This window comes from Oncorhynchus tshawytscha, linkage group LG10, assembly GCF_018296145.1.
Source record: "Oncorhynchus tshawytscha isolate Ot180627B linkage group LG10, Otsh_v2.0, whole genome shotgun sequence".
NCBI lineage: Eukaryota > Metazoa > Chordata > Actinopteri > Salmoniformes > Salmonidae > Oncorhynchus > Oncorhynchus tshawytscha.
Genome location: NC_056438.1, coordinates 74,499,629 through 74,643,345, shown reverse-complemented (window position 1 = coordinate 74,643,345; position 143,717 = coordinate 74,499,629). Strand labels below are relative to the sequence as shown.

The 143,717-nt window shown below is 44.3% G+C and overlaps 7 protein-coding genes across 11 annotated transcripts in view; 1 reads left to right on the top strand and 6 right to left on the bottom strand.

The window, feature by feature from the left end:
* The window catches only part of atp1a2a (ATPase Na+/K+ transporting subunit alpha 2a), a 32,839-nt gene extending 19,799 nt beyond the window's left edge, over positions 1-13,040 (bottom strand). The window contains exons 1-4 of the mRNA XM_042329055.1: positions 12,893-13,040; positions 11,505-11,585; positions 7,500-7,559; positions 6,183-6,386 (exon numbers count right to left, since the gene is read on the bottom strand). Of these exons, the coding sequence (XP_042184989.1) occupies positions 6,183-6,386; positions 7,500-7,559; positions 11,505-11,585; positions 12,893-12,904 (357 nt within the window). The 5' untranslated portion in view covers positions 12,905-13,040. The remainder of the gene's footprint in view (positions 1-6,182; positions 6,387-7,499; positions 7,560-11,504; positions 11,586-12,892) is intronic.
* A 2,994-nt stretch (positions 13,041-16,034) lies between these two features.
* mpz (myelin protein zero) lies at positions 16,035-47,400 on the bottom strand. 4 transcript variants are annotated; one of them, XR_006084376.1, is made up of 7 exons: positions 47,226-47,400; positions 42,389-42,555; positions 40,743-40,956; positions 40,053-40,182; positions 39,462-39,510; positions 17,135-17,943; positions 16,035-16,894 (listed from the first exon to the last, which is right to left on the bottom strand). XR_006084376.1 is itself a non-coding variant. In XM_042329054.1 (6 exons), the coding sequence occupies exons 1-6, from the start codon at positions 47,269-47,271 to the stop codon at positions 17,941-17,943; spliced, it is 609 nt and encodes a 202-aa protein (XP_042184988.1). In that variant the 5' UTR covers positions 47,272-47,400; the 3' UTR covers positions 16,035-17,940. The 4 variants fall into 4 exon arrangements, 3 of the variants coding, with proteins under 3 accessions (XP_042184988.1, XP_042184986.1, XP_042184987.1); XM_042329054.1 differs by having other exon boundaries at positions 16,035-17,943; XM_042329052.1 differs by lacking the exons at positions 16,035-16,894; positions 17,135-17,943 and adding an exon at positions 22,054-22,989.
* Positions 47,401-68,516: 21,116 nt separating this feature from the next.
* lig1 (ligase I, DNA, ATP-dependent) lies at positions 68,517-94,860 on the bottom strand. The gene is made up of 28 exons (XM_042329599.1): positions 94,703-94,860; positions 89,903-89,992; positions 89,205-89,364; positions 88,249-88,381; positions 87,549-87,665; positions 87,001-87,465; positions 86,531-86,667; positions 85,917-86,053; positions 85,588-85,671; positions 84,865-84,921; positions 84,612-84,670; positions 84,228-84,341; positions 83,961-84,127; positions 83,709-83,785; positions 83,164-83,255; positions 82,055-82,154; positions 80,871-80,956; positions 80,633-80,748; positions 79,828-79,923; positions 79,498-79,608; positions 78,261-78,332; positions 76,058-76,202; positions 72,812-72,894; positions 71,894-72,046; positions 71,550-71,603; positions 71,282-71,425; positions 69,181-69,273; positions 68,517-68,903 (listed from the first exon to the last, which is right to left on the bottom strand). The coding sequence occupies exons 1-28, from the start codon at positions 94,717-94,719 to the stop codon at positions 68,829-68,831; spliced, it is 3,234 nt and encodes a 1,077-aa protein (XP_042185533.1). The 5' UTR covers positions 94,720-94,860; the 3' UTR covers positions 68,517-68,828.
* A 7,855-nt stretch (positions 94,861-102,715) lies between these two features.
* On the bottom strand, positions 102,716-118,155 carry pip4p1a (phosphatidylinositol-4,5-bisphosphate 4-phosphatase 1a). Its single transcript, XM_024405096.1, has 8 exons — positions 118,067-118,155; positions 117,474-117,673; positions 116,189-116,382; positions 115,814-115,920; positions 109,263-109,368; positions 108,879-108,931; positions 106,593-106,683; positions 102,716-106,239 (listed from the first exon to the last, which is right to left on the bottom strand). Exons 2-8 carry the CDS (start codon positions 117,589-117,591, stop codon positions 106,096-106,098), a joined length of 813 nt encoding a protein of 270 aa, XP_024260864.1. The 5' UTR covers positions 117,592-117,673; positions 118,067-118,155; the 3' UTR covers positions 102,716-106,095.
* Positions 117,862-120,948, bottom strand: dnaaf6 (dynein axonemal assembly factor 6). The gene is made up of 6 exons (XM_024405097.2): positions 120,585-120,948; positions 120,266-120,335; positions 119,726-119,822; positions 119,500-119,596; positions 119,135-119,220; positions 117,862-118,356 (listed from the first exon to the last, which is right to left on the bottom strand). Exons 1-6 carry the CDS (start codon positions 120,666-120,668, stop codon positions 118,224-118,226), a joined length of 567 nt encoding a protein of 188 aa, XP_024260865.1. The 5' UTR covers positions 120,669-120,948; the 3' UTR covers positions 117,862-118,223.
* Positions 120,949-121,705: 757 nt separating this feature from the next.
* LOC112236501 (G protein-activated inward rectifier potassium channel 3) lies at positions 121,706-133,605 on the bottom strand. 2 transcript variants are annotated; one of them, XM_042329051.1, is made up of 8 exons: positions 133,018-133,605; positions 130,456-130,849; positions 129,546-129,756; positions 128,176-128,377; positions 127,605-127,797; positions 124,391-124,588; positions 123,914-124,044; positions 121,706-123,607 (listed from the first exon to the last, which is right to left on the bottom strand). In XM_042329051.1, the coding sequence occupies exons 2-8, from the start codon at positions 130,742-130,744 to the stop codon at positions 123,332-123,334; spliced, it is 1,500 nt and encodes a 499-aa protein (XP_042184985.1). In that variant the 5' UTR covers positions 130,745-130,849; positions 133,018-133,605; the 3' UTR covers positions 121,706-123,331. The 2 variants fall into 2 exon arrangements, with proteins under 2 accessions (XP_042184985.1, XP_042184984.1); XM_042329050.1 differs by having other exon boundaries at positions 133,104-133,605.
* Positions 133,606-133,997: 392 nt separating this feature from the next.
* LOC112236502 (eukaryotic translation initiation factor 3 subunit F) lies at positions 133,998-136,506 on the top strand. Its single transcript, XM_024405094.2, has 8 exons — positions 133,998-134,156; positions 134,509-134,579; positions 134,700-134,779; positions 134,966-135,103; positions 135,361-135,452; positions 135,593-135,729; positions 135,973-136,086; positions 136,335-136,506. The coding sequence occupies exons 1-8, from the start codon at positions 134,045-134,047 to the stop codon at positions 136,410-136,412; spliced, it is 822 nt and encodes a 273-aa protein (XP_024260862.1). The 5' UTR covers positions 133,998-134,044; the 3' UTR covers positions 136,413-136,506.
* Positions 136,507-143,717: the final 7,211 nt, after the last annotated feature.

The window sequence follows — 143,717 nt, the reverse complement described above, 5'->3', positions numbered from 1 at the left end:
ACACCCCGCCCAGACCTGCGTGACCCCCCCCCCGGACCTACACATAGAGGACCCCCGCCGAGAGGACCTACATCCAGACCACAGCACCACCAGCCACATCCACACCCCCACTCCAACCAATGAACACCTCCCCAAGTCAACCATGCCCACGCCCCATTTAGGCCCCCTCAGATCAGACCTATGCCCCTCCTGCCCACCCCATGCCCCCCACACCCGCAAAGTGAGCCTCAACATGGAAGTCACATATAAGCCCAGGCTATGAGCGGGCAAACAGGCCCATCCCCCACATTTACACTAGCCCAAGCCAATGGCATGTACCAGATGCTCAGCAGACTCTGCTCACACTTACTGGTCTGAGAACAAACCACACGACTAACAACATTGGACACTTTATGGGACACAAAGCCTACACTATATCATCCTGAGCTGAGGTCATCTGCCTTTGACCTAAAGAGCAGGAACCTGGACACAGACATTGACATGCTACAAGAAACATGGTATAGAAGAGATGGACCCACTGGTTGCCCTCTAGGTTACAGAGAGCTGGTGGTCCGATTAATCAAACTACCAGGTGTGAAACAGGGAAGGGACACAGGGGGTATGCTCATTTGGTATAGAGCAGACCTAACTCACTCTATTACATTAATCAAAACAGGAACATTTAACATTTGGTTAGAAATTCAAAAGGAAATGATCTCAACAGAGAAAAATGTCATCCTGTGTGCTACCTACAATTATTCCCCCCCACTAGAATCCCTATACTTTAATGAAGACAGCTTCTCCACCCTGGAGGGGGAAATCAATCATTTCCAGGCCCAGGGACATGTACTAGTCTGTGGCGACCTAAATGCCAGAACTGGACAAGAACCTGACATCCTCAACACACAGGGGGACAAACACCTACCTGGAGGTAAAGCATTACCACCCCTATATGCCCCCCTAGGCACAACCATGACAACATAACTAACAAAAACGTGTCACAACTACTGCAGCTCTGTCGCACGCTGGGTATTTACATAGTTAATGGTAGGCTTCGAGAGGACTCCCACGGTAGGTACACTTATAACTCATCTCTTGGCAGTACTACTGTAGACTACTTTATCATTAACCTCAACCCAGGGTCTCTCAGAGTGTTCACAGTCAGCCCACTGACATCCCTATCAGATCACAGAAAAATCACAGTCTACTTGAGCAATACTCAATCATGAGGCATCAAATCAAAGGATCTGAATAACATTAAGAAATGCTATAGATGGAAGGAAAGTAGTGTGGAAACCTACCAAAAAAACAATTAGGCAACAACACATTAAATCCCTTAAAGACAACTTCCTGGACAAAACATTTCACTGTAATAGTGAAGGTGTAAACTTGGCAGTAGAAAATCTAAACAGTATATTTGACCTCTTAACTTCCCTGTCAAATCTAAACATTTCAAACAGAAATCCAAAGAAAATGAACAACAATGACAAATGGTTTGATGAAGAATGCAAAAACCTAAGAAAGAAATTGAGAAACCTGTCCAAGCAAAAATATAGAGAACCAGTAAACCTGAGTCTAAGCCTTCACTATGGTGAATCACTAAAACAATACAGAAATACACAACGGAAAAAGAAGGAACAGCATGTCAGAAAGCAGCTCAATGTAATTGAAGAGTCCATAGACTCGAACCACTTTTGGGAAAATTGGAAAACACTAAATAAACAACAGCACGAAGAATTATCTATCCAAAATGGAGATGTGTGGCTAAACCACTCCTCCAATCTTTTTGTCCCTATAACAAAGAACAAACAGCAAAAACATATACATGATCAAATGCAAATCTTAGAAACAACTATTGAAGACCACCAGAACCCACTGAATTCTCCAATTAAATTGAATGAACTACAGGACAAAATACAAAACCTCCAACTTTAAAAGGCCTGTGGTGTTGATGGTATCCTCAATGAAATTACAAAATATACAGACCACAAAATCCAAACCACAAAAGTGGAGATAAATTTGACCGCAATATATACTGTGGGATATGCGTCAACATCAACCTTGGGAAATTCCTCTGTATTATCATTAACAGCAGACTGGTACATTTACTCAGGGAAAACAATGTACTGAGCAAATGTCAAATTGGCTTTATAGCAAATTACCATACGACAGACCACATATTCACCCTGCACACCCTAATTGACAAACAAACAAACCAAAACAAAGGCAAAGTCTTCTCATGCTTTGTTGATTTCAAAAAAGCTTTTGACTCAATATGGCATGAGGGTCTGCTGTACAAATTGATGGAAAGTGATGTCGGGGGAACAACATACAACATTATAAAATCCATGTACACAAACAACAAGTGTGCGGTTAAAATTGGCAAAAAACATACACATTTCTTTCCACAGGCCCAGGGAGTGAGACAGAGATGCAGCTTAAGCTCCTCCCTTTTCAACATATATATATATATATCATCAAATTGGCAAAGGCACTAGAAAAGTCTGCAGCAACTGGCCTCACCCTACTAAAATCTGAATTCAAATGTCTACTGTTTGCTAATGATCTGGTTCTTCTGTCCCCAACCATGGAGGGCCTGCAGGAGCACCTAGATCTTCTGAACAGATTCTGTCAGACCTGGGCCCTGACAGTAAATCTCAGTAAGGATAAAATAATGGTGTTCCAAAAAAGGTCCCGTGGCCAGGACCACAAATATAAATTCCATCTAGACACCATTGCCCTAGAGCACACTAAAAACTATGCATGCCTCGGCCTAAACATCAGCACCACAGATAACTTCCACAAAGCTGTGAACGAGCTGAGAGACAAGGCAAAAAGGGCATTCTATGCCATCAAAAGGAACAAAAAAATTCTACATACCAATTAGGATCTGGCTAAAAATACTTGAATCAGTTATAGAACCCATTGCCCTTTATGGTTGTGAGGTCTGGGGTCCGCTCAACAACCAAGAATTCACAAAATATGACAAACACCAAATTGAAACTCTGCATGCAGAATTCTGCAAAAATATCCTCAGTGTACAACGTAGAACACCAAATAATGCATAAAGAACAGAATTAGGGCGATACCCACTAATGATCAAAATCCAGAAAAGAGACGTTAAATTCTTCAACCATCTAAAAGGAAGCAATTCCCAAACAAAGCCATCACCTACAGAGAGATGAACCTGGAGAAGAGTCCCCTAAGTAAGCTGGACCTAATGCTGTTCACAAACACAATCAGACACCACAGAGCCCCAGGACAGCAACACAATTACACTCAACCAAATCATCAGAAAGCAAAAAGACAATTACTTGGCACATTGGAAAGAATTGACTTAAAAACAGAGCAAACTGTAATGCTATTTGTCCCTAAACCGAGAGTACACAGTGAATAATACCTGACCACTGTGACAGACCCAAACTTAAGGAAAGCTTTGACTATGTACAGACTCAGTGAGTATAGCCTTGCTATTGAGAAAGGTCACCATAGACAGACCTGGCTCTCAAGAGAAGACAGGCTATATGCACACTGCCCACAACATTAGGTGGAAACTGAACTGCACTTCCTAACCTCCTGCCAAATGTATGACCATTTTAGAGACACATATTTCCCTCAGATTACACAGACCCACAAAGAATTCGAAAACAAACCCAATTTTGATAAACTCCCATATCTACTGGGTGAAATACCACAGTGTGCCATCACAGCAGCTAGATTTGTGACCTGTTGCCACAAGAAAAGGTCAACCAGTGAAGAACAAACACCATTGTAAGTACAACATATATTTATGTTTATTTATTTTCCCTTTTGTACTTCAACTATTTGCACATCGTTACAATACTGTATTTAGACATAATATGACATGTGAAATGTCTTTATTCTTTTGGAACTTTTGTGAGTGTAATGTTTACTGTTCATTTTTATTGTTTATTTCACTTTTTATATGATCTACTTCACTTGCTTTGGCAATGTTAACATGTGTGTTTCCCAGGCCAATAAAGCCCTTAAATTTAATTTAAATTTAATTGAAGTGAGAGAGGGGGGGGTAGAGAAAGAGAGATGGGAGGTAAAGAGAGAGAGAAAGGGGGAGGTAGAGAGGGGGTGAGGTACAGAGAGAGAAGGGATGTAGAGACAGAGAACAGAAGCAGACAAAGATTATTATCTTCTAAGTAGTATATTTGTTATATTATATACACAGAGGGACAGAGTTAATTACAGACACCTGTAATAATCTGAAGTACCCCAAAATACCACTAGATGTCATCTGATAAAATAACAAATAAAAACGTGAAAGTTACCAAAATTCTGGTAGTTTACTGGTAAACGTCAAAAGATTCTAGTAATATAGTTTACAACCCTAATTCAAAGCGATTTACAGTCATGTGTGCAACATTTTTTTAAATGTATAGGTTACTGTCTTTGCACTACACAGTATATGACATAATAACAACATATTAGTCTGTGAAGTGAAGTTGATGTTGATGATGTTCGTCGTAATGATGAGACCAATAATGATACCAATGATGAGACCAATGATGAGACCAAGGTGAGACCAATGATGAGACCAAGGTGAGACCAATGATGAGACCAAGGTGAGACCAATGATGAGACCAGGGTGAGACCAATGATGAGACCAAGGTGAGACCAATGATGAGACCAAAGACCAATGATGAGACCAAACCAATGATGAGACCAAGGTGAGACCAATGATGAGACCAAGGTGAGACCAATGATGAGACCAATGATGAGACCAAGGTGAGACCAATGATGAGACCAAGGTGAGACCAAGGTGAGACCAATGATGAGACCAATGATGAGACCAAGGTGAGACCAATGATGAGACCAGGGTGAGACCAATGATGAGACCAAGGTGAGACCAAGGTGAGACCAATGATGAGACCAAGGTGAGACCAATGATGAGACCAAGGTGAGACCAATGATGAGACCAAGGTGAGACCAATGATGAGACCAAGGTGAGACCAATGATGAGACCAATGATGAGACCAATGATGACCACCCCAACCAACAAAGAGAATAAACATCTTTTTATGGTCAGGGCATGACATGATGACGATGATTGTTTGTAGTATATGCAGCATGTAGTACGTTTGCAGTTAGGTGTGCACTGATTACAATAGACAGTGTTCGCTAATAACTGTACTGTGATTATATAGCCTGAGTGCCAGTCTGTGACTATATAGCCTGAGTGCCAGTCTGTGACTATATAGCCTGAGTGCCAGTCTGTGACTATATAGCCTGAGTGCCAGTCTGTGACTATATAGCCTGAGTGCCAGTCTGTGACTATATAGCCTGAGTGCCAGTCTGTGACTATATAGCCTGAGTGCCAGTCTGTGACTATATAGCCTGAGTGCCCATCTGTGACTATATAGCCTGAGTGCCCGTCTGTGACTATATAGCCTGAGTGCCAGTCTGTGACTATATAGCCTGAGTGCCAGTCTTTGACTATATAGCCTGAGTGCCCATCTGTGACTATAGAGCCTGAGTGCCAGTCTGTGACTATATAGCCTGAGTGCCAGTCTGTGACTATATAGCCTGAGTGCCAGTCTTTGACTATATAGCCTGAGTGCCAGTCTGTGACTATATAGCCTGAGTGCCAGTCTTTGACTATATAGCCTGAGTGCCAGTCTGTGACTATATAGCCTGAGCGCCAGTCTGTGACTATATAGCCTGAGTGCCAGTCTGTTTGTGCAATATCATACCATCTCCTTGGGTAGCCTAGTGGTTAGAGCATTGGACTAGTAACTGGAAGGTTGTAAGTTCAAACCCCCGAGCTGACAAGGTACAAATCTGTCTTTCTGCCCCAACAGGCAGTTAACCCACTGTTCCTAGGCCTTCATTGAAAATAAGAATTTGTTCTTAACTGACTTGCCTGGTTAAATAATGGTAAAAAAAATATTTTAAAAACTCAGTCCCATTACAAAAGGCCAGTTCACACACAGATCTGGGACTCAGGCTAGTAACTGACAAATGTAACATGAACATATAACGTACCATAGTCTGGCTGATAGACCATGTAAGATGCAAAGAAGGGTTGTAGTGTATAGACTGCTATACTGTAGGGAATCTGGAGTGATTGATAGCCACCGAATGGGATCAAAGGACCATGGCTGTGCAAAGGACTGGAGTGTTGTGGTGTAGTGAACAGATGTTATGTTGTCGAGCCTTGTGGTGGTTCTTACGTTGTCATTGGCTGGCTCGTCCTCTGTGGCCACCTGGATACTGTAGGCCAGGAAGCAGAGGATGGCACCGATCCAGAGGAGCAAGGAGAAACCCCCGAACAGCTGACGGCAGAACTTCACCCACTCTGGGGTGGTGGGAGGAGGAGTCAACACGTTGGGCCCCTCCCTGGCCAGCACCTCCAGAGCCTTGGCATTGGTCAGACCCTGGAACACAAGTACCGTCCGTCAAGGAATAAGTCAATAGACACACCATCACTATGGAGACGGTACAATTCACAACAACAGAATCACTACGGAGACGGTACAGTTCACAACAACAGAATCACTATGGAGACGGTACAATTCACAACAACAGAATCACTATGGAGATGGTACAATTCACAACAACAGAATCACTACGGAGACGGTACAGTTCACAACAACAGAATCACTACGGAGACGGTACAGTTCACAACAACAGAATCACTATGGAGACGGTACAATTCACAACAACAGAATCACTATGGAGATGGTACAATTCACAACAACAGAATCACTATGGAGACGGTACAATTCACAACAACAGAATCACTACGGAGACGGTACAATTCACAACAACAGAATCACTACGGAGACGGTACAGTTCACAACAACAGAATCACTATGGAGACGGTACAGTTCACAACAGCAGAATCACTATGGAGACGGTACAGTTCACAACAGCAGAATCAGCTTTTTAATTTGTAGTTGCCCTTTGTGATAGAAGCACCACATTTCACATCACAACTATGACATGTCTAAAGAAGTATTTTTGACTATAGTGCCATCATTGATTTTGTCTCTGGCGTCCATTTCCAATATGGCCACTGAACAACATTGTGGTTCTGTGTGAGATAAGGTCAGTAGGATTAAAGATGGGATATACAGACCTCTGTTACTTCACTGATATTCACTATAATACCACTGAACACAACTAATAAAGATCCCTTGGCTGCGTTCACATGTGGGACAGGGATGAGAACCCTGTGGACTCAATTTGGACCACCATGGACCAAAGTAACAGTTGTGTGTGTGTGTAGCGAGGACAGATGTGGAGATTAGATCAGGCCTGGGAGACTAGTGTTATTAAATAGCAGAGCAGAAGGAAGAGAAAGCAGCTCTGTGTGTGTGTGTGTGTGTGTGTGTGTGTGTGTGTGTGTGTGTGTGTGTGTGTGTGTGTGTGTGTGTGTGTGTGTGTGTGTGTGTGAGAGAGAGAGAGAGAGAGAGTGTGTGTGTGTGTGTGTGTGCGTGCGTGCGTGCGTGTACGTGCGTGCGTGCGTGTACGTGCGTGCTTGTTACCCGAGCCAGGTCGACTCCGTAGCGTCTTCCCAGATCGTCCAATGATATCTTGTGATCATCCTGTGAAAGAACAGCAGAATAATCTGACTTCCTCAAATGTACTGTCACAGCCAGGTCACTATTCAAAGTTAAACTTAGCACAATCACGTTTTGACACACGTGACAGCGAGATGGCACCCCTATTCCCTGTTAGGTGCTAGTCTGGTCCCTTATCTATTTGGTGCTAGTCTGGTCCCTTATCTGTTAGGTGCTGGTCTGGTCCCTTATCTATTTGGTGCTAGTCTGGTCCCTTATCTGTTAGGTGCTAGTCTGGTCCCTTATCTATTAGGTGCTAGTCTGGTCCCTTATCTGTTAGGTGCTGGTCTGGTCCCTTATCAGTTAGGTGCTAGTCTGGTCCCTTATCTGTTAGGTGCTGGTCTGGTCCCAGTTATCAGTTAGGTGCTAGTCTGGTCCCTTATCTGTTAGGTGGTCCCTTATCTGTCTGTCTGGTCCCTTATCTATTTGGTGCTAGTCTGGTCCCTTATCAGTTAGGTGCTAGTCTGGTCCCTGTCCCTATCTGTTAGGTGCTAGTGCTGGTGCCCTGTTAGGTGCTGTCTGGTCCCTTATCTGTTAGGTGCTAGTCTGGTCCCTTATCTATTTGGTGCTAGTCTGGTCCCTTATCAGTTAGGTGCTAGTCTGGTCCCTTAGTCTGGTCCCTTTTGGTGCTATCTGGTCCCTATCAGTTAGGTGCTGGTCTGGTCCCTTATCAGTGCTATCAGGTGCTAGTCTGGTCCCTTATCAGTTTGGTGCTAGTCTGGTCCCTTATCTGTTAGGTGCTGGTCTGGTCCCTTATCAGTTAGGTGCTAGTCTGGTCCCTTATCAGTTTGGTGCTAGTCTGGTCCCTTATCTTATCAGTTAGGTGCTAGTCTGGTCCCTTATCTGTTAGGTGCTAGTCTGGTCCCTTATCTATTTGGTGCTAGTCTGGTCCCTTATCAGTTAGGTGCTAGTCTGGTCCCTTATCTGTTAGGTGCTGGTCTGGTCCCTTATCAGTTAGGTGCTAGTCTGGTCCCTTATCAGTTTGGTGCTAGTCTGGTCCCTTATCAGTTTGGTGCTAGTCTGGTCCCTTATCAGTAAGGTGCTAGTCTGGTCCCTTATCTGTTAGGTGCTTATCTGTTAGGTGCTAGTCTGGTCCCTTATCTATTTGGTGCTAGTCTGGTCCCTTATCAGTTAGGTGCTAGTCTGGTCCCTTATCTGTTAGGTGCTGGTCTGGTCCCTTATCAGTTAGGTGCTAGTCTGGTCCCTTATCAGTTTGGTGCTAGTCTGGTCCCTTATCAGTTTGGTGCTAGTCTGGTCCCTTATCTGTTTGTGCTAGTCTGGTCCCTTATCAGTTAGGTTCTAGTCTGGTCCCTTATCAGTTAGGTTCTAGTCTGGTCCCTCTAAACTGTCAAAGACTAGAACCACGCTAGTCATAGACTGTTCTCTCTGCTACCGCACAGCAAGCTGTACCGGAGCGCCAAGTCTAGGTCCAAGTGGCTTCTAAACAGCTTCTACCCCCAGGCCATAAGACTCCTGAACATCTAGTCAAATGGCTACTCAGACTGCTGCTCTTTAATTATTTGTTCCTTTTATTTCTTATTCTTTTAGGTATTTTTCTTAAAACGGCATTGTTGGTTACGGGCTTGTAAGTAATCATTTCACTGTAAGGTCTACAATTTCGGCATTTGTGACAAAATTGATTAAATAGATTTTTTGTTCACCCATCTACATACACACAATGCCCCATAATGACAAAGTGAAAGCATAAGTATTCACACCCCTGAGTCAATACATGTTAGAATCACCTTTGGCAGCGATTACATAGATCTTGTCATAGATTTTCAAGCCGATTTAAGTCAAAACTGTAACTAGGCCACTCAGGAACATTCAATGTCGTCTTGGTAAGTAACTACAGTATATATTTGGCCATGTGTTTTAGGTTATTGTCCTGCTGAAAGATGAATTTGTCTCCCAGTGTCTGGTGGAAAGCAGACTGAACCAGGTTTTCTTCTAGGATTTTGTCTATGCTTAGCTATATTCTGTTTCTTTTTATTTAGAAAAATGGGGCGACGCAAAATTGGCCTAGCGTCGTCCGGGTTAGGGAGGGTTTGGCTGTTAGGGATATCCTGTCTCATCGCGCATCAGTCGACTCCAGGTCGCCAGGTGCACAGTGTTCCCTCCGACACATTGATGCGGCTGGCTTCCGGGTTGGATGCACGCTGTGTTAAGAAGCAGTGCGGCTTGGTTGGGTTGTGTTGTGTTGTGTTTCGGAGGACGCATGGCTTTGTCTCTCCCGAGCCCGTACGGGAGTTGTAGCGATGAGACAAGATAGTAACTACTAACAATTGGATACCACGAAATTGGGGAGAAAAGGGGGTCAAATTCAACAACAAAAAAACTCCCTAGTCCTTGCCGCTGACAAGCATACCCATAACATGGTGCAGCCAACACCATGCTTGACAACATAAAGAGTGGTACTCAGTGATGTGTTGTGTTTTCCCCAAACATAATGCTTTGTATTCAGTACATAATGTTATTTCCAGTTTTACTTTAGTGCCGTGTTGCAAACAGGATGCAAGTTTTGGGATATTTTGTATTCTGTACAGGCTTCTTTCTTTTCACTCTGTCATTTAGGTTCGTATTGAGGAGTAACTACAATGTTGTTGATCCATCCTCAGTTTTCTCCTATCACAGCCAATAAACTCTGTCATTTAGGTTCGTATTGAGGAGTAACTACAATGTTGTTGATCCATCCTCAGTTTTCTCCTATCACAGCCAATAAACTCTGTAACTGTTTTAAAGACACCATTGGCCTCATGGTGAAATCCCTGAGCGGTTTCTTTCCTCTCTGGCAACTGAGTTAGGAAGGATGCCTGTATTGTTGTAGTGACTGGGTATATTGATACACCATCCTGTGTATAATTAATAACTTCACCAAGCTCAGAGGGATATTCAATGTCTGCTTCTTTATCTTTTTACTAATCTACCAATAGGTGCCCTTCTTTATGAGGTGTTGGAAAACCTCCCTGGTCATTGTGGTTGAATTTGTGTTTGAAATTCACTGCTTGACTGAGGGACCTTACAGAAAATTGTTATGTGTGGGGTACAGATATTATGTAGTCATTCAATAATCATGTTAAACACTATTATTGCACACAGAGTGAGTCCAAGCAACTTATATTACTTTTTAAGCAAATGTATACTCCTGAATGTATTTAGGCTTGCCATAACAAAGGGGTTGAATACTTATTTACTCAAGACATTTCAGCTTTTCCATTTTTAATTCAATTGTACAAATTTCTAAAAATATAATTCCACTTTGGCATTATGGGGTATTGTGTGTAGGCCAGTGACAAAACAAAATCTCAATGGAATCCATTTTGAATTCAGGCTGTAACACAACAAAATGTGGAATAAGTCAAGGGGTGGGAACACTTTCTCCAAAAGGCTCTGGGTGCCATTACTTTCTGAAGGCCCTGTAGGTAACAGGGTGCCATTACTTTCTGAAGGCCCTGTAGGTAACAGGGTGCCATTACTTTCTGAAGGCCCTGTAGGTAACAGGGTGCCATTACTTTCTGAAGGCCCTGTAGGTAACAGGGTGCCATTACTTTCTGAAGGCCCTGTAGGTAACAGGGTGCCATTACTTTCTGAAGGCTCTGTAGGTAACAGGGTGCCATTACTTTCTGAAGGCCCTGTAGGTAACAGGGTGCCATTACTTTCTGAAGGCCCTGTAGGTAACAGGGTGCCATTACTTTCTGAAGGCCCTGTAGGTAACAGGGTGCCATTACTTTCTGAAGGCCCTGTAGGTAACAGGGTGCCATTACTTTCTGAAGGCCCTGTAGGTAACAGGGTGCCATTACTTTCTGAAGGCCCTGTAGGTAACAGGGTGCCATTACTTTCTGAAGGCCCTGTAGGTGACAGGGTGCCATTACTTTCTGAAGGCAATGTAGGTGACAGGGTGCCATTTAAGACTCAGACTGTTACTCTCACCATGGACACCTCCTTCTTGAGCTCATCCAGTTCCTGCTCCTTCTTCTTCTTCTTCTTTCCGTCTCCATATTCAGCACCACTCTGAGGAATGATTATCACATTAAACTCAAGCACTTAACTCAAACCTCCCACATGCTGACCGTCTGTGTGTGTGTGTGTGTGTGTGTGTGTTTGAGTGTGTGTGAGTGTGAGTGTTTGAGTGTGAGTGTGTGTGTGTGTGTGTGTGTGTGTGTGTGTGTGTGTGTGTGTGTGTGTGTGTGTGTGTGTGTGTGTGTGTGTGTGTGTGTGTGTGTGTGTGTGTGTGTGTGTGTGTGTGTGTGTGTGTGTGTGTGTGTGTGTGAGAGAGAGAGAGAGAGTGTGTGAGTGTGTGTGAGTGTGTATGTGTATGTGTGTGAGAGTGTGTGTGCGTGTGTGTGCGTGTGCGTGTGTGTGTGCGTGTGTGTGTGTGAGTGTGTATGTGTGTGAGAGTGTGTGTGCGTGTGTGTGTGTGTTGCTCAGATTGTAACAGTCACTGATGAAGAATGCAGCATCGTGGATATCATCTGCTGATGTCACTCTTTCGTTTCCCAGCAGCACGTGTGAATGAGTGAAAGAGCGACAGAGAGGATGAACATGTGAGAGAGAGACACACATTGAAAAAGCAAATCAAAAAGGCTTTTAGAGAGTAGCGAGCTGTTGGAGTGCAGGAAATGTCTCCCACAGCAATTTCCCCAATTTTCTCTTCTCTATGATACTGTATAACAAGACACCTGCTAACAACAAATGTCAGCTAGAATTGAAGAAGTTATACAATTGAAAATCTGTAATATGTGTCAATAGAAATATTTATAATATATTGATGATTCCAGTTATCTATAATCCTACTATCCAGTGTGCTTACAATGTGCCTCAACACTGTGGCATAACCAGCATCATTGCAGACACTATTAGAAAAAAACTGCCTTAGGTTTTCCATCATGCCCCTTACTTTATATATGTGAAATGACTAGCTAACTTTCCCAAAATCCCCAGGTTTTTGAGTTTGGAATATTTCTGGCATCAGCAGGAAATACGGAATCCTCTACTGGCATTTTACAACCCTAGACATGACTGGCTGGTGTTAGACAATAGGTTGACCCAACCATATAGTCATGTGATGGACTGCATGTGTGTTGTTTGTGTGTGTGTGCATATATATATATGTGTGTATACATTAAGCAGAGTTAGGGTCAATTCCTTTTCATTTCAGGAAATTCAGGAAGTTAAACTGAAATTCAAATATTCATCAATGTTTTGGAATGCTTTGAGTTGACTTTGTAAATGTAAATAGAATTGAGTCCAGCTCTGGTTTAAAGGATAGCAGAATACCCCTCTGTATATGCATGAATAAGTAAGTTAAGAGAACTTACCCCTTTCCCCATGCTTGCAGCGTTTCAACTCTAGGTTGAAATGTGAAGGACAGACAGACAGTCCTGACAGACAGACAGACAGTCCTGATCTTTAACACATGGAAAAGACACGGGTGGCTTTTTTTGGGACTGGGACTGACACCCACTCCATCCCCCCTACCCTTGCCCCCTGTCAGGGTAACCTGAACCTTCCCAGCACCCCTCCCCCGGCCCCTGGGTACACAGAGGGGGCTATGTGCTGGAACCTGCACCTGTTGTTTTCCCTGCCCCCTGTGTGAGGAACCACCCTCAATAGAGCACTGTTAGGCTAGCCCCTCTCTCACCACTACAAACACTAACAACAACAATACAAACAACAACAAACAAACCAAAACACTATATCAACCTCATGCGTACCATTAAATAACAACCCTATTTTACACAGACTAAATAAACTGGGCACGGACCAGGTCTAAGGACCACTGTATACAATCTTACTCACATTTACCAAAGAACCAAAGTCACAACCAAACCCAAGTGATTCATCTCGGATCAGCAGATCAGCAGTTTGTCTCTTGTGATGTCAGTCACTGACAGTAACTCAATTAGCCCTTGTCAGCTACCATTTTTTAGATTGGTAAATTAGTCTGTAGTAATCATGGCCGAATTACTGACCGGGGAACCTCCATTTATTTTGTTAATCCCTCTCACTCAGATACCATATAAAAAAAACTGCAAATATTTCTCTCCATCCTATGGCCATATGTGTAGCGCTGCAGGAAATTAGTCTAGCAGTTAGAGTGTTAGACCAGTAACCGAAAGGTCACTGGTTCGAATACCCGAGCCGACAAGGTAAAAAAATCTGTTGGTGCCCTTGAGCAAGGCACTTAACCCTAATTTGCTTCAGGGCCTCTGTACTACTATGGCTAACCCTGTAAAACAACAGATTTTACTGCACCTGTCCGGTTTACGTGACAAAAACAAAACATTTTACGCCCTTGGATAGCCTAACAAGCATTCAGAACTACACTAACCACCTTGCATAGCCTATCAAGCATTCAGAACAAAAGCTCAGGGTAAGGATCTTGAAAGAGAAAGCTGAGGCCCTATCTTTACTGATACATACAGTGGAAGAAAAATCCAGAAATCACATTGTAGGATTTTTAATGAATTTATTTGCAAATTATGGTGGAAAATAAGTATTTGGTCAATAACAAAAGTTTATCTCAATACTTTGTTATATACCCTTTGTTGGCAATGACAGAGGTCAAACATTTTCTGTAAGTCTTCACATGGTTTTCACACACTGTTGCTGGTATTTTGGCCCATTCCTCCATGCAGATCTCCTCTAGAGCAGTGATGTTTTGGGCCTGTTGCTGGGCAACACGGACTTTCAACTCCCTCCAAAGATTTTCTATGGGGTTGAGATCTGGAGACTGGCTGGGCCACTCCAGGACCTTGAAATGCTTCTTACGAAGCCACTCCTTCGTTGCCCGGGCATTGTGTTTGGGATCATTGTCATGCTGAAAGACCCAGCCACGTTTCATCTTCAATGCCCTTGCTGATGGAAGGAGGTTTTCACTCAAAATCTCACGATATATGGCCCCATTCATTCTTTCCTTTACACGGATCAGTCGTCCTGGTCCTTTTGCAGAAAAACAGCCCCAAAGCATGATGTTTCCACCCCCATGATTCACAGTAGGTATGGTGTTCTTTGGATGCAACTCAGCATTCTTTGTCCTCCAAACACGACGAGTTGAGTTTTTACCAAAAGGTTCTATTTTGGTTTCATCTGACCATATGTCATTCCCCAATCTTCTTCTGGATCATCCAAATGCTCTCTAGCAAACTTCAGACAGGGCTGGACATGGACTGCCTTAAGCAGGGGGACACGTCTGGCACTGCAGGATTTGAGTCCCTGGCGGCGTAGTGTGTAACTGATGGTAGGCTTTGTTACTTTGGTCCCAGTTCTCTGCAGGTCATTCACTAGGTCCCCCCTTGTGGTTCTGGGATTTTTGCTCACCGTTCTTGTGATCATTTTGACCCCACGGGGTGAGATCTTGCGTGGAGCCCCTGATCGAGGGAGATTATCAGTGGTCTTGTATGTCTTCCATTTCCTAATAATTGCTCCCACAGTTGATTTCTTCAAACCAAGCTGCTTACCTATTGCAGATTCAGTCTTCCCAGCCTGGTGCAGGTCTACAATTTTGTTTCTGGTGTCGTTTGACAGCTCTTTGGTCTTGGCCATAGTGGAGTTTGGAGTGTGACTGTTTGAGGTTGTGGACATGTGTCTTTTATACATGTGTCTTTTCATTTTGTCTGTCATAGTTGAAGTGTACCTATGATGAAAATTACAGGCCTCTCTCATCTTTTTAAGTGGGAGAACTTGCACAATTGGAGGCTGACTAAATACTTTTTTGCCCCACTGTATGGACTTTGGTTTGACTTAACACACAAGATAAGTCTCTCTCGCCAAAGTATCTTCATCCCAGCAACCACCTTTTTTCCAATCACATTACCACGGGCAACATCTGAAGTTTACCTCCCTTGTCCTCCCCATAATCTCCCCCTCACTGTGTCAGTGCCTCCTGTAGCCCCATGCAGTTTACCAACACCTGAAATGAAAAAGGATTTATTTTCCACACCTGGAAAACATGCACAAAAAAAAGATAAACACACAGAATCCCCCTCCATGTACAAGGGTAGAAATGTGTGTGCAAACAGTTTGCTCCACCTCATGACAACATGTGTAGAATTGCAGGAAATTAGTTATAAAACTGCACATTTTTCTCCCTCCTCATGGCAAAATTTGTCGAATTGCAGTAAATTTGCTTAAAAACCGCAACATTTTCTCCACTCCCCATGGCAAAATATTCAGAATAGAATTACCTGTAAAACTAGGAATGTTTCACTCTGGTGTCAAGATAGGGGCCCCTAAAATGTTTTGCTCGCAAGGTGGGGGGGGCCAACAACATGTCACCCATCATGAGGGGGCCTCCAAAAAGTCTAAAGTCTAAAGTCTGATTGCATGTCTGGGTATGCAGACCCGGGAGCCACTGCGGCCCCCTCATGATGCGCTCAGATTGTTTGTGGCCCCATACCTCGATCCCTGAAATAAATGATCCAATGGCTTATCAGAACATATTTGACTCAAACAGACATGGAGAATAGACATTTTTAATTTGAGTTTATTTTATTCTTCTTATACAACCGAGATGCGTTTGATGCTTTAATTTTTATTTACCTTCCTGTTACAACCCATTTTACATGACTGTAGAATTTATATTACTAGTACACTTCAATTATAAGCATAAAAAAAAACAATAAAATGTAAGACGCTTAAAATTTCTAAGAAAGGAATGTTATCTAACAACATAAACTAATGCAGTACACAACAAACTATACATCCAACAAAACAGTGTGAAGACATTTTAATGCAGTTTGTAGTTTTGTATCAGGAGTCTGTGTGGCCGTACTGAAAGAGGAATGAAAGAAACATTCAAACTACTCACATCTGATGATGGATAGTTGGTTAAACAGCATTGAGGTAAACAGAGATATCTAGTTCCTGTTGCCTTAATGAACCGTGGTGTGCGTCACACTAGCTCACTCCCTATGACCACAGCTAAAAGAACAGAGCGCATTCAGAACTACACTAACCACCATGCATATCCTAACAAACATTCAGAACTACACTAACCACCATGCATACCCTAACAATCATTCAGAACTACACTAACCACCATGCATATCCTAACAAACATTCAGAACTACACTAACCACCATGCATATCCTAACAATCATTCAGAACTACACTAACCACCATGCATATCCTAACAAACATTCAGAACTACACTAACCACCATGCATACCCTAACAAACATTCAGAACTACACTAACCACCATGCATGCCCTAACAAACATTCAGAACTACACTAACCACCATGCATGCCCTAACAAACATTCAGACCTACCCTAACCACCATGCATAGCCTATCAAGCGTTCAGAACTACACTAACCACCTTGCATACCCTAACAATCATTCAGAACTACACTAACCACCATGCATACCCTAACAAACATTCAGAACTACACTAACCACCATGCATGCCCTAACAAACATTCAGACCTACACTAACCACCATGCATAGCCTATCAAGCGTTCAGACCTACACTAACCACCATGCATAGCCTATCAAGCGTTCAGAACTACACTAACCACCATGCATAGCCTATCAAGCGTTCAGAACTACACTAACCACCTTGCATAGCCTAACAATCCTTCAGAACAGAAGCTCAGGGTAAGGATCTTGAAAGAGAAAGCTGAGGCCCTATCTTTACTGATACATATGGACTTTGGTTTGACTTAACACACAAGATAAGTCTCTCTCGCCAAAAGTATCTTCATCCCAGCAACCACCTTTTTTTCCAATCACATTACCACGGGCAACATCTGAAGTTTACCTCCCTTGTCCTCCCCATAATCTCCCCCTCACTGTGTCAGTGCCTCCTGTAGCCCCATGCAGTTTACCAACACCTGAAATGAAAAATGACTTTATTTTCCACACCTGGAAAACATGCACCAAAAGAAATGAACAGCCACACAGAATCCCCCTCCAGATACAAGGGCAGAAATGTGATTAAATGTCATAAGAAGATCTATCACATGTCTGCCTCTCTCAAACAAAACATGGTCTCCATGTGTTTTTGTGCACATGTAAGGTAAAATGTAATGTATAACTATTTACTTTAGGGTGACATACATATACACGGTTTTTCCCCTCATCTTTTGTTTGACATGACAGTCTGACTAGACACATAGACACATAAAACACACACTTTTGCCACCGTCAGAGAGCTATAGCTAAATTGAAGTCTTCAATGAGAACTAAAGAGGATGATTCTGCACAGTTTCCATCCCTGGCCAATAGTTGGGCAGAAGACAGCGACGTGGCATTCCAACCAGCAGAAATGGTGGGTGAATGAACGTGCAGGGGTGTGGTGGTATTGGTGGGGGAGTGAGAGGGGTGTTGGTGATCAGGGGGGTGGAGAAGAGGAGAGGTGTCCATCACTGAGTTTGAAAAAGAGAGAAGAGGAGGAAGAAGAAGAAGAAAAATAAAGAATTGCTAAGTTTGTTTGAGATGGGTCTGCCTTTGTCTGATACAGTCTGTATCTATACAGATAGAAGAGGTCTGATACAGTCTATATCTATACAGATAGAAGAGGTCTGATACAGTCTGTATCTATACAGATAGAATAGATCTGATACAGTCTGTATCTATACAGATAGAAGAGGCTTAAGTATAGAGTGGAGAGTGGATTGGGTAATCTATGAGGGAACATAGTTTAGTGTCACTAAAGGATAGAGAGAGAGTGTGTGTCTGTGTGTGTGAGAGAAGGAGAGAGAGAGAGAGAGAGAGAGAGAGAGAGAGAGAGAGAGAGAGAGAGAAGAGAGAGAGAGAGAGAGAGAGAGAGAGAGAGAGAGAGACAGACAGAGAGAGATCCAGTTGCCAGCAAGTGCTAAAATAATGATCTGAGTGGGGGAGACACATGCAGGAGGGATTAACGGGACCAAAATAACCTGGAGGAGTATAAGGATGAATCACTTGTTGGTATCCCTCTGTTGTCATGGCCTGAGAATGTCCACTGGCTGTCAATGTGACATAATTTCATGGACTCAGTCACAACAACTGAGAGAATAGAATGCCATTCAGGACATACTCTCAGTCACAACAACAGAGAGAATAGAGTGCCATTCAGAACATACTCTCAGTCACAACAACAGAGAGAATAGAATGCCATTCAGGACATACTCTCAGTCACAACAACAGAGAGAATAGAGTGCCATTCAGAACATACTCTCAGTCACAACAACAGAGAGAATAGAATGATATTTGGGACATACTCTCAGTCACAACAACAGAGAGAATAGAGTGCCATTCGGGACATACTCTCAGTCACAACAACAGAGAGAACAGAATGATATTTGGGACATACTCTCAGTCACAACAACAGAGAGAACAGAATGATATTTGGGACATACTCTCAGTCACAACAACAGAGAGAATAGAGTGCCATTCGGGACATACTCTCAGTCACAACAAAAGAGAGAATAGCATGATATTTGGGACATACTCTCAGTCATAAACAAACAAGTATTTTCCTGTTTTGCAGCTGTTACAGTAATCCTGTATACGCCCTTATGGAGCCAGAAATGACCTAACCTTCAGCATGTGGACAGCCAAGCAGCAGAGCACAGCCCAGTGTAGAACTATGACCTCCATTAGCTCAAATGTGAAGGGATTGAATCACCCGGTGAAATGAACTATGGGTTGAACCCATCGACACAAGCTAAGAGCTTGGAATCATATTTCTCTGACTCGTCTGACTCGTCAGTGCAGGGTGCACTCACACTCTCCGCACCACTCTCATCTGATCTGATTGAGACATTGAGCTAAGCAACCAGCAGCAGGAAACATTAATAGAAATTTCAGGAACTATTTGACCCCTCCCTGAAGTCATTAGTATCTCTACATTAGCAGGGTCCATATATTACACTGCGTGTCTATACTGGGGCAGCTTTACTTGATGCTAGCTGGAGGGGTTATGTGTTGTATAGTCTACAGAGGAGACACTGAGTTTGATAGGACTAGTCTTTCATAGGGCTGAATGAGATAGGACAAGTGCACTCAGGAGGTGGAGCAGATGGGGAAAGGGGTGTGGCCTGATGGGGTGTGGTCTAAATGTGTGTGGTCTAAAGGAGTGTGGTCTATGGAACCTGAAGCAGTCAGGTGGAAGGAAATCAAGACCTTGAGAAATAAGATTCATAAAATCTATTGGAGAGAAAGAGAAGGGAAATGAGATAGAGGGGGAGAGAGAAAGAGACAGGGGAGATAGAGCGAGTGGGAGGGGAGAGAGGGGGAGAGAGAAGGAGACAGGGGAGAGAGAGAAAGAGACAGGGGAGAGAGAGAAAGAGACAGGGGAGATAGAGCGAGTGGGAGGGGAGAGAGGGGGGAGAGAGAAAGAGACAGGGGAGATAGCGCGAGTGGGAGGGGAGAGAGAGGGGAGAGAGAAGGAGACAGGGGAGAGAGAGAAAGAGACAGGGGAGAGAGAGAAAGAGACAGGGGGAGATAGAGCGAGTGGGAGGGGAGAGAGGGGGGAAAGAGAGAGAAGGAGACAGGGGAGAGAGAAAGAGACAGGGGAGAGAGAGAAAGAGACAGGGGAGAGAGGGAGAGAGGGGGAGAGAGGGAGAGACAGGGGGAGAGACAGGGGGAGAGAGGGGGAGGGGGAGAGACAGGGGAGAGAGAGGAGGGGAGAGAGAAGAGACAGGGGGAGATAGAGCGAGTGGGAGGGGAGAGAGAGGGGGAGAGAGAAGGAGACAGGGGAGAGAGAGAAAGAGACAGGGGAGATAGAGCGAGTGGGAGGGGAGAGAGAGGGGGAAAGAGAGAGAAGGAGACAGGGGAGAGAGAAAGAGACAGGGGAGAGAGAGAGAGACAGGGGAGAGAGGGAGAGAGGGGGAGAGAGGGGAGAGACAGGGGAGAGAGACAGGGGAGAGACAGGGGAGAGAGAGAGGGAGGGGGAGAGAGAGGGAGAGACAGGGGAGAGAGAAAGAGACAGGGAGAGAGAGAAAGAGACAGGGGAGATAGAGCGAGTGGGAGGGGAGAGAGAGGGGGGAGAGAGAAGGAGACAGGGAGAGAGAGAAAGAGACAGGGGGAGATAGAGCGAGTGGGAGGGGAGAGAGAGGGGGAAAGAGAGAGAAGGAGACAGGGGAGATAGAGCGAGTGGGAGGGGAGAGAGAGGGGGAAAGAGAGAGAGGGGAAGATAAATAGGGAAGAGAGGGTGTGAAAGAGTTAGCATTAAAAAAATGTAAAAGCACTTGAACTGTTTCAATGAGAAGATTCTGAATGCAACGTGTTCCACTGAAAGGAGGAAAGGGAAAGAGAGAACGCCAGTGTGAGGGGGAAGGCAGACTGTCTCCCAAATGGCACCCTATTCCTTACACAGTGCACTACTTTTGACCAAGGCCCAGAGTGCACTATGTAGGGAACAAGATGCCATTTGGGACACAGCTGGAAATAACAAATTGGGTTGTCCCTGTATCCAGGACCCTTGTGATGAGTGTCAGACAGACATGGTAGAGAAATACTGCCTTGCATCAAATCTACGATGACAGGATGGAAACAAAGCTTTTCAGATGTTATCCAATCAGCAGTCAGATGTTGTTATCCAATCAGCAGTCAGATGTTGTTATCCAACCAGCAGTCAGATGTTGTTATCCAACCAGCAGTCAGATGTTGTTATCCAACCAGCAGTCAGATGTTGTTATCCAACCAGCAGTCAGATGTTGTTATCCAACCAGCAGTCAGGTGTTGTTATCCAACCAGCAGTCAGATGTTGTTATCCAACCAGCAGTCAGGTGTTGTTATCCAACCAGCAGTCAGATGTTGTTATCCAACCAGCAGTCAGATGTTGTTATCCAACCAGCAGTCAGATATTGTTATCCAACCAGCAGTCAGATGTTGTTATCCAATCAGCAGTCAGGTGTTGTTATCAGCAGTCAGTTTGTTATCCAACCAGCAGTCAGATGTCAGCAGTCAGATGTTGTTATCCAACCAGCAGTCAGATGTTGTTATCCAACCAGCAGTCAGATGTTGTTATCCAACCAGCAGTCAGGTGTTGTTATCCAACCAGCAGTCAGGCGTTGTTATCCAACCAGCAGTCAGGTCAACCAGCAGTCAGTGTTGTTATCCAACCAGCAGTCAGGTGTTGTTATCCAACCAGCAGTCAGGTGTTGTTATCCAACCAGCAGTCAGGTGTTGTTAGTTATCCAACCAGCAGTCAGATGTTTATCCAACCAGTTATCCAACCAGCAGTCAGGTGTTGTTATCCAACCAGCAGTCAGGTGTTGTTATCCAACCAGCAGTCAGTTTGTTATCCAACCAGCAGTCAGATGTTGTTATCCAACCAGCAGTCAGATGTTGTTATCCAACCAGCAGTCAGATGTTGTTATCCAACCAGCAGTCAGATGTTGTTATCCAATCAGCAGTCAGGTGTTGTTATCCAACCAGCAGTCAGGTGTTGTTATCCAACCAGCAGTCAGATGTTGTTATCCAACCAGCAGTCAGATGTTGTTATCCAACCAGCAGTCAGATGTTGTTATCCAACCAGCAGTCAGATGTTGTTATCCAACCAGTATTGTGTCTATGTTCTCCTCAGTATTGTGTCCATGTTCTCCTCAGTATTGTGTCCATGTTCTCCTCAGTATTGTGTCCATGTTCTCCTCAGTATTGTGTCCATGTTCTCCTCAGTATTGTGTCCATGTTCTCCTCAGTATTGTGTCCATGTTCTCCTCAGTATTGTGTCCATGTTCTCCTCAGTATTGTGTCCATGTTCTCCTCAGTATTGTGTCCATGTTCTCCTCAGTATTGTGTCCATGTTCTCCTCAGTATTGTGTCCATGTTCTCCTCAGCGTGGCATTAAGACCCTAATGATGATTGTTTCAGTTGTAAAGGCTTAGATCTCGTGGGAAGGAATATACTGTACTAGACAAACTTACTCTGCCTCCCAAACTGCACCCTAGTCCCTATATAGTGCACTGCTACCTATAGGGCTCTGGTCTAAAGTAGTGTACTATATAAGGAATAGGGTACTATTTGAGACGTAGCCTTTAAGTTCATTAGGACCGCCTCTCGAAGACCCTCCTCTGCCTCTCTCTCCAGTATGATTTCGGACAGTATCGTCCTCCGTTTAAAACCCCTGTCTGTCTCATTCACTTTTTCAGGGTCAGTTTTTTGGCGAGCTGGGACAGGAAACTGGCTGATTTGGCTGAGGCAGACCCACCCCATTCCCCTCCCCCTCTTTGTCCCCCTTGGAGAGCTCCAGCTCAATGGTCATCAGCACCCTGTCAGGCCTCTCCCCCCTTGGGTGAGTCCCCTCCCCCTGTTCCTGCTCTCCCTGGCTGTCTCAGTGCTTTGTGCTGGGCTGTGTGGGCTGTGTTTTGGGGCTCTAGCTCTCTGCTCTCCGTATCCTATTTCTTATCCTTGCGTGACTCCTGCTTCTTCTTTTCTGAGGCGGCGGCCTTCAGCTTGGACGGGTCCCCGATGGAGAGAACAGGGACCTGTGGAGAGGAGGAGGGAAGAGGGGAGGAGAGGAGTCACTTCAGCAGGAAAGGAGGAGTGTGAGAAAGGAGAGAGGGGGAGAGGGAGGAGAGTGGAGGAGAGAGAGGGGGAGAGGAGAGAGGGAGGAGAGAGGAGAGGTGTTTTAGCACAGAGGACATGGGGGAGAGATGGCCGTGTTAAAAATTAGGAAACAGATGGATTAGGATTGAAGGTAGGAGGGAGGTATTTACATCAGAGAAGAGAAGAGAGGTACATTTAGGAGGAAACAAGACAGAGATAGGTACATTTAGGAGGAAACAAGACAGAGATAGGTACATTTAGGAGGAAACAAGACAGAGATAGGTACATTTAGGAGGAAAAGAGATAGAGAGAGGTACATTTAGGAGGTAAGGGGGAGGCAAGTGACGGGGGGAGGTCTCCAGAGCTGCAAGGGGTGACAAAACAAGCATCTTTGAGTTAGAGACAGGACTGATATGCATCTCACATTCAGCTTGTCACTGAATCAACACTGAATCAACACTGAATCGACACTGAATCAACACATCTCGCCTGCTACCCATCTCACATTCAGCTTGTCACTGAATCAAAACTGAATCAACAATGAATCAACACAATTCACACGTGCATCAGTTCACTCACTCATTCATCAGCACTACAGAATGGACCTTGATAATGATAGCAAATAAGATATTTCTGAAAACCCTCATCTTACTGCAGCTAAAGACATGTGAGTGGGCTGGGAAGGTAAGGCCACTGGAGAGAGAGAGGCCACCCACAGGTGGTTACTATTTATAGGGGTATATTGTAAGTAAGATGAAACTCAAGGGGTAAGGGCATAGGGTATATCCCAAATGGCCCCCTATTCTCTATATACTGCACTGCTTTTGGCCAGAACCCTATGGGCCCTGGTTTAAAATGAATACACACTAAATAGAATAGGGCTGCCATTGGGGACTCAGCCACGGTCTTTACGGAAAATACAGCGGAGAAAAGTGGCTTCTGAGTGAAAAGGAAAAGGTCAGAGGAATCTAATTGAATGACTAAAAAATAAACTGTAGTAGAAATATACACTGGGCTGCTATGGACAGGGTACAGGGTAGGTACATGGCTCTAGTTACAGTGACTATGGACAGGGTACAGGGTAGGTACATGGCTCTAGTTACAGTGACTATGGACAGGGTACAGGGTAGGTACATGGCTCTAGTTACAGTGGCTATGGACAGGGTACAGGGTAGGTACATGGCTCTAGTTACAGTGACTATGGACAGGGTACAGGGTAGGTACATGGCTCTAGTTACAGTGACTATGGACAGGGTACAGGGTAGGTACATGGCTCTAGTTACAGTGACTATGGACAGGGTACAGGGTAGGTACATGGCTCTAGTTACAGTGACTATGGACAGGGTACAGGGTAGGTACATGGCTCTAGTTACAGTGACTATGGACAGGGTACAGGGTAGGTACATGGCTCTAGTTACAGTGACTATGGACAGGGTACAGGGTAGGTACATGGCTCTAGTTACAGTGACTATGGACAGGGTACAGGGTAGGTACATGGCTCTAGTTACAGTGACTATGGACAGGGTACAGGGTAGGTACATGGCTCTAGTTACAGTGACTATGGACAGGGTACAGGGTAGGGTACATGGCTCTAGTTACAGTGACTATGGACAGGGTACAGGGTAGGTACATGGCTCTAGTTACAGTGACTATGGACAGGGTACAGGGTAGGTACATGGCTCTAGTTACAGTGACTATGGACAGGGTACAGGGTAGGTACATGGCTCTAGTTACAGTGACTATGGACAGGGTACAGGGTAGGTACATGGCTCTAGTTACAGTGACTATGGACAGGGTACAGGGTAGGTACATGGCTCTAGTTACAGTGACTATGGACAGGGTACAGGGTAGGTACATGGCTCTAGTTACAGTGACTATGGACAGGGTACAGGGTAGGTACATGGCTCTAGTTACAGTGACTATGGACAGGGTACAGGGTAGGTACATGGCTCTAGTTACAGTGACTATGGACAGGGTACAGGGTAGGTACATGGCTCTAGTTACAGTGACTATGGACAGGGTACAGGGTAGGTACATGGCTCTAGTTACAGTGACTATGGACAGGGTACAGGGTAGGTACATGGCTCTAGTTACAGTGACTATGGACAGGGTACAGGGTAGGTACATGGCTCTAGTTACAGTGACTATGGACAGGGTACAGGGTAGGTACATGGCTCTAGTTACAGTGACTATGGACAGGGTACAGGGTAGGTACATGGCTCTAGTTACAGTGACTATGGACAGGGTACAGGGTAGGTACATGGCTCTAGTTACAGTGACTATGGACAGGGTACAGGGTAGGTACATGGCTCTAGTTACAGTGACTATGGACAGGGTACAGGGTAGGTACATGGCTCTAGTTACAGTGACTATGGACAGGGTACAGGGTAGGTACATGGCTCTAGTTACAGTGACTATGGACAGGGTACAGGGTAGGTACATGGCTCTAGTTACAGTGACTATGGACAGGGTACAGGGTAGGTACATGGCTCTAGTTACAGTGACTATGGACAGGGTACAGGGTAGGTACATGGCTCTAGTTACAGTGACTATGGACAGGGTACAGGGTAGGTACATGGCTCTAGTTACAGTGACTATGGACAGGGTACAGGGTAGGTACATGGCTCTAGTTACAGTGACTATGGACAGGGTACAGGGTAGGTACATGGCTCTAGTTACAGTGACTATGGACAGGGTACAGGGTAGGTACATGGCTCTAGTTACAGTGACTATGGACAGGGTACAGGGTAGGTACATGGCTCTAGTTACAGTGACTATGGACAGGGTACAGGGTAGGTACATGGCTCTAGTTACAGTGACTATGGACAGGGTACAGGGTAGGTACATGGCTCTAGTTACAGTGACTATGGACAGGGTACAGGGTAGGTACATGGCTCTAGTTACAGTGACTATGGACAGGGTACAGGGTAGGTACATGGCTCTAGTTACAGTGACTATGGACAGGGTACAGGGTAGGTACATGGCTCTAGTTACAGTGACTATGGACAGGGTACAGGGTAGGTACATGGCTCTAGTTACAGTGACTATGGACAGGGTACAGGGTAGGTACATGGCTCTAGTTACAGTGACTATGGACAGGGTACAGGGTAGGTACATGGCTCTAGTTACAGTGACTATGGACAGGGTACAGGGTAGGTACATGGCTCTAGTTACAGTGACTATGGACAGGGTACAGGGTAGGTACATGGCTCTAGTTACAGTGACTATGGACAGGGTACAGGGTAGGTACATGGCTCTAGTTACAGTGACTATGGACAGGGTACAGGGTAGGTACATGGCTCTAGTTACAGTGACTATGGACAGGGTACAGGGTAGGTACATGGCTCTAGTTACAGTGACTATGGACAGGGTACAGGGTAGGTACATGGCTCTAGTTACAGTGACTATGGACAGGGTACAGGGTAGGTACATGGCTCTAGTTACAGTGACTATGGACAGGGTACAGGGTAGGTACATGGCTCTAGTTACAGTGACTATGGACAGGGTACAGGGTAGGTACATGGCTCTAGTTACAGTGACTATGGACAGGGTACAGGGTAGGTACATGGCTCTAGTTACAGTGACTATGGACAGGGTACAGGGTAGGTACATGGCTCTAGTTACAGTGACTATGGACAGGGTACAGGGTAGGTACATGGCTCTAGTTACAGTGACTATGGACAGGGTACAGGGTAGGTACATGGCTCTAGTTACAGTGACTATGGACAGGGTACAGGGTAGGTACATGGCTCTAGTTACAGTGACTATGGACAGGGTACAGGGTAGGTACATGGCTCTAGTTACAGTGACTATGGACAGGGTACAGGGTAGGTACATGGCTCTAGTTACAGTGACTATGGACAGGGTACAGGGTAGGTACATGGCTCTAGTTACAGTGACTATGGACAGGGTACAGGGTAGGTACATGGCTCTAGTTACAGTGACTATGGACAGGGTACAGGGTAGGTACATGGCTCTAGTTACAGTGACTATGGACAGGGTACAGGGTAGGTACATGGCTCTAGTTACAGTGACTATGGACAGGGTACAGGGTAGGTACATGGCTCTAGTTACAGTGACTATGGACAGGGTACAGGGTAGGTACATGGCTCTAGTTACAGTGACTATGGACAGGGTACAGGGTAGGTACATGGCTCTAGTCACAGTGATTATGGACAGATATTGCATCCTAAATGGCACCCTATCCCCTATCCCCTATTCACTGTACCCTATCCCCTATTCACTGTACCCTATCCCCTATACCCTATACACTATTCACTGTACCCTATCCCCTATCCCCTATTCACTGTACCCTATCCCCTATCCCCTATTCACTGTACCCTATCCCCTATTCACTGTACCCTATCCCCTATACCCTATTCACTGTACCCTATCCCCTATACCCTATTCACTGTACCCTATCCCCTATACCCTATTCCCTATTCACTGTACCCTATCCCCTATTCCCTATACCCTATTCACTGTACCCTATTCCGTATCCCCTATTCCCTGCTACTGCACACCAAAGGGTAAATCTGACTTCAAAGTATTTTTCTGTCTAGACAGACAGCAATTTCTGACACTCCATGATATACTCTGATCAACTGGCTTGTTCTTGTGTCATTACAACAGATCAAAGACATTTGACCAAATTCGTAGTTTGTGAGTTTTGCATTTATAGGGCAGTATACAGTGCACTACTTTTTATCAGTGCCCATACCTATATAGTGCACTACTTTTTACCAGCGCCCATACCTATATAGTGCACTACTTTTGACCAGTGCCCATAGGGAACAGGGTGCCATTTTGGATGCAGCCAGATAAATCAGTCAGAAGGTGACTAGGCAGGGGTGTAGGAGCTATGTCCCTGCCTGAATACTAACACAGCTCACTGACAGACAGAGAAATTAGTCCGAAGGTGACTAGGGAGAGGTTTAGGAGCTAAGTCCCTGCCTGAATACTAACACAGCTCACTGACAGACAGAGAGACAGGCAGAGAGAAGTAGAGAGGTAGAGACAGGTAGAGAGGTAGAGAGACAAGTAGAGATGGGTATAGGGACATGTAGAGAGGTAGAGAGACAGGTAGAGAAAGGTAGAGAGACAGGTAGAGACAGGTAGAGAGACAGGTAGAGAGACGGGTAGAGAGACGGGTAGAGATGGTATAGAGACAGTTAGAGATGGGTATAGAAACAGGTAGAGAGGTAGAGAGACAGGTAGGGAGACGGGTATAGACAGGTAGAGAGACAGGTAGACAGGTAGAGAGACAGGTAGAGACAGGTAGGTAGAGACAGGTAGGTAGAGACAGGTAGAGAGATACAGACAGGTAGTGAGGTAGAGACAGGTAGAGAGGTAGAGACAGGTGGAGAAGTAGAGAGAGAGGTAGAGACAGGTAGAGAGGTAGAGAGAGAGGTAGAGACAGGTAGAGAGGTAGAGAGAGAGGTAGAGACAGGTAGAGAGGTAGAGAGAGAGGTAGAGACAGGTGGAGAGGTAGAGACAGGTAGAAAGGTAGGGACAGGTAAAGAGGTAGAGAGACAGGTAGAGATGGGTATAGAGACAGGTAGAGAGATAGAGAGAGAGACAGGTAGAGGTAGAGAGAAAGGTAGAGAGGTAGAGAGAGAGGTAGATCAAAGGACCAGAGAGGTAGTTTGAGAGAGTAGAGACAGATAGAGAGGTAGAGAGAGAGGTAGAGACAGATTTCTTGTTCTTGTGTCAAGATCAAAGACAGAGAGGTAGAGAGAGAGGTAGAGAGGTAGAGAGAGAGGTAGAGAAAGGTAGAGAGGTAGAGAGAGAGGTAGAGACAGGTAGAGAGGTAGAGAGAGAGGTAGAGACAGGTAGAGAGGTAGAGAGAGAGGTAGAGACAGGTAGAGAGGTAGAGAGAGAGGTAGAGACAGGTGGAGAGGTAGAGACAGGTAGAGATGGGTATAGAGACAGGTAGAGAGATAGAGAGGTAGAGACAGGTAGAGAGGTAGAGAGAAAGGTAGAGAGGTAGAGAGAGAGGTAGAGAAAGGTAGAGAGGTAGAGAGAGAGGTAGAGAGAGAGAGACAGAGAGACAGATAGAGAGGTAGAGAGAGAGGTAGAGACAGATAGAGAGGTAGAGAGAGAGGTAGAGAGGTAGAGAGAGAGGTAGAGAAAGGTAGAGAGGTAGAGAGAGAGGTAGAGACAGATAGAGAGGTAGAGAGAGAGGTAGAGAGAAAGGTAGAGAGGTAGAGAGAGAGGTAGAGAAAGGTAGAGAGGTAGAGAGAGAGGTAGAGACAGATAGAGAGGTAGAGAGAGAGGTAGAAAGAGAGGAAGAGCAGTAGAGAGAGAGGTAGAGAGAGAGGTAGAGAGGTAGAGAGAGAGGTAGAGACAGATAGAGAGGTAGAGAGAGAGGTAGAGACAGATAGAGAGGTAGAGAGAGAGGTAGAGACAGATAGAGAGGTAGAGAGAGAGGTAGAGAGGTAGAGAGGTAGAGACAGATAGAGAGGTAGAGAGAGAGGTAGAAAGAGAGGAAGAGCAGTAGAGAGAGAGGTAGAGAGAGAGGTAGAGACAGATAGAGAGGTAGAGAGAGAGGTAGAGACAGATAGAGAGGTAGAGAGAGAGGTAGAGAGGTAGAGACAGATAGAGAGGTAGAGAGAGGTAGAGAGGTAGAGAGGTAGAGAGAGGTAGAGAGGTAGAGACAGATAGAGAGGTAGAGAGGTAGAGACAGATAGAGAGGTAGAGAGAGGTAGAGACAGATAGAGAGGTAGAGAGACAGGTAGAGAGAGAGGTAGAGACAGATAGAGAGGTAGAGAGAGAGGTAGAGAGGTAGAGAGGTAGAGACAGATAGAGAGGTAGAGAGAGAGGTAGAGACAGATAGAGAGGTAGAGAGAGAGGTAGAGACAGATAGAGAGGTAGAGAGACAGGTAGAGAGAGAGGTAGAGACAGATAGAGAGGTAGAGAGAGAGGTAGAGACAGATAGAGAGGTAGAGAGAGAGGTAGAGACAGATAGAGAGGTAGAGAGAGAGGTAGAGACAGATAGAGAGGTAGAGAGAGAGGTAGAGACAGATAGAGAGGTAGAGAGAGAGGTAGAGAGGTAGAGAGGTAGAGACAGATAGAGAGGTAGAGAGAGAGGTAGAGAGAGTAGAGAGGTAGAGAGAGAGGTAGAGAGGTAGAGACAGATAGAGAGGTAGAGAGAGAGGTAGAGAGGTAGAGAGGTAGAGAGAGAGGTAGAGAGGTAGAGACAGATAGAGAGGTAGAGAGAGAGGTAGAGACAGATAGAGAGGTAGAGAGATAGGTAGAGACAGATAGAGAGGTAGAGAGACAGGTAGAGAGAGAGGTAGAGACAGATAGAGAGGTAGAGAGAGAGGTAGAGAGGTAGAGAGGTAGAGACAGAGAGAGAGGTAGAGAGAGAGGTAGAGACAGATAGAGAGGTAGAGAGAGAGGTAGAGACAGATAGAGAGGTAGAGAGACAGGTAGAGAGAGAGGTAGAGACAGATAGAGAGGTAGAGAGAGAGGTAGAGACAGATAGAGAGGTAGAGAGAGAGGTAGAGACAGATAGAGAGGTAGAAAGAGAGGAAGAGCAGTAGAGAGAGAGGTAGAGAGAGAGGTAGAGAGGTAGAGAGAGAGGTAGAGAGGTAGAGACAGATAGAGAGGTAGAGAGAGGTAGAGAGGTAGAGATTGATTAGAGGATGGATCAGTTAAACATAAACTGATCCAAACGCTAACGACTAACCGGTCACCTATGGAGAAAGAGACAGAGCAAGAGAAAGAAAGAAAGACAGGGGCTTCTCACGGCCACCTGGAGAGAAAAGACGAAGGATAGACAGACAGGAGAAGGAGGGAGGTGTGACTGAAAGAAAGGGGGAGACAGCGCCTGGATAAAGAGAATGTGAATGAGTCAGTGAGAGAGAGGAAGGAGTGAAGGGATGGAGGAAGAGAATGTGAATGAGTCAGTGAGAGAGAGGAAGGAGTGTAGGGATGGAGGAAGAGAATGTGAATGAGTCAGTGAGAGAGAGGAAGGAGTGTAGGGATGGGGAAGAGAATGTGAATGAGTCAGTGAGAGAGAGGAAGGAGTGCAGGGATGGGGGAAGAGAATGTGAATGAGTCAGTGAGAGAGAGGAAGGAGTGTAGGGATGGAGGAAGAGAATGTGAATGAGTCAGTGAGAGAGAGGAAGGAGTGTAGGAATGGGGAAGAGAATGTGAATGAGTCAGTGAGAGAGAGGAAGGAGTGTAGGGATGGAGGAAGAGAATGTGAATGAGTCCGTGAGAGAGAGGAAGGAGTGTAGGGATGGGGAAGAGAATGTGAATGAGTCAGTGAGAGAGAGGAAGGAGTGTAGGGATGGAGGAAGAGAATGTGAATGAGTCAGTGAGAGAGAGGAAGGAGTGTAGGGATGGGGAAGAGAATGTGAATGAGTCAGTGAGAGAGAGGAAGGAGTGTAGGGATGGGGAGGAGAATGGGTGGGGATGGTGCGCTAGCTGGGATTAATATTACATGCACTGTATTATCATTCCAGTACAGCCTGATTGTGTGATGCTGTTGCTTCAGCCTCCAGGGCAGTCAGCTACTAGCTGTTCCCCCTCCCTCCCTCCCCCCCCATCATCCCTCCCTCCCATCCTCCCTCCCTCCCATCCTCCCTCCCATCCTCCCTCCCTCCCTCCCTCCCTCCCCCCATCCTCCCCCCATCCCTCCCTCCCTCCCCATCCCTCCCTCCCATCCTCCCTCCCATCATCCCTCCCTCCCATCCTCCCTCCTCCCTCCCATCCTCCCTCCCATCCCTCCCAACCTCCCTCCCATCATCCCTCCCTCCCATCCTCCCTCCCTCCCTCCCAACCTCCCTCCCTCCCTCCCAACCTCCCTCCCATCCTCCCTCCCTCCCAACCTCCCAACCTCCCTCCCAACCACCCTCCCTCCCTCCCTCCCTCCCAACCACCCTCCCTCCCTCCCTCCCACCCTCCCTCCCTCCCATCCTCCCAACCTCCCTCCCTCCCAACCTCCCTTCCTCCCTCCCTTAGTAATGGTGAATGAAGAAGCCACACGATATCTGCATCCCAAATGGCACCCTATTGCCTATATAATAGTGCATTACTTTTGAATGGTACCCTGTAACGGTGACTCCCTCCTAAAATAAAGGTAAAATAAAAATAACTAAAATACACCCCAAAGGGCCCTGGTCAAAAGTAGTGCACTATAGAGGTTCTGGTCAAAAGTAGTGCACTATATAGGGAATAGGGTGCCATTTGGGACGCAGATATCATTGTGCAAGCCCAGCAAACAGAAATAATGAAGATACAGTGGCGGATAAACATTGTGGCGAGTCAGCGTAGCACTAAATAAGGCCGTTTTGATCAAACGGGACGTTTTACAACTGTAACTATACCCTACATATGAAAACCCTATGTGTGTCCCAAATGGCACCCTATTCCCTATACTGTATAGTGCACTAATTTTGTCTAGGGGCCCAAAGGGCTCTGGTAAAAAATAGGATAGGATGACTTTTGGGACGTAGTTAAGGCCTGTTTTAGAGTGTAAGTAAACCTTACATATGAAAACCCTGTAAACGTGTTAGTTAACATACTGTAGGTTTAACCTGTAAACATACCGTAGGTTTAACCTGTAAACGTGTTACATACTGTAGGTTTAACCTGTAACATACTGTAGGTTTAACCTGTAACATACTGTAGGTTTAGCCTGTAAACGTGTTACATACTGTAGGTTTAACCTGTAAACGTGTTACATACTGTAGGTTTAACCTGTAACATACTGTAGGTTTAAGCTGTAAACGTATTACATACTGTAGGTTTAACCTGTAAACATACTGTAGGTTTAACCTGTAAACATACTGTAGGTTTAACCTGTAACATACTGTAGGTTTAACCTGTAACATACTGTAGGTTTAACCTATAAACGTGTTACATACTGTAGGTTTAACCTGTAACATACTGTAGGTTTAACCTGTAAACGCGTTACATACTGTAGGTTTAACCTGTAAACGTGTTACATACTGTAGGTTTAACCTGTAACATACTGTAGGTTTAACCTGTAACATACTGTAGGTTTAACCTGTAAACGTGTTACATACTGTAGGTTTAACCTGTAAACGTGTTACATACTGTAGGTTAACCTGTAACATACTGTAGGTTTAACCTGTAACATACTGTAGGTTTAACCTGTAAACGTGTTACATACTGTAGGTTTAACCTGTAACATACTGTAGGTTTAACCTGTAACATACTGTAGGTTTAGCCTGTAAACGTATTACATACTGTAGGTTTAACCTGTAAACGTGTTACATACTGTAGGTTAACCTGTAACATACTGTAGGTTTAACCTGTAACATACTGTAGGTTTAACCTGTAACGTACTGTAGGTTTAGCCTGTAAACGTGTTACATACTGTAGGTTTAACCTGTAACATACTGTAGGTTTAACCTGTAACATACTGTAGGTTTAACCTGTAAACGTGTTACATACTGTAGGTTTAACCTGTAACATACTGTAGGTTTAACCTGTAAACGTGTTACATACTGTAGGTTTAACCTGTAACATACTGTAGGTTTAACCTGTAAACGTGTAACATACTGTAGGTTTAACCTATAAACGTGTAACATACTGTAGGTTTAACCTGTAAACGTGTTACATACTGTAGGTTTAACCTGTTACATACTGTAGGTTTAACCTGTAAACGTGTAACATACTGTAGGTTTAAGCTGTAAACGTGTTTACATACTGTAGGTTTAACCTGTAAACATGTCACGTGGACTGGGAGATGTTTCGTATTGCGTCAGACAACAACATTGACGAATACGCTGATTCGGTGAGTGAGTTCATTAGAACGTGCGTTGAAGATTTCGTTCCCATAGCAACGATTAAAACATTCCCTAACCAGAAACCGTGGATTGATGGCAGCATTCGTGTGGAACTGAAGGCGCGAACCACTGCTTTTAATCAGGGCAAGGTGTCTGGTAACATGACTGAATACAAACAGTGCAGCTATTCCCTCCGCAAGGCTATCAAACAAGCTAAGCGCCAGTACAGAGACAAAGTAGAATCTCAATTCAACGGCTCAGACACAAGAGGCATGTGGCAGGGTCTACAGTCAATCACGGACTACAGGAAGAAACCCAGCCCAGTCACGGACCAGGATGTCTTGCTCCCAGGCAGACTAAATAACTTTTTGCCCGCTTTGAGGACAATACAGTGCCACTGACACGGCCTGCAACGAAAACATGCGGTCTCTCCTTCACTGCAGCAGAAGTGAGTAAGACATTTAAACGTGTTAACCCTCGCAAGGCTGCAGGCCCAGACGGCATCCCCAGCCGCGCCCTCAGAGCATGCGCAGACCAGCTGGCCGGTGTGTTTACGGACATATTCAACCAATCCCTATACCAGTCTGCTGTTCCCACATGCTTCAAGAGGGCCACCATTGTTCCTGTTCCCAAGAAAGCTAAGGTAACTGAGCTAAACGACTACCGCCCCATAGCACTCACATCCGTCATCATGAAGTGCTTTGAGAGACTAGTCAAGGACCATATCACCTCCACCCTACCTGACACCCTTGACCCACTCCAATTTGCTTACCGCCCAAATAGGTCCACAGACGATGCAATCTCAACCACACTGCACACTGCCCTAACCCATCTGGACAAGAGGAATACCTATGTGAGAATGCTGTTCATCGACTACAGCTCGGCATTCAACACCATAGTACCCTCCAAGCTCGTCATCAAGCTCGAGACCCTGGGTCTCGACCCCGCCCTGTGCAACTGGGTACTGGACTTCCTGACGGGCCGCCCCCAGGTGGTGAGGGTAGGCAACAACATCTCCTCCCCGCTGATCCTCAACACTGGGGCCCCACAAGGGTGCGTTCTGAGCCCTCTCCTGTACTCCCTGTTCACCCACGACTGCGTGGCCACGCACGCCTCCAACTCAATCATCAAGTTTGTGGACGACACAACAGTGGTAGGCTTGATTACCAACAACGACGAGATGGCCTACAGGGAGGAGGTGAGGGCCCTCGGAGTGTGGTGTCAGGAAAATAACCTCACACTCAACGTCAACAAAACTAAGGAGATGATTGTGGACTTCAGGAAACAGCAGAGGGAACACCCCCCTATCCACATCGATGGAACAGTAGTGGAGAGGGTAGCAAGTTTTAAGTTCCTCGGCATACACATCACAGACAAACTGAATTGGTCCACTCACACAGACAGCATCGTGAGGAAGGCGCAGCAGCGCCTCTTCAACCTCAGGAGGCTGAAGAAATTCGGCTTGTCACCAAAAGCACTCACAAACTTCTACAGATGCACAATCGAGAGCATCCTGGCGGGCTGTATCACCGCCTGGTATGGCAACTGCACCGCCCTCAACCGTAAGGCTCTCCAGAGGGTAGTGAGGTCTGCACAACGCATCACCGGGGGCAAACTACCTGCCCTCCAGGACACCTACACCACCCGATGCTACAGGAAGGCCATAAAGATCATCAAGGACATCAACCACCCGAGCCACTGCCTGTTCACCCCGCTGTCATCCAGAAGGCGAGGTCAGTACAGGTGCATCAAAGCTGGGACCGAGAGACTGAAAAACAGCTTCTATCTCAAGGCCATCAGACTGTTAAACAGCCACCACTAACATTGAGTGGCTACTGCCAACACACTGTCAATGACACTGACTCAACTCCAGCCACTTTAATCATGGGAATTGATGGGAAATGATGTAAATATATCACTAGCCACTTTAAACAATGCTACCTTATATAATGTTACTTACCCTACATTATTCATCTCATATGCATACGTAGATACTGTACTCTATATCATCGACTGCATCCTTATGTAATACATGAATCACTAGCCACTTTAACTATGCCACTTTGTTTACATACTCATCTCATATGTATATACTGTACTCGATATCATCTACTGTATCTTGCCTATGCTGCTCTGTACCATCACTCATTCATATATCCTTATGTACATATTCTTTATCCCCTTACACTGTGTATAAGACAGTAGTTTTTTTTTTGGAATTGTTAGTTAGATTACTTGTTCGTTATTACTGCATTGTCGGAACTAGAAGCACAAGCATTTCGCTACACTCGCATTAACATCTGCTAACCATGTGTATGTGACAAATAAAATTTGATTTGATTTGATTTGATTTGATTTAAACATACTGTAGGTTTAACCTGTAAACGTGTTACATACTGTAGGTTTAACCTGTAACATACTGTAGGTTTAACCTGTAACATACTGTAGGTTTAACCTGTAACATACTGTAGGTTTAACCTGTAAACGTGTTACATACTGTAGGTTTAACCTGTAACATACTGTAGGTTTAAGCTGTAAACATACTGTAGGTTTAACCTGTAAACGTGTTACATACTGTAGGTTTAACCTGTAAACGTGTTACATACTGTAGGTTTAACCTGTAACATACTGTAGGTTTAACCTGTAACATACTGTAGGTTTAACCTGTAACATACTATAAGTTTAACCTGTAACATACTGTAGGTTTAACCTGTAACATACTGTAGGTTTAACCTATAAACGTGTTACATACTGTAGGTTTAACCTGTAAACGTGTTACATACTGTAGGTTAACCTGTAACATACTGTAGGTTTAACCTATAAACGTGTTACATACTGTAGGTTTAACCTGTTACATACTGTAGGTTTAACCTATAAACGTGTTACATACTGTAGGTTTAACCTGTAAACGTGTTACATACTGTAGGTTTAACCTGTAACATACTGTAGGTTTAACCTGTAAACGTGTTACATACTGTAGGTTTAACCTGTAAACGTGTTTACATACTGTAGGTTTAAAGGAGAGCAGCCATAGTGAGGAGAAATGAATCATGCATGGGGACAGTTTATATTTCAGAAACCTTTGGCTTTGTGTTTTATTTATGCAGCCAACCTCTGGGCGTTGTGAGGCTGACTGTCAGTCATGTGACAGTGTGTGCGTCCCAAGTAGCACTCTATTCCCCATACAGTCGACTAGTTCTGACAAACATCAAATCAAGGTTTATTGTTCACATACACAGGATACAGAGGATTTAACACTATTACTAAAAGACTGTACTGCTTTTGACCAGGGCCCATAGAGTTCTGCTAGTAGTAGACGATATGGGTCAGTGGTCAGCATCAGGTGGCCCATGGCCAAAACTGACCAGCGAGTCAAACTGACCAGTGATCCCCAAAATTTTGGGGGAATTTTTTGTTGTTGTTGTTGTTGTTTTTGGTTAAAGAAAATACTGTAAGATTACCAGGAATTCAACTAAAAATGTGTTTAGAAGTAAACCCTGCCTCTAACCCCTGATACTGTGCTGACCTCCAGCCGCATGCCCATGACCCAGTGCTACAGTATATTCGCTAGCTGCATACTTGCTTTTATATGTATGTTTCTGAACAATGCTATAAGAAAGTGACAACAAGCCACATTTTCCCTGGCAGGGTTGTATAATTCTGTAAATTTTCCCAAAATGTCCAGGTTTTCCCAAAATTCCTGGATATTTTTTTTTCAAGTTACCCGAATTTTGCAAACCTATTCCCTTGACTACCTCCGTTAAGACGTCTTAGTTCATTTCAGTTTTTAGATTGAGCTGAATTGATCGATAATAATAATAGGTCTTTAGGTGTTTGTAGTTTAACAGCATGTCATACATCATCATCTATTTAACAAGAAATCTTTCCCACAAAATAATAAAACCTGATTCGCCCTGGAGGAACTGCTGGTAATCCCAAAAGCACACAAGAAATAATGAGTGTTTTATTAATCCAATACTAAGGTCATGTCCCAAAATGGCACCCTATTCCCTATATAGTGCACTATTCTGGTCCAAAGTAGTGCAATGTATAGGGAACAGGGTGCCATTTTGGTGACGCAGGCTAAGAGCTATCCATCCCCAAGCCCTGCACTTATCCGCAGTGTGACTCTGTGTAATTTGGGATAACTGTGAGCCAATAATGGGCCAGTGATTTACATTTGGCTCAAAGGAGGTGGAATCAGCAGGTCTCCCTCGTATTCTCCTTTCTCTCCCACTGAGAGCAAATCAGTTCCATTCACAGGGAATTGAATTACTGTACAACTGAACCTTGCTTCAGCCATTTCACAGTGCTGCTCTTCTGTGTTATTATCATTATGCCTTAAAGCTATTTACCCATTGTGTTTGTCTTGCCTTTGAGGAGGTTTAAAATGAAGGGGGTGGGGGCGGGGGGGAATAAGAGATGGGAGGGGTGGTACTTTAGCTTGAGTGTTTCTGGGACTTTGTGGTTCTGGGACTGTGGTTCTGGGACTGTGTGGTTCTGGGACTGTGTGGTTCTGGTACTGTGTCGTTCTGGTACTGTGTGTAACCATGTTGTTTTAGTATGAGCTGTTATATAGGTGCTGTACTCTGACATGACTTGTGTTGTACTGTGCTGTAGTTGTGAGCTGTTGTTGTTGTAAGTGAGATGCTATCGATGTGTAGTTGTTGTGAGTGAGGTACTGTCGTTGTGTAGTCATTGTGAGTGAGATGCTAAAGTTGTGTAGTCGTTGTGAGTGAGATGCTAACGTTGTGTAGTCATTGTGAGTGAGATGCTATCGTTGTGTAGTCATTGTGAGTGAGATGCTAAAGTTGTGTCGTCATTGTGAGTGAGATGCTAACGTTGTGTAGTCGTTGTGAGTGAAATGCTAACGTTGTGTAGTCATTGTGAGTGAGATGCTAACGTTGTGTAGTCATTGTGAGTGAGATGCTAACGCTGTGTAGTCATTGTGAGTGAGATGCTAACATTGTGTAGTCATTGTGAGTGAGATGCTAACATTGTGTAGTCGTTGTGTGAAATGCTCATTGTCATTGAGTGAGATGCTAACGTTGTGTAGTCATTGTGAGTGAGATGCTAACGTTGTGTAGTCATTGTGAGTGAGATGCTAACGTTGTGTAGTCATTGTGAGTGAGATGCTAACGTTGTGTAGTCATTGTGAGTGAGATGCTAACGTTGTGTAGTCATTGTGAGTGAGATGCTAACGTTGTGTAGTCATTGTGAGTGAGATGCTAACGTTGTGTAGTCGTTGTGAGTGAGATGCTAACGTTGTGTAGTCATTGTGAGTGAGATGCTAACGTTGTGTAGTCATTGTGAGTGAGATGCTAACGTTGTGTAGTCATTGTGAGTGAGATGCTAACATTGTGTAGTCATTGTGAGTGAGATGCTAACGTTGTGTAGTCATTGTGAGTGAGATGCTAACATTGTGTAGTCATTGTGAGTGAGATGCTAACATTGTGTAGTCATTGTGAGTGAGATGCTAACGTTGTGTAGTCATTGTGAGTGAGATGCTAATGTTGTGTAGTCGTTGTGAGTGAAATGCTAACGTTGTGTAGTCGTTGTGAGTGAGATGCTAATGTTGTGTAGTCATTGTGAGTGAGATGCTAACGTTGTGTAGTCGTTGTGAGTGAGCCGACGCTGAGAGGACTTGCCTGTCTCTGCTGTGATCCCTCTTTACCCTTCCCTTTCTTTCCATGTTTGCTGGAGGAAACAAAGAGAACCAAGTTAGGAGGATGTAGAACTTCTGCTCCCGGTGGTCAAAGGGATGTACTGCTCCTGTGCCAGTATAGTACTGCCTGTCTTATAGCTATTGCTAAGGACACAGCACTGTTTCTCCAGCTAGGTTATGAGACACAGCAACATAGATAGACTGAAGAGTGTCAATACAGGTCAACTTCTTTCCTGTGCAGAGGGCTGGTCTATGGGTAATGCCTCAGCCTCTGACACACATGGCTAGCTTTGACACAACCTGTCCCTAACTTTTTGCACTTTCATTATCTCTCTCTCTCTGACACACATGGCTAGCTTTGACTCAATCTGTCCCTAACTTTCTACACTTTCATTATCTCTCTCTATCTGACACACATTTGGCCAGCTTTGATTCAATCTGTCCCTAACTTTCTGCACTTTCATTATCTCTCTCTATCTGTTCAATCAATTCAGAAAAATACCAGCTAGTGACAGCTAAGCCATACAGAACGAGCTCAAGGTTGGGCCCCAGACCCAGGCATAGGGACACTGACCTGACACTGAGGTTGAAGACTCTGCGGGCCACCAGGAACCTCATGAGATAGTAGATGACCACGACGAGCACCAACAGACCCAGCACCGCACCGATGATGGCCCCTGTGATCACTCCGGCCTGGATGGGAACTGAGAGAGTGAAGGGAAGGGCGTGGAGAAAAAGAGAGAGGGAGAAAAGAAAAGAAAAAGAAAGAAAGAAATTGTAAAATAGAGCAAGAGAAATGAGGATGAAAGGAAAGGGGGAGGGATGGAGAGAAATATGAAGAAGACAAGAAAACACTGACATTAAACAACATATTAGCACAAATAAGGGCTTGCTTAAGTGTGCAGTCTGATTTAGAATTCTGATCATGATTCTGGATGATTGTGGCACAGCGCTGCTTCTGATTGTGACAACGGACCCTTTACTTCACTACAGTGGTTGATGAAATAGACCTGTCTGTATAAACCTAGATAGAATTTGATCCGTTTGTAGAATTGAAGTTTTCCTGACCAAGATGGCAGATGGATTTATTAGGCATGTTACTAGGATGCCAGTATCTATTTTAGGAACTGTATCTATGTAATTCTAGAACCTGGTCCCAGATCTGTTTGTGCCATTATGTCGCTCCTTTGCCACTACTTGTCATGCCAAAGCATGGAGTGTGACAAACAGACTGATCCTCAGGCTAGTAATTCTATGCTCTCACCTTTTTCAAAGACCAGCAGTCTGACACTGGAGGCGCGTCCCACTATGTCAGGCGGGTTCTTGGCATCACAGGTGAAGGTGCCGTTGTCTCCGTAGTCCAGGTTCTTGAGTAGGATGGATCCGTCCCGGCGACCAGGGTTCCCCACAAACTCCAGCCTGTCTCTGAACGGTCCCTTGTTGTCCACATAGGGGGATCCACCAGTGTAGTGGAAGACCTGGAACAGGGAAGACATTCAGTTTCTTTATTGTGTGGTTTTACATCTAGGCTAAGGTTGAATCCAAAATGGCACCCTATTCCCTATGTAGTGAACTACTTTTGTATTGGTAAAGGTTAAAATTAGTGAATACTAAGGTGCCATTTTAGACCAGCCCATATAGTAGTGTGAGATGAAATGTGTTAAAAGAAGAGGCTTGTAAAGTAAAGTTCATTAACTGTTTTTGGAGAGGAATAAGAAGGAAGGAAGTGATATTATTTCAGAGGGAGGCAAGAGGTAGATGAAAGCGGAGGAGAGAAGGAGATAGATAATGAGAGTAGGAGAGAGAGAGAGACGGGGGGATAGAAGGGGGAGATTGGGAGCCATGGAGGGCAAGTCACGACGAGGAGAGAGACATAATACGATGGAAACAGTCAGATTAGGTGAGAGAAACTGAAATGAAAGAGCTGGCACCAGGTGAGAGGACGGGAATGAGGAGGAGATGAGAACCGAGTGAAAGTTTGCATCCTAAATAGCACCCTATTCCCTATTTAGTGTACTACTTTTGACCAGGGCTCTAGTCAGGGTGAGATGAGGAGATGAGTACAATAAGAAGGAGATGAGGACTGAGTGATAGAGAAAGATAAAGGAGGATAATGGAGTGATAGAGGATGGAGTGATAGAAACGGATAGAGGAGGATAATGGAGTGATAGAGAAGGATAATGGAGTGATAGAGAATGAAGTGATAGATAATGGACTGATAGAGAAGGGTAGAGGAGGATAATGGAGTGATAGATAATGGAGTGATAGATAAGGATATATGAGGATAATGGAGTGATAGAGAAAGATAGAGGAGGATAATGGAGTGATAGAGAAGGATAAAGGAGGATATTGGAGTGATAGAGAATGGAGTGATAGAGGATGGAGTGATAGAGAAGGATAGAGGAGGATAATGGAGTAATAGAGAATGGAGTGATAGATGAGGATAGAGGATAATGGAGTGATAGAGAAGGATAGAGGAGGATAATGGAGTGATAGAGATGGGAGTGCTATAGAAGGATAGTGGAGGATAATGGAGTGCTATAGAAGGATAGAGAAGGATAATGGAGTGGTAGAGAAGGATAGAGGAGGATAATGGAGTGATAGAGAATGGAGTGATAGAGGAGGAGAATGGAGTGATAGAGAAGGATAATGGAGTGGTAGAGAATTGAGTGATAGAGAATGATAGAGGAGGATATTGGAGTGATAGAGAATGGAGTGATAGAGAATGGAATGATAGAGAAGGATAGATGAGGATAATGGAGTGATATAGGATGGAGTGATAGAGAAGGATAGATGATGATAATGGAGTGATAGAGAAGGATAGATGAGGATAATGGAGTGATAGAGAAGGATAGAGGAGGATAATGGAGTGATAGAGGATGGATTGATAAAGAAGAGGAGGTTATATACAGAGATGCTGTCCCTGGCTCCGTCGGCACGGTAGCTCCAGGAGAAGGTGACGTCATCGGAAGTCCAGCGCCAGGAGAAGAATGAACATGACAGACGGATGTCTGACCCCACCAGGGCGTGACGCTCCCAGCCCGTGTAGATGACGATGGCCTCCGACTGTTGGGGCACTATAGGGGTTAAAGACGGGGTTAAATGAGAAAGATGAACACACTTGTGGTTCATAATAACCTCTTTTCACACTTCCTTTTTTACCCCATCACCATTATATCTATGTGTGTATGTTTCACCATTATATCTATGTGTGTATGTTTCACCATTCTATCTATGTGTGTATGTTTCACCATTCTATCTATGTGTGTATGTTTCACCATTATATCTATGTGTGTATGTTTCACCATTATATCTATGTGTGTATGTTTCACCATTATATCTATGTGTGTATGTTTCACCATTGTAGCATTCTATCTATGTGTGTATGTTTCACCATTGTAGCATTCCATCTATGTGTGTATGTTTCACCATTGTAGCATTCCATCTATGTGTGTATGTTTCACCATTGTAGCATTCCATCTATGTGTGTATGTTTCACCATTGTAGCATTCCATCTATGTGTGTATGTTTCACCATTGTAGCATTCCATCTATGTGTATGTTTCACCATTGTAGCATTCTATCTATGTGTGTGTTTCACCATTGTAGCATTCCATCTATGTGTGTGTTTCACCATTGTAGCATTCTATCTATGTGTGTGTTTCACCATTGTAGCATTCCATCTATGTGTGTGTTTCACCATTGTAGCATTCCATCTATGTGTGTATGTTTCACCATTGTAGCATTCTATCTATGTGTATGTTTCACCATTGTAGCATTCCATCTATGTGTGTATGTTTCACCATTGTAGCATTCTATCTATGTGTGTATGTTTCACCATTGTAGCATTCCATCTATGTGTGTGTGTGTTTCACCATTGTAGCATTCCATCTATCTATTCCATCTATGTGTGTATGTTTCACCATTGTAGCATTCCATCTATGTGTGTATGTTTCACCATTGTAGCATTCCATCTATGTGTGTATGTTTCACCATTGTAGCATTCCATCTATGTGTGTATGTTTCACCATTGTAGCATTCCATCTATGTGTGTATGTTTCACCATTGTAGCATTCCATCTATGTGTGTATGTTTCACCATTGTAGCATTCCATCTATGTGTGTATGTTTCACCATTGTAGCATTCCATCTATGTGTGTTTCACCATTGTTTCATCTATGTGTGTGTTTCATTGTAGCATTCCATCTATGTGTGTATGTTTCACCATTGTAGCATTCCATCTATGTGTGTATGTTTCACCATTGTAGCATTCCATCTATGTGTGTATGTTTCACCATTGTAGCATTCCATCTATGTGTGTATGTTTCACCATTGTAGCATTCCATCTATGTGTATGTTTCACCATTGTAGCATTCCATCTATGTGTGTATGTTTCACCATTGTAGCATTCCATCTATGTGTGTATGTTTCACCATTGTAGCATTCCATCTATGTGTGTATGTTTCACCATTGTAGCATTCCATCTATGTGTGTATGTTTCACCATTGTAGCATTCCATCTATGTGTGTGTTTCACCATTGTTCACTTTCATGGCGCTTTCAATAAAAAAAATATAAAACACGAAAGATCAGCGCTGCACGGTTCAAAACTATTTTTCTGGGAATTTAAAAGGACAATACTATAAAAACAGACAAGAGGATAAAGAGGACTGGGGCACGCAGGGTTAATTAAATCAGAAAATTCTTAGCTGCACATGCCACAACTTTGTCCCTGGGTAATAAGACAACGACAACGGGATTGAGTGGAGTAGAGAATGTTTTTGAGTTGCAAGGTGTTTTTTTTTTTCAAGACTATCCTTCCAGACTATTGTCGAGTCTATCATTCCAAACCCCTTGTATTCACATCAATAAACCAACACAACACAACCTTTCTATCTATGTGTGTGTTTCACCATTGTAGCATTCCATCTATGTGTGTATGTTTCACCATTGTAGCATTCTATCTATGTGTGTGTTTCACCATTGTAGCATTCTATCTATGTGTGTGTTTCACCATTGTAGCATTCTATCTATGTGTGTGTTTCACCATTGTAGCATTCCATCTATGTGTGTGTTTCACCATTGTAGCATTCTATCTATGTGTGTGTTTCACCATTGTAGCATTCTATCTATGTGTGTGTTTCAAATTGTAGCATTTTCTATGGTGTGGATGGACCATTTAATTTACTTTGAAAAGACAGACAAGTAGACCTAGTGGAATAGACATGTTATTTTCAACCTTTTTCTTCGGTTTCAAAACCATTTATAAACACTTCAAAATCCATACACACACAACCAATGTTTATCCAAGGACACAATGTTTATCCAAGGGCACAATGCCCTATGAACATGAGTTATGATGGCAGGCAACAAGGATTGGAGTTGATTGATACTAACTAAAAAGCACAGCATAACAAAAAGTATCCACAGAATATAAATATCCATAGGTTATTTTTCTATGTTGTGTCCTTGAAATATGAATGTAAATTCTGTATTTGCAATAAAAATCTATATAAAACTAATATAGTAAATGCAATACATAACACAGTACATTAACCACCACCAATGTAATGACATTTACAAACATTGCTATCATCAATTATTATCCCTAGTATTTTGGGGTATTAGGAATTTCTTTTGATTCAAGATACTGACTCGCACACAAATCAGACACTATACAATGTACACTACCGTTCAAAAGTTTGGGGTCACTTAGAAATGTCCTTGTTTTTGAAAGAAAAGCACATTTTCTGTCCGTTAAAAATAACATTAAATAGATCAGAAATACACTGTAGACATTGTTAATGTTGTAAATGACTATTGTGGCTGGAAACGGTTGATTTTTAATGGAATATCTACATGGGCGTACAGAGGCCCATTATCAGCAATCATCACTCCTGTGTTCCAATGGCACGCTGTGTTAGCTAATCCAAGTTTATCATTTTAAAAGGCTAATTGATCATTAGAAAAGAGAAGTGGGAGTACATTAGAGTGTCTAGTTTGAGAAACAGACGCCTCATAAGTCCTCAACTGGCAGCTTCATTAAATAGTACCCGCAAAACACCAGTCTCAACATTAACAGTGAAGAGGCGACTCCGGGATGCTGGCCTTCTAGGCAGAGTTCTTCTGTTCAGTGTCTGTGTTCTTTTGGCAATCTTAATCTTTTCTTTTTATTGACCAGTCTGAGATATGACTTTTTCTTTGCAACTCTGCCTAGAAGGCCAGCGTCCCGGAGTCGCCTCTTCACTGTTGAGACTGGTGTTTCTTCTTCAATGACGGCCTAGGAACAACTGCCTGTTCGGGGGCAGAACGACAGATTTGTACCTTGTCAGCTCGGGGATTTGAACTTGCAACCTTCCGGTTACTAGTCCAACGCTCTAACCACTAGGCTACCCTGCCGCCCCAGATATTCAACTAGTCTCAAGAAGACCAGTTTGCTTCATTAATCAGGACAACAGTTTTTAGCTGTGCTAACATAATTGCAAAAGTGTTTTCTAATGATCAAAAAAAAGAATTAAATGATAAACTTGGATTAGCTAACACAATGTGCCATTGGAACACAGGAGTGATGGTTGCTGATAATGGGCCTCTGTACAACTATGTGGATATTCCATTAAAAATCTGCTGTTTCCAGCTACAATAGTCATTTACAACATTAACAATGTCTACACTGTATTTCTGATCAATTTGATGTTGTTTTAATGGACAAAAAAATTTGCATTTGTTTCAAAAACAAGGACATGTCTAAGTGACCCCAAACTTTTGAACGGTAGTGGATACATAAAATATGTACATTAAAACTCTCAGCAGATCACAACTCCAGCGTCCTTGAATAACTAATGTCAGCCAGCAGAGAACATGTCAATGGAATAAGACTTGACGTTTTTAATAAAGATTTTGACAAAGCTGTAAAAATCAGGGGGAAGAAAAAGGATCTCTGCTCAAGTGTAAAAATGCTGTCAACACACTGTCTCAGAGTGAGTCCCAATATTGATACCCTCACTCTAACTTTGTGAGCCTTATGGAATTCCGTCACAACAATATAACATCCGCATAACAATGTATTACAAGACCAACCAATCATCTGACAGGTTTCCTTTACTTGCCTTCCCTTTAATTAATATCTACCAATATCAGTCACCCAGAGTCACCATTGTAGCATTCCATCTATGTGTATGTTTCACCATTGTAGCATTCCATCTATGTGTGTGTTTCACCGTTGAGTCACCCAGAGTCACCCGGAGCCACCCGGAGTCACCCAGAGTCACCCAGAGTCACCCAGAGTCACCCAGAGTCACCCAGAGTCAGCCAGAGTCAGCCAGAGTCACCTAGAGTCACCCAGAGTCACCCAGAGCCACCCAGAGCCACCCAGAGCCACCCAGAGTCACCCAGAGTCAGCGACCAACGGGATTAATTCAACATAAAGCTGATAATGAAATACCAAGTCTGTGTAAAGCATAGGAGATCATTCATCATATCTGTTATTTATTCAAATTGTGTAACTGACCCTATGTGCTCTTTGACCTTTAACCCAGATGTTGATAAAGGTCTGGCAGCACAATTCACAAATCAAATTAGAAGGTTTAGTCATTGAATTAACATACTAGAAGTAACTTCTTTTTTTTAACCATAAATCAAAGAAATTGAGCGCAGTTACACTTCACATTACAGTGGCCTTATAATTGTGAAAATAATTAGAGTTAGGGCTGAGATGAAGGATATATAAAGACAAATCAAATACAATTTTTACCTATTCCAAGCAGTATGACCGATGCTAGCGCCAAAATGGTCAGCATGGTTCCTGACTCTTTGGGTTCCTAAAGGGATGTTGCAGATGGAGAGAGTCCCACTATGTAGCGATGGAGAAGGATGGCGAGATAGGACAGAGTGATGCAGGGTGCCAGGACAGAGGATAACAACAGAACCCTACTGTCCCAGGGTTTATAGCCAACCACACCCCTTTCTCTCTCCATGGCCCGGCCCATTCCTCCCTCTCTCCCTCTCTCCACCTACACCTCAGATGTACAACAATGTACACCGCACTCTTTACCACATCATGTATTGTCCCAGAATGATGTCATTTCCTGTGTGTGATAGGACAGGACAGGGGTATTCAAATTCGAGTCTGGAGGTCCCGGGTACTTAAGGTTTTCTGTTCTACCTGATAGTTAATTGCACCCACCTGGTGTCCCAGGTCTAAATCAGTCCTTGATTAGAAGGTGGGGAGGGGGGGCCTGTCTCTAACGAGGTCAGTGTAACCCTGTCCATCATCCCCCGGTTTTTCCTCTCCCTGCACTTTCACCGAGATGTGGAGAGAGGAATGGAAAACAAAGGTCCCAAGTCTTCCCTCTCTCTCTCTGTCTCTCTGTCTCTCTCTCTGTCTCTCTCTCTCTCTGTCTCTCTCTCTGTCTCTCTCTCTGTCTCTCTCTCTCTCTCTCTCTCTGTCTCTCTCTCTGTCTCTCTCTCTGTCTCTCTCTCTGTCTCTCTCTCTCTCTCTGTCTCTCTCTCTCTCTCTCTCTCTCTCTCTCTCTCTCTCTCTCTCTCTCTCTCTCTCTCTCTCTCTCTCTGAATTCCTGCCTGTTTGCTGACAATGGAGGGAGAGAGGGGCACAGGGGGAGACTGGCCTGTCTTTCAATGGAGCCTTCTTCCTCTCCAACCTCTCTCTCTCCTCTCTCTCTCCATCCAGACAAAGCATTGTATTCTCCTCCTGCCTCCCTCTGCAGAGCTCCCACTTCGCTTATTCCTGTAAAACAGAGAGAGAGAGAGAGAGAGAGAGAGAGAGAGAATTCGCACAAGACTTAGCAGGACATAGGAAAGAGAGAGAGAGAGTGAGTGGGGAGAGACCTAGATCTAGATGGATTGACATGAGGACACTGGGACACACAGACATGAGAGCAAATGCAGATAGAGAGAGTGGGAAAGACGTAGAGAAAGGTTTTCTTTATAAGTACAAGAGCCATCCACTCCAGGAGGATGCACAATCCATCAACCTGTCATATGACGTAAATATAAATGAGTTTAGCCGGCGGTGACATCTACGGTGGGTGGATTGAATCTATGCGGAGACTGTTGTTTAACATTACACTCCTGCTATCCGCTGACCCACTATTAGGTCGCTCTCCTCTCCCTATCAGAACATGGCATGTGGCTTCCCATTAGACCAGGGTTGCATCCCAAATGGCACCCTATTCCATATATAGTGCACTTCTTTCAGCCATAGCCCATAGGGAGAACAACTAGTGGGCCAGAGGATAGATGGGTCTTGTCAAAAGTAGTGTACTATGTAAGGAGCAGGGTTCCGTTTCAACAACATACCGACGGATCATTTCACTAAACCTGTTGGCAGAGATCTGGCTCAGTGTGTGTTCTAAATTATTAAGGCTTGCCATAAGGCAGAGGAAACAGGAAGTATTTTATACATCTGGCCACTGAAAGGAACGTGTGGCAGAGATCTGGCTCAGTGTGTGTTCTAAATGATTAAGGCTTTGCCATAAGGCAGAGGAAACAGGAAGTATTTTATACATCAGAGACAGAGACAGAGAGACAGAGAGAGAGAGAGAGACAGAGAGAGAGACAGAGAGAGAAAGACAGAGAGAGAGACAGAGAGAGAGACAGAGAGAGAGAGACAGAGAGAGAGAGACAGAGAGAGAGACAGAGAGAGAGAGACAGAGAGAGAGACAGAGAGAGAGAGACAGAGAGAGAGAGACAGAGAGAGAGACAGAGAGAGAGACAGAGAGAGAGACAGAGAGAGAGACAGAGAGAGAAAGACAGAGAGAGAGAAAGAGACAGAGAGAGACAGAGACAGAGAGAGACAGAGAGAGAGACAGAGAGAGAGAGACAGAGACAGAGAGAGACAGAGAGAGAGACAGAGAGAGAGACAGAGACAGAGAGAGAGAGACAGAGAGAGAGACAGAGAGAGAGACCAAGAGAGCGAGAGAGAGAGAGCCCTTTATGGTTGTGGGGCACTAGAACAGTCTGCAGCACCCAGCCTCACCCTACTAGAATCTGAAGTCAAATGTCTACTCTTTGCTGATGATCTGGTGCTTCTGTCACCAACCAAGGAGGGCCTACAGCAGCACCTAGATCTTCTGCACAGACTCTGCCAGACCTGGGCCCTGACAGTAAATCTCAGTAAGACAAAAATAATGGTGTTCCAAAAAAGGTCCCGTTGCCAGGACAGCGAATAAAAATTGCATCTAGACACTGTTGCCCTAGAGCACACAAAAAACGATACATACCTTGCCCTAAACTTCAGCGCCACAGGTAACTTCCACAAAGCTGTGAATGATCTGAGAGACAAGGCAAGAAGGGCATTCTATTCCATCAAATGGAACATAATATTCAACATACCAATTAGGAGCTGACTAAACATATGTACAGGAATCAGTTATAGAACCCATTGCCCTTTATGGTTGTGAGGTCTGGGGTCCGCTCACCATCCACCCAGCTAGCACAGTGGATCTGGGCCGATTCCGGCTGAGAGTCGGGGCACTCGGCTGAGTGTCAGACTCGGCCGATGTCATGTGGCCCGAGTCTGGGCCGCCTTCCGCAGTATTACTTATGTCAAGGATGTGGGGATTGAGCTCGGGTCGATTCCGGTGTGAGTTATCTGGCCCAAATGTATTACTTGGGGCTCCGCACCGAGCCGAGTTAGGGAAGTGTTTGTCCTTGTCCCCATCGCGCTGTAGCAATTCCTCGGGTGGGCCAGGCACATGCACGCTGACACAGTCACCAAGCGTATGGTGTTTCCTCCGACATCATTTTTTTTCTTCGTGGATGGGTACAATTTTTATGTATAAAATGTAAATAGTCATATTTAAAATGACTAAATCAGGTAATTGTGAATCAATTTATTTAAATTTGCATCAGGCCTCTTCTGGGGGTTTCTGGTAAGATGCCGTCAAGGTCGGCTGAATTCCGGTAGACGGTAACGGCCCGATTCTGGAGTCATTCATTTTGATTCCAGGCCCATTAGTTCCAGCCCCCCAAATGAGGGCCGCTTCTGGGCCGATTCCTCATTGCTAGCTGGGCAAGAATTCACAAAATGGGACAAACACCAAATTGAGACTGCATGCAGAATTCTCCAAAATTATCCTCTGTGTACAATGTAAAACACCAAATAAATGGATGCAGAGCAGAATTAGGCCGATACCCACTGATTATCAAAATCCAAAAAAGAGGCGTTAAATTCTACAACCACCTAAAAGGAAGAGATTCCCAAACCTTCCATAACAAAGCCATCACCTACAGAGAGATGAACCTGGGGAAGAGTCCCCTAAGCAAGCTGGTCCTGGGGCTCTGTTCACAAACACAAACAGACCTCACAGGACAGCAACACAATTAGACTCAACCAAGTCATGAGAAAACAAAAAGATAATTACTTGACACATTGGAAAGAATTGACCAAAAAACAGAACAAACTGTAATGCTATTTGGCCCTAAACAGAGAGTACACAGTGGCAGAATACCTGACCACTGTGACTGACCCAAACTTAAGGAAAGCTTTGAATATGTACAGACTCAGTGAGTATAGCCTTGCTATTGAGAAAGGCCGCCGTAGGCAGACCTGGCTCTCAAGAGAAGACAGGCTATGTGCTCACTGCCCACAAAATGAGGTGGGAACTGAGCTGCACTTCCTAACTTCCTGCCAAACGTATGAACATATTAGAGACACATATTTCCCTCAGATTACACAGATACACAAAGAATTCGAAAACAAATCCAATTTTGATAAACTCCCATATCTACTGGGTGAAATTCCACAGTGTGCATCACAGCAGCAAGATTTGTGACCTGTTGCCACAAGAAAGGGGCAACCAGTGAAGAACAAACATCATTGTAAATACAACCCATATTTATGTTTATTTATTTTCTCTTTTGTACTTTTGTACTCTTTTGTATTTGCACATCGTTACAACACTGTATATATACATAATATGATATTTGAAATGTCTTTATTATTTTGGAACTTTTGTAAGTGTCATGTTTACTGTTCATTTTTTATTGTTTATTTCATATTTCACTTTTGTTTATCATCTATTTCACTTGCTTTGGCAATCTAAACATATGTTTTTCCCATGCCAATAAAGCCCTTAAATTGAAATGAGAGAGAGAGAGAGTGAGAGCGCGCGAGAGAGAGAGAGAGAGAGAGAGAAACCTTCTCACAGCAGGCAGTGATAAAACACTCATGTGGTAAGGCAAGACCATCAACAACACACAGAGAGAAGAGGTAAGGAAAAGTCTCAGGCTATATCCCAAATTGCACCCTATTCCCTCTATATTGCACTGCTTTTGACCAGAGGAAATAGGGAACAGGGTGCCACTTGGGAGTCACATTTAGGTGTAACAGACCAGCTGTCTACAGTGTCTGGGTTTAACAGAGCCAGGTGTCTACAGTGTCTCAGTGTAACAGAGCCAGCTGTCTACAGTGTCTGGGTGTAACAGAGCCATTTGTCTACAGTGTCTGGGTGTAACAGAGCCATTTGTCTACAGTGTCTGGGTGTAACAGAGCCAGTTGTCTAGTGTCTGAGTGTAACAGAGCCAGCTGTCTACAGTGTCTGGGTGTAACAGAGCCATTTGTCTACAGTGGCTGGGTGTAACAGAGCCATTTGTCTACAGTGTCTGGGTGTAACAGAGCCAGTTGTCTACAGTGTCTGGGTTGAACAGAGCCAGTTGTCTAGTGTCTGGGTGTAACAGAGCCAGCTGTCTACAGTGTCTGGGTTTAACAGAGCCAGCTGTCTACAGTGTCTGGGTGTAACAGAGCCAGTTGTCTACAGCGTCTGGGTGTAACAGAGCCAGTTGCCTACAGTGTCTGGGTTTAACAGAGCCAGCTGTCTACAGTGTCTGAGTGTAACAGAGCCAGTTGTCTACAGTGTCTGAGTGTAACAGAGCCAGCTGTCTACAGTGTCTGGGTGTAACAGAGCCAGTTGTCTACAGTGTCTGGGTGTAACAGAGCCAGTTGTCTACAGTGTCTGGGTGTAACAGAGCCAGCTGTCTACAGTGTCTGGGTTGAACAGAGCCAGTTGTCTACAGTGTCTGGGTGTAACAGAGCCAGCTGTCTACAGTGTCTGGGTTTAACAGAGCCAGCTGTCTACAGTGTCTGGGTGTAACAGAGCCAGTTGTCTACAGTGTCTGGGTGTAACAGAGCCAGTTGCCTACAGTGTCTGGGTTTAACAGAGCCAGCTGTCTACAGTGTCTGAGTGTAACAGAGCCAGTTGTCTACAGTGTCTGAGTGTAACAGAGCCAGTTGTCTACAGTGTCTGAGTGTAACAGAGCCAGCTGTCTACAGTGTCTGAGTGTAACAGAGCCAGCTGTCTACAGTGTCTGGGTTGAACAGAGCCAGTTGTCTACAGTGTCTGGGTGTAACAGAGCCAGCTGTCTACAGTGTCTGGGTTGAACAGAGCCAGTTGTCTAGTGTCTGGGTGTAACAGAGCCAGCTGTCTACAGTGTCTGGGTGTAACAGAGCCAGCTGTCTACAGTGTCTGGGTTTAACAGAGCCAGCTGTCTACAGTGTCTGGGTGTAACAGAGCCAGTTGTCTACAGTGTCTGGGTGTAACAGAGCCAGTTGCCTACAGTGTCTGGGTTTAACAGAGCCAGCTGTCTACAGTGTCTGAGTGTAACAGAGCCAGTTGTTTACAGTGTCTGAGTGTAACAGAGCCAGTTGTCTACAGTGTCTGAGTGTAACAGAGCCAGCTGTCTACAGTGTCTGAGTGTAACAGAGCCAGCTGTCTACAGTGTCTGGGTTGAACAGAGCCAGTTGTCTACAGTGTCTGGGTGTAACAGAGCCAGCTGTCTACAGTGTCTGAGTGTAACAGAGCCAGCTGTCTACAGTGTCTGGGTTGAACAGAGCCAGCTGTCTACAGTGTCTGGGTTGAACAGAGCCAGCTGTCTACAGTGTCTGGGTTGAACAGAGCCAGCTGTCTACAGTGTCTGGGTGTAACAGAGCCAGCTGTCTACAGTGTCTGGGTTTAACAGAGCCAGGTGTCTACAGTGTCTGGGTTGAACAGAGCCAGCTGTCTACAGTGTCTGGGTTGAACAGAGCCAGCTGTCTACAGTGTCTGGGTGTAACAGAGCCAGCTGTCTACAGTGTCTGGGTTTAACAGAGCCAGGTGTCTACAGTGTCTGGGTTGAACAGAGCCAGCTGTCTACAGTGTCTGGGTTGAACAGAGCCAGTTGTCTACAGTGTCTGGGTGTAACAGAGCCAGTTGTCTACAGTGTCTGGGTGTAACAGAGCCAGCTGTCTACAGTGTCTGGGTGTAACAGAGCCAGCTGTCTACAGTGTCTGGGTTGAACAGAGCCAGTTGTCTACAGTGTCTGGGTGTAACAGAGCCAGCTGTCTACAGTGTCTGGGTTGAACAGAGCCAGTTGTCTAGTGTCTGGGTGTAACAGAGCCAGTTGTCTACAGTGTCTGGGTTGAACAGAGCCAGTTGTCTACAGTGTCTGGGTGTAACAGAGCCAGCTGTCTACAGTGTCTGGGTGTAACAGAGCCAGCTGTCTACAGTGTCTGGGTGTAACAGAGCCAGCTGTCTACAGTGTCTGGGTTGAACAGAGCCAGACAGTGGGATAATTACCAGGCATGTTGGTAGAAGGGCACCAGTGGAATGTCTTGGACTGGCCGGGTCGGAGGGTTAGAGGGATCTGGTTAGCGTCTTTAGGGCTGGTGGGAGGTGGCGGGAGGCCGAGGATATGTCCCAAATGGCACACTGGCTTTTCCCGATGGGTCAAGGTCAAAAGTAGTGCATTACACAGGGAATAGGGTGCTATTTGGACACAGACAATACTTTCTGGTCATGAGGAAAGATGGAGGGAGGGAGGGAGGGAGGGAGGGAGGGAGGGAGGGAGGGAGGGAGGGAGGGAGGGAGGGAGGGAGGGAGGGAGGGAGGGAGGGAGGGAGGGAGGGAGGGAGGGAGGGAGGGAGGGAGGGAGGGAGGCCAGAGAGAGACAGAGAGAGAGGCAGAGGGAGAGACAGAGACCAGAGAGAGGGTAGAAGGGGAGACAGATGGAGAGGTAGAAGGGGAGACAGAGGGAGAGGTAGAAGGGGAGACAGAGGGAGAGGTAGAAGGGGAGACAGAGGCCAGAGAGAGGTAGAAGGAGAGGCAGATGGAGAGGCAGAGGGAGAGAGAGAGGCCAGAGAGAGAGGCAGAGGAAAAGACAGAGGGAGAGAGAGATAGAGAGGCAGAGGGAGAGACAGGGGAGAGAGAGACAGAGAGAGAGGCAGAAGGAGAGACAGGGGGAGAGAGAGACAGAGGGACATAGTGACCGAGGGAAAGAGAGATAGAGGGACAGAGAGACAGACAGAGGCCAGAGACCAGAATGACAGAGGCATCTGGTCATTTAGCTAATGTCCAAAGAAGTGATCCAAAGGAGTTGCCAGACAGTCAGTCCCTCAGAGGAGCAGCAGTGTGGGCCTACGCCAAGAAACACTGGGGAAAACAACCACTGCTGTGGACTAATCACAACACAAACACCATCAACACCCTGGGCCAATATTAACAAAGCGCCTCAGTCAGAGTAGAATTGCTGATCTAGGATCAGTTTCGGCCTTTTAGATCATAATGAATAAGATTACATGGACAGGGGGCACCTGATCCCGGATCAGCACACCTACTCTGAGACGCTTTATGAATACAGGCCAAGATTCTGCTCCCAAACTGAAAGCTAACGGGAGAAAGGAGATTTATCCATCCAAAGCCCAGAGTGCCACAAGCAGCCATGGGAACACACAGTCGACAACTCCAGAATATCCTCCAGCTTGGAGACGGCAAATCAGGATTAAAAAAACAATTATTTCAATAATGGTGGAATATGAATAGAAATAGGATTTGGCTTCATATGGTCTTGGTAGATTGCATTGACGAGACATGCAGGTCTATTGTATTCAATAATATATTACAATAAAGTGACAGTGGAGACTGTGGAAAGAACATGGGGCTGGCTGTCTGCATCCCAAATGGCACCCTATACACTATATAGTGCACTACTTTTGACCAGGGCCCGTAGTGAACTATGTAGTGGATAAGGCACCATTAGGTACTCAGCTAGGGTGATAAAGCTGGCCTGACATCATCAAGTCCATTTATCTAAAGGTTATTGGCCAACGCTTGTTGGTCCTGTGCCTCAAGAAAAACACTCATATTCTGTGGGTTCAGATGAGGACAATGGTAGGGCCTGTCCCTCGCTCCCTTGTGCCCTCGCACGGCCCGAGATGTCACAGAAAGCACCAAACAAGGTATGGAGGGGTAGAGAGCGACACAGAGATGGAGGGGTGGAGAGAGAGGGTGCAATGGAAGAGAACAAACACATTGTTCTGGGTGGAGAAAAGGAGTATTGTGTGCAATACAAATAGCCGTGGTGGGAGAAAGAGGAGAGGAGACAAAAGGAAAGAGAGAGGTGAAAACCGTTATTTGTCAAACACCCCGAAAAATTCATAACTGTTTGAGATAATCCATGAGAGTGTTCAGGGACTCATGGAGCTCAGGAGGGAGGCTGTGCATTTCAGCCAACCTCTCAGCATTGTTACCAAGCCTTCCCACTATCTCTCTCTCTCTCTGAACATCAAGCTACTGTTACCAAGCCTTCCCACTATCTCTCTCTCTCTCTGAACATCAAGCTACTGTTACCAAGCCTTCCCAATATCTCTCTCTCTGAACAACAAGCTAGTGTTACCAAGCCTTCCCACTATCTCTCTCTCTCTCTCTCTCTCTCTGAACCACAAGCTAGTGTTACCAAGCCTTCCCACTATCTCTCTCTCTCTCTCTCTGAACAACAAGCTAGTGTTACCAAGCCTTCCCTCTATCTCTCTCTCTCTCTGAACAACAAGCTAGTGTTACCAAGCCTTCCCACTATCTCTCTCTCTCTCTGAACCACAAGCTAGTGTTACCAAGCCTTCCCACTATCTCTCTCTCTCTCTCTGAACCACAAGCTAGTGTTACCAAGCCTTCCCTCTATCTCTCTCTCTCTCTCTGAACCACAAGCTAGTGTTACCAAGCCTTCCCACTATCTCTCTCTCTCTCTCTCTGAACCACAAGCTAGTGTTACCAAGCCGTCTCTCTCTCTCTCTGAACCACAAGCTAGTGTTACCAAGCCTTCCCTCTATCTCTCTCTCTCTGAACCACAAGCTAGTGTTACCAAGCCTTCCCACTATCTCTCTCTCTCTCTCTGAACCACAAGCTAGTGTTACCAAGCCTTCCCTCTATCTCTCTCTCTCTCTCTGAACCACAAGCTAGTGTTACCAAGCCTTCCCACTATCTCTCTCTCTCTCTCTCTCTCTCTCTGAACCACAAGCTAGTGTTACCAAGCCTTCCCTCTATCTCTCTCTCTCTGAACCACAAGCTAGTGTTACCAAGCCTTCCCTCTATCTCTCTCTCTCTCTGAACCACAAGCTAGTGTTACCAAGCCTTCCCACTATCTCTCTCTCTCTCTCTCTGAACCACAAGCTAGTGTTACCAAGCCTTCCCACTATCTCTCTCTCTCTCTCTTCCTGAACCACAAGCTAGTGTTACCAAGCCTTCCCTCTATCTCTCTCTCTCTCTCTCTCTCTGAACCACAAGCTAGTGTTACCAAGCCTTCCCACTATCTCTCTCTCTCTGAACCACAAGCTAGTGTTACCAAGCCTTCCCACTATCTCTCTCTCTCTCTCTGAACCACAAGCTAGTGTTACCAAGCCTTCCCACTATCTCTCTCTCTCTCTGAACCACAAGCTAGTGTTACCAAGCCTTCCCTCTATCTCTCTCTCTCTGAACCACAAGCTAGTGTTACCAAGCCTTCCCACTATCTCTCTCTCTCTCTCTCTGAACCACAAGCTAGTGTTACCAAGCCTTCCCACTATCTCTCTCTCTCTCTCTCTCTGAACCACAAGCTAGTGTTACCAAGCCTTCCCTCTATCTCTCTCTCTCTCTCTCTCTCTCTGAACCACAAGCTAGTGTTACCAAGCCTTCCCACTATCTCTCTCTCTCTCTGAACCACAAGCTAGTGTTACCAAGCCTTCCCACTATCTCTCTCTCTCTCTCTGAACCACAAGCTAGTGTTACCAAGCCTTCCCACTATCTCTCTCTCTCTCTGAACCACAAGCTAGTGTTACCAAGCCTTCCCACTATCTCTCTCTCTCTCTGAACCACAAGCTAGTGTTACCAAGCCTTCCCACTATCTCTCTCTCTCTCTGAACCACAAGCTAGTGTTACCAAGCCTTCCCTCTATCTCTCTCTCTCTCTCTGAACCACAAGCTAGTGTTACCAAGCCTTCCCACTATCTCTCTCTCTCTCTCTGAACCACAAGCTAGTGTTACCAAGCCTTCCCACTATCTCTCTCTCTCTCTGAACCACAAGCTAGTGTTACCAAGCCTTCCCCTCTATCTCTCTCTCTCTCTGAACCACAAGCTAGTGTTACCAAGCCTTCCCTCTATCTCTCTCTCTCTCTGAACCACAAGCTAGTGTTACCAAGCCTTCCCTCTATCTCTCTCTCTCTCTCTGAACCACAAGCTAGTGTTACCAAGCCTTCCCACTATCTCTCTCTCTCTCTGAACCACAAGCTAGTGTTACCAAGCCTTCCCACTATCTCTCTCTCTCTCTGAACCACAAGCTAGTGTTACCAAGCCTTCCCACTATCTCTCTCTCTCTCTCTGAACCACAAGCTAGTGTTACCAAGCCTTCCCTCTATCTCTCTCTCTCTCTGAACCACAAGCTAGTGTTACCAAGCCTTCCCTCTATCTCTCTCTCTCTCTGAACCACAAGCTAGTGTTACCAAGCCTTCCCTCTATCTCTCTCTCTCTCTGAACCACAAGCTAGTGTTACCAAGCCTTCCCACTATCTCTCTCTCTCTCTCTGAACCACAAGCTAGTGTTACCAAGCCTTCCCACTATCTCTCTCTCTCTCTGAACCACAAGCTAGTGTTACCAAGCCTTCCCACTATCTCTCTCTCTCTCTCTGAACCACAAGCTAGTGTTACCAAGCCTTCCCACTATCTCTCTCTCTCTCTGAACCACAAGCTAGTGTTACCAAGCCTTCCCACTATCTCTCTCTCTCTCTCTGAACCACAAGCTAGTGTTACCAAGCCTTCCCACTATCTCTCTCTCTCTCTCTGAACCACAAGCTAGTGTTACCAAGCCTTCCCTCTATCTCTCTCTCTCTCTGACCACAAGCTAGTGTTACCAAGCCTTCCCACTATCTCTCTCTCTCTCTCTGAACCACAAGCTAGTGTTACCAAGCCTTCCCACTATCTCTCTCTCTCTCTCTCTGAACCACAAGCTAGTGTTACCAAGCCTTCCCTCTATCTCTCTCTCTCTCTCTCTCTCTGAACCACAAGCTAGTGTTACCAAGCCTTCCCACTATCTCTCTCTCTCTCTGAACCACAAGCTAGTGTTACCAAGCCTTCCCACTATCTCTCTCTCTCTCTCTGAACCACAAGCTAGTGTTACCAAGCCTTCCCACTATCTCTCTCTCTCTCTGAACCACAAGCTAGTGTTACCAAGCCTTCCCACTATCTCTCTCTCTCTCTGAACCACAAGCTAGTGTTACCAAGCCTTCCCACTATCTCTCTCTCTCTGAACCACAAGCTAGTGTTACCAAGCCTTCCCTCTATCTCTCTCTCTCTCTCTGAACCACAAGCTAGTGTTACCAAGCCTTCCCTCTAAGCCTTCCCACTATCTCTCTCTCTCTCTGAACCACAAGCTAGTGTTACCAAGCCTTCCCACTATCTCTCTCTCTCTCTCTGAACCACAAGCTAGTGTTACCAAGCCTTCCCTCTATCTCTCTCTCTCTCTGAACCACAAGCTAGTGTTACCAAGCCTTCCCTCTATCTCTCTCTCTCTCTGAACCACAAGCTAGTGTTACCAAGCCTTCCCTCTATCTCTCTCTGAACCACAAGCTAGTGTTACCAAGCCTTCCCACTATCTCTCTCTCTCTCTGAACCACAAGCTAGTGTTACCAAGCCTTCCCACTATCTCTCTCTCTCTCTGAACCACAAGCTAGTGTTACCAAGCCTTCCCACTATCTCTCTCTCTCTGAACCACAAGCTAGTGTTACCAAGCCTTCCCTCTATCTCTCTCTCTCTCTCTGAACCACAAGCTAGTGTTACCAAGCCTTCCCTCTATCTCTCTCTCTCTCTGAACCACAAGCTAGTGTTACCAAGCCTTCCCTCTATCTCTCTCTCTCTGAACCACAAGCTAGTGTTACCAAGCCTTCCCACTATCTCTCTCTCTCTCTGAACCACAAGCTAGTGTTACCAAGCCTTCCCACTATCTCTCTCTCTCTCTCTGAACCACAAGCTAGTGTTACCAAGCCTTCCCACTATCTCTCTCTCTCTGAACCACAAGCTAGTGTTACCAAGCCTTCCCTCTATCTCTCTCTCTCTCTCTGAACCACAAGCTAGTGTTACCAAGCCTTCCCACTATCTCTCTCTCTCTCTGAACCACAAGCTAGTGTTACCAAGCCTTCCCTCGATCTCTCTCTCTCTCTCTGAACCACAAGCTAGTGTTACCAAGCCTTCCCTCTATCTCTCTCTCTCTCTGAACCACAAGCTAGTGTTACCAAGCCTTCCCTCTATCTCTCTCTCTCTCTCTGAACCACAAGCTAGTGAAACAACATCTCCATTTCATTTGAAGTCTGTGAACAGAGCTGAGCAGTGATGTCATTTGATGTGTCAGTTGCTTTTTCTTTACATTTACATGTAGCGACACCGTCAGGACATGTAGACATGTAGCTACTCCATCAGGACATGTAGACATGTAGCTACTCCATCAGGACATGTAGACATGTAGCTACTCCATCAGGACATGTAGACATGTAGCTACTCCATCAGGACATGTAGACATGTAGCTACTCCATCAGGACATGTAGACATGTAGCTACTCCATCAGGACATGTAGACATGTAGCTACTCCATCAGGACATGTAGACATGTAGCTACTCCATCAGGACATGTAGACATGTAGCTACTCCATCAGGACATGTAGACATGTAGCTACTCCATCAGGACATGTAGACATGTAGCTACTCCATCAGGACATGTAGACATGTAGCTACTCCATCAGGACATGTAGACATATAGCTACTCCATCAGGACATGTAGACATATAGCTACTCCATCAGGACATGTAGACATGTAGCTACTCCATCAGGACATGTAGACATGTAGCTACTCCATCAGGACATGTAGCTACTCCATCAGGACATGTAGACATGTAGCTACTCCATCAGGACATGTAGACATGTAGCTACTCCATCAGGACATGTAGACATATAGCTACTCCATCAGGACATGTAGACATGTAGCTACTCCATCAGGACATGTAGCTACTCCATCAGGACATGTAGACATGTAGCTACTCCATCAGGACATGTAGGTACTCCATCAGGACATGTAGGTACTCCGTCAGGACATGTAGACATGTAGCTACTCCATCAGGACATGTAGCTACTCCATCAGGACATGTAGCTACTCCATCAGGACATGTAGCTACTCCATCAGGGATGTAGACATGTAGCTACTCCATCAGGACATGTAGCTACTCCACCAGGGATGTAGACACGTAGCTACTCCATCAGGGCATGTAGCTACTCCATCAGGACATGTAGCTACTCCATAAGGGATGTAGACATGTAGCTACTCCATCAGGGATGTAGACATGTAGCTAGTCCATCAGGACACGTAGCCACTCCATCAGGACACGTAGCTACTCCATCAGGGCATGTAGACATGTAGCTACTCCATCAGGACATGTAGCTACTCCATCAGAGATGTAGACATGTAGCTACTCCATCAGGGATGTAGACATGTAGCTACTCCAACAGGGATGTAGACATGTACCTACTCCATCAAGTGCGACAAGACAGACAATGACAGGCCAGGGTGCTTCCAAATGGCACACTATTCCCTATATAGTGCACTACTTTTGAAATTTTTGGACAAAAGCAGTGCACTATAATGTGAATAGGGTTCCTGGGTTCGGTTTAGCAGGGTTCAGTTTAGGTGGGCGGACTCAGTTGATCAGGTAAATTAATCAGGTCCAACATCAGGTTAGTTCATCTGAACCAATATCAAGTTACTTAATCTGAACCAACATCAGGTTATTTAATCTGAACCAACATCAGGTTATTTAATCTGAACCAACATCAGGTTATTTAATCTGAACCAACATCAGGTTATTTCATCTGAACCAACATCAGGTTATTTAATCTGAACCAACATCAGGTTATTTAATCTGAACCAACATCAGGTTATTTAATCTGAACCAACATCAGGTTATTTAATCTGAACCAACATCAGGTTATTTCATCTGAACCAACATCAGGTTATTTCATCTGAACCAACATCAGGTTATTTCATCTGAACCAACATCAGGTTATTTCATCTGAACCAACATCAGGTTATTTCATCTGAACCAACATCAGGTTATTTCATCTGAACCAACATCAGGTTATTTAATCTGAACCAACATCAGGTTATTTAATCTGAACCAACATCAGGTTAGTTCATCTGAACCAATATCAAGTTACTTAATCTGAACCAACATCAGGTTATTTAATCTGAACCAACATCAGGTTATTTAATCTGAACCAACATCAGGTTATTTAATCTGAACCAACATCAGGTTATTTAATCTGAACCAACATCAGGTTACTTGCACATTCATCTTCTTCACATCCTACCATTCCAGTGTTTAATTGCTATATTGCAATTACTTCACCACCATGGCCTATTTATTGCCTTACCTCTTATCTTACCTCATTTGCACTCACTGTATATAGATTTTTCTACTGTATTATTGATTGTATGTTTGCTTATTCCATGTGTAACTGTGTTGTTGTATGTGTCGAACTGCTTTGCTTTATCTTGGCCAGGTCGCAGTTGCAAATGAGAACTTGTTCTCAACTAGCCTACCTGGTTAAATAAAGGTGAAATAAAAAATAAATGAATAAAAATGTAATATGCACCAACATCAGGTTATTTAATCTGGTCCAACATCAGGTTAGTTCATCTGGTCCAACATCAGGTTAGTTCATCTGAACCAACATCAGGTTAGTTCATCTGGTCCAGCATCAGGTTAGTTCATCTGAACCAACATCAAGTTATTTAATCTGGTCCAACATCAGGTTAGTTAATCTGAACCAACATCAGGTTAGTTCATCTGGTCCAACATCAGGTTAGTTAATCTGAACCAACATCAGGTTAGTTCATCTGAACCAACATCAGGTTAGTTAATCTGAACCAACATCAGGTTAGTTAATCTGAACCAACATCAGGTTAGTTAATCTGAACCAACATCAGGTTAGTTAATCTGAACCAACATCAGGTTAGTTCATCTGAACCAACATCAGGTTAGTTCATCTGGTCCAACATCAGGCAGTCTATAGTGGAAACAGATTGAATAAATGGAAACCAGGTCTGCGTACCAAATGGAACATCAGGGCCCTGGTTGAAGGTAGTGCACTATACAGGGAGCTGGGTGCCATCGAGCACAAAACCAGAGCAGTACTCTGCCCTGCAGGCACATGTTCTGAGCCAGCTGCTCCTCAGTGAACACTAGCTCCCTCTCCTCCCCTGCTCTGCAACCCCACACCACTGTCCTGATACACTACCACAGAAGGAGGATCTTCTACAGCTCACATTCTATTGTGCAAGCATTAGCTGCTTCCTCATCTTCCTAGTTTCAGGTGTTGTTTTATCAGAAGAGACAACCCAGGGACAGAGACAGACAACCCAGGGACAGAGACAGACAACCCAGGGACAGAGACAGACAACCCAGGAACAGAGAGGCAGTCAACCCAGGGACAGAGACAGACAACCCAGGGACAGAGACAGACAACCCAGGGACAGAGACAGACAACCCAGGAACAGAGAGGCAGTCAACCCAGGGACAGAGACAGACAACCCAGGGACAGAGACAGACAACCCAGTTACAGAGAGACAGACAACCCAGGGACAGAGACAGACAACCCAGGGACAGAGACAGACAACCCAGGGACAGAGACAGACAACCCAGGGACAGAGACAGACAACCCAGGAACAGAGAGGCAGTCAACCCAGGGACAGAGACAGACAACCCAGGGACAGAGACAGACAACCCAGGGACAGAGACAGACAACCCAGGGACAGAGAGACAGACAATCCAGGGACAGAGACAGACAACCCAGGGACAGAGACAGACAACCCAGGGACAGAGACAGACAACCCAGGGACAGAGACAGACAACCCAGGGACAGAGACAGACAACCCAGGGACAGAGACAGACAACCCAGGGACAGAGACAGACAACCCAGGGACAGAGACAGACAACCCAGGGACAGAGACAGACAACCCAGGGACAGAGACAGACAACCCAGGGACAGAGAGACAGATAACCCAGGGACAGAGAGGCAGTCAACCCAGGGACAGAGACAGACAACCCAGGGACAGAGACAGACAACCCAGGGACAGAGACAGACAACCCAGGGACAGAGACAGACAACCCAGGGACAGAGACAGACAACCCAGGGACAGAGAGGCAGTCAACCCAGGGACAGAGACAGACAACCCAGGGACAGAGACAGACAACCCAGGGACAGAGACAGACAACCCAGGGACAGAGACAGACAACCCAGGGACAGAAACAGATAACCCAGGGACAGAGACAGACAACCCAGGGACAGAGAGACAGACAACCCAGGGACAGAGAGACAGCAACCCAGTTACAGAGAGACAGACAACCCAGTTACAGAGAGACAGACAACCCAGGAACAGAGAGGCAGTCAACCCAGGGACAGAGACAGATAACCCAGGGACAGAGAGACAGACAACCCAGGAACAGAGAGGCAGTCAACCCAGGGACAGAGAGACAGACAACCCAGGGACAGAGAGACATACAACCCAGGGACAGAGAGACAGACAACCCAGTTACAGAGAGACAGACAACCCAGGAACAGAGAGACATACAACCCAGGGACAGAGAGACAGACAACCCAGTTACAGAGAGACAGACAACCCAGTTACAGAGAGACAGACAACCCAGGAACAGAGAGGCAGTCAACCCCAGGGACAGAGACATACAACCCAGGGACAGAGAGACAGACAACCCAGTTACAGAGAGACAGACAACCCAGGAACAGAGAGGCAGTCAACCCAGGGACAGAGACAGATAACCCAGGGACAGAGAGACAGACAACCCAGGAACAGAGAGGCAGTCAACCCAGGGACAGAGAGACAGACAACCCAGGGACAGAGACAGACAACCCAGTTACAGAGAGACAGACAACCCAGGAACAGAGAGACATACAACCCAGGGACAGAGAGACAGACAACCCAGTTACAGAGAGACAGACAACCCAGGAACAGAGAGACATACAACCCAGGGACAGAGAGACAGACAACCCAGGGACAGAGAGACAGACAACCCAGTTACAGAGAGACAGACAACCCAGGAACAGAGAGGCAGTCAACCCAGGGACAGAGACATACAACCCAGGGACAGAGAGACAGACAACCCAGTTACAGAGAGACAGACAACCCAGGAACAGAGAGACAGACAACCCAGGGACAGAGAGACAGACAACCCAGTTACAGAGAGACAGACAACCCAGGAACAGAGAGGCAGTCAACCCAGGGACAGAGACAGATAACCCAGGGACAGAGAGACAGACAACCCAGGAACAGAGAGACATACAACCCAGGGACAGAGAGACAGACAACCCAGTTACAGAGAGACAGACAACCCAGTTACAGAGAGACAGACAACCCAGGAACAGAGAGGCAGTCAACCCAGGGACAGAGACATACAACCCAGGGACAGAGAGACAGACAACCCAGTTACAGAGAGACAGACAACCCAGGAACAGAGAGACAGACAACCCAGGGACAGAGAGACAGACAACCCAGTTACAGAGAGACAGACAACCCAGGAACAGAGAGGCAGTCAACCCAGGGACAGAGACAGACAACACAGGGACAGAGAGACAGACAACACAGGGACAGAGAGACAGACAACACAGGGACAGAGAGACAGACAACCCAGGGACAGAGAGACAGGCAACCCAGGGACAGAGAGACAGACAACCCAGGGACAGGTACAGTATGTGAATAAATAGCTTACATTCTACTGTACAAACATTAGCTGATTCTTTCTTGTTTCAGGTATGAATTAAATATCAAAAAGAATATGTATAAAATCTTACACAATTTATTCATAATAGAAGAAGCAAGAAATGCTAGGAGAGGAAACCCACATGGTGAGATTTAGAGAGAGCGAGAAACCCAATCATTAACAGATGGGAAAGGGGAAGACAATCTAAATGCCCATGCCCAGGCTGGCACAATGGAGCCCTTCTCCTACCCTGCAGGAGCAGACTGACGCCCCAGCACAGGTCACATCACAACCCCCTCACTTCCACACGCACGCTCACTTTGGGGTTTGCGTCACAAATAGCACCCTATTCCCTACATAGTGCACTACTTTTGACCAAGTAGAAGCCACATATAAACGAAAGCACCAAGTATGGCATCTTGGCAAACATATAACTAGAGCACACGCCACTCTTGATTGTTATTACTGTGCACAGAACTCTAAAATCCATTTTTACTTCCTGTAATGACCACGTGACCTTGGCTCTCTTCACTGACCTGCATCGTAATTATAGTGGATGGAGTCCAGACTTCCTTCTACAGACTGTGTGGATTTTCATTGTCTAACGCAGAGGCTGGAAATGCATCTGTTTTGTTCTGCTCCATGAACCGTCAAGCCGCTTCGCATTTCCTCACATCACACCAGGCGGCGTCCTCGTTTCGTCCTTGTTCTTCCGAATACACACAGAACATTGGAAAATTGTGTTACACCGATATTCTGCATAAATTCATGTCTTGAGGAAATCTCATCTCTTGTTGCATTGTTTTGTTGATTTCTACAGGGAACTTGGATTGTGTGGTTCTGTTAATTGAACTCTGGCGAACTGTTGAGAGGGAACCATGTACAGTAATATTTGAATAGTGAATAATTGTAAGTGACTGGAGATAAGTTAACAAAGCTTTGTGGGTTATTGTGGTAAACTAGAATATAACTCTTCAATTCCAAGGATACAAACGATGTGAGGAGTGTTAAGAGTTGACCTTGTCTCACTTTCCATGCGAATCAGCTTCAGATTTCAATGGTGTTAAGTCGACAAGAGGCTGAACTGAGAAGTACGGGACCATATTATCTACACAACACAAAAGTATGTGGACACCTCTTCAAATTAGTGGATCCGGCTATTTCAGCCACAACCATTGCTGACAGGTGTATAAAAATCAAGCAGAGCCATGCAATCTCCACAGACAAACATTGACAGTAGAATGGCCTTACTGAAGAGCTCAGTAACTTTAAATGTTTCCCAGTCATAGGATGCCACCTTCCCAAGTCAGTTCATCAAATGTCTGCCCTGCTAGAGCTTCCCCGGTCAGTGCTGTTACAGTGAAGTGGAAACATCTAGGAGCAACAACAGCTAGACCCTTAGTTCCAGAGAAGGGAAATCTTAATGCTACAGCATACAATGACATTCTAGACGATTTTGTTCTTCCAACTTTGTAGCAAGAGTTTGGGGAAGACCCTTTCCTGTTTCAGCATGACAATGCCCCCATGCACAAAGTGAGGTCCCTACAGAAATGGTTTGTCGAGATTAGTGTGGAAGAACCTGACCTCAAACCCATTGAACTCCTTTGGGATGAATTGTAAGGCCGACTGTGAGCCAGGCCTAATCGCCCAACCTCACTAATGTTCTTGTGGCTGAATGGAAGCAAGTCCCTGCAGCAATGTTCCAAAGTCTAGTGGAAAGCCTTCCCAGAACAGTGAAGGCTGTTATAGCAGCAATGGTCCAACATCTAGTGGAAAGCCTTTCCAGAAGAGTGGAGGCTGTTATAGCAGCAAGGGGGGGGGGACCAATTCCATATTAATGTTAATGATTTTGAAATTAGATGTTGGATGAGCAGGTGTCCACATACTTTTGGTCATGTAGTGTACATAGTAGACTCATAGGGCTCAGTTTAAAAGTAGTGCACTATGTAGGGAGTATGGTGCCAATGACATTAAACCAAGTAGCGCACTATAATGGGGTGCAATTTGGGACACAAACTGTATGGTAATGAAGCTGTGAGTGAGAGGTACTGAGGGTACAGAGCTTTTTGTTTACTCCTGTGGACTCTATTCAAGTCACTATGTACTGCAAATATGAAGTTCCATTCAACTCCTCTTCATTACACCGGCTGGCACCCAGGACAACAAAGGGAACAAAGTGGTATTCACTCACTGCCTGCATTATAAAACCTTAGAAGACATTAAAAGGATAAAAGGGGGGATACCTAGTCAGTTGTACATGGAAGGCCTTCAGGCTCAGAACAAGTTACAACCTAGTCAGTTGTACATGGAAGGCCTTCAGGCTCAGAACAAGTTATAACCTAGTCAGTTGTACACGGAAGGCCTTCAGGCTCATACATAGTCAGAACAAGTTATAAAGCATACCTGCAAGTACGCCCTAGGACCATGCCCTAGGACCATGCCCCAGGACTACCTGACATGATGCCTCCTTGCTGTCCCCAGTCCACCTGACCGTGCTGCTGCTCCAGTTTAAACTGTTCTGCCTTATTATTATACGACCATGCTGGGCATTTATGAACATTTGAACATCTTGGCCATGTTCTGTTATAATCTCCACCCGGCACAGCCAGAAGAGGACTGGCCACCTCACATAACCTAGAGAGGAACCAGGCTTCGGCCTTTCTAGGGAGTTTTTCCTAGCCACCGTGCTTCTACACCTGCATTGCTTGCTGTTTGGGGTTTTAGGCTGGGTTTCTGTACAGCACTTTGAGATATCAGCTGATGTACGAAGGGCTATATAAATACATTTGATTTGCAGGTTTCAGGTAAAGAGTTACCTAAATATGTAACAATCTGAACGATGGAAGTCATCAATAGTCTTGACGTAGTTTTTTTTTTCATATGTTGAGAACAACATGTTTAGTGGCTAAAATGAGCGCACACACACACACACACACACACACACACACACACACACACACACACACACACACACACACACACACACAATTATACGATTGGCAAAAGTCTTTATTCACATACATCATGGTGATTTGAGTCATTGACAACTGTACTTTATACTGGTGTGAATACGATCCCCCCACAAAATAAGCCTTAGGTACAACAACAAACTGTTTAACGTCATAACATTGGCAAAGCCTATAGATCTAGAAACACAGCTGTTCACAGGGTCTTCACTTTCATTTTTGCATTGGCAGAGCCTTATTCAGGTTCATCATTTAAAATAAACAATAATAATTATGTACACATTGAGATTTCACCCAAGTTATTGGTGACTGGGCGGGCAGCTGATCGGGTCAGAGGTCAGTAGTAGTCCTCGAGGTCAGCTTTGTCACCCTGTTTCTGAACAACCTGCTGCTTCCTGTATAAATCAGCAATCTAAAAAAAAAAGAAAAAGAAAAATAGAACGACAGAAATCAGTGACTTGATTTCAGAGAGAAAAAGAAACGGTTCTGAGGGAGACGTTAAGATACAGAGAAGGAGAGGTGGAGAAAAGAGCCAACAAATACATCTCCCCTTGACACCTTCTCAAAACTCACTGGAGAAGGTCCAGGGGGCGGGACCTTGGACATTCTCCTCCAATACAGTTGAGCAGGAGGAGAGAAGAAAGGACGCGATGTGCAACAAGACACACAACTCCAGTGTCTCAACGTACCTGTCCTCCTGAAGTGGCCTCCTCCGGCTTCTTATCATCTCTGATCCTCAGGAAGCGTGGGAACCGAAGAGAGATGCCCTTCTCTGGGTCACACTGGGAAACAGAAGAGAAAATAAACATGAATCATCGGCAACACTGTATTTGGCTAGTCACAAATGGTTTTGTAGACTGTCAACAACATTTCAACTAACTATACTCGAACCATAACCCTAGCAAACGGTTGAAGCCATTCTCTGGGTCACAAAGAGAGAAGATACGAGGACCAGAGAAAATGCATTAAAACAAGACCCTCTCAGTGTGTGCAGGTTTGACCTGCTAAATGAACATTACAACAAGACCCTCTCAGTGAGTGCAGGTTTGACCTGCTAAATGAACATTACAACAAGACCCTCTCAGTGAGTGCAGGTTTGACCTGCTAAATGAACATTAAAACAAGACCCTCTCAGTGAGTGCAGGTTTGACCTGCTAAATGAACATTAAAACAAGACCCTAAATGAACATTAAAACAAGACCCTCAGTGAGTGCAGGTTTGACCTGCTAAATGAACATTAAAACAAGACCCTCTCAGTGAGTGCAGGTTTGACCTGCTAAATGAACATTACAACAAGACCCTCTCAGTGAGTGCAGGTTTGACCTGCTAAATGAACATTAAAACAAGACCCTCTCAGTGAGTGCAGGTTTGACCTGCTAAATGAACATTAAAACAAGACCCTCTCAGTGAGTGCAGGTTTGACCTGCTAAATGAACATTAAAACAAGACCCTCTCAGTGAGTGCAGGTTTGACCTGCTAAATGAACATTAAAACAAGACCCTCTCAGTGAGTGCAGGTTTGACCTGCTAAATGAACATTAAAACAAGACCCTCTCAGTGAGTGCGGGTTTGACCTGCTAAATGAACATTAAAACAAGACCCTCTCAGTGTGTGCAGGTTTGACCTGCTAAATGAACATTAAAACAAGACCCTCTCAGTGTGTGCAGGTTTGACCTGCTAAATGAACATTAAAACAAGACCCTCTCAGTGAGTGCAGGTTTGACCTGCTAAATGAACATTAAAACAAGACCCTCTCAGTGAGTGCGGGTTTGACCTGCTAAATGAACATTAAAACAAGACCCTCTCAGTGTGTGCAGGTTTGACCTGCTAAATGAACATTAAAACAAGACCCTCTCAGTGAGTGCAGGTTTCCCTTTCCCAGTTGATGCATTACTTACAAAGCACCCTCTGTCCCAAATGGCACCCTCTTCCCTATGTAGTACACTACCCATAAGGCTCTGATCAAACGTTATTCACTATATAGGAAATAGAGGGCCATTTGGGACACACAGCCCTTGTATAAATCACAGATTAGGGCCCGTATCGACAAAGAGTTTCAGAGTAGGAGTGCTGATATGAATAGGATTTATGGACAGCAGCACCGCTACTCATACTCTGGCCCTGAGATTTATTTTAACATTTATTTAAGTTAGTTAAGAACAAATTCTTATGTACAATGACGGCCTACCCCAGCTAAACCCTAACCTGGACGACGCTGAGCCAATTGTGCGCCGCCCTATGGGACTCCCAATCACGGCCGATTGTGATACAGCCTGGAATCGAACCAGGGTCTGTAGTGACGCCTCTAACACTGAGATGCAGTGCCTTAGACCGCGGAGCCCCTCGGGAGATATAGCCTAAATATTGGACCTAGGCCTATATGAGTGTGCATTTAAATTGTGGGTAACATGGGTTCATGGTAAGTCTATTAAATAATAATCCTTCCCAGAGGAAAGCAACAAGAGCCATGATCTCGCAAGAAATTTGGGGGAACTTTTTTTTAAATAATCAAAATGTAGAGACGCAAACAGTTTGTTTTAGATTTGCAGAGTGGATTAATGAGGAAGAGTGTGAGGCGGTTACATCCCTTTTAGTTCTCAGATGAAATTGCATTGAATCGAATGAATCATTTCCAAATCACTTTGTGTGTGTCCCAAATGGCACCCTATTCCCTATATAGTGAACTACTTTATTGGGACCTGGTCAAAAGTAGTGCACTACAAAAGGAATAGGGACAGTCTTTATATTATTAGTATTGATGTGCCAGTGGACAAACAAGAGTGGTACTAACCAATCCCATGCCAGCCTTGTAGATCGGCGACAGCGATAGGTCGGCACACTTCACTTCCCATACTTGCACGGCATCGAGCCACAAGTCGGGCTCAGTTGATTGGTCCACACGGTAATAGGGGCGGGGCTTTGGCAAAATATGCTCCTGGAAAAAGACAATGGCTTCATAGTTAATTGGATCTAAAGACTTTTGGCAACTTTGCAACAGAAACTCCGGGCTTCGCTTCACAAAATGAGAATAGAACACAGCAATGGTCTCTGTATTGTACCTTTAAGAATTTGTAATGTTGCTCCAAATCTTCATCCTTGAAACCTGTCCCAATCTGCAAAGACAGAAGAACCAGAAAGACATATTCCCCTGCGGTAAACCAGACGAGACCTTTAGCAGAGTAGAATAACACAACTGACAGAATACCCGGTGTTAAATGCCTTTAGCCTAATTGGCCCGAGGAGCTGTCACCTTTCAAAACAGACAAACCAGCAGAGACAAAGGGGAAAAAAAGTAACCTCGCAGGCAGACAGGTACACACACACACACAGAAACCCCCTCTCACACACACACACAAAACCCCCTCACACACACAGAAACCCCCTCTCACACTCACACACTGACCTTGCAGACGGACTGGAACTCTTCATTGTCCTCATCGTAGCAGGCGAGCAGAAAGCCTCCGTAGGTCCCTGCTCTCTTGCCCTTCCCCAGATACGCTCCGATCACACACAGATCCATCGTGTCCCCCACGCCATCCAGATAATCCTTCTTCAGCTAGACAGAGAGATGGGAAGGATTTATAGACAAACCTATAAGAAGTTCTTATGTTTGTGCACGCGTGTTTTTGCGTGCACATGTGTAGTGCAGGGTTCTCGCCAAAGAATGTAAGAGGAGCTGCGCCACCTTGTGGCCTGGCTGCGCCACTATATTTTCTACATTGAAGAATAATAGTGAAGACATCAAAAACTAATGCTAACCCAATTGAGACGGTTTGGGATGTGTTGGACTGCAGAGTGAAGGAAAAGCAGCCAACAATTGCTCAGCATATTTTGGGAAAGCATTCCAGGTGAATACCTCATGAAGCTGGTTGAGCGAATGGCAAAGGGTGGCTATATCTCAAATACATTTAGATTTGTTTAACGTATTTTTGGTTACTACATAATTCCATGTGTTATTTAATAGTTCTGAATTCTTCACTATTATTCTACAATGTAGAAAATAGTACAAATAAAGAAAAACCCTTGAATGAGTAGGTGTCCAAACATTTGACTGGTACTGTATGTTATGTATGTGTGTTATGTATATATGCATGTAAATATTTATGTATATATATATATATATTATATATATATAATAAAAAAAGTAAATATTTATTTTTACTTTGTTATATAGAAGGCACTTTTTAGTTCTAGCAGGAAATGTCAGTAAACGATGTTAAAAAACGCAAAACTCTCAGTCTTAAGGGGGAGGCTACCCCTGTCCGGGCGCCCCCCCCCCACCTTGTTAAATCCTGGGGAGAACCCTGTGGTGTGTCTGTACCTTGAGCCAGTTGTGAGAGCGCTTGGCGATTTCATACGTGGCATCTTTCTCCAGAGTCTTCACCATGAGTCCCTCACAGGAGTCTGATGAACCCAGAATTACATACAGAAACAACATTTACAGTGCGTCCCAAATTTAATTTAAAATGTATTTAAAAACAGGAAATGGAAACCGATTCCCTATATAGTGCACTACTTTTGACGAGGGCCCATAGAAACATAACACTTAATGTCCCCCAAATGGCAGTCGATTCCCCATCGTCCTCAGTCAGAGAGCGTGTCGATTCCCCACCGTCCTCAGTCAGAGAGCGTGTCGATTCCCCACCGTCCTCAGTCAGAGAGAGAACGTGTCGATTCCCCATCGTCCTCAGAGAACGAGCGTCAGAGAGCGCGTCGATTCCCCATCGTCCTAAGTCAGAGAACGATTCACCATCGTCCTAAGTCAGAGAACGCGTCGATTCCCCATCGTCCTAAGTCAGAGAACGCGTCGATTCCCCATCGTCCTAAGTCAGAGAGCGCGTCGATTCACCATCGTCCTAAGTCAGAGCGTGTCGATTCACCATCGTCCAGAGAACGCGTCGATTCACCATCGTCCTAAGTCAGAGAACGTGATTCGATTCCCCATCGTCCTAAGTCAGAGAACGCGTGTCGATTCCCCATCGTCCTAAGTCAGAGAACGTGTCGATTCCCCATCGTCCTAAGTCAGAGAGCGCGTCGATTCACCATCGTCCTAAGAGAGCGTGTCGATTCACCATCGTCCTAAGTCAGAGAACGTGTCGATTCCCCATCGTCCTAAGTCAGAGAACGTCGTCCTCAGAGAGCGTTCCCCCATCGTCCTAAGTCAGAGAACGTGTCGATTCCCCATCGCCCTAAGTCAGAGAACGTGTCGATTCCCCATCGCCCTAAGTCAGTCGATTCACCATCTTCCTCAGAGAGCGTGTCGATTCCCCATCGTCCTAAGTCAGAGAACGTTCCCCCATCGTCCTAAGTCAGAGAACGTGTCGATTCCCCATCGTCCTAAGTCAGAGAACGTGTCGATTCCCCATCGTCCTAAGTCAGAGAACGTGTCGATTCCCCATCGTCCTAAGTCAGAGAACGTCCCCCATAAGTCAGAGAACGTGTCCATTCTGTCAGAGAACGGCCATTCCCCATGAAGTCAGAGAACGTGTCCATTCTGCCGGCACTGATCTGTCTCGTATCTCGCAAGGGTGATGGGATAATTCAGCTACAATGTGTCGTCGAACATTAAAAAAAAATACAACCTAGGTGACATCGTCTGCTGAACACAATTTCTGCCTGAAAACAGTCTGAATGAATGTAAGCAAAAACAATACATCTGTCAATGATGTTGTTGGTGAGGAAGTCGTAGTCACTCCATTTTACATCTAGCGGAGACTTTTTGTGCATCTCTGAGCATTTCTGATGTTCGACAATGGGCACGGAAGCGGTCATAAAATGTCCAACATAAGCTTGCTGAACCAGTCCCTGAAACGATGCTGCTAACCAACCAAGCCTATACCTAGTAATACACACACACACACACACACACACACACACACAATGAATGCTTCCAACAACAGCTAGCTTAGCAAGCTACTTTAAGTAGTGCTGACGCTCACATGATGAGTTTTCGTGAAGCAGCTGTTGGTCGCTGCAGTCGCCTCCCAAGACAGCTGCTATGCTCAGCTGACCCAACCATACAGAGTAACGTTAGCGATCGCAGGGGAAACACACAGTCCCTCTTAACTTTGGGGCTGCAAATCTAACTTTTTTAAATGTAAATTTTACCCCCTTTTCTCTCCAATTTTGTGGTTTCTTGTTACTATCTTGTCTCATCGCTACAACTCCCGTACGGGCTCGGGAGAGACGAAGGTCAAAAGCCACGCGTCCTCCGATACACAACTCAACCAAGCCGCACTGCTTCTTAACACAGCGCGCATCCAACCCGGAAGCCAGCCGCACCAATGTGTCGGAGGAAACACAGTGCACCTGGCGACCTGGTTAGCGTGCACTGCGCCCGGCCCGCCACAGGAGTCGCTAGTGCGCGATAAGACAAGCATATCCCTACCGGCCAAACCCTCCCTAACCTGGACGACACTAGGCCAATTGTGAGTCGCCCCATGGACCTCCCGGCTGCGACAGAGCTCGGGCTCGAACCCAGAGTCTCTGGTGGCACAGCTGGCGCTGCAGTGAAGACTTCTTGACCCCTGCGCCACCCGGGAGGCCCAACTTTAGGGTCATTTGAACAAGTTAAGCTAGCTTTAAAAATGTCAGTAAAGGTAGAGCTAGCTAGCTTACCACGTCAGTACGGCAGCTAGCTAGCTTACCACGTCAGTACGACGGCTAGCTAGAACAGCTAAGCAGCTGATTAAAGTCACTGCACTGGTGGCCGACATCTTTGCAAAATTTTTGCAGGATATAGTTTGAGAAAATTAAATCAGTCACAATATTTGTATTACTTTAGCTTGTTATTCTACCGATTTCATGGTAAGTCATACAAGAGCGCGTTGATATAACAGTTTCCATTTTTGAATGGCGGGTGCTCGGGAATCCCAACATTTTAAGATGAGTTCGATGGCCGACAAGACAGATTGATTGAGGGACGAGCATTGCGTAGGAGTGACGCCATCTGACGTAAGACAACGACAATTCCCTTTCTGCCTCAAATTAGTCCTTCTGGAATGTTCTTGGTAAAACCTTCACTGTACAGTGCACAGCTTTATTTGTCTTTTTTTCTCAAAATTGTATTTTTTTTTTTTTAAATAAAGAAGTGGGGCAGTTCCAGTCCTCACATATGTTTTGTTTATCGTACAGGAGAGAGAGAGAGAGAGAGAGGAAAGACAGAGGGGGCTGAAATAGCAGTGGGCTGGGAGGGGGCTGAAATAGCAGTGGGCTGGGAGGGGGCTGAAATAGCAGTGGGCTGGGAGGGGGCTGAAATAGCAGTGGGCTGGATGGTGGTCTCTGCTGCAGCACTACACATGATCCAAGAGGAAGCGGCTTAGAATGCTACACCATCCCCGGCAAAAACAGTGCATGACCTTTGACCAGGGACCATAGAGAGCGCTCTAGTCTAATGTAGTGCACTATATAGGGAATAGGGTGTCATTTAGGACTCAGCCTAAGACATGAATAAACAAGTCAAGGACAGAAGGAGATCACAGAAGACAAGAGTGACCTCACAAACAAACACAGTGAACAGACTGCTCACACACACACGGAATAAAAAAAACAGACTCATCCCACAAACCTCGAACCGATTGCTCCAGGAACTCAGCTATGGCGTCTGTGTTGTCTGAGTCGATGGCGCGGGCGAACACAAACTCTCCCTCCTTCTCCTGGAAGCTCTTCTTCAACAGAGCCCTGCGACATGACAAGGGCTGCTTCACTAGAGACTGACACACCCAGAGAGAAACCCAGAGAGAGCGAGACCACATTAGAGACATATTTTCCATAGATCCACAAAGAATTTGAAAACAAATCAAACATTGATAAACTCCCATATCCATTAGGCAAAAATCTGCAGTGTCAAGACTTAGAATAGGACAACCAGTGGAGCACAAACAATGTAAATATACACAGAGAGAGACCCAGAGAGAGAAAGAGACCCAGAGAGAGAGACCCAGAGAGAGACCCAGAGAGAGAGAGAGACCCAGAGAGAGAGAGAGAGAGACCCAGAGAGAGAGACCCAGAGAGAGAGAGAGAGAGAGACCCAGAGAGAGAGACCCAGAGAGAGAGAGAGAGAGAGAGAGAGAGAGAGAGCGAGACCAAGAGAGAGAAAGAGACCCAGAGAGAGAGACCAAGAGAGAAAGAGACCCAGAGAGAGAAAGAGACCCAGAGAGAGAAAGAGACCCAGAGAGAGAGAGAGACCAAGAGAGAAAGAGACCCAGAGAGAGAAAGAGACCAGAGAGAAAGAGACCAGAGAGAGAAGAGAGACCCAGAGAGAGACCCAGAGAGAGAAGAGACCCAGAGAGAGACCCAGAGAGAGAGAGAGACCCAGAGAGAGAGAGAGACCCAGAGAGAGAGAGAGAGAGAGAGACAAAGAGACCCAGAGAGAGAGACAAAGAGACCCAGAGAGAGAGACAAAGAGACCCAGAGAGAGAGACAAAGAGACCCAGAGAGACACCCAGAGAGAGAGACCCAGAGAGAAAGAGAGAGACCCAGAGAGAGAGAGAGAGAGAGAGAGAGACCCAGAGAGAGAGAGAGACCCAGAGAGAGAGAGAGAGAGACCCAGAGAGAGAGAGACACGCAGAGAGAGAACTTGTGATGTTTACTGGAAATTGTACATTATCTACTTCACTTGCTTTGGCAATGTTAACATGTTTTCCATGCCAATAAAGCCCTTTGAATGTTTTTTTTTGAGAGACGCACCCAGAGAGGAGAGACAGAGAGAGAGAGAGAGAGAGAGAGAGAGAGAGACACCCAGAGAGAGAGGAGACACCCAGAGTCCTGACAAAATGTAAAAAATATAAAAAAATTAGTGTCATTTCTCAAAATTTGAAACCCGTATTCAAGGTTTCAAAGACCTCTCTGATGAGAGTAGGCTACCCCCCATCCTGTTGGGGGAGGACGCAGAGAACTGTGGATTGGCAGCATACTACATTGCTGCCTGCCGTAAGAAGAGGGACAGTGTCTGACAGACCAATCAACCTGCACATGTCCTCTACTGTATGCTTATTGTTATTGTTCAATGTTTGGTTATTTTGACCCTTGGTTATTGTTGTTACTGTTGTCCAGTTGACAATTTTGATTCTCATTATTTTCATATTGTAAATATCCAAAGTAAGCTTTGGCAATATGTACATTGTTACATCATGCCAATAAAGCAAATTGAATGTGTGTGTGAGTGAGAGAGAGAGAAAGACACACTATTACCACCAATGAAGTTACAAACACAACAATCAATGTCTAATTAATCATTATAAACTGGGTGGTTCGAGCCCTGAATGTTGATTGGTTGAAAGCCTTGGTGACCAGTTTATAATAGCAATAAGGCACCTCAGGGGTTTGTGATATATGGCCAATATACCACGGCGAAGGGCTGTGTCCAGGCACTCTGTGTTGCGGTGTGCCTAAGAACAGCCCTTAGCTGTGATATTATTTTTTATAACCTTTATTTTACTAGGCAAGTCAGTTAAGAACAAATTCTTATTTTCAATGACGGCCTAGGAACAGTAGGTTAACTGCCTGTTCAGGGGCAGAACGACAGATTTGTACCTTGTCAGCTCTGGGATTTGAACTTGCAACCTTTCGGTTACTAGTCCAACGCTCTAACCACTAGGCCCACACCCCCTCGGGCCTTATTGCTTAAACATTCCATATGGCACCCTATTCTCTATCTAGTGCACTACTCTGGACCTGAAACCAACGGGCCCTGGTCAAAACTAGTGCACTAAATAGGAAAAAGTGTCCATGTCTAACCGACCTTATAATTCCCATTCTCATCCACTCACCTCTCCATTGAGATACAGCAGGTCAAAGGCGTAAACACACACTTGGACCTTGATATCAGCTGCAGCCACGTCCTACAGAATACACAGTACAGGTCATTGATATCAGCCATGAGCCACGTCCTACAGAATATACAGTACAGGTCATTGATATCAGCCATCAGCCACGTCCTACAGAATATACAGTACAGGTCATTGATATCAGCCATGAGCCACGTCCTACAGAATATACAGTACAGGTCATTGATATCAGCCATCAGCCACGTCCTACAGAATATACAGTACAGGTCATTGATATCAGCCATATCAGCCACTCAGCCACGTCCTACAGAATATACAGTACAGGTCACTGATATCAGCCATCAGCCACAGGTCACTGATATCAGCCACGCCCTACAGAATACACAGTACAGGTCACTGATATCAGCCACGTCCTACAGAATACACAGTACAGGTCACTGATATCAGCCACGTCCTACAGAATACACAGTACAGGTAACTGATATCAGCCACGTCCTACAGAATACACAGTACAGGTCACTGATATCAGCCATCAGCCATGCCCTACAGAATACACAGTACAGGTCACTGATATCAGCCATCAGCCATGCCCTACAGAATACACAGTACAGGTCACTGATATCAGCCATGCCCTACAGAATACACAGTACAGGTCACTGATATCAGCCATGCCCTACAGAATATACAGTACAGGTCACTGATATCAGCCATCAGCCATGCCCTACAGAATACACAGTACAGGTCATTGATATCAGCCACGTCCTACAGAATATACAGTACAGGTCACTTAACACCATTCCTACCCAACCCCCCACCCACCTAACCCCCTCCCATCTAACCCCCACCCATCTAACCCCCACCCATCTAAACCCCCTACCCATCTAAACCCCCACCCATCTAAACCCCCACCCAGTAAAAGATGATTCCAACCTAGATGTTTTGGTCCCAGTACTCAGTATATTGTGACAGTAAGAGGGCTCGACAGCCCCTCAGCGCTAAGCCGATGGGAGAAAGCCCAACTCCCGGCAGGTCTAACCAAACCAGACAGGTCGAGGGGTTAGACAAAGCAGTCTACCCCATGATCAGAGCCTGGTAGGAAAAGGATCTACGACCACTGAGGAAACTGCCACCTGGGCTAATCAGCCATCCAGCTGTCATAAAAATGATTAGAGAAACCATGGTTACTCAGTAAGAGGACCACTCATTTCTTTCCTGTCACCTTTCTCTTCCGTGTGATGAGAACCTGGAATGGTTGGATCTGTTTCTTCTCTCTGTCCCAAGCTACTGCCTCAGTGTCCAACACACAGGATATCACAGACTCATTCTTTACCTGAGAGACACAGTGAGAGAGAGAGACAGGTAATGGTATTATCATGCAGTGTGCTTATGTCCATGACAAAGGGGCTAAGATGATATCAGATTGTATCCCTGAAATTGCACCCTATTCTGTATGTCGTGTACTCTGGACAAAAGTAGTGCACTATATAGGGAATAGGCTGTCATTTGGGATGCTCATTGAGTGTGCTACTGTTGAGAGGGTCATTGTTACCGTATGAATGCGAGAGATGATGTCAGGATATTTGGTGGTATTATCCTCCTGGTTACGACTGAAAATACGCACTTCCCCGTTCTCCAAGATATGGATCTGCACAAGACATACAATTATCAATAGCTGAACCATTCAAACCAACAACGGGCAGTGAGTTTCCTGTTGTTCGTAGAGTAGAGCTGTGTGGCTCAGTTGGTGGAGTATAACACATAAAAAAAAAACACCAGGACAGTGGGTTCAATTCCCGCAGGGGCCACTCATAAGGAAATGGACGCACTACTGTCCGTTGCTTTGAATACGCATCTGCCGACTGTCATACGTTATATCAGACAGAAATATGCAGGGTCAACCTGTAAAGGTGGAACACAAGCACTGAGAGCCAGCTGTGTGTTAGAGCGCCATCTGGTGGCCATTTCAGGAGTCAGACAGCAGCTTAATGGCCAAGAGGACAACACGACACAGGGCACTCGGGGTGGCCCCACGGGGTTCTCTACAGCCTCCACCCAGGAGGGCCTCACAGGGCTCTCTACAGCCTCCACTCGGCTCTCTAAAGCCTCCACCCGGGAGGGCCCCACGGGGCTCTCTACAGCCTCCACCCGGGAGGGCCTCACAGGGCTCTCTACAGCCTCCACCCGGGAGGGCCTCACAGGGCTCTCTACAGCCTCCACCCGGGAGGGCCTCACAGCCTGAGGCACAATAGGACCATGTCTGCTTCCTAACCAGGACACACACACACATATATAACAAACATGTTGCTGACACATGTATAGGACACACAAAAGTGAGCAACCACACACACACCTACCTGTGCTCGTTCTCCATCATACTTGTACTCGCAGGTGAAGGCGGCTTCATCAAATCTCTTCATCACCTCTCCTACACCTTTGGTGGGGTGAGCCAGCATGGGCCTCAATGGTACACCTGAGGAACAGGGGTCAGAAATGCCACACCGAAATAAACAATACCCCCCCCCACACCAACAACCCTGATGGTCAGTACCATCTACTCATAAAAGGTTGTTTTTCCTTAATAATTATTATTGCCTGGAGTGAGTTTGCAGTGGTTGGGGAGTTCATCAATCCCCTCCTTCAGAATGACTGGGATGATGACATCATAGTTGGGCATCTCACTGGACGGGACAAACAGAATAAACCCATTAAGAAAATCACATTCACACAGGCTTTGTCCCAAATGGCACCACATTCCCTACATAGTGTACGACTGACTATCCTACCTATTCTCGACTTCGGCGATGTCATCTACAACATGGCTCCCAATACTCTACTCAGCAAAGTGGATGTAGTCCATCACAGTGCCATCCGTTTTGTTACCAAAGCACCTTATACCCCCCACCACTGCGACCTGTATGCTCTAGTCGGCTGGCCCTCGCTACATATTAGTCGCCAGACCCACTGGCTCCAGGTCATCTATAAGTCTCTGCTAGGTAAAGCTCCGCCTTATCTCAGCTCACTGGTTATGACAACAACACCCACCCGTAGCACGCGCTCCAGCAGGTATATTTCACTTATCATCCCCAAAGCAAACACCTACTTTGGCCACCTTTCCTTCCAGTTCTCTGCTGCCAGTGACTGGAACGAACTGCAAAAATCGCTGAAGCTGGAGACTTATATTTCCCTCTCTAACTTTAAACATCAGCTATCTGAGCAGCTAACCGATCGCTGCAGCTGTACATAGTCCATCTGTAAATAGCCCACCCAATCTACCTACCTCATCCCCATACTGTTTTTATTTACTTTTCTGCTCTTTTTCTGCTCTTGTTAAATAAAGGTAAAATAAAAAAATACAAAATAAATTTTGCACACCAGTATTTCTACTTACACACCATCATCTGCTCATTTATCACTCCAGTGTTAATCTGCTAAATTGTAATTACTTCGCTACTATGGCCTATTTATTGCCACATCACCTCGCACCATTTGCACACAATGTATATAGACAATTGTTTTTCTATTGTGTTATTGACTGTACGCTTGTTTATTCCATGTGTAACTCTGTGTTGTTGTTCGTGTTGCTTTATCTTGGCCAGGTCGCAGTTGTAAATGAGAACTTGTTCTCAACTAGCCTACCTGGTTAAATAAAAGGTGAAATAAAATAAACTACATTGTGCAGAAGAACCCTATGAGCCCCGGTCAAAAGTAGTGCACTATATAGGGAATAGGGGGCCACTTGGGTAATGAACTACAGCTGTATTTAACAGGTTTATTACCAGTAAGTCTGTTTGAGGAGAAGGCTCTTCTCTTCTATCCAAGCTTTCTGTTTTTCTGCACTCATTCCTTTCCCTGCGTCAATCACCGCCGGAGGGAAGTCTGGAATAGACACACAAACGTCTCAGTTGCATCAAAAGCAGACATTCATATTGTATGTAGAGGTGCTGTTGTGAACAAACATGGTGATAATGTCTGGGGGGGGGCACTGTTGTTTAAACATTGAGATAACGTTGGGAGGTCATGTTGTTTAAACATTGAGATAACGTTGGGAGGTCATGTTGTTTAAACATTGAGAACGTTGGGAGGTCATGTTGTTTAAACATTGAGATAACGTTGGGAGGTCATGTTGTTTAAACATTGAGATAACGTTGGGAGGTCATGTTGTTTAAACATTGAGATAACGTTGGGAGGTCATGTTGTTTAAACATTGAGATAACGTTGGGAGGTCATGTTGTTTAAACATTGAGATAACGTTGGGAGGTCATGTTGTTTAAACATTGAGATAACGTTGGGAGGTCATGTTGTTTAAACATTGAGATAACGTTGGGAGGTCATGTTGTTTAAACATTGAGATAACGTTGGGAGGTCATGTTGTTTAAACATTGAGATAACGTTGGGAGGTCATGTTGTTTAAACATTGAGATAACGTTGGGAGGTCATGTTGTTTAAACATTGAGATAACGTTGGGAGGTCATGTTGTTTAAACATTGAGATAACGTTGGGAGGTCATGTTGTTTAAACATTGAGATAACGTTGGGAGGTCATGTTGTTTAAACATTGAGATAACGTTGGGAGGTCATGTTGTTTAAACATTGAGAGCTTGGGAGGTCATGTTGTTTAAACATTGAGATAACGTGGGAGGTCATGTTGTTTAAACATTGAGATAACGTTGGGAGGTCATGTTGTTTAAACATTGAGATAACGTTGGGAGGTCATGTTTAAACATTGAGATAACGTTGGGAGGTCATGTTTAAACATTGAGATAACGTTGGGAGGTCATGTTTAAACATTGAGATAACGTTGGGAGGTCATGCTTAAACATTGAGATAACGTTGGGAGGTCATGCTTAAACATTGTGATAACGGTGTGATAACGTTGGTTGGCCAACCTTGTCCTGGAGGAGACAGACACACGGCCTGACTCAGGGCAGACAGTACACTCTGTTCAGCCAAGCCAATCCTCAGCTTCCCTGCCAGCGACCTGTCGATCAATCAACCAATCAATACAGACATGCATTGATGATGTCCTGCTTATTGTCTGATGTTGTGCATGTACCGGTGTTGTAAAGTACGAAAGAATTACACACAATAGTCACAGAGATTTTATCTTATTTGAATCCATTACTGTACCGACCAGCGGGGTGACTACTGGTGAATGGGCAGGCAGACAGGAGTGATAATAAGTTCAGCTTGACTAATGAAGCAAGACAACATGCTCAACTATATCCTGTGTAAACCAATAACAGGTGACCAGAAGATACAAAATAATAATCGATCACATATAAAACAAACAAAGGCTAGAACTCAGTGAGTGCAGAAAGACAAGTCAATGAGGCTCAGGTCAAAAGTATTGCATTACGTAGAGCAACGGCTGCCATTCAGGAGACATCCTCAGTTTGACCAGTAGTAAAGTGAAGGAAGTGGGGACGATTACCTGACAATGTATCTGGCCTCAGAGAAACGACAGGCTACAAAGAGACCTTTGATGATGTCAATCTTCTTATTCATGGCCTGCAGGCAGGGGGAGAGAGAGAGAGAAAATAATTAATTCCTTTGAATCAAATTCTAGACAGATTAAACATAAATTCATCATCCTATTCCCAGGACAGAGAACTGTGTTTTCTTAAAATCGGTGAATTTATCAAAACAACGAGAATTTGACTGTGTTAAACTCTCACACACTCACAGAATTCCCACTCATGTTCCCGATGTCTTTCAGTTTGTTGAACACACCCCCTGCAATTAGATTGGCTGGCTGGAACATAATTCTCTGGTTGTTACGGGAACTCTCAGCCACCAACCCCAAGTCCCCCTTCTCTGCAGCCTCCGCCTTGATTTTGTCCAACTGTCGCCCTAGCAACAAGAACAAAGATGTGAGAGAGTTCTAAGCCCAAAAGCAAAGGAAGATATATAACAAACAACACTGAGTGTGTGTGTTGTGTGGGTGTCTCACCAGTAGCTTGGGCGACAGCCTTCATCAGAACAGTTTCTCCCACTCCCAGCTCCAGCCCCATGTAAGCAGGACCCAGCTGATTGAGACACAGGTAGACGCAGCACAGCAGGTCCTCTGAGCAAGAACAACAAGAGACAAACACTCAGCACACTATAGTCCCTATATAGCGCACTACTTTGACGAGGGCCCATTGGGAATCGGGTTGCATTTGGGACATATCCAGGGTATTTCACAGCGTTCCTTTACAGATAGTATAGTGCAGTAGGGGTCTAGTCAAAAGTAGTGCACTAAAAGGGTATATTAGAATGTCATTTGGGATGTTGGCATCCTGCACCTGGGCTCCACACATCCGTAGGAAAAAACCCACAAAAAAAGCTATTTTACCTGGAGAGAGGATGATAACAGAGCGTAGGAGATTTGATAATGTTTCAATGTTCCTCAATCTAGCAACAAAAAAAAAGAAATAAATGCAATTAGTATGTAAAACAATATAAAAGGGGAAATTACACTACAATAAAACATAGGCTGTCCCAAATGGCACCCCATTACCTTAGATAGTGCACTACACAGGGAGCCATTTGGGATGTACACAAGAACAAAACAGTTACGACTTGGGAGGTCTATTGAAATCTCTTACCTGCCAGAATCTTCCTCAATCTTTTCAAAGGTGCGTGCAACAGCCAAATACGGGACCCTGTGAAAGAGAAAATTAGGCAAAACATTGAATACAACTCCATTGAGAGACTTATTTACAGTATCAAAACAACTCCATTGAGATACTTATTTACAGGACATATGTCCAGTGTGGGTTGTTCAGGGTGGAATTCATTAGTGCACACCGTAGCGAAATCATTTTGGAACACGAAATTAAAACAAGCGTTTCTTATTGGACAAGTTCAGGTAGTCCCTCTCCGTTTCGGCCCGTTTGCTTTCGTTTGGTACCTAGTGAATAGGACCCCGGTTGAGGTATACGGCTGAGTCGTGTGGCTAGAGCTGGGCAATATGGACAAAAGTCCACATTGCGATAAATTGACTGAATTTTAGCTCGATAACGATAAATTGGACGATACATTAATCAAACGAATAAACACCAGTTACTTTATTTAAACCTTTAAAATACTCCTACAAACATTTATAGTCTTAATTTTCTCATTAGCAATAGCCCATATTAGGCCTATACTAACTCCTAGTAAAAGAAACTTATCGTTATTATCGACATCAGTCAAATATATATATTTTTTAAATGGTTGGGTTGGTCAATGTCGATCATTTCCAGTTACCGTCCCAGCTCTAGCTGTGTTAAGGGGGTTGGACGTACCTCTGTCCCCAGCTCTAGCTGTGTTAAGGGGGTTGGACGTACCTCTGTCCCCGGCTCCAGCAGGCGTGGTCTACAGGGTGGTAGTTGGGTCTGGACGGGTCATACTGGGCCTGGGCAGTCTTCTCTCTGGGGGTCAAAGACACTCAGATTAATACAGTATACTGCACTATTCAACTCACTGGAGAAAACATCCAGAAATGTACAGCTACTCCTTCAAAGAGACACACTTAGAGTGACAGTTTTTAAAGCAATGGATTGTTGTAATCATTGGCTGGAGTGAGATTCCACCATTGGGGAAAAGGGTAGAGAATGGGATGAAGCCATGGTGTAAAGAAAACACATTTTCATAACCATCTGTGATTCTCTCTTACCCTTTCTTGTCTTTAACGTCCTCCGTGGTACGGGAACCAGTAGCCTCTTCCTTTATATAACCCTCACTCTTCTCCTCTCCCTCGCTCTTCTCCTTTCCCCCTCCCTCGCTCTTCTCCTTTCCCTCGCTCTTCTCCTTTCCCCCTCCTCCTCTTCTCCTCCTCCCCTCGCTCTTCTCCTTTCCCTCGCTCTTCTCCTCTCCCCTCGCTCTTCTCCTCTCCCTCGCTCTTCTCCTCTCCCTCGCTCTTCTCCTCTCCCTCGCTCTTCTCCTCTCCCTCGCTCTTCTCCTTTCCCTCTCCCTCGCTCTTCTCCTTTCCCTCTCCCTCGCTCTTCTCCTCTCCCTCGCTCTTCTCCTTTCCCTCGCTCTTCTCCTTTCCCTCGCTCTTCTCCTTTCCCTCGCTCTTCTCCTTTCCCTCGCTCTTCTCCTTTCCCTCGCTCTTCTCCTTTCCCTCGCTCTTCTCCTTTCCCTCGCTCTTCTCCTTTCCCTCGCTCTTCCCTTTCCCTCGCTCTTCTCCTTTCCCTCGCTCTTCTCCTTTCCCTTCTCCTTTCCCTCGCTCTTCTCCTTTCCCTCGCTCTTCTCCTTTCCCTCACTCTTCTCCTTTCCCTCACTCTTCTCCTTTCCCTCACTCTTCTCCTTTCCCTCTCCCTCACTCTTCTCCTTTCCCTCGCTCTTCTCCTTTCCCTCTCCCTCACTCTTCTCCTTTCCCTCGCTCTTCTCTGGTCTCTCCATCTTTACAGCAGCCTTCCTGGGAGCTAGATTATAGAGAAGAAACCAACATTCAGACGTGGAGTTTGGAGCATACGGTTTGTCAAACAAGCTTTTTAAAGTATAAAGTACAAAGGATGTTACATGTCCTTGTTCCATTGTCATCTCTGCATTTTACACGTCTCTTACACTCCTTCAGATTTCTTCAAAACATCCCAAAACAAAATGTAGGTTAAATCCCAAATGGCACCCTATTCCGTGCCACTTGAGAAGCAATGTTACACTCCTTCAGGTTTCTTCTAAACAAACTGCAGAATGCAAACTCATTCATAGAGATGTTCATGTGCAAGGCAGGAAGTAAATGGGGAAAAAAATCTCACCAAAGAAACTGCTGATGGTGGGGGCTTTTTTGGCTTGGGGGCTTTCTGACACCTTCTCTTCTTTCATGTCTTTCCCAACCTTTACCGCCTTGTGACCCTTAGGACTTCTCTCTTTAGGACTTCTCTCTTTAGGACTTCTCTCTTTAACCTTTTGACCCTTAGGACTTCTCTCTTTAACCTTTTGACTTCTCTCTTTAGGACTTCTCTCTTTAACCTTTTGACTTCTCTCTTTAGGACTTCTCTCTTTAACCTTTTGACTTCTCTCTGTAGGACTTCTCTCTTTAGCCTTTTCACTTTTTCCTTTTTCCTCCTCGGTCGCGGTCACTTTCACATCAAGTGCTTTCTCCTTCTCTCCATCTTTGGTCTTCTCTTCATCAGTCTCTTTCTCCTCCGGGTTGTTCTGCGCCACCTCAGGCTTATCCACACTGTTCTCTCCTCCCACGTCCATCGCTTCCTCTTCATTCTCTACAGAGAGAAAGAGAAACGGAGTGATGCAACAGGAGAGAGAAGGGACAGGAAGGAACACTCGTAATGGAGGAAACCCTTACCGGTGCTGTCCTGCGTCTCCTCAACCTTTGCCCTTTTATTCTGCTGTCCTTGTTCTTCCTCCTCCTTTTCACTGCCACTCCTGCTGTCCAGCTTTCTCTTGGGGAACTGCTTCCTTGCTACAGAGATGATAGAAACACAACTAGTTAGAGATGCATCACTACTCTACAGAGAAGATAGAAACACAACTAGTTAGAGATGCATCACTACTCTACAGAGATGATAGAAACACAACTAGTTAGAGATGCATCACTACTCTACAGAGATGATAGAAACACAACTAGTTAGAGATGCATCACTACTCTACAGAGATGATAGAAACACAATTAGTTAGAGATGCATCACTACTCTACAGAGAAGATAGAAACAACTAGAGATGCATCACTACTCTACAGAGAAGATAGAAACAACTAGAGATGCATCATTGCTGAACACATTCTTGTGTCATTGATCAAATTGATGTAGTTCTTAGAAATATATTTATTCTGTTCATTTAAAAACTAAAAAAACCCTGTGTGGAAGTATTATCTCTTTGTTATCATTGAAGAACTCTCCACGCACCTGCAACAAGTAACCCCAGATATGGAAATGATTTTTCCAATTTTCAGACATATTTCAACATGCAGGCTGCATTAAATAACAGACAACTTAGTTAACAGTGTGTTAGTAGAGGATGTTGGTCTTGTACAGCTAGAGACCGACCGGTGCGGCGTTTGGGTATTCCCGAGGGTGAGATGGAAGTGGGGGTGTCAGGGGTTCCAGGGGTGGGGGAGGCGGATGAGGTCACTGGAGAGGCGGGGGACAGGGGGTTGGTAACAGCCTTGAATACTTCATCCTGTGGGGCAGAGACAAAGTTCAGATCTTTCTACACAGAGAGGGTCACAAACGGCCACTATTTCCTAGATTTGTAGTTGTTTATCCACGTCTCATTTAGGTCAAATCTTGTTTTTGAAGAGCGACCTGGTCTAGACTGCACTGTATTGGGAATATGATGCCATTTGGAATGCAAACGCAGTCGCATCTTTATATACACACACCCTCCTTTGGCTTTACAGTTATTTCAAATGGTAAAGACCAGAGTAGGGTCGGGGGGGTAACCAAACGGTCATACAGTCATGCTGTTCCTGTATCATACAGGGGTATACAGTATTACCAGCAGCGCACGCAAGGGGCTCTAAAAAACTACATGTGTTATTGTTTTGACGCACAAAACTAATTTCGGCAGCAGGGACCTTGATCGTCTCTGCTGTAACATAGAAGCTTGATCTTGCAACCTTGCCACTTAGCTAGAGAGTTAGCAAACCAAACACATAGCTGGGGCACTGAACTGGAGATCATTTATTTGGCACATCTTAGACAGTGAACTTAGTTATAAGCAGTATTGAGGGTATGACAATCATACCGTTGGTATTTGAAAATACCCCGGTATACAGTATACAGCCCAAGCCTACTGCAAGCCTACTGCAGAGTATAAAATCATTCTGAGTCCCAAAAGGCACCCTCTATTTCCTATAGTGTACTACTTTTGACCAGAACCGATAGTGCACCAGTTTTGACCAGGCCCTATGTAGGGAATAGGGTGCCATATGGGATGGATCCAATGTCCTGATTAGAGCTGGTTTACATAGAGGATATGAGGTGGGAGATGTAAAAGCTACCTTGGGTTGCACAGCCTTGTCCTCTGGCTCCTGTTCTATTCCGGCTGGAGCCTCATCATCACTGTCCAAGATCTGACGACTGCGTTTAGTGAACTTCTTCACGGGCGAATCAGGCTCCTCATGGACACCATTCTGAACTTTGAGAGGCCTTTTGATTGGTCTAGCAAGGATGGAAAATAAAAATACATTATAGGGAGACACTGCAAAGATCTACTCCCATATCGGTCATTCTACAGTCTGTTCACTTTCGCCGTTGCTGATTGCTTTGCTATTCAGGCAAGTACTCTACCACAAACTTCAAGGGTAATCTGTTTCCTGTCTAGACAACTACACCCAGGGCCATGTATTTAACTTAAATATATGGCTCTGGCTACCCTCGTGAAAACCCTGCCACCCTCACCCCCTGGCCTTAAACACTTACTCTGGCTACCCTCGTGAAAACCCTGCCACCCTCACCCCTGGCCTTAAACACTTACTCTGGCTGCCCTCATGAAAACCCTGCCACCCTCACCCCTGGCCTTAAACACTTACTCTGGCTACCCTCGTGAAAACCCTGCCACCCTCACCCCTGGCCTTAAACACTTACTCTGGCTACCCTCGTGAAAACCCTGCCACCCTCACCCCCTGACCTTAAACACTTACTCTGGCTACCCTCGTGAAAACCCTGCCACCCTCACCCCCTGGCCTTAAACACTTACTCTGGCTTGTCTTTCACCGGCTCGTCTTTCCCCGGTCCATCACTTTTTTTGCTCTCCTTCTCTTTGCCCGTTTTGGGCTGAAAGAAAGATCTTTAGGGCAGAAGAACATTTAACAGAAGTCAGAAAGAAAACATATGTAGCTACTGTAAAGTAAAACAAAATATACATTATGCATGACATAAACATGCTGTTGAGTCTCATGATTCGCTTTATATTAACCCAGGTGTTAAGTAGAATTTTGAGACAGGCACTAACGTTATATGATATTATAAACTGGGTGGTTTGAGCCCTGAATGCTGATTGGCTGACAGCCGTGGTATATCAGACCATATACCACAGGTATGACAAAACACTTATTTTTACAGCTCAAATTACGATGGTAAACAGTTTCTAATAGCAATAAGGCACCTCGGGGTGTGTGATATAGGGTCAATATACCACGGCTAAGGGCTGTGTCCAGGCACTCCGTGTTGTGCATAAGAACAGCCCTTAGCGTTGCGTTGTGCCTAACAACAGCCCTTAGAGGTGGTATATTGTCCATATACCACACCCCCTCAAGCCTTATTGCTTAAATTTTACAACAGATGGGTCTAATCCTGAATGCTGATTGGTTAAAAGCGCATTCCAGCCAGTGTCTATTCCACAAGTTACCACCAGCTAACTCTATGACATTAAAATGCCCATTTACTCTGTTCGTCCAACTGCACAATCCACTGTCTCATCAGCCCATCCAGGCAAAATATAAACTTGATCTCAACTTTACCTCACATTTCTTTCTGACAAACATTTAGTTATCAACATCGGAGATGTGTATAAACCTTACTGTCTGGCTTAATGACATTTGCAACATTTTTTTTCAATATTCAAATTCTATCTCCAGCTGTCCCATAGTAATGAATGTGTGGGAACAGACAGACAGACTCAGCCAGTCTAAATCATGAATCAGCTGGCATCATTTATATATATGAATCAGCTGTCATCATTGATATATACATATATATATACAAACACACACACACACACACACACACACACACACACACACACACAAAAAGGTGTTCCTCAAGGTTCCGTTTTAGGACCACTATTGTTCTCACTATATATTTTACCTCTTGGGGATGTCATTCGAAAACATAATGTTAATTTTCACTGCTATGCGGATGACACACAGCTGTACATTTCAATGAAACATGGTGAAGCCCCAAAATTGCCCTCGCTAGAAGCATGTGTTTCAGACATAAGGAAGTGGATGGCTGCAAACTTTCTACTATTAAACTCGGACAAAACAGAGATGCTTGTTCTAGGTCCCAAGAAACAAAGAGATATTCTGTTGAATCTGACAATTAATCTTAATGGTTGTACAGTCGTCTCAAATAAAACTGTGAAGGACCTCGGCGTTACTCTGGACCCTGATCTCTCTTTTGAAGAACATATCAAGACCATTTCAAGGACATCTTTTTTTCCATCTACGTAACATTGCAAAAATCAGAAACTTTCTGTCCAAAAATGATGCAGAAAAATTAATCCATGCTTTTGTCACTTCTAGGTTAGACTACTGCAATGCTCTATTTTCCGGCTACCCGGATAAAGCACTAAATAAACTTCAGTTAGTGCTAAATACGGCTGCTAGAATCCTGACTAGAACCAAAAAATTTGATCATATTACTCCAGTGCTAGCCTCTCTACACTGGCTTCCTGTCAAAGCAAGGGCTGATTTCAAGGTTTTACTGCTAACCTACAAAGCATTACATGGGCTTGCTCCTACCTATCTCTCTGATTTGGTCCTGCCGTACATACCTACACGTACGCTACGGTCACAAGACGCAGGCCTCCTAATTGTCCCTAGAATTTCTAAGCAAACAGCTGGAGGCAGGGCTTTCTCCTATAGAGCTCCATTTTTATGGAACGGTCTGCCTACCCATGTCAGAGACGCAAACTCGGTCTCAACCTTTAAGTCTTTACTGAAGACTCATCTCTTCAGTGGGTCATATGATTGAGTGTAGTCTGGCCCAGGAGTGTGAAGGTGAACGGAAAGGCTCTGGAGCAACGAACCGCCCTTGCTGTCTCTGCCTGGCCGGTTCCCCTCTTTCCACTGGGATTCTCTGCCTCTAACCCTATTACAGGGGCTGGGTCACTGGCTTACTGGGGCTCTCTCATGCCGTCCCTGGAGGGGGTGTGTCACCTGAGTGGGTTGATTCACTGTTGTGGTCATCCTGTCTGGGTTGGCGCCCCCCCTTGGGTTGTGCCGTGGCGGAGATCTTTGTTGGCTATACTCAGCCTTGTCTCAGGATGGTAAGTTGGTGGTTGAAGATATCCCTCTAGTGGTGTGGGGGCTGTGCTTTGGCAAAGTGGGTGGGGTTATATCCTTCCTGTTTGGCCCTGTCCGGGGGTGACCTCGGATGGGGCCACAGTGTCTCCTGACCCCTCCTGTCTCAGCCTCCAGTATTTATGCTGCAGTAGTTTATGTGTCGGGGGCTGGGGTCAGTTTGTTATATCTGGAGTACTTCTCCTGTCCTATTCGGTGTCCTGTGTGAATCTAAGTGTGCGTTCTCTAATTCTCTCCTTCTCTCTTTCTTTCTCTCTCTCGGAGGACCTGAGCCCTAGGACCTGAGCTCCAGGACTACCTGACATGATGACTCCTTGCTGTCCCCAGTCCACCTGGCCATGCTGCTGTTCCAGTTTCAACTGACCTGAGCCCTAGGACCATGCCCCAGGACTACCTGACATGATGACTCCTTGCTGTCCCCAGTCCACCTGGCCATGCTGCTGCTCCAGTTTCAACTTCCACCTGACTGTGCTGCTGCTCCAGTTTCAACTGACCTGAGCCCTAGGACCATGCCCCAGGACTACCTGACATGATGACTCCTTGCTGTCCCCAGTCCACCTGACCGTGCTGCTGCTCCAGTTTCAACTGTTCTGCCTTATTATTATTCAACCATACTGGTCATTTATGAACATTTGAACATCTTGGCCATGTTCTGTTATAATCTCCACCCGGCACAGCCAGAAGAGGACTGGCCACCCCACATAGCCTGGTTCCTCTCTAGGTTTCTTCCTAGGTTTTGGCCTTTCTAGGGAGTTTTTCCTAGCCACCGTGCTTCTACACCTGCATTGCTTGCTGTTTGGGGTTTTAGGCTGGGTTTCTGTACAGCACTTTGAGATATCAGCTGATGTACGAAGGGCTATATAAGATTTGATTTGAAAGGAATTTCAATTTAAAAAGGTACAACAAAACGAGGTACAGCTAGTTTTCCATATTTACAACTTCCGTGTTTGAAGTGATTGTGTTAGCTGTGTTTTTGGATAGCTCCTCTGAACAACAGTGTCCTGATGAGAGAACACATGTTATATGCCAGGCGAAATCGCGCCTCATTGGCTTTATTGTTATGTACGTATCCAAATAAATGTCACTAGAAAACAACTTAAACAAATGCAGCTGTTATTCTTTTTGACGTTACTTTTAAGTTAGCCGTAGTTGGCTAGCTAGCTAGCGATAAGAACGTTGCCAGCCAGAACATTTAGAACACAAGACTGAACGACTGAGTCGCGTCCATAGATACAGAACCAAAAAACAACTGGGTCGCGTCCATAGTTACAGAACCAAAAAACGACTGAGTCGCGTCCATAGTTACAGAACCAAAAAACGACTGAGTCGCGTCCATAGTTACAGAACCAAAAAACAACTGGGTCGCGTCCATAGATACAGAACCAAAAAACAACTGAGTCGCGTCCATAGTTACAGAACCAAAAAACAACTGAGTCGCGTCCATAGTTACAGAACCAAAAAACAACTGGGTCGCGTCCATAGATACAGAACCAAAAACAACTGAGTCGCGTCCATAGTTACAGAACCAAAAAACAACTGGGTCGCGTCCATAGTTACAGAACCAAAAAACGACTGAGTCGCGTCCATAGTTACAGAACCAAAAACGACTGAGTCGCGTCCATAGTTACAGAACCAAAAAACGACTGAGTCGCGTCCATAGTTACAGAACCAAAAAACGACTGAGTCGCGTCCATAGTTACAGAACCAAAAAACGACTGAGTCGCGTCCATAGTTACAGAACCAAAAAACAACTGGGTCGCGTCCATAGATACAGAACCAAAAAACAACTGAGTCGCGTCCATAGTTACAGAACCAAAAAACGACTGAGTCGCGTCCATAGTTACAGAACCAAAAAACAACTGGGTCGCGTCCATAGTTACAGAACCAAAAAACAACTGGGTCGCGTCCATAGATACAGAACCAAAAAACAACTGGGTCGCGTCCATAGATACAGAACCAAAAAACAACTGGGTCGCGTCCATAGTTACAGAACCAAAAAACAACTTTACGAGAGAGTCGCGTTTCTGGCAACCGAACCAATAGAACGAACGATCAGCAGGTTTGGGTACCAACCCTAGATTTTTTTTCCCGGTTTCGAGCTAGTGGAAGCATGAATAAATTAATCAAAATAACGTTAATTAAAGTATGTCAATCAATATATTTAATATGTTGGTAACTCGTTATATAAAAGTGATAATGCCCTCTTAGCCGGTGGTTGGAGGATATATTGGCACGGGTGTAACATTTTCACTTAATGATCAACACAAGGTCCAAGGGGTTTGACCGCGTGTGTGTTGTTCACATCTTTGCAACCACAAAGAAGCCAACTAACTAGTTTCAATGTAGATGATGGCAAGGAACTCATTTTAGCTAGTGTAGCTAACTAGCACAAAAGCAAACAGGCTGAGTTAGCCAACCTAGCTAGCTAACATTTATTGGCTAGTTTTGCAGAAACCAATGCTGACTTTACTTACGATATACTTCGCTGCATGCTGTCTTGTAGTTTTCTGATGTAGTAAATTACTGGTTATACACTACAATTAAACTTCGTGTTTAGCTAACAACAAAAGGACATTACCCGCGCAGAAATGCGATTGAAACGTTCGGCGCCAAAACAACGTCAGACGTTTCTGCAAGGAAGAGAATCATGTTGCCGGTGTGGTGTCGAGCTAATGGCATTTGAGATACTGCCACCTGCTGGAGTGGAATATATTATATAGCAGCAGCATGGCTCTGATCGTGATGATGAGTCTTTCAGGCCTATGTTTTGATAACATCATTGAGCACAAAATGGAAATGTGCTTTTTTTGTCATGCAAAGCAAATTTGCCTTGTAATGCAGCACAACAGTTTGACAATTGAAATAATTTATTGTACTTTTGTACAGGTATTGTGCAGGTACTTCTCTGTTGAAGATTGCTGAGAACAGGTTTGTACTACTAAACATATTTATTTCATGAAATGTAGAATAAGTAAAAGCACATGCAATATTAAATAAAATAAATATCAAAGTACACTGTAAACTCTGCGACATTCACATACAATTCATCATACATATCACACAACTGCAATTGTCCTGTTCCATACACTAACCTTTACACAAACAGATAATCAAACAACATCAGTAGTATCCCCACTTAATCTGTGAAAAACAATAATATCATAACATTCTCATTTCAGTAATAGCCTTTTCAGATTTATTCTGAGGACAACTTAAAGAGAGAGAGTAAAAACTACAGACAAAGACATCCCAAACAATAGGACGTATTATAATGTTATAATGTCTATTATAATGTCAAAAGAGGAAAAACTCTCCCTTGTATTTCTTCTCCTCCTCCTCCTCCTCCACTACTCTCCATCATCATTCCCCACATTCCTCCTCCTCCTCCACTACTCTCTTTCATCATTCCCCACATTTCTCCTCGTCCTCCACTACTCTCCATCATCATTCCCCACATTACTCCTCTTCCTCCTCCACTACTCTCCATCATCATTCCCCACACTCCTCCTCCTCCACTACTCTCCATCATCATTCTCCACATTCCTCCTCCTCCTCCTCAGCTCCCACTCTCTTTCCCTCCCAGTCCCACACCAGGCAGGATTCTGATGATATTGCTCTTGGTATGCCAGCCGTTGAAGCAATTGGGGTTGAGGTGCCAGGGCTGTAGGGATGGCAGGTGGAAGCCTGCTAAGAGCTCCCTCAGATTAGGGTTTGAGTTCCCAGGAGGAGGGGGAACAGAGAGGAAGGGGAAGTGGCCCCAAAGAGGGCAACGGGATGGGCTTCGGGAGGCAGTACGACTGAAGGTGAGAGGCTGACCGACTGGAAGGCTGTCGATAAAGAGGAACACAAACAGACAGTCAAACACACATTGAAGTACATAAAAAGATGTCAGACATCTTAAACACAAGAGGCCGTATGTAGGGGCTGTATGTATCAACACAATATTTTGCTGTAACTCTTATGTGGAAGAATATTTGTTGGTCTGATGTGATTAATAAGGAGCATCCAGTTGCTGCATTTGATTAATTTATGACATTTCTGCTTCCAATTATGAATAAACATGCACCTGACAAGAAACTGACTGTTAGAACTGTTAAGGCTTCATGGATTGATGAGGAATTGAAAAACTGTATGGTTGAAAGAGATGGGGCAAAGGAGTGGCTAATACACTATATATACAAAAGTATGTGAACACCCCTTCAAATGAGTGGATTCGGCTATTTCAGCTACACCCGTTGCTGACAGGTCTATACAATTGAACACACAACTGTCATGACGTTGGCCTGGGGGGTAGGTTTATGACAGTCATAAATACCTCTTCCCCCCTTTTTCCTCTCTACCCTACTGAGGTTACATTTGCAAACCCCTTGGTTAACATACAGATTCTGGGAACGTCAGAATGTGGGGGGAAATGAACTATATTCTGGTAATCCGACCAATGGAACATATGCGGTGGTACTTAATGAATATGATGTCAGCTCGGTTGTCTTCTGAGACATTCTCATCAATGATAAGATGACATAAACTCTACAGTGGAAAGTCTACACATCAGAGTTATCGGATTCACATGAAATTGTTGTTCAATTTAAATGTTTGAGTCTGAAATTATTTGTGATGGGATGAAATGTGATTTTAGCTTCTAAAATGTGAGATGTGGGTTTTCATAAGATATTGCTGCTCACTCAAAAAAAATCAAATCAGTGGATGCCCACGTGAAGATACAGAGGTTGTAAACTGTGACACACACCCCTTTTCTCCCTTCCTATATAAAGCCTTGACGACAACATAACTTCCTGTTCCGATGAGGTAGGATGACGATCCTATGTCAGAATGGTTCAGAAAATTGCCTCTGGAGGCAATGTCAGCACAAGAACTGTTAGTCGGGAGCTTCATGAAATGGGTTTCCATGGCCGAGCAGCCGCACACAAGCCTAAGATCACCATGCGCAGTGACAAGTGTCAAAGCCCTACATCCTTATATGAGATGAGTGAGCTAGTAGGAATATGGTGCCATTTGATACACCTTGAGATAAACAGGGGATATACTGACCTGGTGACAAGGTGGATACCCTTGGTAGTTGACCAGGATCTGTTTACTGAAGTTAGTCTTGGGAACAACAGTAGTATTGAGACTGTACCTGAGTATGTGTATCTATGGGAACAACAGTAGTATTGAGACTGTACCTGAGTATGTGTATCTATGGGAACAACAGTAGTATTGAGACTGTACCAGAGTATGTGTATCTATGGGAACAACAGTAGTATTGAGACTGTATCTGAGTATGTGTATCTATGGGAACAGAACAACAGTACTATTGAGACTGTATCTGAGTGAGTGTATCTATGGGAACAACAGTACTATTGAGACTGTACCTGAGTATGTGTATCTATGGGAACAGAACAACAGTAGTATTGAGACTGTATCTGAGTGAGTGTATCTATGGAAACAACAGTACTATTGAGACTGTATCTGAGTATGTGTATCTATGGGAACAACAGTAGTATTGAGCGTTTCTCCATGTAGGTATAGTGAGTGTGTCACCTCACCTCATTGTGCTCTGCTCAGCTTGTCATAGTTCATGTGGGGTTTCTCTCTTCCCACTGCCTCGCCAGCCTCTCAGCTTGACATAGTTCATGTGGGGTTTCTCTCTTCCCACTGCCTCACCAGCCTCTCAGCTTGACATAGTTCATGTGGGGTTTCTCTCTTCCCACTGCCTCGCCAGCCTCTCAGCTTGACATAGTTCATGTGGGGTTTCTCTCTTCCCACTGCCTCGCCAGCCTCTCAGCTTGACAGCCGGGACAAAAGGTCAGGAGGATCAGTCAAAGTAAACGTACAGACACAGGGTGAATCTCCGCTCCAGTCATTACCACGAGCCCGTCCTCCCCAATTAAGGTGCCACCAACCTCCTGTGGTGCTGACAGTATGTCATTTCTATGTAATAAAAGCATATTTTATTGACAATCTAAAGTGGGACCCTTACTTTAATTTATTTGTAATGAATTATTTTAGGTGGTAGATCAGATTTAATATTGCAGATAGATTGTAGCTTCCATCAATGTAATTGACTGCCTCATTTCCAATCCAAAGTGGGACCCTTATTTTTGCTCCAATAAGGTAATGAGAGAGATCCTATGGGGAAGGTGCAGACACACTGCATCTGTAAAATATCTTCATCACCATCTTCATCATCATCACACTGAAGTCAGATATTCAAAAATACCTGTAAAGTTGTTTAATAATCCATTTGAGCTCCTCTGTTATAATGTAACACAGATATAATCCTGTTTACAAATGCCAAACCCTCCTATTCAGTTCATATATCTTCACGGCGAAGCAATGTGATTGAGTCGTTCCGTGTTGAATGGCCTCCGATAATGCCGCTGAACCATCACGTGGTATTAGTAGTTAAATGTGAATTTAACAATGTCCAAATGTAGCACGACAAAACACACAAAAGTTATTGTGTGTTGTTAAAACAGGGTATGGCGTCGTTCCTGGTTAAAGGATGAGTTGTTAAAACAGGGTATGGCGTCGTTCCTGGTTAAAGGACGAGTGTATGATGAATAAATCAACCTCTTTCCCCGACTTTCCATCCTCTCTCCCTCCAAGCCACTCCTGCTCTACTTCTATCTACCATCATCCCTCATTTCCTCATTTGTATATGATTCAGGGTAATGATTCCATAGTGTATATGATTCAGGGTGATGATTCCATAGTGTATATGATTCAGGGTAATGATTCCATAGTGTGTATGATTCAGGGTGATGATTCCATAGTGTATATGATTCAGGGTAATGATTCCATAGTGTGTATGATTCAGGGTAATGATTCCATAGTGTATATGATTCAGGGTAATGATTCCATAGTGTGTATGATTCAGGGTAATGATTCCATAGTGTATATGATTCAGGGTGATGATTCAGGGTAATGATTCCATAGTGTGTATGATTCAGGGTAATGATTCCATAGTGTATATGATTCAGGGTAATGATTCCATAGTGCATATGATTCAGGGTAATGATTCCATAGTGTATATGATTCAGGGTAATGATTCCATAGTGTGTATGATTCAGGGTGATGATTCCATAGTGTATATGATTCAGGGTAATGATTCCATAGTGTGTATGATTCAGGGTAATGATTCCATAGTGTATATGATTCAGGGTAATGATTCCATAGTGTGTATGATTCAGGGTAATGATTCCATAGTGTGTATGATTCAGGGTGATGATTCCATAGTGTATATGATTCAGGGTAATGATTCCATAGTGTGTATGATTCAGGGTAATGATTCCATAGTGTATATGATTCAGGGTAATGATTCCATAGTGTGTATGATTCAGGGTAATGATTCCATAGTGTATATGATTCAGGGTAATGATTCCATAGTGTGTATGATTCAGGGTAATGATTCCATAGTGTATATGATTCAGGGTAATGATTCCATAGTGTATATGATTCAGGGTAATGATTCCATAGTGTATATGATTCAGGGTGATGATTCCATAGTGTATATGATTCAGGGTAATGATTCCATAGTGTGTATGATTCAGGGTAATGATTCCATAGTGTGTATGATTCAGGGTAATGATTCCATAGTGTATATGATTCAGGGTAATGATTCCATAGTGTATATGATTCAGGGTAATGATTCCATAGTGTGTATGATTCAGGGTAATGATTCCATAGTGTGTATGATTCAGGGTAATGATTCCATAGTGTATATGATTCAGGGTAATGATTCCATAGTGCAGCCTACCACCCTGCATCCCACTGCTGGCTTGCCTCTGAAGCTAAGCAGGATTGGTCCTGGTCGGTCCCTGAATAGGAGATTAGATGGTGTTGGAGGGCCAGTAGAAGGCACTCTTTCCTCCAGTCCAAAAACAATAAGATATACAGTGTGTATATATGCCCCAGGGAAATGATTGGGGACATTGCCCTGTGTAAGGTGTTGTCTTTCAGATAGGACGTTGAACAGGTGTCCTGACTCTCTGTGGTCACTAAAGATTCCATGGCACTTATTGTAAGTGGGGTGGTTAGAGCATTGGGCCAGTAACTGAAAGGTTGCTGCATTGAATCCCTGAGCTGACAAGGTAAAAATCTGTCATTCTGCCCCTGAACAAGGCAGTTAACCCACTGTTCCCCTGTAGGCTGTCATTGCAAATAAGACTTTTTCTAAGTGACTTGCCTAGTTAAATAAAGGTAAAATAAGAGCAGGTGTGTTAACTCCAGCGTCCTGGCTAAATTCCCAATCTGATCATCCCCAGCTTCCAATTGGCTCATTCATCACCAGTATTTATACCCCAGGTTGTTGCTGTATTTGTGAATGGGTTCTCAGTCAACTTACCTGGATAATTAAGGGTGAAATAAAATATCCAATTCAGAGTAATGATTCTATCTATGGTGTATATGATTCAGGGTAATGATTCCATTATGTATTTGAATGTTTTGCAAGACAGGAAAATGGTCCAATTCACACAATTATCAAAATAACACATGGCCATCCCTTCTGCCTCTGATATGGCAGACTCACTAAACACAAATGCATCTTCTTTAAATGATGTCTGAGTGTTAGAGTGTGCCCCTGGCTATCCATACATTTTAAAAACAAGAAAAGGGTGCAGCCTGCTTTGCTTAACATAATGGATGAGGGAATGTATGATGTACAGGATGGGGGGGTCATATACAGACAATGAGTTTAGTGGGACTGTCAATTCTCATGTGTGTATGGGAGGCAAAGTGCGAGTGAGAATCTGTGTGTTTAACAGGACCTAGCAGAAGGGCTAGCGAGCTAAAGATGGGGCGGCAGTGTAGCCTAGTGGTTAGAGCATTGGACTAGTAACCGAAAGGTTGCAAGTTCAAATCCCTGAGCTGACAAGGTACAAAATCTGCCCTTGAACAGGCAGTTAACCCACTGTTCCTATGCCGTCATTGAAAATAAGAATTTGTTCTTAACTGACTTGCCTGGTAAAAAAAAAAAAAAAAAAAAAGACAATACCCTCCGAGCTAAAGACTATTTATTTAACTAGGCAAGTCAGTTAAAATTCTTATTTTCAAGGACGGCCTAGGAACAGTGGGCTAACTTGTTCAGGGGCAGAACGACAGATTTTTACCTTGTCAGCTCGGGGATTTGATCTTGCAACCTTTCGGTTACTAGTCCAACGCTCTAACCACTGGGCTACCTGCCACCCCAAGACAATGCCCCCCGAATAATAATAATCAAATCAAAATGTATGTCACATGCGCCGAATACTACAAGTGGACTTTACCATGAACTGCTTACTTACAGGCCCTTAATCAACAGTGCAGTTCAAGAAGAGTTAAGAAAATATTCACCAAATAAAGTACAAAATAATAAAAAGTAACACAATAAAATAACAATAATGAGGCTATATACAGGGGGTACCGGTACAGTCAATGTGCAGGGGGACAGGTCAGAAGAGGCCATTTGTACGTGTAGGTAGGGGTAAAGTGACTATGCATAGATAAGCAGCGAGTAGCAGCAGTGTACAAAACTAATTGGGGGGCGGTCAATGGAAATAGTCTGGTGGCCATTTGATTAATTGTTCAGCAGTCTTATGGCTTGGGGGTAGAAGCTGCTAAGGAGCCTTTTGGTCCTAGACTTGGCGCTCCGGTATCGCTTGCCGTGCGGTAGCTGAGAAAACAGTATGACTTGGGTGACTGGAGTCTCGTGACAATTTTATGGGCTTTCCTCTGACACATGACACAGCCTATAATATAGGTCCTGGATGGCAGGAAGCTTGGCCCCAGTGATGTACTGAGCCGTACGCACTACCCGCTGTAGCGCCTTACGGTCAGATGCCGAGCAGTCGCCAAATCAGGCGGTGATGCAACTGGTCAGGATGCTCTCAAATGGTACCCTCCAAGCTAAAGCCACTTCAGTCAGAAGGCTTGAGGAACAGTTGTCTTCTCCTCCCTCGGTCACATCCCAAATGGCACCATATTCCCTGTATAGTGCAGGCCCAATAGGGCCCGGTCAAGAGTAGTGCACTACATAGGGAATAGGGTCCCATTTGGAACGTGGGCACTTCTTTTTCCCCTGCTAGACTTCTCTACCCCCTTCCACGTTCTCTCTCCAGGGAGCTCTTTTTTTATAATAATTATTTAAAGTTTTTCAATGTTACTAATTCTTCCATCTCGTGTCGACGAAATAATGAAACTCAAGAGCCCAAAAGAAGCCAGGTTAGGTGTGCATGTGTGGTCATAAAATGTTTTGACACTTTGATCACTAGTGCACAACACAAAGCATCATGGAACCTCAACTTCTCATTTGAATAGAATGTAATTGACACTAATTCCATTATAAAACAGCCTATGAATGTGTCTGAGTATCTGTAATGCCACTGTTAGGTTTTCATTATTGTATTGTCTGGTATTGTGATTTATTTTGTTGTAGTAAACTGTTTTAAAAAGGAAAACAAAAGAAATATCTAAAAAAAAAAAAAAAAGCCTAAAACACATTCTGATATTTTCATACATCATGTCTTTATTGTGTGTAAACAAACTCTGATATGAGCATCAGCCAGGTTGTTGATTATTGGCATCATTAACATGATCAATATTGTACATAATATCATGATTAAAACATGATCATTATAATAAATAACAAGATATTTTAAAATATCTATTACTGCTACCGTCACAGTTCTGTCAAGCAGGGTAACCATCTCAAAGAGCTGTACGTGTGTCCATCCGTTTGTCACTCTGTGTGTGTTTAAAATGATGCCATTTGTGGTTTAAATGATTGATTGTCTGTATGTAAATGAGGAATGTGTGTGGTTAAGGTCTGTACACGTTCCCGTGTCCAGAGACTTAATGGGTTAGTAAGTCAAATATCTAACTTTGCAGAATCCCGTTAAAATAAGTAACAAGGGTTGCAAAAATAACCCTATTGATTAACAAAACAATTTAAAAAAAAGTTATCCAAGAATCAAATCATGTAGTGTTATGCACACAAGTGCAATATCGGCTTAGCAATAATTACTCTGACATGAACAACCAGAATTATATGTACAATTAAAACAGAAAAAAATGAACATTGCTGTAAAATAAATAACTATGACCACATCCGAACCAAAGACAGGATATATGGTTAGATGAAGTGTGTTTCAACATGCAGGTAGTGTGTCTAGATTATCTTCAGCAACCGTTTTCTCTTACCCTGACTGAATCCCCAACGGCACCCTACTCCCTATTTAGTGCACCACTAGAAGAGTAAGGGGTCTACAACAACCACAGCCTGCCTCTGTCACCAGGGCCTCATCATAGTACATTTAGTGTAGTAAGATCATAGAGTTGGAAAGAGAGTACACTTGGCCAAAAGCCAGTTCTTTCTCTAACATGGGCAGAGCCATGGTGGGCTTTCACCACCTTGAAGCTCTCTAGTACATCGCTATGAGTTCCACTGAGAGCTCATGTTGACCTCACTTGTTAGCTATTAGATGGATAAGAAAACAATATTAACCAAGAGCACAATAAAGAGATGATCAGATCACTTGCAACAAACTTGTGTCTAAACTGAAGTCCTTGAGGAGAGATGCTTTTTCACACTGGCTGCATACCACTACAGGGACTCTCCAAATGTTGCTATGTGTGGGGAATGAGTGTGTACATATGTGTGTGTGTGTGTCCAGTCAAATTGTTTAATCTTTTCCTCCAACTTCTTTAAGGCTTCTAAGCTGCTTTGGATCAAAGACGAACACTCCCACAGACAGACTATGCAGCATAAATAGACCCCAACATACAGACAGACCTCACTCTGACGATGCCCTAGCAAGCAACCCAATAGGCACCCTATTCCCAATATAGTACACTACTTCTGACCTTCGACCAGACTGAGCCCTGGTCACAAGTAGTGCACTATTTAGGGAATAGGGTGCCCTTTGGGACACAATCCTAACCTCCCTTCAAACCCAGCTCTATGTCTGGGGGAAGGAGAGTAATTTAGGTGGTGTTCACCTTACACTTGCCTCAATTTAGCTTAATTTGCCTTTCAACAGTGCTTCAAGGGTTTTCCAAAACAAATGAATGAATCTCATGTGAAATGCCCCAAAAACAGAACATATATTCAGGGTTGCGGAGGAGCAGTCTTATCAGAGGGCTATGTCATCATTTAAGACTTGGTTCCACTCAGCCATGCCATGATATGAGGCTCTGGTGTGGCTGCCAGCGCCTGCCATAGAGAGACTGGCCTAAGCAACGATTAAAACAGGGAAAGGAAAGTAGTTGAACATGTTAAAGCAAACTACTCATCAATTCATAAGTAAATGTAGAAGTCAAGCTACCGCTCTTTTAGGATATTATTCATCATCCAGTTTGGAAACACAATGACAAAAGATTAAAGGGAAGGAAGGGAACTTCTTGTTTTGATCTTAGTTAAATAAATAAAAGGCTCCAGGGGAGGGCTGGGCGATAAGGCTCAAAAATCATATCTTATGTACGATATACATATACACACACCTAGATAGTTTATGTTCTCTAAATAAGCTTTGTTGTACAATTAAAAGGTAAAATACTCCAAATTTCAAACAGTCAGAAATAATGTAATTAATTCAGGGCTCGTAAAATTAAATCTAGGCTAAATATGAGCCTACAATCGTCAGACCCACTAACAAATTCATTATTTTATCAAAACAGTTAAACCTGCTTTTTTGAAATAAATCACTGATCTGACATCCAAGTCGGTCTATGAAAATGCCCTTTTTGTTTACAAATGTAACCAGAACCAAGTATAATACACATTCCCTAATAATGACCAACTTCTTGTAGCAGGCATTATCGAAAATTAAAACACATCTCACAAACAATCTCTCAAGCACAAGCCCACGTGCTACTGAGTAGCCAACTAATCTTTATGATTTCAAGTTTAGCCAACTTGGATTTGCTATCTAACAAAGCAAAACAATTTAATTGTTATGAACACACCCTTCTGTCCGTCTCCAATTGTTGGAACAGAATGCTAGTCTGTCCACTTTGTTCAGATGTGGAAATCAAGTGGCCAACCATGTCTCATAAAGAGAACTAGTTCATATAAATTGTGTTTTTTGCTTATTGCACATTTATAAAAGCTAGACAGCTAGTATAACAGTGATGCCGCATGCAACATGTATTTCTAGAATAGATGTTCATTGGTACTCCTGTTTTAGTAGCGTCTGCTCTGCGCGTAATTTGAGGAGTTGACATGAAAAGGGTATGGTTGAAAAGGATAACTTCTCCTCTTACAGTAAAATAATGTTGCAATGTTTCTTGGTGTCTAGACGACCGATTCTGTTGGACCTTAAACACAAATATCAGGTTGAAACCGCTTGTCAGAGAGGTTGTTGTGTGACAGGGGGAGGGGCTTGGTGTGTGTGTAAACAGACAGGAAGAGGCGAAGCGAGAGGTTTTGCTCACCAAAATAAGCCCAATGCGTTTCTATGTTTTTTTTTTCACCTAAGCTTATCGGCTGCTTTCCCGCCTCTGGGACAACGACTCCCATTGTTGTAGCGGAGACATACGCAGCTCGTCATTATATACAGATCTCTGGTATAAATGGGAAGGTGCACAGCACAGACGGAGCGAAGGAGACAAGACAACATGAGAACAAGCGGACATAAACGCTCAGAAAAACGATAAATAAACTAACTAGCTTCTTCTGATACAGGCATTTGGAATAACACCCAAAAACATCAAATGAATTTGATATATCGCCCAGCCCTACTCAAGGGTGAAGTTCACCCTAGGTACAGATCTAGGATCAGCGTCCCTTCCCACAATCCTGACCTTACCCATTAGTGGGGAAATTGCAAAACTGACCCAAGATCAGCACCTAGGGGCAACGTCACCCTACGCCTGCGTGTGTGTGTGTCTATGTGAAGTTCTGTAGGGGCTCACTAACAGGCATGCAGGCCCAGTATAGAGCCCGACCCAGGGTCAGGAGTACCAGCAGGATCAGCATGGCCCAGGAGGCATAGATACCCCCGTAGACCTGGGCCTTCACCCACGTACCTGCCTGCAAAACACAGAGAGGAAGAAGACTTAGAGACGCAGCATGTTACAAGGCTAAAAGGGCGGTGTGTTTCTAATAGGACTCTGACAGTGTGTCATGTAACGTAGCCACCTGCAGCACAGAACACACACAAAGGAGAGAGAACACAGAGAGAGACGTAGATGCAAGACACATGAAAGGTTTTTCCTTAGCTAAAAAAAGTGCTTAGGTGAATTGGCGTGGCAGAGGCCGTGGTTGTGAAAGAGGACGGATATTATGCATTTTTTAAAACATTGTGTTCTTGGGGGTTTGTTTTTATTGTGATGTCATCGCCTGGCGTGTCATGTAGAGTGGACAGTGTGGAAGTGTGTACTCACCACCAGCCCAGCAGTGGAGATGCTGAAAAGCAAGCACAGTAGAATACACCACAAGCTCCGCCTTCGAGGGTACCTCTGACCAATAGAGGAGCTGCATGTCGAAGGGCATGACAAAAGAGAAGGGGAAATGGTAAAAAAAAAAACATTTATTTTTATTACATGAAATATAACCAGAAATTGTTGTGACTTGCTTCGGCTGTCCAAAAGCATTTTTATGGTAATGGAAGAACTTCATAGGTTTAAATTATTAGTTGATGAAGCAAGTCACACTAACAAAAGGTTACGTAAGAATCACTGAGCTCAGACTTGAGATGTTGCACACAAGACCGTAAGGAGCTTATGCTGAAGACTAATGCTATGGGAATCTGACCGACTGCTGACAACTGCCTACAGCCCACAAGGGGACACATACATATTTAACATATACTATGAAGGACATCAGTGGAGGCTGCTGTGGAAAGGACAACTCATAATAATAGCTGGAATGGAATCAGACACATGGAAAACATACAGTGCCTTGCGAAAGTATTCGGCCCCCTTGAACTTTGCGACCTTTTGCCACATTTCAGGCTTCAAACATAAAGATATTAAACTGTATTTTTTTGTGAAGAATCAACAAGTGGGACACAATCATGAAGTGGAACGACATTTATTGGATATTTCAAACTTTAACAAATCAAAAACTGAAAAATTGGGCGTGCAAAATTATTCAGCCCCCTTAAGTTAATACTTTGTAGCGCCACCTTTTGCTGCGATTACAGCTGTAAGTCGCTTGGGGTATGTCTTATCAGTTTTGCACATCGAGAGACTGAATTTTTTCCCATTCCTCCTTGCAAAACAGCTCGAGCTCAGTGAGGTTGGATGGAGAGCATTTGTGAACAGCAGTTTTCAGTTCTTTCCACAGATTCTCGATTGGATTCAGGTCTGGACTTTGACTTGGCCATTCTAACACCTGGATATGTTTATTTTTGAACCATTCCATTGTAGATTTTGCTTTATGTTTTGGATCATTGTCTTGTTGGAAGACAAATCTCTGTCCCAGTCTCAGGTCTTTTGCAGACTCCATCAGGTTTTCTTCCAGAATGGTCCTGTATTTGGCTCCATCCATCTTCCCATCAATTTTAACCATCTTCCCTGTCCCTGCTGAAGAAAAGCAGGCCCAAACCATGATGCTGCCACCACCATGTTTGACAGTGGGGATGGTGTGTTCAGGGCGATGCGCTGTGTTGCTTTTACGCCAAACATAACGTTTTGCATTGTTGCCAAAAAGTTCAATTTTGGTTTCATCTGACCAGAGCACCTTCTTCCACATGTTTGGTGTGTCTCCCAGGTGGCTTGTGGCAAACTTTAAACAACACTTTTTATGGATATCTTTAAGAAATGGCTTTCTTCTTGCCACTCTTCCATAAAGGCCAGATTTGTGCAATATACGACTGATTGTTGTCCTATGGACAGAGTCTCCCACCTCAGCTGTAGATCTCTGCAGTTCATCCAGAGTGATCATGGGCCTTCTTGGCTGCATCTCTGATCAGTCTTCTCCTTGTATGAGCTGAAAGTTTAGAGGGACGGCCAGGTCTTGGTAGATTTGCAGTGGTCTGATACTCCTTCCATTTCAATATTATCGCTTGCACAGTGCTCCTTGGGATGTTTAAAGCTTGGGAAATCTTTTTGTATCCAAATCCGGCTTTAAACTTCTTCACAACAGTATCTTGGACCTGCCTGGTGTGTTCCTTGTTCTTCATGATGCTCTCTGCGCTTTTAACGGACCTCTGAGACTATCACAGTGCAGGTGCATTTATACGGAGAGTTGATTACACGCAGGTGGATTGTATTTATCATTAGTCATTTAGGTCAACATTTGATCATTCAGAGATCCTCACTGAACTTCTGGAGAGAGTTTGCTGCACTGAAAGTAAAGGGGCTGAATAATTTTGCACTCCCAATTTTTCAGTTTTTGATTTGTTAAAAATGTTTGAAATATCCAATAAATGTCGTTCCACTTCATGATTGTGTCCCACTTGTTGATTCTTCACAAAAAAATACAGTTTTATATCTTTATGTTTGAAGCCTGAAATGTGGCAAAAGGTCGCAAAGTTCAAGGGGGCCGAATACTTTCGCAAGGCACTGTACGCTTGAAAAGTTCCATTCCAATCTTTACTAGGAGTCTGTCCTCTGATTTTAAGTGCCACCAGCCACCACTGAAGGACTTCATCTTGAGCATAATTGTGGTATTGACAGCTGTATTGACCAAGCAGCCTATGGACAGAGAAACCAATCGGTACTCACACTTTCCTGCAGTGTGGGCACCTGGCGAGTGTCCTGTCAGTAAACTCTGTCCACTGAAACACATTGCAAGAAACTCATGGAAATATAAAATATTATACAGTACGTCAATTCAATTGTCCAGTAGAGTACTATCCATGTTAGCAACATTCAAGAATTCCTTGCCTTTATAACTGTTTTGGTGTGCACTGTGGCTCTTTCTCAAAATCATCTTTCCTAGATTCCTTTTCCTCGCATCCTTCTGAAAACGCATTGGACAAGAAGGTCTAAGGGGGAGGAACCTTCTCCTCCTTAATAGTCGAGAGAGGATGTGAGGAATCATGGAATGACTCATTGAGATAGAGCCTATATACACACACTGGCTTTGAGAGAGGTGAAGGGTCGTACCAGGAAAGTGTTGTTGCAGTGTCCACAGGAGACGCGAGCTCCGGCCGGCTGGGGTTCAGGGCTGGCTGGACCAGGGTGGACTGGACCCAGGTTAATTATCCTCTTACTGGGGAGCACAATCACAACTCACTGTTCAGTCTAAGTCAGTAATACTAGCTAGGTTCAAATACAACAGCGTTACTACACAGGAAAACAAACATCAAATTTGAGTCATTTAGCAGATCTTATCCAGAGTGACTTCCAGTCAGTGCATTCCACTGACTATAGTAGGGAAAAACAACCAAACAGTCATTGCCAGTAGACCCTTTCTCCAAATAGCCGTTATCAGCATAGTCAGTGCCAGGAAGAAGAGGAAAACCAGCAACCACTTACCTTGCTGTTCAGTCCAAGTCAGTATTACTAGCTAGGTTTAAATGCAACTGAGCGCAAGTTCCATACCGGTCAACTTATCTAGGGGCCTGGGTTAGCCTAACGCAGCCCTTGACGTACTAGTATCAGTGTGAATAAAGGGGTTTCAAATGCATTCACCAAGTAGACAACATGCCACCTGGACAAACTATTCGAAATGGCACCCTATTCCCTATATAGTGCACTACTTTTGACCAGAACCCATATGGCTCTGGTTAAAAGTAGTGCATTATTATAGGGAATTGGGAGCCATTTCGGTCATATGGTGCATTCGGAAAGTATTCAGACCCCTTCTTGTTACGTTACAGCCTTATTCTAAGATTGCGGGAAAAAAAGTGATTTAATCACACACAATACCCCATAATGACGAAGAGAAACCAGGTTTGCAAATAAGAAACTAAAATACCTTATTAACGTAAGTATTCAGATCCTTTGCTCTGAGACTCGAGGCTCAGGTGCATCTGTGGTCAATTTTATTGATTGGACATAATTTGGAAAGGCACAAACCTGTCTATATAAAAAAGGTCCCACAGTTGACAATGCATATCGGAGCAAAATCCAAGCCATGAGGTCAAAGGAATACTATTTGCCATATATTTTTCAACTGTGCTGTGACATTTCAAAAGGTTCTGAACCTTTCTATCCTAACAGTTTCTACTGATTGTAAATTAAAGAAACATTTTTGATAAAAGGATTATATTATTGATCAATGGAATTTCCAAATCACTCAGTAGGGCAATTTTCAGAGTTAACACCAGGTAAATGGTGCCTTTCTTGGACCTGCGACCAAAAACAAGTACATTCGGAAAGAATTCAGACCCCTTTAGTTTTTCCACTGTGGTAGACATTAGTCAATCTAAAATGTATTAAAATTGTCCCCCCCCTCAATACCCCATAATAAAACAAAGCAGAGAAAGGTTGTAATTTTTGCAAATTTATCAAATAAAAACTGAAATACATTTACATAAGTATCCATTGATCATCCTTGAGATGTTTCTACCACAGTTGGAGTCCACCTGTGGTAAATTCAATTGATTGGACATGATTTGGAAAGGCACACACCTGTCTATATAAGGTCCCACAGTTGACCTTGCATGTCAGCGCAAAACCCAAGCCTTGAGGTCAAAGGAATTGTCTGTAGAGCGCCGAGACAGGATTGTGTCGAGGCACAGATCTGGGGAAGGGTACCAAAAAAAAACGTCTGCAGATTGAAGGTCCCCAAGAACCCAGTGGCCTCCATCATTCTTAAATCAAAGAAGTTAGGAACCACCAAGACTCTTCCAAGAGCTGGCCACCCAGCAAAACTGAGCCATCGAGGGAGAAGGGCTTTGGTCAGGGAGGTGACCAAGAACCCGATGGTCACTGACAGAGCTCCAGAGTTCCTCCTTGGAGATGATTGTCCTTCTGGAAGGTTCTCCAATCTCTGCAGCACTCCATCAAATCAGGCCTTTATGGTAGAGTGGCCAGACTGAAGACACTCCTCAGTAAAAAGGCACATGACAACTCACTTAAAGGACACTAGTCTGATGAAACCAAGATTGAACTATTTTAGCCTGAATGCCAAGTGTCACATCTGGAGGAAACCTGGCACCATCTCGACAATGAAGCATGGTGGGGGCAGCATCATGCTGTGGGGAAGGTTTTCAGCGGCAGGGACTGGGAGACTAGTCTGGATCGAGGCAAAGATGAACGGAGCAAAGTACAGAGAGATCCTTGATGAAAACCTTCTCCAGGGCACTCGGGACCTCAAACTGGGGCGAAGGTTCACCTTCCAACAGGACAACGACAACCCTAAGCACACAGACAAGACAACACAGGAGTGGCTTCGGGTCAAGCCTAAATGTCCTTGAGTGGCCAGGGTAGAGCCCAGACTTGAACCCGATCGAACATCTCTGGAGAGACCTGAAAATAGCTGTGCAGTGACGCTCCCCATCCAACCTGACAGAGCTTGAGAGGATCTGCAGAGAAGAATGGGAGAAACTCCCCACATACAGGTGTGCCAAGCTGGTAGCGTCATACCCAAGACTCGATGCTGTAATCGCTGCCAAAGATGCTTCAACAAAGTACAGAGTAAAGGATCTGAATACTTATGTTTTACTTATTATACAAATTTGGCTTTTGCTTTGTCATTATGGGGTATTGTGTGTAGATTGATGGGGGGGACTATGTAATTGATTTTAGAGTAAGGCTGTAACATAACAAAATGTGGAAAAAGTCAAGGAGTCTGAATATTATCCGAATGCACTGTATGGGCAGTAACAAAACAAGTGATCTAATGATTCTGTCTCTTCGCAGAAAAATCTGCAGAGCTGGGATGGTATACATACAGAACATTGTTTTGGTTGCAATAATTTTTTAAATAACAATTTATTTAAAAAAAAAGTTTATAAACCCTGTGCCATGGAATTGGCACATCAAAAATCTCTTCCTAATTATTTTGCAACCTGTATGGCACAGCTGTCCCTTTTTGGTCCTCAAACCTTTTTATTTATCAGAAATGTTCAAATCCAATTTGTCTTTAATGCAGACAAACATGTTTCTTACCTTCTCCTCCTTCCACTTGCGGTAATGCTGCAATTATTTGGTTGTAATTTTGGATAGAGCAGACATTTCCATATATTCTTGTTAGCTGCATGTGTGACATAACTCCCCCAGTTATGATATCATTAATAAAGAGTATACAATTATTTTTTATCCAAAAATATATATTTTTTTTAGCAATTAGTATATTTGAGTTTAACAATAATATTTCAAATATTTGTTCTGGTTTTGTTCTGCTGGATTAAACTGAAATTGCAACCAGCTTTTTATGGCTTGTTTTAAAAAGTGCTATTTTGGAGATGATCATGTTCAAATAACCGGAAGTGAGAGGTAATCTGAATGAATGGAAAAGGCCATTTTAGAACATGGGATGAGCAATTCCTACTAATCTGCTAAAGAACCAATTCAGATACAAGTATAACTTTTGTATGACTGAAGCCTTTACTGAGAGGTTCAATTCTTTAAATCTTCAATAAATTCAGCCTTCTGATTTCATATTCATTATATAAACAAGCCCATTTAATTGTCTGGCTTGCCAGTGTAGGCAGGAACATCAGTAAATTTGGAAAACTGGGATATGACTAAATAATTCAAATCAGTTTGAATTTTCCATAAATAGACAAGTTTCAGCAAGATCTTATCTACTTTTGCTAACTTTATATTAAAATGTATTGAGATAAATAAGACATTTGGGGATATGAATACAGAGTGTGTCCGCTTTACCGTCGACCATTTTATTGGTAAACTACACGAATGTAAAGGCGTTATTTTGCCGTCATCCACTCAAAGACGAGTCCCGAAGCCACTTCTGCGTTGTCTTGGCTTTGTTCTTAAAGTCATTGTCCTGTTGGAAGGTGAACCTTCTCCCCAATCGGAGGTCCTGAGTGCTCTGGAGCAGGTTTTCATCAAGGATCTATGTACTTTGTTCCATTCATCTTTCCCCTCGATCCTGACTAGTCTCCCAGTCCCTGCCGCTGAAAAACATCCCCACAACATGCTGCCACCACCATGCTTCACTGTAGGGATGGTGCCAGGTTTCCTCCAGACGTGATGCTTGGCATTCTGGCCAAAGTTATCAATCTTGTTTCTCATGGTCTGAGTCTCCTTTAGGTGCCTTTTGGCAAAAAAGTGGACTGTCATGTACCTTTTACTGAGGAGTGGCTTCTATCTGGCCAATCTACTATAAAAGCTGGCTTGATGGAGTGCTACATAGCTGGTTCTCCCATGAGGAACTCTAGAGCTCTGTCAGAGTGACCATCAGGTTCTTGGTCACCTCCCTGACCAAGGCCCTTCTCCTCCGGTTGCTCTGTTTTGCCGGGCGGTCAGCTCTTGGAAGAGTCTTGGTGGTTCCAAACATCTTCCATTTAAGAATGATGGAGGCCACTGTGTTCTTGGGGAACTTCATTGCTGCAGACACTTTTTGGAGCTCTACAGACAATTCCTTCGACCTCATGGCTTGGTTTTTGCTCTGATATGCACTGTCAACTGTGGGACCTTATATAGACAGGTGAGTGCCTTTCCAAATTATGTTCAATCAATTGAATTTACAACAGGTGGACTCCAATCAAGTTGTAGAAATATCTGAAGGATGATCAATAAAAACAGAATTCACCTGAGCTCAATTTCAAGTCTCATAGCAAAGGGACTGAATACTTATGTAAACAAGGTTTTTATTTGTAATACATTTGCAAAAATGGCTAAAAACCAGTTTTCACGTCGTCATTATGGGAGATTGATGTGGAAATGGTTAATTGAATCAATTTAGAATAAGGCTGTACCGTAACAAAATGTGGAAAAAGGGAAGGGGTCTGAATACGTTTTGAATGCACTGTATGTACAATTATTTAATGGTCCGACCGCATTCTGTCCCCCATCAATACTTCACCTTTTGGTGCCAGCGAGAATTAAATAAGAAAGTAGTCAAGACGACTAGCTTGATTGAGCCTCCGCCATGTATATATATATATATATCTCACTAGGTCAGGATATTTAAGCCTCCATATATCCAAAATGTTCATAATATTTGTAATTTCCTTAAGTGCATGAGGGTAATAATTTGTAGTGTGATTTCCTTTAAGGTCGATTGAGGTACTTAAAACCGTATTATAATCTCTCACCATAATAATTGAGTCATGTATTGCTTGTAAGAGCGAGATATATATATATATAGTTGAAGTCAGAAGTTTACATAAACGAGTTTAATGACTCCAACCTAAGTGTTTCAACCAATCCACAAATGTCTTGTTAACAAACTATAGTTTTTGCAATTCGGTTAGGACATCTACTTTGTGCATGACCAGTAATTTTTCCAACAATTGTTTACAGACAGATTATTTCACTGTATCACAATTCTAGTGGGTCAGAAGTTTACATACACAAGGTCGACTGTGCCTTTAAACTGCATGGAAAATTACAGAAAATTATGTCATGGCTTTAGAAGCTTCTGATAGGCTAATTGACATCATTTGAGTCAATTGGAGGTGTACCTGTGGATGTATTTCAAGGTCTACCTTCAAACTCAGTGCCTCTTTGCTTGACATTATGGGGAGGGAAAAAAAAAAGACTTGTAGACCTCCACAAGTCTGGTTCATCCATGGGAGCAATTTCAAAAACCCCTGAAGGTACCATGTTCATCTGTACAAACAATAGTACGCAAGTATAAACACCATGGGACCACGCAGCGTCATACCGCTCAGGGAGGGACTGGTGCACTTCACAAAATAGATGGCATCATGAGGGAGGGAAATTATGTGGATATATTGAAGCAACATCTCAAGACATCAGTCAGGAAGTTAAAGCTTGGTCGCAAATGGACAATGATCCCAAGCATACCTCCAAAGTTGTGGCAAAATGGCTTAAGGACAGCAAAGTATAGGTATTGGAGTGGCCATCACAAAGCCCTGACCTCAATCCTATAGAACATTTGTGGGCAGAACTGAAAAAGTGTGCGCGAGCAAGTAGGCCTACAAACCTGACTCAGTGACACCAGCTCTGTCAGGAGGAATGGGCCAAAATTCACCCAACTTATTGTGGGAAGCTTGTGGAAGGCTACCTGAAACATTTGACCCAAGTTAAACAATTTAAAGGCAATGCTACCAAATACTAATTGAGTGTATGTACACTTCTGACCCACTGGGAATGTGATGAAAAAAATAAAAACCTGAAACAAATCATTATCTCTTATATTATTCTGACCTTTCACATTCTTAAAATAAAGTGGTGATCCCAACTGACCTAAAATATGCTATTTTTTACTAGGATTAAATGTCAGGAATTGTGAAAAACTGAGTTTAAATGTATTTGGCTAACGTCTATGTAAACTTCTGACTTCAACTGTATGCATACATACATACATACATACATACATACATTTTTTTTAAAGCAGCATGGATCATCATTATTTGGACATTAGATTAATGAGCCAAATCTGTTAAAGGTCCAATATCATTATTTGGACATTAGATTAATGAGCCAAATCTGTTTAAGGTCCAATATCATTATTTGTGGATCTGTTTGAACGGTTTACACATTCGGATCGAAATTGTTCATTAATATGATCACCCCTTTTTGTTTTCTAAATATATAAAAATGTGCCTCCCTACCAGTAGGGGCGGGGACAGGCGATCCTCTGAGAGGTGACTTTGCAGATGAGTAGACAGTTACAGGGACAGCGGACATACTTCTTCCCTGCTGGTGCATTCTTGATGGGCTACAGAGGGAGACAGAGACACACAAGAGGAGGAATGGGACGAGGAGGAGGACGAGAGGAAGAGGGAAGAAGAGGGGGAACAAGCCAAACAAGATGAACAAGAAGAAGTCATTATCAGAGTACCATTTTGCAACGCAACCTAAATGAACACACGGGTAGATGTAAGGTATGCAGAGGGCTCTGGTCAGAAGTAGTGCACTACACATTGAACATTTGAGACGCAACCTAAATAAACAAGCAGGTAGTAAACACTAAACAGGTTAGCCACCGTAGCTTCGTTGCAGACCCCACACTTGACCACATGCTGGTGGAGCTTCCCCTCCACGCTGATGAGGCTCTGACACACCCTACAGCTGATGACTGGCGCGCTGCCACTCTCTGGGGAGGTGAGGGGGGAGTACGGAGGAGGGTCCTCCCCCAGGAGCACTGAGGGCTGGGTGGGGCTGGGGAAGGGAGGGAAGCCTGAAATACAGAGAGAGGGAGGCACATTTAAAATGTTGGTCATTTTAGCTGACACTCTGATTCATAGCGACTTACAGTCAGTGCATTCAACTAACTAAGGCCTTAACAAAATGTACACATAGTGGCAGAGTAGTGCACTGCACACAGAATTTGACTCGAGTTCCAACTGAAAATGAGCTATATAAAAGGACTGCAGGGACTTCTCTCTCTCTCTCTCTCTCCATGTGTATGGAACTTAACATAACTGTAGTACGATTGACAGAAATCAGCAGTTACCACTATACAAATAACTTCAAATAAACAAGTGTGTAAATAAATACATTAAAAGGCATATTGTGAACAAACACCTGTTTTACCCACCAAACTCATGCCACTGTTCTAATATGTAGTTCAGTACAGTAGCCCCTCCCAATTACTGTCTCCGATGGTCGTCGTCTTATATTGCAGTAATTATGAGCTTCCCTAGTGGCCCAGAGCGGTGTCAATCAAATCAGGTGTTTTGGTTACATACAGAGATTTGCAAACTAGCTAGCCAGACATCACTGGCAGTATATCTTCAAATAACTGTAGAAATATTACACTACTAGCTATAATTTTATAATAGGCCATCAACATCTCAGAATTACCAACAATATTATAACACGTGGATCACCTGGTATCTTGCATACTATACTGAGCAATTAGCTAGTTGGGCTACTTAGTTAGCCAGCTAGCCATCTTTGGGTAGACAAAGTTATAGTTAGTTCCATACATAAAACGCAAAACATCATGGGTGTTTCTGTTTAGTACATCCCTGCAACTATGAGGACTAGCCGACAAATGCAGAAAATGCCAAAACGTTACAAAAATATAGCCAATTAGCTAGCCAGGTGACTAGCTAGTTATTCAGTTTGATGGGCGTAGCAGCCAGCTAACCGCTAGTTAGCTAGCTAACAGGCATGCTTGCATCAACAGCTGGCTAGCAACCACGATTCACTCCCCAGACACTGACCATGTAGATACCAGGAAAGCATCCTTTCGTGCTCTTGACTATCTGCAAATCATAGGGACCGAAGCTTTGGCTAGGTAGGAGAACATCCATGGATACTCACTTTGTGGTTTATTTGGTAAACCATAGGGAGCCGAGCCCGGTGACACTCCGCCGTTACCGCCGACAAGAGCACCATCTCCAAGATCTGCTAGTAACGGGGACCTCTCACCGTCCGCCATACCGAGAGCAAAGGCGTGGGAGGAGCAGAACCGTGCAGTGCAATAATATGGAGCCGTTATATTGTTGTGTCCAGGATTTTGTCTGAAACGTATGCGTCACATGATCACACGTTCGCTGCTGTGACAGTCAGACCATGCACACTTCCCCATAATTGGTCAACACAGCCCACAACTGCCTATGATAACACAGCATATTGCATAGTAACAAACAAGAATGGTAACGCTAAAATATAGCAGAGGGTGTTGGTGAATATAGCACAAAGAGGAAAATAAACCAGACACATGTATTTATTGAAACGCGGCCAATATATTCCATGGAACAGAAGAAAAAAAAAAAATAATGAACAGATTAAATGGTCAGACTTTATAATGAAAATCATGGAACTCTTCAAACAAACAAGTCATCTATATTGCGAGAAATGGACAATACCCATCTCTTCTGCTTCATGACAGAAGACATAGGCTCTGCTCTCACCTGTGCACGGGTCAGGTAAGTAGGAACTGAAGGAACCCCTAGGTAAGTAGGAACTTCAGGAACCCATAACCACATGCACGTGTCCTCCAAGATTTGCTTAATTTCCTCTCGAGTTCAGTTTGTTCCTCAATTATTTTTCCTTTCTCCTAACTTTCTCTCATCGTTGCAGGTTGATTTGGTCCATGAGGCGGTTCATTGGTAGAGTGACCTCCAGCTCCTGTCTTTCACTGTAGAACTGGGCTTTTCCATCCTGACTGTGGACTGGGTGAGGAAGGTGTAGGCCCAGTTTACTGTGTGGAGAGAGAAGAAAGGATTTAAAGCTAGAATCCTTAATTGCTACATCCATTTTTGGACTTGTGAATTAATTATATAAACCCATTTATTCTTGAAGAATATAACTTATAAATGCCTTATTTTACTGTTATTTTACTACTGCATTCTGATTATTTGTTATTTTTTACTTATCTATTTACTTAACACTTATTTTTCTTAAAACGGTGTTGTTGGTTAAGGGCTTGTAAGTAAGCATTTCACTGTAAGGTCTACTACACCTATTGTATTCGGCACGTGACATTTTTTTATTTATTTGATCTTAGTTAAACTGTCATACACCATCAGAATCTAATATGTAAACAATGTAAATGTAAACAAACACTATATAGCCTCAAAACATGGTTAAAACTATACGTTCTTGCATCCATAGCCCTGTCTTATTCATTTGAGAGTTCTTACATTTTTTTCCTCTTTGTTATGGTTTCAATGAAGGATTCTAGCTTTAATGAGTAAAATAGATATGAGAGAAAGAAAGAGCGAGAGACAGAAATACATTGTGAGTGTGTGTGTGTGTGTGTGTGTGTGTGAGTGTGTGTGAGAGAGAGAGATGACAACATGTGCTTTAGATAGAGATAAATATAGAGATAAAGCATTCTTTATGAAGAAAGAAGGAGCAAGATATGAGGTCAATAAATAGTAGCAAATAGTTTTCTGGCTGTGGATAGAAAGTCTGGAACTCTTTACAGAAGGATGACAGGCAGGCAACATTCTAAAGAATTTTCTAAAGATTCTTACAAGTTTGGCGTTCGCAGATCAAGGAATTTCTCCTTCACATCCAAGACTACATCTGTTGCTTTGGTGTCTGGCAGTTTGATTTTCACCTGAGAAGATAACATTTATATTATTATTATATTATTGTTCTGTACTATAAATTTCAGATGGGTGTAATAGACTCCAAAAAACTTGCCCTCAACCCAGATGGAGAACATTCTATTCAAGCCAAGTAATAGATGCAAGAAGATGTAACATTGCATTACAGAGCACAACACTGTAGCTACATGGTTACCAATAGCATAGAATTACATACAGGATCCTATAGAATTTGGTATAGAATCCTATAGAATTACATATAGAATGAATTATAGGATCTCTATGGTTACCAGCATGCTGTCACAGCACATGGAAGAGGGATCCTTTCGGCTCATCCCAAGAAACACGTCCTCTGTCCCAACATTCTGCTTCAGCAATATGTCATACCTGAACACACACACGTTCCCCAGCCAACAACAATGACAAAGAAATCAGATGTGACGGATGGGAGTACCAATTGCCTTGTCTGGAATGTTGTTTTCTTTTTCATGGTGTTAGACTGCAAACTTGACTTACTCAGGCTTTGGTCGGGTGTCTGTGAGGTCATCAAACTGCGACCCCTCTGTCACCTCCTCCTCACTCCAGATGGCTTTACTGTCCTTCTTGGTGTAGGCTGTTGTAACCATAGAATTAGTAATTTCATAGGATCTCTATGGTTGTAACTACATTTTCAAAATATATATTTAACCTTTATTTAACTAGGCAAGTCAGTTAAGAACAAATTCTTATTTTCAATGAAGGTCTATCCCGCCAAACCCTGACCCGGATGACGCTGGGCCAATTGTGCGCCGCCGTATGGGACTCCCAATCACGGCCGGTTGTGAATCGACTCTACCAGGGTCAAACCAGGGTCTCTAGCACTGAGATGCATTGCCTTAGACCACTGCACCACTCGAGAGCCCCAAACATTTCCAAGCTTGTTACTGTTGTAACTACATACACAGCTTGTTACTGTTGTAACTACATACACAGCGTGTTACTGTTTACATCCCAAATGGCACCCTATTCCATATTCCACTACTTTATTTTGGTACAAGCCATCTGATAAAAACAGACCTGATTTGTTGGCAGCAGGTGAAGGGAGACCAATATCTCCAGGTCCCATTACGGCTGAGGATGTCATATTCTGTTCAGAAAATATTTCAACGAATAAATCACTTTCAAAGACTGACATAGAAAGCAAGTGCAAAGTAGCTGTTGTCACATATCTAACGTTAACTAGCTGCATGATCATCGGGTTTTTGCTAGCATGCTAACTGGACAAGTTATTACATTTTGTTTGCCAAAACCAATTTTATTAGCTAGTTTGTTTACGCAAAACTAACTTTGGAGAAGTGCAATTTATCTCAATGATTAATCGTTAGCAATGCCTTACTCTACAATTGTATTCGTCATCCTCGTCCCGGGTGGATAAGAGGGCAGAGAGCGCTTGTAGATTCTGGGCTGATGACAACTCCATTGACACTGTGAAAGAATATTCACTTGTTCGAGCAAAGGCTTCCTTCCCAAAGTCAGCTAACGTTAGCAAGTTGCAACAAACAATATTTTCTGGATAAATCAATCTCGCGTTAAACCTAATGGCTAATCTCTGTTGTACATAAAATAGGCGAATTAAGATTATCTAAACAAAATGAAATCAAAGCGATAGGATATATATTCATGTCCCACAAGGAGAACGTCAAATATGTTTTATAACTAAACCTATCTGTGGGAATGTGTCCGGCAACTGTTTCCAGGGAGATGGTCGCTTAGCTTTTTTTCGATGCCATGGAAACCGCGACTACGTCATCTTGTGGGAGTGACGAGAGCCGCACAGGTTTAAATAGAACCACAGAACTTTCCAGACTGGCACTTCGTGTACTCCGATCTGAAAAACAATATTGGAAAAAACTCCAGCCAGCTAATCAGAAGGCGAGGTTAAACGTATTCATTATTTTCAGATTTACAGGAGTGCCTAAGGGTTTGGGGGAATTCAGCACATCTCTCTTTGATTGTCTAGTCCTCAGCATTCATTTAACCTTTATTCCTTTCTGGGTCCCTGCCCTCTCCCTGCTTTTTGTCGCGTTCATGTGTTAGTCAGAACTAGTCAAATTGGACAATTCAGACCTGTTAACTCCTTGTACCTACGTGACCAGGCCGTTCAACCAAGTCGGACATTCCCCAGTTTCCTAATTCAAACTTGCAATTGAATGCGGCATTAGACCCCTGTTACCTAGGAGACAGAGGGAGGGGACCCATGACTGTGCCATGCAACAGGCCTGAGCACTTTAGTGCCACAATGTGAACAAAATAGTCTCTTCTCACAGATTCTGTGCCGAATGAGTGACCTGGCAAACTTCTGATCCGTCAAGTATTGCCAGTGCCCAGAATGTCTCAACCAACAACAACAAAAACATTTAGACAAATGGACAGATTTTCAGTGAAACAGTGAATACTCTCAAGGATAAATAGTGCAGATGACCACACTGATAAAAGTGAGAGCAAAGAGGAAGAAAGTTGGTGTGGAATATAGTTTATTAATTTTGATAGATAATAATTCTGATTTTTTTAATATATTAAAAACATCAAGTAAAAAGGCTCCTATGTACACAGCAGCAGAAGCACGAGGTTGGGGTGAGCAGAGCGGAACACAGTTGTGCTTAAATCCTAAGAGGCTATAGAAAGAAAATATTTCATTGTGCTACTTACTTTCTACGTGAAATCACACAGAAACATTCCCAAGAGAGAAAATACTTTGTTTTGTTAGATGAATACTTCCACTGGTCTCCAGTTGGGACATGGTCAGTGATAAGCTACGGTACATATGATGTAACCCTTTAAAATTGTTAACACAGTAATGATTCTACATCTAAATTAAATCACAAGATGGTGGTTGTTTTAATGTAATCATAATGTACACTTCTATATAATCTTTTAAAACAATCCTTGTTTTTTTTTTTTAGAGATAAAGAGATTTAGAGATACTATTTCAATCGATTCCTTGATATGCTCTTTACATGCTAAAGTGAAAAACCATACATGTTCTCTTCTATCACACTATCCATAATACATCATTCCTTTTATACATTGACTCCCCAATTCAGCCAACACATGACATGCTTCTCTTTCTATGTCTCTGAACATTCCAAAACACAGTTCTCTTTCTATGTCTCTGAACGTTCCAGAACATTCCAAAACACAGTTCTCTTTCTATGTCTCTGAACGTTCCAGAACATTCCAAAACACAGTTCTCTTTCTATGTCTCTGAACGTTCCAGAACATTCCAAAACACAGTTCTCTTTCTATGTCTCTGAACTTTCCAGAACATTCCAAAACACAGTTCTCTTTCTATGTCTCTGAACGTTCCAGAACATTCCAAAACACAGTTCTCTTTCTATGTCTCTGAACGTTCCAGAACATTCCAAAACACAGTTCTCTTTCTATGTCTCTGAACGTTCCAGAACATTCCAAAACACAGTTCTCTTTCTATGTCTCTGAACGTTCCAGAACATTCCAAAACACAGTTCTCTTTCTATGTCTCTGAACGTTCCAGAACATTCCAAAACACAGTTCTCTTTCTATGTCTCTGAACGTTCCAGAACATTCCAAAACACAGTTCTCTTTCTATGTCTCTGAACGTTCCAGAACATTCCAAAACACAGTTCTCTTTCTGTCTCTGAACGTTCTCACCTGGCTGAACAACATCCTCTTTCCTGACAAAGAATTGTCAATACTTAATTCTTAAATAAAAAAATTAAAAAAATGTATTAATTCATAAAATGTATGTTGTTGACAGAGGATATTGGAGCTATAACAATATAATATAATTATAGTGAAGCACAGACATTCATGGTAATAATAAAATATCACCAGAGAAATGAAAGACAAAATTGAATTGATATAATTTGTCATGTCCAAGTCAATGTTATCCAACACAGCAAAGAAGGAGCAAAATGGACCATTTAAACCACCCAACTCTCCCTTGGGGAAAAATGTTCTATGGCTGTATGTTATACATTAGCTAAAAGTACATTTACAGTACTGCAGTTGTGGTTCATCCTGTCATGATATTTATAGTACTGTGGACCAGGGCTCTGCTCAAAATAAGTGCACTGCATAGGGGATAGGGTGCCCCAATCTACTTTAGGCCTCTGATTCTGACTGGTCAGTGGTGACACTTCCATTCAACTCCCCTGGTCCGGATTGTTCTTCTATTCCAGTGATCTCACCAACAGTAAATGAAACGGGGCCGACGACCCCTCCTTTCCCATTGTCTAGCTGCTTCCCTGATTGGTTGGTCAGAGAAGATCCCTCCCATTTCTCTTCATCCAGTTTACTGGAGATCGACCAATAGAGATGAGCCTCCAATCGGGCCGCAGCTAATGAGAGTTCGTGCGCTGAGCAGGAGGGAGTGTCCACCTACGGTATGAGTGGCGGTTACTGTATCGGACAACTTGGAAAATAACTTTCAGAATCAGGGTAAAATCATTTTGGTGACATGACAAGAGTAAGTGAGGAGACATGCCAGACTGACAAAAGGTTAAGCTGTGTTGTTCTGTACTAGTGGCAGTGATCACATGGTACATGATTAAAAGCAGCGGGCCGTCATTGTCCATTCATTTCCACATGTTGAATCGCCATCCAGCAGGTTATAGCTAACACAGCAACCCTGCTACTTTTAGCCTTTCCCCTTTCTGGAGTGTGTGTGTGTGTGTGTGTTCTTACCTCAAAGGTTTGATGGAAGGCGCCATAGTCAATGTCAAAGAAGCCTTCGGCCAGTGACATCATCGGACTGAACCTGTGACCCCACTGGACCTCGTCTGCCAGGTAAGAGCTTCGCGCCTGGCACGTCATACCTGGGGGTACCAACACACACTTTGTAAGAACACATTAACCTACCCTGGCAGCGCCCCTTCAGCTGCTATGATGACTAAGGAAATCTTTTCTCAGTGGGCAGGAAAGCCACTCCCCCTTCCGAGGCATGGTGCACCCATAGAGATCCTATAATTGGCACCCTACTCTGGTCACACCACGTTTTACCAGAGCCTTATGGGAACCTGAAGTAACTGTAAGCAGAATGTTTCGTTGATTCACTGAAAATGAAAAGTAAATAGTAGAGTCGGTTGCCTGTCTTTCATAGTGTGCCGTTTTAAAAACTTGTTTTAGAATAAGTTGCCATTTGGGACTCAACCGTAGACTAACCAGTGGCCTCCACCATTCCCTCCAGGATGACGACCATCTCAAAGTCGTCCTTCTCCAGCTGGCCCTGAGACATGTCCCAGAAGGGCGAGCGGCAATCGATCTCGTGGGAGATGACCAGTGGAGACACCAGAAACAGGCGGTCGTCCCCAGTCTCAAAACCCACACTGATGTCTGTCTGGTCCAGAGGGATAAACTCACCTGGAGAGGGGGAGAGAGATGGAGAAGGGGAGAAAGTGGGACGAGAGAGAGAAGTGAGTTATTAAACCTTGAGGGACAGTTTCCTGGATACAGATTAAGCCTAGTCCTGAGGGACGTCCCAATCCACTTTACATATGACCTCTTCCCTCTTCCACTCCCCCTCGCTCGGGAAAGGCTCCCTTGGGGAAACGTCATACATATGTCACAGAGTGTTCACTCCAAGTGAAGGGAGGAAGAGAAGATGATCATTTGGAATGGAATGCAGCCCCGGACAAAAAAATACTCAAATCAATCATCAAATCTATAAAGCCCTTTTTACATCAGCAGTTGTCACAAAGTGCTTTACAGATCCCCAGCCGAGAACCCCAGAGAGCTTTACAGATCCCCAGCCTAAAACCCCAGAGAGCTTTACAGATCCCCAGCCTAAAACCCCAGAAAACCCCAGCTTTACAGATCCCCAGCCTAAAACCCCAGAGAGCTTTACAGATCCCCAGCCTAAAACCCCAGAGAGCTTTACAGATCCCCAGCCTAAAACCCCAGAGAGCTTTACAGATCCCCAGCCTAAAACCCCAGAGAGCTTTACAGATCCCCAGCCTAAAACCCCAGAGAGCTTTACAGATCCCCAGCCTAAAACCCCAGAGAGCTTTACAGATCCCCAGCCTAAAACCCCAGAGAGCTTTACAGATCCCCAGCCTAAAACCCCAGAGAGCTTTACAGATCCCCAGCCTAAAACCCCAGAGAGCTTTACAGATCCCCAGCCTAAAACCCCAGAGAGCTTTACAGATCCCCAGCCTAAAACCCCAGAGAGCTTTACAGATCCCCAGCCTAAAACCCCAGAGAGCTTTACAGATCCCCAGCCTAAAACCCCAGAGACCAAGCGATGCAGATGCAGAAGCACAGTGGCTAGGAAAAAACAAGAACCAGGCTCCGAGGGTGGCCAGTCCTCTTCTGGGTGTACCGGGTAGAGATTTAAGAGTACCTGTGGCTATTAGGGCCAGATCGGTTTTCAATATTCAATGCATCACACAGTTGTGTCAAGTTGGCTGGATGTCCTTTGGGTGGTGGACCATTTTTGATGCACACAGGAAACCGGAGCGTGAAAAACCCAGGAGTTGCCATTCTTGACACAAACTGGTGCGACTGGCACCTACTACCATACTTTGAACAAAGGCACATAAATCTTTGTCTTGCCCATTCACCCTCTGAATGGCACACATATGCAATCCATGTCTCAATTGTCTCAAGGCTTAAAAATCCTTCTTTAACCCGTCTCCTCCCCTCCTCTGATTGAAGTGGATTTAACAAGTAACATCAATAAGGGATCATACAGTGCATTCGGACCCCTTACTTTTTCCCCACATTTTGCTACGTTACAGCCCTTTTCTAAAATTGATACAATTATTTATTTTCCTTCATCAATCTACACACAATACCCCATTATGACAAAGTGAAAACAGGTTTTTAGAAATGTTTGCTAATTTATTAAATTTAAAAACAGAAATAACTTTTTTACAAACTGTAAATATTCATACCCTTTGTTATGGTAAATGTAATTTGATTGGAAATTATTTGGAAAGGCACACACCTGTCTACAGTATATAAGGTCCCACAGTTGACAATGCATGTGAGAGCAAAAACCAAGCCTTGAGGTCGAAGGAGTGTGGCCTCCATCATTCTTAAATGGAAGAAGTTTGGAACCACGACCAAACTGAGCAATCAGGGGAGAAGAGCCTTGGTCAAGGAGGTGACCAAGAACTCGATGGTCACTCTGACAGAGGTCCAGAGCTCCTCTGTGGAGATGGGAGAACCTTCCAGAAGGACAACCATCTCTGCAGGACTCCACCAATCAGGCCATTATGGTAGAGCGGCCAGACGGAAGCAATCAGTAAAAAGGCACATGACAGCCCGCTTGGAGTTTACCAAAAGGCACCTAAAGGACTGTCAGACCAAGATTCTCTGGTTTGGTAAAACCAAGACTTAACTCCTTGGCCTGAATGCTAAGCGTCACGTCTGGAGGAAACCTGGCACCATCCCTACGGTGAAGCATGGTGGTGGCAGCAGTTAAATAAAAGGTTAGATAAATAAAATTAAAATGCTGTGGGGATGTTTTTCAGCGGCAGGGACTGGGAGACTAGGCAGGATCGAGGCAAAGATGAACAGAGCAAAGTACAGAGAGATCCTTGATGAAAACCTGCTCCAGAGCGCTCAGAACCTCAGACTGGGGTGAAGGTTCACTTTCCAACAGGACAAGAATCCTAAGCACACAGCCAAGACAACGCAGGAGTGGCTTCGGGACAAGTCTCTGTATGTCCTTGAGTGGCCCAGCCAGAGCCTGGACTTGAACCCGATCGAACATCTCTGGAAAGACCTGAAAATAGCTGTGCAGCAACACTCCCCATCCAACCTGACAGAGCTTGAGAGGATCTGCAGAGAAGAATGGGAGAAACTCCCCAAATACAGGTGTGCCAAGCTTGTAGCGTCATACCCAAGAAGACTCGAGGCTGTAATCGACGCCAAAGGGGATTCAACACAGTACTGAGTAGAAGGGTTCGAAAACATGTGAATGTGATATTTCTGTTATTTTATTTTTAATACATTGCAAAATGTTCTACAATCTAGTTTTTGCTTTGTCATTATGGGGTATTGTGTGTAGATTGAGGGCAGAAAAAAAACAATTTAATCCATTTTAGAATAAGGCTGTAACGTAACAAAATGTTGAAAAAGTGAATAGGTCTGAATACTTTCCAAATGCACTGTAGCTTTCACCTGGAGTCACCTGGTCAGTTTATGTCATGGAAATAGCCTTAATATTTTCTACACAGTATATCACTTCCATACTAGAAAATAACATGTGGAGTGTTCTTGTTTGCATCTCAAATGGCACTATTCCCCATGTAGTGCACTACTTCTAACTGGGGCCCATAGAGCTCTGGTCAAAAGTAGTGCACTATATAGGTAATAGGGTGCCATTTGGGATGCAGACCTGCTATGGGGGTTGATTGTATACTAGCCTCACCTTCCTGAGTCTGTTTAGACTTTATGAGTTTGGCCCTCATGTTGGCTCCAACAATGTGCGAGCTGCGCAGGTCCCCCACCCGGAACATCAGACACAGTCTGTCGTCTCTCAGAGAGATCACTGCATTCTTAGAAAACACCAGGGTCTCCGCGCGCTTATTGGGCTGAGAGATCTTCACAAACATACAGCCCACCTGAGGAGAAGAAGATCACTTCGTTGTCCAAACAAAGGTCCAAATGAATGGGACTTCTGCTTCATCCCAACAGCTCCAAAAGGCATAGACGGAAAAAAGGTCCTTTTAAGGGGCAGCTTTTTGATATGATTACAAGTTCTTCAAACTATTTGTACGATGGAGAGAAACAGATGTGATTGTATTAGTGTCAGAATATGCCCTTAGGGTACAGTAAAAAAAATACAGTAGGGACTGTATGGGCCTGCATCTCAAGTGGCACCCTATTCCCTATATAGTGCACTACTTTTAACCAGAGTCTTTGACCAGAACACTATGGGCCCTGTTCAAAATGAGTTCACTACGTAGGGAGCCATTAGGGGTGCAGCCAATGAGTCTCACCATGAAGGCGTTGACCATAGATCCTAGTATGGCCTGGAGCAGGAGTAGCATGGTGCCCACTGGACACTGGTCAGTGATGACACGGTGGCCGTAACCAATGGTGGTCTCTGTCTCGATGGAGAAGAGGAAGGCAGAGATGAAGCCGTTCACGTTGTTGACGCACGGTGTCCATGTCTCATCCTCCAGATGATCTAGATCGCCTCTGGGAGGGGAGAAACAAAAATAATTATTATGTTGTTTTTGTAAATTGTGTACATGCAGGGCTCCATTGTAAAAGAGATCTTGGTCTCAATGGGACTCAATGCTAAAATAAAGGTGAAATAAATAAAAATAGGGGGAGGGGGAGAAGGGAGCAGTGGAAAGAGAGAAAGTATGGGAGGGAGAGAGAGGAGAGGAAGAGAGAGAGGAGAGGAAGAGAGGAGTGGAAAGAGAGAAAGTTTGGGAGGGAGAGAGAGGAGAGGAAGAGAGAGAGGAGAGGAAGAGAGGAGTGGAAAGAGAGAAAGTTTGGGAGGGAGAGAGAGGAGAGGAAGAGAGAGAGAGAGGAAGAGAGCGAGGAGGGAGCGAGGAGAGGAAGAGAGGAGTGGAAAGAGAGAAAGTATGGGAGGGAGAGAGAGGAGAGGAAGAGAGAGAGGAGAGGAAGAGAGGAGTGGAAAGAGAGAAAGTTTGGGAGGGAGAGAGAGGAGAGGAAGAGAGAGAGGAGAGGAAGAGAGAGGAGTGGAAAGAGAGAAAGTTTGGGAGGGAGAGAGAGGAGAGGAAGAGAGAGAGAGAGGAAGAGAGCGAGGAGAGGAAGAGAGGAGGGAAAGAGAGAAAGTATGGGAGGGAGAGAGAGGAGAGGAAGAGAGAGAGAGAGAGGAAGAGAGAGAGGAGTGGAAAGAGAGAAAGTATGGGAGAGAGAGCGAGAGAGAGAGAGGAAGAGAGAGGAGAGGAAGAGAGGAGTGGAAAGAGAGAAAGTATGGGAGGGAGAGAGAGGAGAGGAAGAGAGAGAGAGAGGAGGAGAGGAAGAGAGGAGAGGAAAGGAAAGAGAGAAAGTATGGGAGGGAGAGAGAGAGGAGAGGAAGAGAGAGAGGAGAGGAAGAGAGAGAGGAGTGGAAAGAGAGAAAGTATGGGAGGGAGAGAGAGAGGAGAGGAGAGGAAGAGAGAGAGAGGAGCAAACAAAAATATAGGTTGTGAAAAACTATCCATTTACTAATATACTTGCTCTACAGACAAGAAATTATATAATGTAGAGTGACTCTCTCTGACAGTGATACCATGGATGCATCTGAAATGGCATCCCATTCCCTATATAGTGCACTATAGGAGAATAGGGTGTCATTTGGGACTATACCAAGTGTCCCCTGGCCTGCTGTCTGTCTGTTTGTCCCTCTCACCGGAGGTAGGCTATCAGGTACCAAATGGCCCCGAAGAAGAGCCAGGTGATGGCATAGGCCATGACGAAGACGAAGAGAGAGCAGCGCCAGTTGAGGTCCACCAGCGTGGTGAAGATATCTGTCAGATAACGGTACGTCTCCCTCATGTTGCCATGTGAAACGTTACAGCGACCATTCTTCTCCACATAGCGCTGAGTCTTACGTCTCTTGGCTGCAGGCAGGAAACCAGGCCAGGAAGGGAGGGATGGGGGGAGAGAGAGAGGGAGAGAAAGAGAGAGAGAGAAAGAGGAGTGAGAAAGAGGAGGGAGACAGGGAGAGACTACAGTGACATATCGGCAGTAGGACTAAGGGAATGAGCAACAGGAAGATGGGTTGGGGGGGACAAACCAGAGGAACAGGCATTTTACACAGGAGGGGAGGAGGGTAGAGGTAGAAGTGGAGGAGAGGAGGGGGGTAGAGGTAGAGGGGGAGTAGGAGGGAGGGGGCGGGTAGAGGTGGAGGAGGGAGAGAGAAGATGCATTCAATAACCACCTATCTGCAGACTGTAGAGAGCCAGAGAGAACACAGTGGATGCGTCCCAAATGGCACCCTAATATTTAGGAAATAGGGTGTAATTTGGGATTTAGCCTGTCTGTCAGTGTAAATCATTTAAAGCCAAACACAAAACCTTACATTGGTCACAGAACACTGTCAGACGGTCGCTTAGTAACCTCTCGTTCTAGATAGATTCACTCTCGTGGCGCCAACAATGTCTCAGGTCAGAAAAGAAGAACAGTCCTGGGAGAGAAAGTGTGCATTCCAAATGGCCCCTTATTCACTACATAGTGCCCTACTTTTGATCAGAGCCTTATGAGATGCAAATAGGGTGCCAATTTTGAACACCGATAAAGGCAACAGCACTACTACTCACCCCAGCCAAATCTACCCCTCTCCTTCTCCACCACCCGAGGCAGCTTCTTAACGTACTCCTCGGATGCTGCATTGGCCTGCCTCTCTGCCAACTTGGACTTCCACGATCTGTTAACGCCAGGCTGGGCGGTATCCGTGGTAACCACATGGCCCAGATCCTCAGACACATCAAACACTCCGGTGGAGGCCGTCACCTCGCTAGCCTCTTCCACTGGTCCCTTCCCTTTCTCCACCACGGGCAGAGGGAGGGACTCTGGCCGCGAGGGGAAGGAAGAGTCTTCAAGCGCCATCAGGAATGATGGTGTGTGTGTGCTACTGAGTTTTTGATATCTCCCCTATGGCAGACTCTGTCCAATGGTTATTGACGGTTTAAACCGGTTCTTTACGTTGAGGCCCTAGGATACAAAACAAGAAGGGGGAAGTAGATCCAAATGATTATTGTGAGATCATAGAAGTGTGGGGTATTTAGAGGGCTCTGCATGCTGTAAATATGTTCTACAGGGAGTGGTGAAGGGCTAGTGTTGAGCATAACTTATGCTCTTCCCTTTATAGTATGCTACTTTTGAACAGAGCCCTATGGACAAAATAAGTGCACTATAGGAATTAGGGTGGCATTTTGGTAAGTAGTTTTCCGTCCCTCAAGAAATGGTCCTGACTCAACACCCACCTCTCTCTCTGTCCTGACTCAATACCCACCTCTCTCTCTGTCCTGACTCAATACCCACCTCTCTCTCTGTCCTGACTCAATACCCACCTCTCTCTCTGTCCTGATCTCTCTCTGTCCTGACTCAATACCCACCTCTCTCTGTCCTGACTCAATACCCACCTCTCTCTCTCTGTCCTGACTCAATACCCACCTCTCTCTCTGTCCTGACTCAATACCCACCTCTCTGTCCTGACTCTGTCCTGCCCTGACTCAATACCCACCTGTCCTGACTCAATACCCATGTCTCCATCTCTCCATCTGTCCTGACTCAATACCCACCTCCTCTCTGTCCTGACTCAATACCCACCTCTCTCTCTGTCCTGACTCAATACCCACCTCTCTCTCTCTGTCCTGACTCAATACCCACCTCTCTCTCTGTCCTGACTCAATACCCACCTCTCTCTCTGTCCTGACTCAATACCCATCTCTCTCTCTGTCCTGACTCAATACCCACCTCTCTATCTGTCCTGACTCAATACCCACCTCTCTATCTGCCCTGACTCAATACGCACCTCTCTCTCTGCCCTGACTCAATACCCACCTCTCTCTCTGTCCTGACTCAATACCCATGTCTCCATCTCTCCATCTGTCCTGACTCAATACCCACCTCTCTCTCTGTCCTGACTCAATACCCACCTCTCTCTGTCCTGACTCAATACCCACCTCTCTCTCTGTCCTGACTCAATACCCACCTCTCTCTCTGTCCTGACTCAATACCCACCTCTCTCTCTGTCCTGACTCAATACCCACCTCTCTATCTGTCCTGACTCAATTCCCCTACCTCTCTATCTGCCCTGACTCAATACCCACCTCTCTCTCTGCCCTGACTCAATAACCACCTCTCCCTCTGTCCTGACTCAATACCCACCTCTCCCTCTGTCCTGACTCAATACCCACCTCTCCCTCTGTCCTGACTCAATACCCACCTCTCTCTCTGTCCTGACTCAATACCCATCTCTATCTGTCCTGACTCAATACCCATGTCTCCATCTGTCCTGACTCAATACCCACGTCTCCATCTGTCCTGACTCAATACCCACCTCTCTCTCTGTCCTGACTCAATACCCACCTCTCTCTCTGTCCTGACTCCATACCCATCTCTCTATCTGTCCTTAACTTATCTTTCTCTGCACAAACCCTCCTATTACCTTCAGTACAGTCTAATCTATATTAATGGAACAGGTCAGATGTTACAGAGAGGAATGAGTGAAGCCCTGATCTATGTCCCAAATGGCACCATATTTCCTATGTAGTGCACTACTTTTTGATTAGGGGCCCATAGGGCTCTGGTCAAAAGTAATGAAGGGACTAGGGTGCCATTTGAGAGTCAGAGCTGAATAATTTCGCTGTCAAGGACAGATTGGTAATTTCTCCTGTCTGACTGTGGGGGATGGGGAAAGTGAATTTGGTCCGAGAAAGAGTCACATATTGCCGAGACAAAACCATATGCTGTATATACAGCCTTAAGAATAAGGTCATTAGATTGGTCATGCATAGCCTGTGCCTGTCTGTTATGGGAGCACAATAAATGACAGGAAGGAGGCTATTATTTATCAGAAAACGTACAATGTCACTTTTAACGTATTCTGTAATATAAGAACACAAAACAGCTATAAGACAGGTTCCATTCTAATAATGTGCATAATCACCGTGTTAGTATAAAATGGAGCCCCGTTTCCTCCAGTGATATAAAACACTACCTGGATCGAATATTCGGTAACTAAACGCGTGGGGTGATGGAATAGCCTATAGCCTACGGTGTTGACTATTCAACAATGACGCATTAAACATTTCTTAATGTATTCGATTAGAAAATGCACATTTATCAATCATAAAGAAAACAGTGATTTATCCTACCTGTAGTGGGGTTTCATCTGGTAATTGCCTTATCCTATTTAAACAATATCCCGTCCCCTTATTTATTTATTTATAAAGGACCTTACAGATGAGTGGATGGTCCAAGAGCGAGCCTCGGAGATCTTCCGCTCAGGTTCGATCATCCGACAATTTAAATGTTTATCATCGGCTCTGCTGATGAGGAGGGTGTTCGACGCAGCATCAGTCCTCTACTCTCTCAACAGGAAACAAAGGCAACCCCAACCAAACGACTCTGCTTTTTAGATGTCTGTAATCCTCAATAAACAGCGTGCTCACAAATAGCATATTCTTATATTTTCCAAGTTTGTCTTCAAAGAGTTTAAAATGGTGGCAGTTCGTCCGTACAGACCATTGGGTATAGACAGTGAAGCCAGCAGCGATCCGCATCAGACAAAATTGTATGAATTACCGGCAGCTGCGCAGGTGTTAGAACATGGGAGCGACAGTCGAGGAGGATGCTGTCATCACCATCATTCATAAACCATCACCCAGATTCATGATCACGATAAGCATTAGATATTTAAACCATTGTGCTGTTTTGTCAACTGTTTTACACTGATGGTAAAGTCTGGACATTTAAATGCCGATGATGTGAGGAGGCATTTACAACCCGAGGTTGCTATAGAGATCATTTTATGATCCAGTTTACATATTCTTCAATAGGCTTGCAGAAGGTCGTAATGATATTCGGTCTGTGGAGGATGACGTTTTGAAAATAAATGAATTCATATCCATGTGAAACAACCAGTTTCTGAACAGCCAAATAGCTTAACAGCATTTCAATTATAGTATTTAATACTGTTTTCCAGAAAAAAAATGGTCTTCTGATGCATTCAATGGTTAATCACATCTAGTCTATTATGTTTTATGATAAGGGTTTAATTTTTGTATTATTAGGTCGCCTCTGTGTGCAATACCCCTTCCAATGCAGCAGGTGACGCACCTTGTCTGTATTTGTCACACGCCGATAAATCGACCGGAAGCGTAAAATTGTTCCTTTTTCAAGATGTCGGTGTATGGCCCCGTGGTGAAAATTCACCCCGTCGTTCTCGCCTCCATCGGCGATTCTTACGAACGGAGAAATGAGGGAGCGAGTCGTGTGATCGGAACCTTGCTTGGTAATTTAACTATAAACTTACTTTAGCTCTAATGAAAATGGATTAGACGCGCAGGGAGGCGAACAGCCTGTCTCAGCTAGCTAGCTACGGCTAACTTAGCTTGCATCACTTTGCTGATGCATTGCCAGGCTCTCACATCCTCTTGATCCAAAAACATATCAAAGCTCCTCTGATTATAAAGATTTGACCGAGTATTACACGTTTTTAGCTTACCTAGATTACTGTGGAATGTTTATGTTGTTGAAACTTTGCTTGCTAGCGAGCAACAGGTTCCATAGAATAGTTACATTTGTCCCCGTATCATCGGCACAAAACGAGGATCGCAACTAAATGCATTCCTTGTCTTCCTCAGGTACCATTGACAAGCACTCTGTGGAGGTCACCAACTGTTTCTCCGTCCCCCACAATGAGTCTGAAGATGAGGTGATGAGAAGTGTCACTGATACAACTATATACTATCTAGCTATTGCTGTAGTGTAGAAATTAGGAAAGCTTGCACATGTAGTCCTAGAAGTGAAACTGGTGTCTTTGTGATGGTGACAGGTTGCTGTGGACATGGAGTTTGCCAAGAACATGTACGATCTTCATAAGAGGGTGTCACCCAGCGAGGTCATTGTTGGATGGTGAGCAGGCTTATATTCTTCCCTAGTCCCATTAGAAAAAAGCTTTTGTCCCACGCTGGTACTAACAATTATTGACAACTTATTCAATTAACTAGAAAAATAAAATAAAAAGTACATTTGTTCAAAGTAAATCTGTTTGCCTGTGTCAGAACACTGCTCTAAAGTCAAACCATTCTCCTTCAACAGGTATGCCACAGGCTTTGAGATCACTGAGCACTCTGTGTTGATCCATGAGTACTACAGCCGAGAGGCCACGAACCCCATTCACCTCACCATGGACACGGCCCTGCAGAGTGGCAAGATGAACATCCGTGCCTACGTCAGGTCTGTGACTTCCCTCACTTTAACCAGTCTCTTCTGTCTCAGTACTTTAGTTGGTCCACTGAAAAGCTATTGTTGACTCCATCCCAAGCAGAGTTGCTTCAACTCCCTGTGACTTCCTGATCTCATCTTTCAGTTGTTTTGTTATGTTTGCATTTGCTGTTTCGTTACTTTGGCATTCCTTTAAGCACTTTGGCATTCCTTATGATAGTTTAAATAAATTCATATCATTTTTCCCATTGCTTCGGTTGCCATGACAGTGCCCAGATGGGTGTGCCGGGAAAGACTGTCGGTGTGATGTTCACTCCCCTGAGTGTGAAATACAAGTATTACGACACAGAGAGGATAGGAGGTCAGAACCTTCATTCTTCTTTCCTTGTTTTCTGTCCCATTTGTTCCTGGTTTGGACACGCTTTTATTTGTCGAGTCATGTCTTCTTGTTGGGGTGTGGAAATCCTTAATAAAATCGATAAAAGAATTTGTATATTCTAGTTGACCTTCTCCAGAGGACGAGAGATGCTCCTAACACCACCAATGGGCTGACCTCTGACCTCTGCCAGGTGGGTGGGGCAGCAGGCCGCGTTCAGGACATGCTGGCCACGGTACTGACCTACATTGAGGATGTGTTGGTAAGTAGCCTACACACAGAGCCTATATTATGGCTGCAGCCCACATTACGTTTTACATTATCATATTACATATTATTACATATTTATCATATCCCATATTACATTACGGAGATGTCTTATGTCAACCTTGTTACCGTATGCAACTCATCGGAAAATAGTTGACTTTAGTTGAGTTACGACTTAATTTGTGTTTATGCGTCTCTGTAGCCATAACCTAAGCTCTTCTTTTTGTATGTTTGTCAGTCTGGTAAGCAGATGGCAGATAACAGTGTTGGACGGTACCTGATGGATCTGGTCAACAAGGTTCCTAAGATCACAGCAGAGGACTTTGAGACCATGCTCAACTCCAACATCAACGTACGTTTTTATGCCTCTTGGATTTGGGCCTGTATTTATCAAGTGCTGTTTTAGGATCAGTTTTGCCTTTCTTTTTTCTTTTTTACATCACAATTACATGGTTGGGAATCTGATCCTAGATCAGCATTCCTACTCTGAGACGCTTGATACATACGGCTCCTCATCTGTGGAATTGATTCAGTCAGCCATAATAAATGTCCCTTGCACTCATGACATTTGTGTGAATGTATACCGTTTCTCTTTCACAGGACCTGTTGATGGTGACCTATCTATCTAATCTGACTCAAGCACAGATCGCCCTGAATGAGAAAATTGTGGTACTCTGAGCATTGAGGGATCAGGATGGTTTAGTTCTTAATAAAGAGTGATGGATAAAAAATGTGTTGGTATAGCTCAAATTAATAAAGGTGATATACAGTACAGTGTGTAATTTCAATGTTTGCTTGCTACAACTGAAGGGATGTTTTCTAGCTAAAATAATTTATTTGCAGATTCCACAATGTGTTCCTGAATGGGACAATGCATGCCTAGTAACATTTATATTTCTGGAAAAGCAGTATGAATATAAATTAAAGCTCAGAGTTTGTGTGAGTACTATCCTGCTGTTGGTGGTTCCAGAAGTAATAGAAACGGGCCTCGTATTTAGGGCCCTGTGTTTTCTGCAATCATGGGACATAACAATGTTTTATCCTGCATTTTAATCCTCATTCAGAAATGAGAATTGGACCAAGACTATGCAAAACACAGGGCCGGACTCATACAGTATGATGACAATGCAGATTAGTTACCCGTCCCTAGGATGAAATCCCTATTTGGTCCACAGGGTGGCACTAAAGAGCTCAGGTCTTGCCTGGCACAGTTTTATTTCTTTATTTTACCTTTATTTAACTAGGCAAGTCAGTTAAGAACAAATTCTTATTTTCAATGGCGGCCTAGGAACAGTGGGTTAACTGCCTGTTCAGGGGCAGAACGACAGATTTGTACCATGTCAGCTCGGGAGTTTGAACTTGCAACATTCTGGTTACTAGTCCAACGCTCTAACCACTAGGCTACCCTGCCTCCCCAGTGAGGGGTCTCCTAGGCAACAGGGGTCATAGAGGGTAGGGACTGGGAAGATCAAATGTTAAATGAATTCTGATGACCATAGGGTCAAAGAGAGGCTGTGTATAACCCAAGACCCATATGGACCCTGATCAAATGTAGGGAATATGGTGCCATTTGACAGCATACTCTACATCTAATAATCATCTTTCGTATCCTCTTTCTGGGCGGAGTCAACATTTACAGTTGAAGTCAGAAGTTTACACCTTAGCCAAGTACATTTAAACTCAGTTTTTCACCATTCCTGACATTTAATCCTAGTAAAAATGCCCTGTCTTTGGTCAGTTGGGATCACCACTTTATTTTAAGAATGTGAAATGACAGAATAATAGTAGAGAGAATGATTTATTTCAGCTTTTATTTCTTTCATCACATTCCCAGTGGGTCAGAGTTTACATACACTCAATTAATATTTGGTAGCATTGCATTTAAATTGTTTAACTTGGGTCAAATGTTTTGGGTAGCCTTCCACAAGAATTTTGGCCCAGTCAGCTGGTGTGACTGAGTCAGGTTTTTAGGCCTCCTTGCTCTCACACGCTTTTTCAGTTCTGCCAACAGACATTCTATAAGATTGAGGTCAGGGCTTTGTGATGGCCATTCCAATACCTTGACTTTGTTGTCCTTAAGCCATTTTGCTACAACTTCGGAAGTATGATTGGGGTCATTGTCCATTTGGAAGACCCGTTTGCGACCAAGCTTTAATTTCCTGACTGATGTCTTGAGATGTTTCAATATATCTTAAATTTTCCTTCCTCACGATGCCATCTATTTTGTGAAGTGCACCAGTCCCTCCTGCAGCAAAGAACCCACACAACGTGATGCTTCACGGTTGGGATGGTGTTCTTCGGCTTGAAGCCTCACCCTTTTCCCTCCAAACATAACGATGGTCATTTAGCCAAACAGTTCTAGTTTTGTTTCATCAGACCAGAGGACATTTCTCCAAAAAGTACGATCTTTGTCCCCATGTGCAGTTGCAAACCGCAGTCTGGCTTTTTAATGGAGGTTTTGGAGCAGTGGCTTCTTCCTTGCTGAGCGGCCTTTCAGGTTATGTCGATATAGGACTCGTTTTACTGTGGATATAGATACTTTTGTACCTGTTTCCTCCAGCATCTTCACATGGTCCTTTGCTGTTGTTCTGGGATTGATTTGCACTTTTCGCACCAAAGTACGTTCATCTCTAGGAGACAGAACGCGTCTCCTTCCTGAGCGGTATGATGGCTGCGTGGTCCCATGGTGTTTATACTTGCGTACTATTGTTTGTACAGAGGAACGTGGTTCCTTCAGGCGTTTGGAAATTGCTCCCAAGGTTGAACCAGACTTGTGGAGGTTTACAATTTTTTTTCTGAGGTCTTGGCTGATTTCTTTTGATTTTCCCATGATGTCAAGCAAAGAGGCACTGAGTTTGAAGGTTCAAATTATGTCAATTAGCCTGTCTGAAGCATCTAAAGCCATGACATACTTTTCTGGAATTTTCCAAGCTGTTGAAAGGCAAAGTCAATTTAGTGTATGTAAACATCTGACCCACTGGAATTGTGATACAGTGAAATATAATGCAAAATAATCTGTAAACAATTGTTGGAAAAAGTACTTGTGTCATTCACAAAGTAGATGTACTAACCGACTTGCCAAAACTATAGTTTGTTAACAAGCAATTTGTGGAGTGGTTGAAAAACAGGTTTTAATGACTACAACCTTTGTGTATGTAAACTTACAACTTCAACTGTTTGTCCACCATATTTATCAACAGACCCTCCTTTCCGGTTTAATGTGGCTCACTTGGTAGAACATGGGATTTGTTGTGGGTTCAATTCCAACAGTCGCCCTGGATAAGAGCGTCTACTAAATGATCTAAAACATAAATACGATTTCTTCCTACGACTGAGACACTTAAATGAAACCTAATTCATGCATCCATTCATTTCTTTGAATCTTGATTTTTATTTTTTTTCCCCCTGTTATCTTAACTAGAGCTACAGTATTGAGGGGTGACAGAGTACATGGACCAAGCGTTGACATTCTCATCCGATGAGTGGGATTAAGGTAGCTGTGTTGCAAAGAGACTCCTCTAATTCTAACATACTGCCCAACAAACTAGTTCGAGACTAATAGTATATTGCATGCAAAACCCGCTATTACAGCATTATGATCTGAGGTACTAGGCTTTGTCTGTGTCCAAAACAGCAGCCTATGCACCGCTGCTGACCAGAGCCCTATGTACTATAGGGAATAGGGTGCCATTTGGGATGTATGTATCCTTCGGGAGAGAGAGAGAAGCTGGGAGGGGATAGAGGATCAGGGTAGTCAGCAGCAGTAGACTGGTGTAGCCGTAGTTAGTTATGGTCAGTAAGTAGCAAATGCAAAACAACAACAAAAGGAGTTGTGCATTTGTCCATGGAAACTGCCTTGTCCCTTTGTGGAGCCCTGAAAGGGTACTGGTCTAACACAAGAACACAATGGCCATGTGTCTTCACACAGCTTTAAACTCCTCATTAGTTTGGTCCTAGTGAACATATCTGTGGCCCAAATGGTACCCTATTCTCTATATAGTGCACTACTTTAGACAAGAGCCCTATGGGTTGTGTTAATGAGCCTCGAGCATGTAAAGCCTCCCTTTAGAGAACAGTTCCACAGTTCTAAAGTCTTACCTACAGTAGCTCTGGGTCTTTGCAATAGGTGTGATGATCTACAATACGCATCCATTCACACACTGCGTTTAGTCATGCCTCTCTTTAGGTTATGCCACAATACAAAAGATCTCTCAGCCCAATTTGGTTCAGATAATTAAAGTGTCGGTAGTTTATAGTGTTTTCCCATGGTATGCTTCACAGTTGAACCACGCGTGATTCACAAGCACTAATTCTAGTTTTTAATGAGAGGCCATTATGTGTAAACCCTGCCAAGCCAAAATTATAGGTGCAATGGAAATGTATGCTTTTTTTTTGTGGAATGAAGTCATGAATTTGTGACTCTGCGAGATTGTCGCTGTCGTTCCCTTTGCTTTGTTTTAGTTGTGCCAGTTGACATGAACATAAATACATCTCTTCTGGGGATAGGGATGAATTCATGTTTGTCGTCACAGACTTGTCAACCCCTATTACTGGGTGTCCCAAATGGCACCCTATTAAATGCGTACTGCACTCCTTTTGACCACGGCCCATAGGGCTCTGGTCAAAAGTAGAGAATGATATTGTAAATAGGTTGCCATTTGGGACAAAGGTACTATCTGGCCCTCCCATTGGCTTATCTCCAAGGAATGCCAGTGAGTCACAACATTCCAACTGGGAACAGAACATTGGCCTGCTGGTTTGTTTGTTGGAGAACTGTACAGTCCTCTAGATGGAATACTATTGTGTGTGTGGGACATTTTTCACCCCAGCGCTCAGTCTTTGATTAACTATGTCCTGACAATTAGGTCTTATGCACATATATTACTGTGTTATAGTTCCACGAGAGCCATATATTTAATATATTGGAAATATTCTAAATATACTGTATGGCTCTGGTTCCATGTATATGCTACCGGACAGTGGATGTAGGTTGTTCTTCCCACGTATTTACCAAGTCAACAAACATTCCCAAAAGACACAGTTATTCTGTCTTCACATTATATAGTTAGTTTCTCCATGAGGTCAGGAACTGTAGTGTACATTATATATAGACATATAAATGTGTTTCTACTGTATTATTGACTGTATGTTTGTTTTACTCCATGTGTAACTCTGTGTTGTTGTATGTGTCGAACTGCTGTGCTTTATCTTGGCCAGGTCGCAATTGTAAATGAGAACTTGTTCTCAACTTGCCTACCTGGTTAAATAAAGGTGAAATAAATAAAATAAAATAAATAAAAACATAATTCTGCCTGGGACATTTCTCCACATTTCTAGCAGCGAGGATTCGTTTGAGAAGGATTTGACAAGGTCCCAAATGGCACCCTATTTGCTATTCAGTACACTACTTTGGACCAGGGTCCATACGGCTCTGGTCAAAAGTAGTGCACTTTGTTGGTAAAAATGTATGGTACTTATTGGATAGTTTCTCTCTCATTTTACAGTCTGTCAAGGGTCTTGAAGTGTCCAGCAGCAAGATGAACCATGAGGCTCGACCTCAAGTCGTTGTGGCAAAACCCAAAACAGCCATCCCTATTTCTATAGTGTTTTTATATCTTCTAGATCTAGGAAGAGAAAGCATATGTTTTTATGGCATATTTAACTTTGAGGGCCCACTCTGGTTAGTTCAATTCAGATGACAGAGTTAGAGAATGTGGATGCATCTCAAATGGTGCCTTATTCCCTTTATAGTGCACTTTTTTTCACTAGAGCTCTATGGACCTTTGTCAAGTGTAGTACACCATATAGGGATTAGGGGGCCATTAGGGCTGCGTCCTGTGTCTCCAGTATGATCCAACTTCCATAAGAACTAAATGCTACTTGTGGCATTTCATTTTTACTGCTTTTATGTTACACTCCTCTGTAATAATAATAAGTCTTAATGAAAGTTGTAATTTTGCATCAAAATTAATTTATTACCCATTGAGTCAACCCTCTGTTCTGAAATACGCCCAACATGGCTTCAGTTAGGGTTGGGGTCAGACAGGCCCAACATGGCTTCAGTTAGGGTTGGGGTCAGACAGGCCCAACATGGCTTCAGTTAGGGTTGGGGTCAGACAGGCCCAACATGGCTTCAGTTAGGGTCTGAGTCAGACAGGCCCAACATGGCTTCAGTTAGGGTCTGAGTCAGACAGGCCCAACATGGCTTCAGTTAGGGTCAGACAGGCCCAACATGGCTTCAGTTAGGGTCAGACAGGCCCAACATGGCTTCAGTTAGGGTCTGAGTCAGACAGGCCCAACATGGCTTCAGTTAGGGTCAGACAGGCCCAACATGGCTTCAGTTAGGGTCTGAGTCAGACAGGCCCAACATGGCTTCAGTTAGGGTCTGACAGGCCCAACATGGCTTCAGTTAGGGTCAGACAGGCCCAACATGGCTTCAGTTAGGGTCAGACAGGCCCAACATGGCTTCAGTTAGGGTCAGACAGGCCCAACATGGCTTCAGTTAGGGTCAGACAGGCCCAACATGGCTTCAGTTAGGGTCAGACAGGCCCAACATGGCTTCAGTTAGGGTCAGACAGGCCCAACATGGCTTCAGTTAAGGTCAGACAGGCTCAACATGGCTTCAGTTAGGGAAAGACCACCCATGGACTGCCAGATAGACACGGGTAAAAATGATGATACACTAGCAATTTTTTTAGGCAATATTGCTGACAGTGGAGATATGAAATTAAAATTCAATTTCCTCATTTATTCCCTCATCTCTTACAGCTTGTTGCTGCCTGTTAACTAGATTTTGTTACGTACGTCGTAACAATATGAGACCAAAGCGCAGCGTGGAGAGTGTAACATCTTCTTCATTTAAAATGAAGACCAAAAAACTACAAAATATAAACGAACGTAAAGTTCTGCAGGGCTATACAGCTACTGTGTAAAAACAAGATCCCACAAACTAGGGTGGTAAACAGGCTGCCAAAGTATGATTCCCAATCAGAGACAACGATAGACAGCTGCCTCTGATTGGGAACCACACTCAGCCAACAAAGAAATAGAAAACTAGAATGCCCACCCAAATCACACCCTGACCTAACCGAATAGAGAATTAAACAGGCTCTCTAAGGTCAGGGCGTGACAGTACCCCCTCCCCCCCAAAGGTGCGGACCCCGGCCGCAAAACCTGACTCTATGAGGGAGGGTCCGGGTGGGCATCTAGCCTCGGTGGCGGCTCCGGTTTGGGGCGTAGACCCTGCTCCGCTTGCTGATCCCTCCGCTTCCGTGGAACCGGACCGTGGATCGTTGCTGGAGGAACCGGACTGTAGATCGTCCCCGGGGACTCCGGACAGTGGATCGTCGCTGGAGGCTCCGGACCGCGGACCGTCGTTGGAGACTGTGGACCGCGGACCGTCGTTGGAGACTGTGGACCGCGGACCGTCGTTGGAGACTGTGGACCGCGGACCGTCGTTGGAGACTGTGGACCGCGGACCGTCGTTGGAGACTCCGGACCGCGGACCGTCTCAGGAGGTTCCGGACCTTGGACCGTCTCAGGAGGTTCCGGACCATGGACCGTCTCAGGAGGTTCTGGACCATGGACCGTCTCAGGAGGTTCCGGACCATGGACCGTCTCAGGAGGTTCCGGACCATGGACCGTCTCAGGAGGTTCCGGACCATGGACCGTATCAGGAGGTTCCGGACTGTGAAAGGTCGCCGGAAGCTCTGGACTGGGAACTGTCGCCGGAAGCTCTGGACTGGGACCTGTCGCTGGACGCTATGGACTATGGAGGCGCACTAGAGGCCTGATGCGTGGGACCGGTACAGATGGCACTGGGCTGATGACACGCACCTCAGGGCGAGTGCGGGGAGGAGGCACAGGACGTACTGGACTGTGGAGGCGCACTGGATGTCTGGAGCGTAGAACTGGCACAACCCGTTCTGGCTGCATGCTTACTTTAGCCCGGCAAGTGCGGGGCGCTGGCACAGGACGCACTGG

Coding starts and splice junctions, on each gene's coding strand:
- mpz (XM_042329052.1), bottom strand. CDS start 47,271: ATGCTGACCATTTTGGCGCTAGCATCGGTCATACTGCTTGGAATAG. Junction 42,556..47,225: donor GGTCATACTGCTTGGAATAG/GTAAAAATTGTA, acceptor TAACCCCTATAG/TGCCCCAACAGTCGGAGGCC. Junction 39,511..40,052: donor GTCTTCAACCTCAGTGTCAG/GTCAGTGTCCCT, acceptor TGTTTCCTCCAG/CAAACATGGAAAGAAAGGGA.
- lig1 (XM_042329599.1), bottom strand. Junction 88,382..89,204: donor ACAAGGCTGTGCAACCCAAG/GTAGCTTTTACA, acceptor TCTGCCCCACAG/GATGAAGTATTCAAGGCTGT. Junction 87,466..87,548: donor GGAGACGCAGGACAGCACCG/GTAAGGGTTTCC, acceptor TTCTCTCTGTAG/AGAATGAAGAGGAAGCGATG.
- pip4p1a (XM_024405096.1), bottom strand. CDS start 117,591: ATGGCGGACGGTGAGAGGTCCCCGTTACTAGCAGATCTTGGAGATGGT. Junction 116,383..117,473: donor TTTACCAAATAAACCACAAA/GTGAGTATCCAT, acceptor TCTGTATTTCAG/GCTTCCCTCCCTTCCCCAGC. Junction 115,921..116,188: donor GGGTCTGCAACGAAGCTACG/GTGGCTAACCTG, acceptor CTCCCTCTGTAG/CCCATCAAGAATGCACCAGC.
- dnaaf6 (XM_024405097.2), bottom strand. CDS start 120,668: ATGGAGTTGTCATCAGCCCAGAATCTACAAGCGCTCTCTGCCCTCTTA. Junction 119,823..120,265: donor ACCTGCTGCCAACAAATCAG/GTCTGTTTTTAT, acceptor TGGTTACAACAG/CCTACACCAAGAAGGACAGT. Junction 119,221..119,499: donor TGTGCTGTGACAGCATGCTG/GTAACCATAGAG, acceptor TTATCTTCTCAG/GTGAAAATCAAACTGCCAGA.
- LOC112236501 (XM_042329051.1), bottom strand. CDS start 130,744: ATGGCGCTTGAAGACTCTTCCTTCCCCTCGCGGCCAGAGTCCCTCCCT. Junction 129,757..130,455: donor GAGGGGTAGATTTGGCTGGG/GTGAGTAGTAGT, acceptor TCCTGCCTGCAG/CCAAGAGACGTAAGACTCAG. Junction 124,045..124,390: donor GGGAATGGTGGAGGCCACTG/GTTAGTCTACGG, acceptor TGGTACCCCCAG/GTATGACGTGCCAGGCGCGA.
- LOC112236502 (XM_024405094.2), top strand. CDS start 134,045: ATGTCGGTGTATGGCCCCGTGGTGAAAATTCACCCCGTCGTTCTCGCC. Junction 134,157..134,508: donor TGTGATCGGAACCTTGCTTG/GTAATTTAACTA, acceptor TGTCTTCCTCAG/GTACCATTGACAAGCACTCT. Junction 136,087..136,334: donor TGCTCAACTCCAACATCAAC/GTACGTTTTTAT, acceptor TCTCTTTCACAG/GACCTGTTGATGGTGACCTA.